The following is a 102,536-nucleotide window of genomic DNA, read 5'->3' on the forward strand; positions in this document are numbered from 1 at the left end:
TGACCCCTAAAAACCCTGTTGCATAATCATTAATAAAGCTATTTCTCTCAACTCTCATTCTGGCCTGGAGAGGAGTTTTCCCCCCTTTTTTGCATTTGTTCATTTATTTATTTCTGCCATATTTATTATCAGTCCCCCTTTCCTTCCCCTTCCCCCAACTGAACAATTGAAAAATAAAATAAAGCCCCTCACAAAAAAATATACACAGATCTATAACACAATTTGCCATATTGGCCACTTCCCAAAATATGGCTCATTCTTCATCTTGAGTCCATTTCCTCCTCCAGAGAGGGGGACATCCTCCTTCACCCTCAGAGCCTGTATCATGGATTCATAGGACACTGATCACAGTTTTGAATTTCTAGCCAATAAACATTTATTGACCTCCTACTATGTGCCCAGGGCCAAATCCTGAGAAGTCAAAAAAAGACAAAGCTTTTGAGGAAATCACACTCTAATTGAGATAGAAGACATACAAGCAATTTTAAGAAATCAATATATACAGGATAACTTGGAAAAAATTAACAGAGGGAAGAATTATCCTCCTGAATCATGAAGGGAGATCGGGAGTGGCTTCATGTAGAAGGTGGGATTTTATTTGGGACTTGAAAGATGCCAGGGAAGCCAGGAGGCTAAGACCCAGTAGGCATAGGGACAGGCAGAGAAAATGCCTAGAACTTAGACATATGGCGTCTTATTGTAGAAATACCAAGGCCAGTGACACTGGATTATAGGTTATATGGGGAGGAGGAGTGCAAGGCATAAAACTAGAAAGGAGTATGCCCAAGGTGTTGAGACAAGAAATCTGGAAAATGATTTATAGTTGACCTTAGAGGATCCAGGTTGCTACTGCAGCTTACTAAGTATGGGGATGACAGTCATTCAGAATGTTACCTTAGGAGGATTACTTTGACAGGTGAGTGGAAGGCGGACTGAAGTAGGGAAATCATTGAGATACACAAACCATATGCCCCCAGAAGACTATAGCAATCATCAAGGCTAAGGGGACGAGGGCCTGGGAATGGGGCAAGAGGGATGGAGTGTCCATGGTATGGAAAGGAGTCATATGTGAAAGATCTTACAAAAATTCAATGGAGGGGGCAGCTGGGTGGCTCAGTGGATGGAGAGCCAGGTCCAGAGATGGGAGGTCCCGGGTTCAATGTGGCCTCAGACACTTCCTAGCTGTGTGACCCTGGGCAAGTCACTTCACCCCCATTGCCTAACCCTTACTACTCTTCTATCTTAGAACCAATACATAGTATTAAATTCTAAGACAGAAGGTGAGGGTTTTAAAAAAATTTTAATGGATAAGTCTTGACCAAAGACAGAATATGGAGGGATGAGAGAGTGTGAGGAGACCAGGATGACACCTGGCTTATGAGCCCCGGGGACACTGAAGTTGGGGGCATGGGTGCTCTGCAGGATACAGTGGTCACATTGACAATAATAGGGAAGATGGTAGCAGGCTGGGTCTGGGAATTAAGATGAGCATGTCACCATCATTGTTCTGCTCTGTATCACTGACTGATGTCTTCTCCTGGCTTCCTGAACTATCCATTTTGTCATTTCTTAGAGGACCCTAACATTGTATTATATTCATATGCCATAAGTTGTTTAGCCATTCCCCAGGTGAGGGGCAACCCTTTAGTTTCCTGGGTTTCTTCCTCCCATGAAAAGAGCTGCTGAAAAAACTTTTGTCCATAGAGGAGCCTAGATACCTCAAAGCTTTCACTTTGTCCTGGCAGTGCACTGTGTGTCTATCAGATGTTGTCGGGGAGCCTGGAATGGATGGAGGCCAGATTTCCATCTAGAAGGGACATTGGCACCTACCTAGTCCAACCAATTCATTTCAGACCTGAGGAAGCTGAGACAGCCAGGTGGGTGAGTGTATAGACCATGGGCCAGGAGTCAGGAAGATCTGGTTTGACACCCTATCTCAGACACTTCTCTGCTGTTGAATCTTGGACGAGTCACTTAATTTCTCAGAAATTCAGTTTCCCCATCTGAAAAATAAAAGAAATAAATTCATTTGTCTCTAAGTTCCCCATCAGCTCTGAACTGATTTATTTATTATCTATGAGCCCATGATTCAGAACTTTCTCTTTCTCTCTCCCCCTCTATCTCCAAATCAACTCATCTAATACATCAGAAGAAATCCTGCTCTTCAGGAATCCTCTTTTATATATATATCTCGGACCCTGTCCTACTTCCAAAACTTCCCCTTTCTTCTGTTACATCCCCTGACACGTAAACTGGGAAGTCTTAGTGCATTTATAGGACCTTGTATTGTTTTCTCATAATTCTCTAAATGTCTTATCTCCTCTTAGTTAGCATTAGTTTGTTAGTTAGCATTCAGAGTGTACATTAAGGTTTATATGGGACTTAATAAATATTTTCATGTTTATACTCACAAAAGCCCCAAAGAGACCCATTATGCCCATTTTATAGATGATGAAACTGAGGCAAACAGAGATTAAATCACTTGTCTAAGGTCTCACAGCTAGTAAGTTTCTGAGACAGAATTAGAACTCATGTCTTCCTGACTCCAAATTCAATGATCTATCAGTGTATCAGTGCCTCTGATTCTGAAATTCAAATGAGATTCCAAGCTTCTTAATGGCAGAAATGTTTCACAGATAAAGTAGGTGCTTACTGAATGGTGGTTGAATTAGTTCTCAGTTCAGTATCCTTCCTAACACAGATCCTAAGCCATAGCAAAATTTAGAAACCCATATTATTGTTTCTGATGCATCAGGACCTTTATGACATAAGGTTCCAGCCTGTAATTTACTTAATTGATATCTATATTGGACAATTGAGATTTCACCTAGAAAATGGCAGCCCCAATCCTCCTTCCAATTTCATTGACTTGCCCAGCATCTCACAAATAGTTAGTGAAAAAAACACAACTGAACCCAAGATCTACTGACTTCTAGTGTTCAGCACTTCCTCTCCTCCTAGACCAAGTGATTTTAATGAGGGGGAAGTCACAAAATGGAAAATACTGGGTTTATCCCCAAGGCTCTCTGTTTCTAATTCTCCCTTCAATTTGGGGAGAATCTATTTGGCAGATATAGAGGCCATCACTTGGGAACTTCCCCTTAAAGGGGAGCCAGGGTTTCCCTTGAGGACTTCTAATTTCTCTCCATCATTCTTCCTCCCACATAATCCAGAAAAATCTTGTCTGATACCACCTAGAGTACTGACAACTTCTTTTGCAGGCACCTGGGACAAAAAACTCAAAGAAAGTACAAGTTTATTTCCTGTATTTCATTGACTCCCTCTCTTACTCCCCATAGAAACTATTCCAAACCTTCACTCATTTCCTCAACTCGAACATAAAGGAAAATGCTGGAGCCAGCTTGAGCCGGCTCACTAAAGACAGCTGTTAAATTTTCGGTGTGAGCCTCACCTCAGAAATGCAGGAATGCTACAAATCAGTGATGACTTTATTGTTTTATTGAATGTCTAGACTTGAGAAAGTCATTGATAAAAAGTTAATAGTGCAAAATAAAGTGAAAAGTGTGCCATTCATACATTCTTTTCTTTCAGAGAACTGGTTGCTAAACATTTACCAGCCAACTCCAGCTTATACATCTCCCTCTCATCTCTTTCTATCAGCTAAGGACTCTGTCTCACACTTCAGTAAGGAAACTGAAGCCACTTCCTACGAACTCCCTCTTCCTCCTTTCTTTTCATTTCAAAACTCTTTGGCATCATTCGCTACTCTCTGCTTCTTTCCCCTAATATCTCATAAGGAAGTAGCCTTTCCCTTTGCCAAAGCCAACCATTCCTATACCCTCATACTTCTCCTCTTTTCCACCAGATTGTCCATCACTCCCTCATCTCTCTACAAAACCCTTTCTTTCTATCCTTTTCTGATATATTAGAACCTTCCTTACTGCCTTCAAACATGCCCAGGTCCTACATCTTTAAAGAACCTTCAGTAGGCACTAACAGCCCCTCAAGCTAACATCCTGCATCCCTCCTCCATTTTCTAGGGAAATCTCTAGAAAAAAATTGACTGTCTCCTCTTCTTGACACAGCATCCTCTCTTTCCCCTTAATCCTTCACCTGGTGCCAATTACTTTATAGCCTTATCTCTCAACTGAAAATGTTCTACACCAATGCTACCAATGACCTTCTCTTTGACTAATCAATTCTCATGCTTCTTGCCTTCTCTGCTACATTAGACATTTTGGACTACCCTGACCACCTGGAGATTCTCTCTGGGTTCTCCTGACCCTGTTCTCTCCTGGTTCTCCTGCATGTCTGACCATTCCTCAGCCTTCTTTGCTAGATCATGGATTATATCACACCCCTAGATGTGAGCGTTCCATAGGCTTCTCTTCTCTATTTCCATGTCTCTGGCTCTGAAAGTGAGTGTCCTCTAGGCTTCCTTCCTTCATCCTCTCTCTCCATCTCTTGCTCTCTCTATTATTCTGTTTCTTTGTCTCACTTTGTCTTTTCTTTATCTCTCTATCTCTGTCTCTCTCTTTTTCTCTCCATTTCTCTGTGTCTGAGTCCCTTCCTCCTATCTCTCTGACCCTTCCAGCTCCAAGGGTCCAACTGTCATCTCTCTGCAGTTGACTCCCAGATCTATATCTCCAGGCCCAGTCTCTATTCTGACCTTCAGGCTCACTTCACCATCTGCATATTTAGACATTTCAGACTTCAATGACCCAGAGACATCTCAAAGCCAATAGGATGGCATTCACTAGGGATAAATGTTCAGTCTTGTACATGCGCAAAAAAGAAGAAGCAACCCTCAAGTATATCATAAAGAAGGCATAGATTATGAGTATTTCTAGAGGGCAGGTAGGTGGCTCAGAAGATAGAGAGCCAGGAGGTCCAGGGTTCAAATATGACCTTAGACAATTCCTAGCTAAGTGAACCTGGGCGAGTCACTTGACCTCCATTACCTAGCCCTTATCACTCTTCTGACTTGGAACCAATACACAGTATTGATTCCAAGATGGAAGGGAAGGGTTTGGTTTTTTTTTTTTAAGAATGTTTCTGCAAAGATCTAGGGTTTTAGTAGAGTATGAGCTCCCTATGAGTGCTCAAGGGACTATGGCAGCCATTAAACCCTATTCAATCTCCAGCTGCATCAGTAAGGGCACAGCTTCCATGAATAGGGAGGTGGGGATAGTTCTACTTTTCTCTGACCTTCTCATGGCTCATCTTGAGTATTATGTTTAGCTTTGGAATTATTGGTTAAATGAGGACATAGATAAGCTGGAGAATGTCCAGAGAAGAGCATCCAAGACGGTGAAAGACCATCAGTTCCTGCCATATGGATCCATTGAAGAAGCTGGGAGTGTTCAGCCTACTGTAAGGAAGCATCAGGGAGATAAAAGAGCAGTCAATTGTAGGTAGGAATGTCACAGGGGAAAGGGATTAGATTTATTCTTTTGGGGCCCATAGGCAGAATCAGAAGGATGAAACTGAAAGTTCTTTTTTATTATTTCTTTATTTATACTATAAAAAATTAATTCCCAGGCATCTCATCACCACTGTCCCCTCTCCAAATGATAGAAAGCATCAACCAACAAAAAAAATGTATATAAATTATGTCTTGTGTGTTCCTATTTATCAGTTCATTCTCTGGAGGTGGACACTCACAAATTCTCCTTCAAATATTAATTCTATAGCTGTATATAATGTTCTCTTGGTTCTACTCATTTCATACTTTGTTATTTCATGTAGGTCTTTCCAAGTTTTTTTTTAATTAACCTGTTTATCATTTCTTTCAGCTCAGTTGTATTACGTCACAATCATATACCACAACTTGCTCAGCCATTTCTCAACTGAAGGACATTTTCTGAGTTTCCAGTTCTTTGCCACCACAAAGAGATCTGCTATAAATATCTTGGTTCTTTCCCTTTTTTCCCTGATCTCCTTGGGAAATAGACACAATGGTGGTTTTTCTGGGTCTAGAGGTAAGTGCAATTTTGGTTTTGCTTTGTTATTTTCCCACACAAAGTTTTGTTTTTGTTTTGAATTGTGTTTGTATACACAGTTTTATAACTCTCTGAACATAATTCCAAAGTGCTCTCCAAAATAGTAAGATTAGTTCACATTTCCACCAAACTTTCAAAGAGGCAAGTTGGGGTTCACTGTCAGTAAAAACTACCTGACATCCTAATAATAAAAACTGTCCAGAAAGGACCAAAATGGAAGGAGCTGCCTAAAGAGTAGCAGGGTGGGAAGGAGTCATCACCTTAGAGGTCTTCCAACAGAACTTGGATGACCACCTATTTTATATATTTTTTTAATTTTTGAAAATTTTATTTAATTAGATCATTTAGAATATTTTTCCATGGTTACAAAACTCATGTTCTTTCCCTCCCCTCTCCTCACCCCCTCCCATATCTGATGCACAATTTCACTGGGTTTAACATGTGTCATTGATCAAGATCTATTTCCATATTATTAATATTTGTACTAAGGTGATCACAAGGAGCCTGCATGCCCAATCATATCCCCAATGACCCATGTGATCAAGCAGTTGTTTTTCTTCTGTGTTTCTGCTCCCACAGTTCTTCCTCTGGATGTGGATAGCACTTTCTCATAAGTCCCTCCAAATAGTCCTGGATCATTGCATTGTTACTAGTAGAGAAATTCATTACATTCATTCAATTGTACCACAGTGTATTAGTCTCTGTGTACAATGTTCTCTGGTTCTGCTCCTTTCACTCTGCATCAATTCCTGGAGGTTGTTCCAGTTCATATGGAATCCCTCTAGTTCATTATTCCTTTGAGCACAATAGTATTCCATCACCATCAGATACCACAATGTGTTCAACCATTCCCCAATTGAAGGGCATTCCATCATTTTCCAATTTTTTGCCACCACAAAGAGCACAGCTATGAATATTCTTGTGCAAATCTTTTTCCTTATGATCTCTTTGGGGTACAGACCCAGCAGTACTATGGCTGGATCAAAGGGCAGACAGTCTTTTAGCACGCTTTGGGCATAGTTCCAGATTGCCCTCCAGAATGGTTGGATCAATTCACAACTCCACCAGCAGTGCATTGATGTCCCAACTTTGCCACATCCCTTCTATCCCTAAAGTAACATTCATTACTTTCCTTTGCTGTCATGTTAGCCAATCTGCTAGGTGTGAGGTAGTACATAAAGTTGTTTTGATTTGCATTTCTCTGATTATAAGAGATGTAGAACACTTTTTCATGTGCTTATTGACAGTTTTGATTTCTTTATGTGAAAACTGCCTGTTCATGTCCCTTGCCCATTTATCAATTGGGGAATGGCTTAATTTTTTGTACAATTGATTTAGTTCCTTGTAAATTTGAGTGATTAGACCTTTGTCAGAGGTTTTTGTTATGAAAATTGTTTCCCAATTTGTTGCTTCCCTTCTAATTTTGATTGCATTGGTTTTGTTTGTACAAAAACTTTTTAATTTAATGTAATCAAAAGTATTTATTTTGCATTTTGTAATTTTTTCTAACTCTTGCTTGGTCTTAAAATCTTTCCTTTCCCAAAGATCTGACAAGTATACTATTCTGTGTTCACCTAATTTACTTATAGTCCATTCTGAGTTTAATCTTGGTGTAGGGTATGAGATGTTGATCTAAACCTAATCTCTCCCATACTGTAATATATATTTTATATATTATAGTGGGGATTCTTTTGGTACATGAATTGGATTAAATGGCTGATGAGATCTGTCCTACCTTTATAATTCTTTGATACTGGGAGGTCCAAAATAGAACTCATCCTCTTTCCCACCCATCCTACTTGTTTCCCAAATTACCCTGTTTCTGTTAAAAAACATGCCCATTCTTCCAGTCTCCCAAGTTTATAATCTTGGTATTATCCTCAGTTCCTCACACTCACTCAACATGTCCAGTCAGTTACCAAAACTTACCATGTATGTCTCCACCATATTTCTTGTGTGTGACCCTTTCATTCCACTCATACAGCCTTCCCCTAAGTTTATGTCCTCCTCATAACAATGGCATCCTACTTGGTGTGCACACCTAGAGTCTTTCCTCACTCCTGATCATCCTTAAACCACTAGCTGCCAAAGTGATCATCTGACCTGGTCGCTCTCCTTCTCAGTACCGTCCAGGGGCTAACCCTAACCCTAACCCTATTGTCTCTAGGTTAGATACACCTTTCCCTGTTAGTTTTAAAGTCCTATATCACCTGGCCCAAAACAATCTTCCGTATCTCAACGGACAGTCTCATTTTGAACTCTTCAAGACAAACTTTCCTTCATTCTGTTCCTCACAAACAACCAAGTATCTCCTGTCTCTCTGTATTTCTATTGGTCATTTCCCACGCCAAGAATGCACTCCCTTCTCACCTCTGCCTCATAGAACCCTTTTTCCTTTCTATTAATGACTATGTATCAGGGTTTTATACCCGAAAATAAAGTATCAGAACTCATTTGGGGGTAGAGAATTTTATTAATGACCTGATGCTAATCTAAATTTATTTGGAATCAATAAATCTAAAAGTATTTACTAAACGTTTAGTCCCAACTGAAGAGCCAACTTGAGCACCCCTTTTAGGCTTTAGCCTTCTTTCCTGATGCTACATCTGTTAATGCTGTCTTTCCCCAATTCCTTCCCTAAACCCCTTGTATTTAACTACTTTGTATTTGTTCTCTTCATGCCTTTATCAACAGTCTCTGAGTTGATGGGGAGCAAGTCTAAGAGCCCACTTTGCTAGGGTTCAAATCCCTCTTCTCCTGAGAAAGACCTTTAACCCCAGGGCTCTAAGCATTTCCCCTAGACTATACATTAGAGAGAAGGTGCCCAAATACAGTGTTGATAAAGGGAGGGTCTTCACCTAGGGGTTCCTTATGTGAATGAAGTCACAGGTCAAGTCTATGACTATTCACTTTTCATTTCGGTTTTTATGCAAATATATCTCGGTATGTAGATATAAATGTATTTCTATGTATACTATATTCCTGGATACAATTCTATCCTGAGGGCCTAGAACAGAGCTGGGAACATGGAACTTTCCATAAAAGATTGCTTGCTTTCTTTAACAAGACAATGAAAGCCAAATCTGTCTCAGAACCCATAGAGTTAACAATAGCAGCCCTTCTCTGCTGGTTTCTGTAATAAGCCACTTACTCAGTCTGTGGGGATAGTAGCTGCAGTACATTCCTGGATTCTCATTGGCTGAAGTTTCTATAGCCTGCTCCAATGTTACCTAGCAACACTCTTCCTCTAACTCAAAGCAGGACCAAAAGAGTGTGGGGGTTGGGTGGACAATCAGAGAGCTTCATTGTCTATTCCAGGGCCCTAGACTTCCTAAACCCAGCTATGGCAGCTCAAAATCCACTAATTCTGATAGAGATTTCTCCTTTGTTCTATAATTCTGCCATCTTCTCACCTCCCAGGTAGAAGTCTAGCCTCTTAGAACCCTCTTTCAGGACCATCCCCCCCCCCTATGCTCCAGCCACCCAAATAGTATTTTAAAATCCACATATGCTTTGTCTTTACACACACAATCCCAGGCACATAACTGGGATTTATGAGATCAGGGTACTGACTCACCTGTTCTTGCTAATAAAGATCCTGCTATCCCTGTGCCATATACTGGATCTGTGGGGCTTAACCTGGGCTCCATGGAGAGATTTCAGGGATGGGGGAGGTCTGTAAAGTTAGATCAGAAAAAATAACCTCTTTGCTTTGCCTAAGCTCTAAGTGAAATGGAGCACTTCCTTCAATTCTCCAAGCATTCTTCTCAGAAGGGATCCATAGGCTTCCTGGGATGGCCAAGGGCTCCATGACTCAAAACTGGTGGAGAATCTCCCCCTTATTCTGAGCCTTGATGGTACAAAATTGAAACAAGACCGAGTCCTGTCTTCTAATGAGAGAAGGATGCAAGAACTGTCATACCAAGTGGTATGTGTTCAGGGTAAAGAAAAGGTCCAGGCAAAGTGCTGTGAGAAATCTGAGGAGTCCCAGAAGACTGCTTGGGGACTAGCCAAAAGAGAATGGGGATCCATTATGGGGAGGGCAAAGGATGAACCCCAAACACTTAGATTTAGTTGAGATCTCCATAGATAAGAGTCTGGTTCGTTTGTTGTTCCCTTATCCAATACACTGCTTAATACATAGGAAGCCTTTAATAAATGCTTACTCCGTTGGTCAGTCAGTCATTTAACAGGCATCAACTAAGGTCTTACTACATACCAGGGATTGCTCCTGATAGAAGCTAAAGCAAAAGAAGAGTTCCTTCTCCCAAGGAACTCCCAATTCGATGAGAGAGACAACAAGAAACAGCAATAGACATTTCTGTACACACAAGACTCAAGCAGGATAAAGTGAAGAGAATCTCAAAGGAAAGGGTCTAAACACTTACTCAATGCTTTTATATTTACTGATTCCAAATAAATTTAGATTAGCATCAGATCATCATTAAAATTCTCTTCCCTAAAATTAGTTCTGATACTTGTTCTCAGGTATAAAACCCTAATACATTAATAGAGTTATCACTCTATTAATAACATTAATCATTAATAATCATGAATAGAATTATTGCTCTATTCCTTCTTTTTGATCTAGAGAGGACTCTAGTTTACTTTTTTTGCATTAATTCATTTATTTACTTCTGGCATGTTTAATATCAGTCCTCCTCGACTTCCCCTTTCCCCAGCTACATGATTACAAATTAAATTAAATTAAAATTCTCATCATAAATACACACATATGTATTACCTATATATATGCATATATATAATAACCCAATTTTCCACTTTGGTCATTCCCAAAAATATTTCTCATTCTGCATCGAGTCCATTTGCTCCTCCAGAGAGGCTGGCATCCTGCTTCACCCTCTGGGTTTCTGGCATTAAGGTTTCACAGGACCCTGATCAGAGATCTCATTCAGTATATCTTTATTGAACTCCTCCTATGTGCCAGGCACTGGGCAGTCGTGGGGTGGCAAAGGAAGACAAAACCAGTCCCTTGCCCTGGAAGGACTCACACTCCAACTGAGACAGAAAATAGACAAATAGTAGATCCAGGTTAACTTGGAGATAATCAACAGGACAGAGTTCCCTCCTGAAGCATTAAAGGAGATCAGGAAAGGCTCCTCCTATAGAAGGTAACATTTTAGCTGGGGCTTGAAGACTTGAAGAAGTCAAGAGGCAGAGATGAGGAGGGACAGAATGGCAATAGAACTAGAGACAGACAGAGAAACTGCTTAGGTCTGAGAGACGGGGTGACTCGTTGAGGACCAAAAAGCTGACTGAGCACCTGGACTGAGGGGAGTTGGGTGTAAAGTCTGAGAAGACTGGAAATGTTTGTGTGAGAGGGGGAAGGCAAAACGAGGTTATGAAGGGCTTTGAAAGTCAAGCAGAGGGTTCCATATTTGATCTCAGAGGTGATAGGGAGCCACTGCAGTTTACTGAGTATGGAGGTGACATAGTCAGAATTTGACATTAGAAAGACAACTTGGACAGCTGAATGGAGAATGGACTGAGGTGAAGGGATCCTTAAGGTAGACAGACCAGGCACCCCCAAGAAGGCTACTGCAATAGTCAAGGCATAAGGGGAGGACAGTATGGACATACAGGTTGGGGGCACAATGTCCAGAGCAGGGAAAGGGGTCATATGTGAAAGACATGACAACAGTACAATGGACAGACCTTGATGAGAGACAGAATATGGAGAGGGGAGAGAGCATGAGGAGTCCAGGATGGCATCTGGCTTGTGAGCCCCAGGAAGGCTGAAGTTGGAGTCCTGAGGGATCTGGAGGATGACAGTGGTCTCATTGACAATAATAGGAGAGAAGGTCTGGGAGTAAGATGAGTTCCCTTTCTTTACAACGTTGCTTTACAATATTGGCTTTGCATCTCTGAGATCTTCTCACATCCTCACACTGTCCATTTTGTCATTTTTTATGGCAGTATAACCCTGTATTGCATTCATATGCCATAAGCTGTTAAGCCATTCATTCTCCCTTGCGTTCAGGGTTTTTCCTACTATGAAAGGAGCTGCTCCAAAGACTTTTCTCCCTATGAGAGCCTAGATAATGCAAAGTGTTCACTTTGTCCTGGTAATGAGCTGTGTGTCTATCAGGTATTGTCTGGGGGACGAGAATGGATAGAGGACAGAAGGAGGGTCATTGGACCAAAAATTTCCATTTGGAAGTAACGTTAACACCTACCTAATCCAACCCATCATTTCAACACTGAGAAAGCCAAGACCCAGACAGAGGCAGCCAGGTGGGTGAGTGCATGGAGCATGTACCAGGAGTCAGAAAAACCTGGTTTGATATCCCACCTCAGACACTCCTCTGCTGTTGAATCTTGGGCAAGTCACTTAACTTCTCTAAGGCTCAGTTTCCTCATCTGTAAAATGGAATGGTTGACCTCTAAGTTGCCTACCAGCTCTCAGTCTATGTCCCAATTCTTTATGAACCTGGAATTCAGAACTTTCCCTTTCAATACAGAAGAAAAAGAACTGCTTGATCACATAGTTCGATGGGGATAGGATTGGGGATGTAGACTCTAAACAATCACCCCAGTGCAATTATCAATAATAGGGAAAGGGGTCTTGATCAATGACACATGGAAAACCCAGTGGAATTGTGCATCAGATATGGGAGGGGGGAAGGAGGGGAGGAAAAGAACATGATTCCTGTAACCATGGAAAAATAGTCTAAATTAATTAAACTTAAAAAAAAAGAACTTTCTCTTTCTCTCTCTCTTCACCTATGACTACAAGCCAACTCTTCCAATGCATGAGAATATTGCTCTTCAGGAATCCTCAGATAAAGCAGACCCATTCCCACTTCAAAAACTTCTACTTTTCTGTCACTTTCCTGACACCTAAACACAGAAGTCCTAGATCTAGAGTATTGTATTGTTGTTCTCTGATGATCACTATGTCATGTCTCCTTCATCCTCTCTCTCTGTCTCTCTGTCTCTTTTTCTTTGTCTCCCCTTTCTCTCTGTCTGTCTGTGTGTATCTCTCTCTGTGTTTCTCTGCTCTCTGTCTCCCTGCCTCTGTCTCTCTGTCTGTGTCTCTGTGTGTCTCTCTTTCGCTCTCCCCCCCCCTCTCTCTTTCTGTCTCTCTCTCTTTCTCTCTGTCACTTTCTTCCCTCCCTCTGACATTACCAACTCCCTGGGTCTAATCATTATCCCTCTGCAAATGACCCCAAAATCTATATCTCCAACTCCAGTCGCTCCCCTGAGATTCATGCCCACCTCACCACCTGTCAATTTAGACATTTCAAAATGTCAACATCCCAGAGACATCGGAGAATCAATAGGATGACATTCATTAGAGAGAAATGTTCAATCTTGTACTTGGGCAAAATAAAAAAAAATCAACCTCTGAAGTATAAGATGAGAAAAGCATGGATCAAGTTTGTTGTGTTTTTTTTTCAATCTGGGAGTTTTAGTGGGCTGTGAGCTCAGTAAGAGTGAACAGGGGACTATGGCAGCCATTAAACCTTATTCAATCTCCATGTGCCTCAATGGGGCACAGCTTCCAGGAATAGGAAGGTGGGGGATAGTCCCACTTTTCTCTCCCCTTCTCATAGGTCAACTTGAGCATCATGCTCAGCTCTGAGCATTATTGGTTCATTAAGGATATGGATAAGCTGGAAAATGTCCAGAGAAGAGCACCCAGGATGATGAAGAGTCATAGCTTCCTCCTGACACATATGGATCCTTTGAAAGAGCTGGGGATGTTCAGCCTAGAGTAAGGAAGCATCAGGGGAACAGGAGAGCAGTCCTCAAATGTAGGTGGGGATGTCATAAGGGAAGGAGATTAGATTTGCTCTGTTTGATATCAGAAGGTAGAACCAGGAGGATGGGGTTGAACTTTCAAGGAGGAAAGTTGAGGTTCAATGCCAGGAACAGCTGCCTGACTTCCTAAGAATTGGAACTGTCAGAAAGAACCAAAGTGGAAGGGGCTGCCTAAAGAGTAGGAGGGGGGAGGAGCATCACCTTGGACATCTTCCATCAAAGCTTAGATGACCACTTATTAGATATGTTTTAGAGGGGATTCCTTTGCTACAAGAATTGAATTCAATGGCTGCTGAGACCCCGGATAACTTTTAAATTCTCTGATTCTGGGAGGTGCAAAATGCAATTCATCCTCTTTCCCACTAATCCCTCCTGCCTCTCCAAGTTCCCTATTAATGTTGAAAGCATCAGCATTCTTCCAGGCTCCCAAATTTATAGCCTTGCTCTTATCCTCAGTGCTTCAAATTCTCTCACTCCACATATCCAATCAGTCACCAAAAGTTGCCAATATAGATCTTGACATTATCTCTTGCATCTCTCCTCTTACTCACACAGCCCTATCCTTAGTTCATTCCTCATAGTAACTATGGCCACCTCACCTGTCCAGGCCATCCTCCAATCAGCAGCTGCCAAAGTCATTTTCCTTGAGCTCATACCTGACCTGGTCACTCTCCTACTCAGTCATGTCCAGGGGCTCCTTATTACCTCCAGCATAACATAACAACCTTTTCCAGGGAGCTTATAAGGTTCTAAACAACCTGATCCCAACCTAGCTTCTCCACCTCATTGGACACCTTTTTCCTTTTCTTCAAAACAAAACAAAACAACCTTTCTTCTCCTGTCTCCCTGCATTTCTACTGGTCCTTCCCCATCCTAGAATGTACTCCATCCTCATCTCTGCCTCACAGAATCCTTCTTTTCCTTCAAGACCCAACTCAAGCGCCACTTCTACCTAAAGCCTTCCTTTCCTCACTCTGCACCTCCCTGTGTCCTCCTTCCCTACCTCCCTTATATTTAACTACCTTATATTTGCTCTCTTCATCTCTTTATCAAGAGTCTGTGGGTGGATGGAAGTCAATCTCAAAGCGAGTTTGGCTCAAGTTCAAGTCTCGCTTTTCTTGGCAAAGTCCCTTAACCTCTGAACTCTAAGCATCTCCTTTGGACTATAAATTGGAAAGAAGGTGCCCAAATACAGCACTGACATCTCGAGATGGGGGCTCTTCACCTCAAGATTCCCTATATTAATGGAACTACAGGTAAAGTTAAGAGTATCTCTACTCACTTTTCACTTAGTTTTTTTACATAAATATACACATAGAGGTGTCTGTGTGCATGCACATGTATATCTATTTATATATATATATATATATAGTATTCTTGTATATATTTCTATCCTGAGGGACCAGCCCAAAGGAGGGAATATAGCACTTTCCATAAAAGATGGCTACCTTTCCTTAACCAGACAATGAAAACCAAACCTGTCTCAGAATGCACAGAATAACAATCAAAACTCTTCTCTGCTAGTCTATATAATGAGCCACATACTCAGTCTCTGGCAAAAGTATCCGGCAGTTCCTTTCTGGGTTCTTATTGGCTGAAGTTACTGTAAACCTGCACCAATGCTACCTAGCAAAACTCTTCCTCCAACTCAAATGGGAACCAAGAGTGTGGGAGTGAGGTGGACCATTATGGGACTTCGTGGTCTATTCCAGGGTCCAGGACTCTTCTACCCCAGCTATGGCAGCACAGAATCAACCAAAGACTCCCATAGAGATTCTCCTTTGTACTCCAATTCTGCCATCTTCTCACTTCACCTGAATAAGCCTAGCCTTTCTGAATCCTTCATCAGGAACACAACCCACAAGCACCAGAAACCCAATCTACCAATAAAGTCTAGAAGTCCGCCTATCTTTGATCTCTCCACACACAAATCCAGGACCATAGCTGAGTTTATGGGTTGAGGGTATGGATGGGGAAAGGAAATTGCCTGGTCTTTCTACGAAAGAACTTGCTTCACTCATGCCAAGTACTGGACCAAAAGGGTTTCGCCTATGGCCCATGAATAGATTTCATTGGTGAAGTCCTGTAAAATTAAATAAGAAAAAATAACATCTTTATCTTCCCTAAGCTCTAAGTGAAATGGATCATTTCCTGCAATTATTTAACAGCATTCCCCTGAGAAGGGATCCTTAGGCTTCCCTGGATGGCCAAGGGCACCATGACACAAAACAGGTTAAGAATCTCTTGGTGGTGCAAAGTTGAAACAAGATATAGTCAGTTGCCCTCTCGCTGCTTCCACACTAATGGAGAAAGGATATAAAGATCACATACACAAATAATTTTGATCCAGGGTGGGATATTTTCAGTAGAAAGAAAAGGCCCAGACAAAGTCCTGGGAGAAATCTGAGGACCAACAGAAGACTCTTCTGGAGTGAATAGCCCAAGGAGGACAGGGGCCCATTGTGAGAAGGGTAAAGGATATACACTAAGCATCAAATCTCCATGGATAGATTTAGTTGGGGTCTCCATAGATTTATGGACTGGCTCTTTTGTTTTGTGCCTTTGTAAATTCCCTCCTCCAGCACAGTCCTTGAGCCATAGGAAGCCTTTAATAAATATTCACTCTATCAGTTAGTCAATCACTCAACAGGCATTAATTAAGGGCCTACTCTGTGCCAGGCCCTGTTGCTGATGGAAATTAAGCAAAAGGAGAGTTCGTTCTCCCAAGGAGCTCCCAGTCTAATGGGGAGACAACAAGCAAACAACTCTGTACAAACAAGATTCAGACAGGATAAATTAGAGAGAATCTCAAAGGGAAGGGACTAAGCACTTAATAAATGCCTGTGGATTGATTGATTCCAATTAAATTGAGATTAGCAGCAGGTCATTATTAAAAATCCCCTTCCTCAAAATCAATTGTAATATTTGTTTTCAAGAGTATTGACCCCTAAAGCCCCACTGTGTAATCATTAATAAAACTATTACTCTAATCTCTCATTATGGCTTGGAGAGGACCCTTGTTTTCTTTTTTTCCATTTATTCATTTTTATCACATTTAGTTTCAGTCACCCTCTGCTTTCCCTTTTTCTAGGTGAATAACTAAAAAATAAAATATAAATCTTCCCAATAAGTATACATAGATGAGTAGCACAATTTCCCACATTGGCCACTTCCAAAAAATATATCTGTCTATCTATTCTTTTTTACTGTTCTTGAACCCTTATCTTAGAATCAGTACTGTATATTGGTTCCAAGGCAGAACAGTGGTAAGGGCTAGGCAATGGGGATCAAGTGACTTGTCCAGGGTCACACAGTCAGGAAGTGTCTGAGGCCAGTTTGAACAGAGGACCTAGGCCTGGCTCTCAATCCACTGAGCCCTAGCTGTCCCCTCTACCTTTTTTTTTCCCTCCAGAGAGGTGGGCACCCTACTTCACCCTCAGGGGCTCTGGCCCCAAGTTGTTGTTTTTTTAAACCCTTACTTTCCATCTTGGAATTAATACTATATATTGGTTCCAAGGCAGAAGAGTGGTAAGAGCTAGACAATGGGAAGTATCTAAGGCCAGATTTGAACCCAGGACCTCCCATCTCTGAGTCTGACTCTCCATCCACTGAGCTATCCAGCTTCCCCTTAGCATCAAGTTTTCATAGGATGCTGATCAAAGTTCTCAGTCTAAGTCTTTCAAAGTTGTCCGTCAGTCAATAAACATTTATTGAGTTCCTACCATGTGCCGGCATTAGGCTGAGTCCTGAGGAGACAAAGAAAGACAAAAATAGTCCCTGCTCTTGAGGAGCTCCCAAGCCTAATGGGAGAGAAAACGTGCAAACAATTATGAACAAATGATATTTACAGGCTAGCTTGGCTGTAATCAGCAGAGGGTCACAACTACCAAACACTGTTCATTTAAAGACAAGCCTAAATGATTTGAAAAACTTTAATTGCCAGACCAATTATACTAAGAATGACAATTCTACCTAATCACCATACCTATTCAATACCACACCAATCTAACTATGCAAAAGTGATTTCATTGAAAACATAGAAAAAATAATGACAGCATTCATCTAAAAGACCAAAAGGCCAAGAATATCGAGAGAACTAGTGTAAAAAAAAAAAAGATGAAGAAAGGTGGCTTAGCTATACTGGATTCCCAACTGTACTCTAACTCTCCAACAACCTGGTACTGGCTAAGCTACAGAGTAGCTACAATGGAATTGATTAGGCACTCAACACTCAATAGTAAATGACCAGAGTCACCCGGTATTTGACAAACTCAGTGATTCAAACTTTTGAAAGAACTCACTAGCAACAAAAGCTGCTGGGAAAACTGGAATGCCCGTTATCACCACTATTATTTAACAGTATTAGAAATGCTAGCAATAGAAAAAATAGAAGGAATCCAAATGGGCAAAGACATAATAAAACTATCTCTGCTGATGATATGATTGTACATGTTGAAAATACTGGAAATTTAACTAAAAAAAAAGTAGTAGAATATAAAATAAATCTATATCAATCATCAGAATTTTTACGTATTACTGACCAAGAAGAGTAGAAAGGGATACTCCATTTAAAATAATCACAGATAAAATAAAATACCTGGGAGTATACCTGCCAAAACAAACCCAGAAACTACACAAATATAATTATAAATACTTTTTACACAAATAAAGTCATATATAAATAATTGGAGAAGTAGTCATTGTTTATGGATGAACAGAACTAATATAATTGAAATGACAATCCTACCTCAATTAATCTACCTATTCCATGCCATCCCAATTAAATCACCCAAAAATTATTTTATCCAGGTAGAAAAAAATAACAAAATTCATGTGGAAGAACAAGAGATCAAGAATATGAGGGGATCTAATGAAAAAAACGTGAAGGAAGTACCAGATCTTAACTGTACTATTTAGTAGTGATCATCAAAACTATCTGGTACTAGCTAAGAAATGGAAGGGTGGATCAACAGAAAAAAGTAGGGGTAAATGACCTCAGCAATCTAGTGTATGATAAACCCAAAGATGCCAGCTTTGGGGATAAAAACTCACTATTTGAATAAAACTGCTGGGAAAACTGGAAAAGAGTATGTCAAAAATTAGATTTAGATCAATATCTCATACCTATACCAAGATAGGGTCAAAATGGATATATGATTTAAACACAAAGAGTTTTTTATTATATTTCATATAAACTATATTATATTGTCAATAAATTGGGGAACATAGAATAGTTTACCTATCAGATCTATGGAGAAGCAAAGAATTTATGACCAAGTAAAATAGATAATTTTGAGTACATTAAATTGAAAAGGTTTTGTACAAATAAAATAAATGCTGGTGAGATTAAAAGGAAAGCAGAAAATTGGGGGTAAGGGGGATTTAATAGCCTCTTAGACAGAGGCCTCATATCTAAAATATATAGGGAATTTGTCAAGTTTATAAGAATGAGAGCCATCCCCCAATTGATAAATGGGCAAAAGACATAAACAGAATTTTCAGATAAAGAAACCAAAGCCACGGATAGGTATATGAAAAAGCACTCTGAATCACTATTGATTAGAGAAATGTAAACCAAAACAACTCTGAGATATCATCTCACATCCATCAGACTGGGTAAAATGGCACAAGGACAAAGTGACAAATGTTGGAGGGAACGTGGAAAAATGGGGACACTAATGCATTGTTGGTGGAGCTATGAACTGATCCGACTATTTTAGAGAGCAATTTGGAATTACACCCAGATTTATAAAATTGTGTATACCCTTGGACCCACCAAGAAGATCAAGGAAAGAGGAAAAAGACCCATATATTCCAAAATATTTATAGCAGCTTTCTTGATGGTGGCAAAGAATTGGAAATTGAAGGGATGCCCATCAGTGGGGAATGGCTGAACAAGTTGTGGCATGTGATTGTGATGGAATTCTACTGTGTCATAAGAAATGATGAGCCAATAGGGTTTTTTTTTAAACTTGGAAAGAACTATAGGAGAGAATGAACAGTGAAATAAGTAGAACCAAGAGAACGTTATACATACAGACATACAATTAATGTTGGAACAATAAACTGTGAATGTTACCTCCAGAGAGTGAACAGAAAGGTGAAATATGGAAGACTTAATTTATGTTGACTGCATTGATGACATCTTTTGTAATGCAGGGAGGGCAGGGAGAGGCTGGGATACTTGTGGCTGAGATTTGTTATGTGGATATAAATAAAAGGAATCTAAACATATTTGTTATGTGGATATAAAGAAAAGGAATCTAAACATATAGGGGATTTGTCATATCATTTGTGTACTATCTTATTTTTCTTTGTATACAGAAATGCTTGTTTCATTTTGGTTTTGTAAATTTGGAATTAAAACAATCAAATAAATAAATAAAATCTGGAAAGACTTCTGTGAAGTGACCCAAAGTAAAGTGAACAGAATCAGGAGAACATTGTACACAATAATGGTAATAATAACATACGATGATCGACTGTGAATAGCAACTATTATCAGCAATGCAAGGATCTAGGACAAAGTCCAAGGGACTCATGATGAAAATGGCTATACAACACCACAGAAGAAATGGAAGCAGATTGAAGCAAATCATTCTTCACTTTATCTCCTCCATGAATTTTTCTCTAGTGCAATCAACATGTGTCTTGTTTCACAATATGACAAACACAGATATGTGATGACACATGTAGAATCTATATCATGTTGCTTGTTGTCTTGGGAGGGGGAGAAGGGTGGAAGGGAGAGAGAGACCATGGATTGAAAAATAGCAGCAAATGATTATTAAGGATTGTATCAACATGTAATCTGGGGAAAAAAGAAAACTAAGAAAAAAAGAAAACTAAAAAAAAAACTTAAAAAAAAAGAAAAGATAATCAACAAAAGGAAGGATTTTCCCCCTAAATCATTAAGGGAGATCAGGACAGACTTCCTGTAAAAGATAAATTTTTTTTAACTCTGACCTTCCATCTTAGAATCAATACTGTGTATTGGTTCAAAGGCAGAAGAGTGGTAAAGACTAGGCAATAGGGGTCAAGTGACTAGCCCAGGGTCACCCAGCTAGAAAGTATCTTGAGGTCAGATTTGAACCCAGGACCTCCCATCTCTGGACCCGATTCTCAATCTACTGAGTCACCCAGCTGCCCAGAAAGTAGGATTTTTACTGGTGACTTGAAGAAACCAGAGAAGCCACGAGGCAGACATGGAGGAGGAAGAAGATTGCAATAGGCAGAGGGTTAGCTAGAGAAAATGTTCTAGAACTGAGAGATGAGATGTTTTGTTTGAGGAACAACAAGGCAAGTATATGTGGATTATAGAGTGCATGGTGGGGAAGTAGAGTATCAACTGTGGGAAGAATGGAAAGGTGCATGGGGGGTGGGGGGGCAAAGCTAGGTTCTCAAGAGGATTTCCTCTCTGCTCCTGGAGGAGATGGGAAATTTTATTGAAGTTCATTAAGTATGGAGTGACCCAGCCAAAATTTTACTTTAGGAAGATCCCTTTGACAGCTTGGGAGGATGGAGTGGAGTAGGGAGATCATGGACACACACACACACACACACACACACACACACACACACACACACGATTATTGCAATATTCAAGGCAGGAATTCTGAGAGACTTATGGAAAGAATGCCATCCATAGCTAGAGAAAGAACTATGGCGATAGAAATGCAGAAGAAAACTTGTTTATTTGGGGTTTGGGTTTTATAAGATTATCCACTTACTAAAATGAATAATATGGAAGTGGGCTTTGAGTGATAATGCATGTATAACCCAATGGAATTGCTTGTCAGCTCCAAGACAGGGGAGGGAAGAGAAGAGGGAGACAACACGAATCATGTAACCATGGAGTAGAATTTTTTTAAATGATTTTTCCCTAGTCAAGGCCAGAGGTGATGAGGACCTGGGCACGGGAGGCGGGAAGGGGGGAGACAGAATGTCCAGTATACAGAGAGGAGTCAAATTTGAAAGAGGTTACCAAAGTGCAATGGACAAGCCTTGGGGAAAGACAGAACTATAGAGGGATGAGGAAGAGGAAGGAGACCAGGAAGAGCCCCAGGGACACTGGAGTGGCCCCATGGACAACTGATATGGAAGATGGTAGGAGAGAAGGTGTAGGGGAAGACGTTCTGCATCACTGAGGTCTTCTCATGACTTCTGAAACTTTCCATTCTTGTGGCGCCACACCATTGCATCACATTCCTATGCAATAAGGTGTTTAGTCATTCCCCAGGTGGGGCAGCCCTTCAGTGTTCTGGGGTTTCTTCTAAAGAGCTGCTCCAAGCTCTGTGGGCCATATAAAACCGTGGATATTGCAAAGCTTTCCCTTTGTCCATCAGATGTTGTTCGAGGGGCTGGAATGGATGGAGGGCAGTAGGAGGATGGGAGGATCAAAGATTTCCATCTGGGAGGGACATTAGCTTCTACCTAGTCCAGGAGGAAACTAAGGCCCAGAAAGAGGCAGCCTGGTGGGTCAGTGCATGGAGCATTGGTCGAGAGGCAGGAAGATCCAGTTTACGTCTCATCTCAGACACCTCTCAGCTGTTGGATCTTAGGGAAGCCACTTAACTTCTCTAGCTTCACTGCCTCTAATTCTAAAATGCTATTGATTCTAATTAGGTTCAAAGCTTCTTAATGATAGTTTTGCATCTTCTGGGCAGTGCTGGGAATAGAGTAGGTGAATTAGTTTTCAGGGCTCTGTAGCCTTCCAAACATGGGCCCGAAGCTAATCAAAATTTAGAAACAATTCCAATTTCTGACATATGGGGACCCCTATGACATAAGGCCCTAGACATAGTTTACTTAATTAGAGCCCATATTGAACACTTCCAGAGATTTCCCCAAAAAAATGACATCCCCTTTCCTCCTCCCAATTTCAATGACTTGTCCAGGGTCGCACAAATAGTGAAAAAGCCAGGACTGGACTCAAGATCTACTCGATTCTAGAGTTTGCCTCTTCTCCTCCTAGACCAAATTACTTCAATGACGAGAAGGTCACAAAATGGAGAAAACAAGATTCTCCTCCAGGCTCCCTAATGTAATTCGATTCACTTCAATTTTGAGAAAATCTGTTTAGCAACTATTGAGGGCATAACTCAGGGGCTCCCCCTTAACAGAGAAGTCACAATTTCCCTTGGGGGCTTCTCTTTTCTCTCTTCCAGATTGGGAGTCTTATCTGTCATCACCTAGTGTGTTGATAACAATTCCACTTAGAGACAAGTTCATGTGTATACCCTTTAATCCTGAAGTGCCACTGCTGGGTCTGCATCCCAAAGAGATAAAAATGGGGGGAAGGACCTACTTGTACAAAAATATTCATAGCTTCTCTTTTTGTGGTGGCAAAGAATTGGAAACTGAGGGGATGCCCTTGAACTGGGGAATGGCTAAATAAATTGTGGTATATAATGGTGATGGGATACTAGTGTGCTATAAGAAGCAATTGGCAAAAAAGGCTGGGAAGACTTACATGAACTGATGCAAAGAGAAGTAAGCAGAACCAGAAGAACATGGTAACAGCAATATTGTGGAATGATCGACTGTGATAGAATTAGCTACTCTTAGCAGTATAATGATCCAGGACAATTCTGAGGAACTTATGATGAAGAATGCTCTCCACTTCAAAAGAAAGAACTGGTGGAGTCAGATGTATATCAAAGCATGCTATCTTCCACATTAGTTGTTTTATATGATTATTCTTTTACAAAAATGAACGATATGGAAATTTGTTTTGCATGATAATACATGTATAACAGATCTAATTGTTTGTCAGCTCTAGGAGGGGGAAGGGAAGGGAGAAGCAGACAATTTGGAACATATAACTTTGGAAAACATATGTGGAAATATGTTAGTTCATGTAATTGGTAAAAATATACATATCTTTATAAATTTAAAAATCACCATTATGGAAGTATGTTTTGCATGATAATACATATATAACTCAGATCAAGTTGCTTACCATTCCAAAGAGGGGAGAGGAAAGAGAGGAAGGGAGACAGTTTGGAGCTTATCATTTCAGAAAATATGTTAAGATTGTTATTACATGTAATTAGGAAAATAAAATATCTTTGAGCAAAAAATAAAGAAAAAACAAATCTATTTCCTGTATTTCATTGATTCTCTCACTCCCTATAGAAACTATTGCAAACCTTTACTCTTCTCTTCCACACTCACACAAAGAAGAGTGATGGAGACAGCTTGTACCAGCTCACTAAAGACAGTGGCTAAATTTTCAGTGTGAGCCTGTACACCTCAGGGATGAGGGAATGTGAGAGCAGCTGGATGGCTCAGTGGATTGAGAGCCAAAACTAGACATGGGAGATCCTAGCTTCAAATCTGATCTCAGACACTTTCTAGCTGTGTGGCCCTGGGCAAGTCACTTACCCCCCCATTGCCTTGGATCTTTACCACTCTTCTGCCTTGGATCCATTACAGAGTATTGATTCTAAGATAGAAGGTAAGGGTTTAGAAAAAAAAGAAATGAAAGAATGCTACAAGTCAGTGATGAATTTATTGTTTTGTTGATTGTCTAGACAAGAAAGTCATCAATAAAATGTGACTAATGCAAATTAAATTATAATTTCATTGACCAATACAATTGTCTTTTATCAGTTCTTATTCTTCTTGCCCTCTTGGCTGTATTGGATATTTGGGACTACCCTATCCTCCTAGAGAATCCCTCCTGGTTTTCCTTTTGCCCATTTGCCCACTTCTCAGTATTCTTTGCTAGATCATGGACTATATCATTCCCTTGAACAGTAAATGTTTCCTAGGCTTCTCTCATTTTCTCTCTTTCTTGTTCTATGCCTCTGTTTCTCTCCCTTTCTCTCTCTCTTTCTTTGTTGGTCTGTCTTTTTCTCTCTATCTCTGTCTCTCCATGTGTCACTCTTTCTGTCTCTCTCTGCCATGCTCTATATCTTTGTCTCTCCATCCTCTCCTTCTGACTTCACCAGCTCCCTGGATTTAACTATCATCTCTCTGAAAACAGTTACCAGAACTATATCTCCAGCCAAGTCTCTCTCCTGAGATTCAGGGCCACCTCACCAACTACCTGGTTAGATGTGTCAAATTGCAATATCCAAGCAACATCGCAAAATCAATTGGATAGCATTCATTGGGGACAAATGTGAAATCTTGTACTTGGGTACAACAAAGATCAGTCTCACAAGTACAAGATAAGAGAGGAACAGATTAAGGATTTTGCTGAAAAGATCTGGAAGTCTCAGTGGCCTGTGAACTCCTTGAGAGTTAGCAGGGAAGTATGGCCGCCAATAAACCTTCTTCAATCTCCTTCTGCATTGCCAGGGGAACAGCTTCCATGAATAGAGAGGAGCTTTACAGTCCCACTTTTCTCTACCCTTCTAATAATGCATTTTAGGATTATTAAGGCTACTAGAAGAGTGTCCAGAGAACACCCAAGAGAGTGAAGAGTTCTCAGTTCCCGATACATATGGATCCAGTGAAGGAGCTGAGGATGTTCAGACAAGAGTAAGGATGCATCAGGAGTGAAAATGAGAGCAGTTCTCAAGCGTAGGAAGTCTTTAAGGGTGAGTAAAGGAATTCAATTTATTTTGTTTAGCCCCAGAAAACAGGATGAAGGTGAACTATGAAAGAGGCACGTCGAGGCTCAATGTCAGTAAAAACTGCCTGACTCCCTAACAACGAAAGAGACCAGAAAGAGCCAAAAAAAAATTGACTGCCTAGAGTAAAGGAGGAGGGGAAGAGCCACCACCTTTGAGGTCTTTCAGAAGAGTTTGGATGACTACTTATTAGTTATGTTGTACTGGAGATTCCTTCAGTACAGCACTTGGACTGAGAGGTTGCAGATATCCCTAATATTTTTTAAATTCTTTCGTACTTTGAGATCCAAAACAGAACTCATCCTCCTTCCCACTAATCCCACCCGTCTCCCAAAGTTCCCTATTTCTCTTGAAAGCTCCACTCTTCTTCCAGTCTCCAAGTTCATAACCTTGGCTTTATCCTCAATTCCTCATCCTTGCTCAACATGTCCAATCAGTTACTAAAACTTGCCAATATTTCTCTTCACCACATCTCTTGCATCTGAACTGTGCTTTCTACTCACGTAGCCATAATCTTCATTCATGCCCTCATCAGAGCAATAACTGCCTCACTGGGGTCTTTTTCCACCCCAGACCATCCAAAATAATTTTCCTTGAGCTCATGTCTGACCTGGTCTCTCTCCTATTCAGTAATGGCCAATGGTTTCCGACCACTTTCAATGTAAACCTCTCCAATTAGCTTTTGAGGTTCTGAACAATCTGGCCCCAACCTGTTTTCTCCCCCTCATTAGTCGTTACTCCCCATCTTGCACTCTTCAGTACAAATTGGCTTTCTGTTTTTCAAAACAGCCTTTCATCTCCTGTCCCCCTGCATTTCTATTAGCCATTCCCATGCCAAGAATGCACTCCCTCATCATCTCTGCCTCATAGAACTCTTCAGGACTCAACTCAAGCACCACTTCTACCTAACGTCTTCCTTTCCTGCCCCCACACTTGCTAATGCCCTCTTTCTCTACCTCACTTGTATTTGTTCTCTTTATGCCTTTATCAACAGCCTGTAGGAGAATGGGGAGCCAGTCTCTAAACCCGTTTGGCTCAGGTTCAAGTCTCTCTTCTCCTGAGAAAGGCCCTTAACTAAGCTAAATCTAAGCTCTTAGCATCTTCCCTAGACTCGAAATTGGAGAGAAAGTGCCCAAATGCATCAGGGATAGGGGCAAGTTCTTCACTTTATCAATGAAATCCCAAGTCAAGTTGAGAATATGCCTATTTACTTTTCATGTAGCTCTTTCGATACACAAATTTGCACACAGACACAAAAGTGCCTGTATATCTAGATAGGTATAAAGATATAGATATATACGCTCTATTTTGTGTATTCCTGTATATATTTGTATCCTAAGGGCCCACCATAAGATAGAGAACATAGCATTTTCCATAAAATATTGCTGGCTTTCCTTAACAAGATGATGAAAACCAAACTTGTCTCGGAACCCATAGAGTTAAAAAAAATTATCTCTTCTCTGCTAGTCTGTATAATAAGCCACTTACCCAGTCTCTGGCGAAAGTGTCTGCAGATCATTCCTGGATCCTCATTGGCTGAAATTTCTATAGCTAGCAACACTCTTCCTCTAACTCAAAGGGGGACCAAGAGTGTGGGGGTTGGGTGGATAATCATGGAACTTGATTGTCTGTTCTCCACTCTTCCTCTAACTCAAAGGGGGACCAAGAGTGTGGGGGTTGGGTGGACAATCATGGAACTTGATTGTCTGTTCTCCACTCTTCCTCTAACTCAAAGGGGGACCAAGAGTGTGGGGGTTGGGTGGACAATCATAGAACTTGATTGTCTGTTCTCCACTCTTCCTCTAACTCAAAGGGGGACCAAGAGTAGGGGGATGGACAATCATGGAGCTTCCTTGTCTATTCTAGCCCCCTCATCACCCTTATCCCAGCTGTGGCAACAAAGAATTTACCAAAGACTCCCATAGAGATTTCGCCTTTGTGCTATAATTCTGCCATTTCCTCACCTCACAGGTACAAGCCTAGTTTTTCAGAATCCTCCTTCAGGAGCTCAGGCCCCATTCCCCATCCCCCCATGCACACACCCAATCCACCAGGTAGGTTAAAAAATTCACATAACTTTGACTGTTCCATCCACAATACTAGGAAGTACATAACTAGAGTTTATAAGGTTGGGAAATGGGTTGGGGGGGAAAATTACCTGGTCTTTGCTACTAAAGATTTTGGCATACATGTGAAATATACAAGATCAGGGGGTCTTAACCTGAGCCCTTTGGATAGATTTCAGGGGTTCGCAGGGGGGTGATCTGTAAAATCAGATGGGAAGAAATAGGATATCTTTATTTTAGCATCATCTTCAGTTATCTTTTAAGCATTCTTCTGAGATGGGGTCCCTAAACTTCCCTGAATGGCCAAGGGTGCCATGACTCAAAACAAGTTGAGAATACCTGCACAGATCTAAGTCTTGATGCTATAAAGTTGAAATAAGACTTAGCCAGTTGCCCTCTAAGTGCTTCCAGACGAATGGAGGAAGGGTATAAAAATCATGCACCCAAATAATTTTGATCCAAGGTGTGATATGTTCAGTGTAAAGAAAAGATCTGGACAAAGTCCTGGGAGAAATCTGAAGACTGACAGATGACTCTTCTGAAATGAATAGCCAAAAGAGGATGGGGACTCATGGTAGAGAGTATAAAGGATACACACCAAAGCAACTACTCTCCATAGGTAGATTTAGTTGACATCTCCATAGATTCAAGGCTTGGCTCTTATGTTTTCTGTTGTAATCTTTGTAATTCTCCCCCACCCAGCATGATTGTTAGTACTTAGTAAGCCCTTAATCATTGCTTACTCTATTAGTCAATTAACAAGCATTAATTAGGGACCTACTCTATGCCAGGCAGTGTTGGTGACAGAAAAAGGCAAAAGGACTGTTCCTTCTCTCAATGAGTTCTCAGGCCAATGGAGGAGACAACAAGCAAACAAAGGAAAGAAAGACAGGATAAATTAGAGAGAATTTCAAAGGGAACAGAGTAGCACTTAGTAAATGTTTGTTGATTTTATTGATTGAAATTTAATTGGGATTAGCACCAGGTTATTATTAAAATCCCCTTCCTCAAAATTAATCCTGATATTTATTTTCAGAAATATTGACTCCTAAAACCCTGCTGTATAATCATTAATAAATATATTACTTTGATCTCTCATTGTGGCCTGAGGAGGATCCTAGTTTGCTTTTTTGTATTTATTCATTCATTCTTCCATTTCTTTCTTTCTCCTGCATTTAGCATCAGTCTGCCTCCATTTCCCTTTTCCCCATTAAATAATTTTAAAAATAAATTTAAAATCCCCACAATAAATATACACATATCAGAAAAACAAATTCCCACATTGACCATTTCTAATAATATGGCTCATTCTGCATCTTAAGTCCATTTCCTCCTCCACAAAATTGGGCATTCTGCTTTATCCCCAGGGCCTCTAGCATCAAGGTTTCAAAGGACAATGATTGGAGTTCTAAGTTTTTAACTCTTTTAGAGTTGTCAGTTAGCTAGACAATAAATTTTTATTGACCTCCTACTAAGGCACTGGGCTTAGTCCTGGGGGTACAAAGAAAGAAAAAAAATCTCTACCCTTAAAGAGCTCCCAAGTCTTATTGGGGAGAAAGCATGCAAATAGTTATGAGTGTGTGTGTGTGTGTGTGTGTGTGTGTGTGTGTGTGTGTGTGTACAAGATAGCTTAGAGATAATCAGAGGGAAGGCTTTTCCTCCTGAATCTTTAAAGGGAGATCAGGAAAGGCTTCCTTTAGGAGATGGAATTTTAGTTGGGAATTGAAGAAACCAAGAAAGTCAGGAGGGAGAGGATTACAGTAAACATAGAGACACATAGAGAGCCTAGAACTGAGGGATGGGATCTCTCACTTGAGAAGCAGCAAGGCAAGTGTCACTGGATTGTAGTCTACATAGGGGAAATAGAGTGAAAGATGTGAGAAGGCTAGAAAGGTTTGAGGGTCGAGGGAGACAAGGCTAAGTTGTAAAAGACTTTGTAAGCCAAGCAAAGGATATCATTTTGGATCCTGGAGGTGATAGTCACTGAAGTTTTTTTAAGAATGGAGGTGACAAGGTCTAATTTCCCAAATTTGTAAAGAACTAAGTCAAATTTATAAGAATACAAGCCATTCCCCAATTGCCAAATGGTCAAAGGATATGAACAAGCAATTTTCAGATGAAGAAATCAAAGCCATCAATAATCATAGGAAAAAATGTTCTAAATCACTCTCAATTAGAGAAATGTAAATTAAAGCAACACTAAGGTACCACCTCACACCTATCAGATTGGCCAATATGGCAGCAAAGGAAAGTGGTAGATGTTGGAAGGGACGTGGCAAAATTGGGACACTAAGTCATTGTCAGTAGTTGCAAACTGATCCAACCATTTTGGAGGGCAATTGGAACTATACCCAAAGAGCTATAAAACTGTGCATTCTCTTTGAACCAGGTCTGTATCCCAAAGAAATAATAAAAAGAGGAAAGGGTCTACTTATACAAAAATATTTATAGTTGCTCTTTTTGTGGTGGCAAAGGATTGGAAATTGAGGGTATGTTTATCCATTGGGGAATGGCTGGACAAATTGGGGTACATGTTGGTAATGGAATACTATTGTGCTATAAGAAATGATAAGCAAAACTATTTCAGAAAAAGCTGGAAAGACCTGCGGGAACTGATGCAGAACAAAATAAGCAGACCTGGGGAAACATTGTACACAGCCACAGCAATATTGGATGATGATTATCTGTGAAAGTGAAAACTTGGCTATTCTCAGCCATGCACCGATCAGGGACAATCCTGAAAGACTATGATGGGGCATGCTATCCACTCCAGAGACAGAACTGTTGGAGTCCTCTTTCCCATCGGTGTATCTTTGGTTTTATTTTGGGATTTTGGTTATGTATGAGCATAGTCTTACAACAATAACCAATATGGAAGTAGATTTTGCATGGCCATTTAAAAAATGAAATAAAAAGAATGTGATCTAAAAGGGGGTGACAACAAGCATACAACTCTGAACAAACAAACCAATACCCTATAAGTAGGAAATAACTAAAAGGCAGACGGCAGTAGAATTAAGAGGGGTTGGGAAAGACTTCTTGTAAAACATGAGATTTTAGTTGGGACATAAAAGAAGCCAGGAAAAAGTAAAGAGGAGAGAGCATCCCTGTCATAGTGAAGATGGGCTTATATTCCAGAAATTGTCAAAGAAACTTTCTTTGACTTAACAAAACTAGTAGAATATAATGACTTCCACAGGACATAAAAGAACTTGAAATGTCACCTGCCTAGACAAGCTACCCAACAACAGGAAGGAATGAAAGCAAGCTGAGTGTAGAAATCACCTACTAAAAACCAATCAGGATCACAGTAAGCCTGTCAAGGACAAGAGACATCTGAAGAAAGTGGAATATCACACATACAAAATGAAATATTGAACCATGGAGTTAGAAAAATGTTGTTCACAGAATTATTGGTGGTATTTTCTTTTGTCCTAGACATGTAATTTCATCCATCTATGCAATTCCTTAAGTGAAAATTTACTTCACTAAAGGAGATTGGTCTATAAGTATTAGTTTTAAGAGAGTTGTGTGGTGTCAATTCCACAAATGTTTCTTAAGTGTCCACTATGTACAGAGCTGGGAAAACTAATATAAAAATTAAGCAATCCCTTTCTGAAAAGTCTTCTATTCTACTGGGTAAAGAAAGAGTTGAAAACCAGGTTTTCCTGACCTCAAAGCCATTTATCAATTTACCAAGCCATGCAGTCTTTCTTCAGAGTAATAAGAAAACTAGAAATAAGAACAAGGACTTTTCTGTCTAATCATAATGGAAAAAATTAATGGAATAATAGAAGGAAATAAAGGTTTATTCCGTGTCAGTCAAATACTAGATTCTTGAAATGATTTGTAATCCTTGTTAAACATATTTAATCACTTAAACCTTTGAAGGAAAAAGTGGTAATCAAGACAACTATTCACTTCTCAATAGTTGGCATCGCTAACTGCTTTTAATGTCAGGTTGGAGCTATCTTGACTAATTTCCTGTTTGTTAGGATGGAGCCTATTTCATTTTTTTCTGATGATATTTGTTTTTTGGCATGATCAGTGCTTTCTGATTCTCTTGTGGAAACATGCCATTAATCATGAAGCTTCTGGATGGATAGACCTTTCATTCTGTCCTTTTGGAAGCCTGAGCCCTACTTTCCAGTATCTCCTTCACTTTCATCTCTTGTGCCCATCCGCAGGAGCAATATGTTCAATAAATCTGCAGTGAAGTCACTGATTATTAAAAATGTTTATTTCGCATAGAGCATTGTCTTAGATAGCTTCAACCTCCCAAATGGGCAGATAGCTCAAAGTGGTCTTTTTGTCCTTGGGTTGGTTCATCAGGAGCTGAAGATGAAAGGAGCCCATTGTCTTCATGTTGCCTTGAGGTTCAAGAACAATTCTCCCTTACCTCCCTGGCCTCTTCAAGGAGAACTTGGGAACAACCCTTCCAAGATTAAACTGGTTTTTGTTTTCTAGCCTGGTTTATGACTTGTAAAGCAATGGCCAAGTTTGTGTACCCCCAGACACATATTTCACATGTAAGAGCTTCATGTTTATCGTTGGCCTCCAAGCAGATTCTTAGCACCCTCTGCTCCCATTCCATCCTCGAGCCACCAGATGAAGGGAAGGGAGTCATTTCCGATAATGGCTGCTTGTGCTAAGAGCTTTACGAATATCTCATTTGATGACCAATATGGAAGATGTTTTGCATGGTCAGACATGTATATCCCAGATCAAATTGCTTACCAGCTCTAGGAGGGAGACAATTTGGATCTTGTAATTTCAGGAAATGTATATTGAAAATTGTTATTACATGTAATTGGGAAAATAAGATATTAAATCTCATTTGGTCCTCACAACTCCTCTAGGAGATGGCTGTGATCGTTAACCCCATTTGGGAAACTGAGGCAGAGAGGTTGGATTTCAAATCAGATCTTCCTGAGTCCAGGGCCAGCCAGCTATCCAGCAGCCCACTTGCCCCCAGACAACCTTCTCCTTGATGGATAGCCAGAGCCCCAAAGGAGGGAAATGATAGCAGCTACCTTCCAGGGCTGGGGGAACAAATGTTACTTAAGTAATGGTGGCACGGACACTTAGCTGGGGACTGGCTGGCCTCAGTTTCCTCATCTACAAAATGAGCTGGAGAAGGAAATGGTGAAGTACTCGAGGATCTCTGCCAAGATTGCCCCAAATGGGGTCACGACCGGACAACGAATTAGTAGCATTATTGCTTTTGGTGACTACTTGCCCAAGGCCACCCAGTTAGGAAGCAATAGAGCTGAGATCTGAACCCAGGTCTTGGGGCTCCAGAGAAACAGGAGGAGGCCCCACCCCTCCCTGAGCGTCTCCCAAGGCCAGGTCTCCCTGGCAACAGAGGCCACACCCCCGGCTCCTAGCCGAACGCCTCTGCTCCAGGGCGGCGCCCCCGCATCTGGCCATGCCCCTTTCCTAAGGCCACGCCCCTAGGCCGCCCCGGCGGCGGGGGCTGGGCCGGGCGGGGCGGGGCGGGGCCGGGTGGGGCGGGATCAGGTGACGCGAAGGCGGAAGCAGAGAGGCGGCGGCGGCGGCGACGGCGGCAGCGGCGGGTGGGCCTAACGGGGGCTGCCTCGGCGTCCCCGGTGGTCCGTGAGCCATGGAGAAGGCCGGGGGGCGCGGCGGCGGCCCGCGAGGGCCCGTGCTGCACATCGTGGTGGTGGGCTTCCACCACAAGAAGGGCTGCCAGGTGAGCGGGGGAGGGGCGTGGGGAAGGGGCGCAGCCCCCCACGTGGGCAGCCCCACGTGTCTCCCCGTCCCTCCTCTCGTCCGTCCCCTCTGGCCCCCGAGTCTCCCCTCAGCCCCTCGGCTTCCGCTCACTTCCTCCTCCGCATCTATTAAGCGCCTTCTGTGTGCACCGGCGCAGACTCCTTGCGGCAGACCCAGTGGGGGGCCGGGAGGAGGGCGTCCCCCGAAGGGGACAAGGAGGCTGGCGAGCTGGGCCCTCCGCAACCCTAGCGTGACCCATGCACAAAGCAGAGACCACAGGCCTCCCAGGAAGCTGGTTAGACCGAGAGCGCACCGTGACCCCTCATCCAATGCGGGGTCCCTCCGAGCTTTGCAGCTCTATCACTTCATAGCCGTCGATTTCACTTCTGCAGTTAGATGACTGAGTTTGGGCCCAGTGGCCCCCATCAGATGCGGGGCTTGGTCTCCGAGGCCTCATCTAGGGGTAAAGCCAACTGAGAGGGCAGACTGGAAAGCTTCTAGAACTGTGTCAGGTAGGCAGCGTCAGCTTTCCGGCTTAAGGCAGAAAAGGTGTAAGGGCCAGATCACAGGGGGTTAGGTGACTTAAACACCCAGCTAGGAAGTGGCTTTAGATTTGAACCGAAGACCTCCCCTCTCTAAGCCTGACTCTCAACCCTCAACCCGCCAGCTGCCCCCCACCTTTAAACCCTATGCCTCCAGCCTCCAAGCCTGCCTCTCAAGCCACTGAGCCACCTAACTGCCCCCCCCACCTTTTTTTAAACCCTTATCTTCCATCTTAGAATCAATACTGGGTATTGGTTCTAAGATCGAAGAGTGGTAAGGGCCGGGCAATGAGAGTTAAGTGACTTGCCCAGGGTCACACAGCTAGGAAGTGTCTGAGTCTAGATTTGACCATATCAGATTTCTTAATGAGGCATACCCTAGGGCCCTGGAGGTAGGATCCCTAAATTTCACTGGTTTTATGCTCTTATCTGGAGCCTCTCACTGTGGCTGAACAGCTATGTGGGACTTCAGTTGTTGCTGCTTAGGCTTAACATTGTTGGTTTCTTTGGTCCTGTTGAATGTATGTTGACATTAAGGGTGTGTTTCCTTCACAATGATGAGGCATAATAGAAGAATTTTTCTTTTCTATTCTTTGTGGTGTGATTGGCACCATAGATTCTCCAGCATTTTGCACTGTTCTAGTTCAGTTCGAAAGGCTTTTGAGTAGGGGCACTTTGATGTCCTGAAGGCTCTCTCTGTTTTCTAAAGCCAAGATTCACTAGAGTTTGGAGAAGCTCATCACAGGGTTGATTCCAGGAGAGTGAATTTTTTGGTGACTAAATTCTGCCAGACTATCTACTAAATAATCTTCACCTCAGTCTTCCTTGAGGGGGAAAAAGTCTGTCTAAGACAATCACAGGTAATTGAGGCATTGAAGTATATCATTTTCAAATAGGAAAACATTTTTGACTTAATTAGCAATTCTTTATCTCAACAGTGTTTGAGTTGGGAAACCAGTAGAGGAATATCAGAAATTAGATTCTTTATCAAAAGAGATAGAAAGCTAAAGAGTCATAATGTACACTAAATTAAGACTAGGGGAGACTCTCCAACCAGTCTCACTAGTTACCTCCATGAGAAGAAACTTCTTTATCACTCAGCTAACATTATTAACTATCTGCTGTGTTCCTTACATTGTGCTAGGCACAGGGGATACAAGGCAGAAATGAAAGAACAGAAGCTTACAATTCTAGATAGATAGTGAAGCACATTTTGGAAGAATTTTTGTTACCAAAAATCCTCAGTGTTACTAGATTGAGGCCTGGATATAGAGATGACTTATTTTAGCTCCATCAGAGGCTAAGTGAACTATCCAAGGTCACAAGGTAGTAATAATTGACACTGCTCTTTCAGCTTGCAAAAAACCTTTATAAATTTATCCTTGTTTAAACCTCACTGGTACTTTTCTCCCCATTTCACTGATAAGGAAATTGAAGGTTCATCAGTACACCAAGTCAGAAGTATGATTTGAACCCAAGCCTCTCCTAGTTGCAAGTCCAGCTTGTTCTATACTCCAAGACACCTTGGGTATTAAGTAGAGGAGCTAACAAATGGATTAACAATCATTTGAGTACAAATAGCTAGCTGGCATCTCATCTGGGTCCTTTTAAGTAAAAAGTATATGGGCTATTATGAAGGAAGTGGCAGCATAATATCAATGGGCTTTTTTTTATTTTTTTAATTAAACCCTTACCTTCCATCTTGGAATCAATACCTTGTTTTGGGTAAGAGCTAGGCAATGAGAGTTAAGTGACTTGCCCAGGGTCACACAGCTGGGAAGTGTCTAAGGTCATATTTGAACCTAGGACCTCCCGTCTCTAGACCTGACTCTTAATCCACTGAGCCACCCACCTGCCCCCTATCCATGGATTTTGAGAATAGCACCAAGGGCCCAAATAGGGACTAAGATTTGGAGGGAAGACAGTCAGGAAGGCAGCTTGGTAGATAGAAAGCAAAGCAAACCAGCCAATGGGAGAAGCCATGGTTTTTGTATTAGAAGACTTAGGCTTGAATCTTTCTCTGCCTGACTCCTCACACTTTGGGGCAGGTCACTTTCCTTTCTGGAGGATCCCCTACCCAAAGAAGGTGAACCAAATGGCCCCAAAGATACCTTCCAGGCAATAATAGCCAGGGAGCTTATAGAAAACAACTGGGGATTTACATTAGAGACCAGCTTTTCAGACCTTGAGCTTTCTAATAATATAGTCTGTAATAATATCTTTATTATAAGCTTAATAACTATCAACAGGAACCAGTAATCCCATAAATACACAAAAACTGGAATCTTTCAAAGTAATAACCACTCACTAACATTTTAGCAAAGTTAGAATTAAACAGCAAAGAATACCTTTGCTGCATCCCCTTACAAATCTGACTGAAACTGGAAGTTCCATTACCTTTAGCTGTGTGTGTGTGTGTGTGTGTGTGTGTGTGTGTGTTGTGGGGGTGCTGTGTATGTGTTTATGGTGTATATATGGTAGAGAGAGAGGGGGTATGTGTATATGATCTAGGTTGGGGTAGGGATATTATCTGCTCTGATTCTGCTAATCTCTTTTCAGCAAGAAAAGAACTACCATTGTAGGCTCAATGCTGTTTTTGTGTCCATTTATAACCCAGCCCTCTCATTTGACAGAAGAAGAAACTGAGACTTAGATTATAGGATCTTAGATCTAGACCTAGAAAGGACCTTAAGGCCTTTCAGTCCATCTCCCTCATTTGACAGGGATAAACATACTGTTGGGAGTTAGCTCCTGTTGAAAGAAGCCTTAGACTACTTCTGTGCTCCTCTACTGTGTTTTGATGAGATGAGTTTTGAACCTGCTCTTTTGGTACAAGTTGAATTGAATTCACCTTTCAGAGAGGACTTTAGAGAAGAAATTCCCATATCATGGTAAGATGGGTGATCTGGCCTTTGCCAGAGGGCTATGGCTATCAGTTATTGCTAACACCTACAGACCTCTGTAGTGGAAAACCACTGGGTTTAGCACCTAGTTAGCAACTTCGCCCAAGCTCTCCCCTAGACTGTCCTTTAGCCTTATGAGCAGCATTTGAAAGAATTTGTTTTCTCCTTTTCCCCATGCACAAAAATTGCTAGTTGCACGTTCTGCCCATCTAAAGGGAAAATGATGCTTTAGTTCGTGTGGGAAGCTCTTAGTATGGAATCTCCCATCAACCAAAAAAGATCACAGTGCATAGATCATTTAGTAGGTAAGCCCTAGAGAGTTCTCTGAAATATATGAGGTTAAGTGAATTATCCAGTTATACAGCTAAGAAGTATCAGAAGCAAGATTTGAACTCGAATAGTCTTCCTGACTTCAAATGCCTCTTGTTATTCTGTGTGACTTCTACAGCCATGTACACAAATACTTAAATACTCCAAAAAGGTAATTTCCTTCCCATGCTGCCAGTTGCAAATCCCTCCGCAGAGATTAGTAGATGGTCTTTATGAGTTGGTAAAGCTGAAAAAACCTATCACTCTGTGGCCAACATGGTGATGAATTTTTTCAAACATGGCAAGCAGGTCTTTGGCCAACAGATGCAAAACCTTTCCCTAGGCCATTTCTGGAACCTTCCTCTCTGGCCAGCTGCTGGCATGTAGTTCTCACCTCAATGAATCACTGGGCTGGGGCATCACTGGATGTTATCATGTCATAGCACCCTTGAGTACTATCCTTCTGAGTTAGACAAAGAACCCAGACTCCTGGGAACTTGGACTCCTGGTGCTGTTCAGCCTCTCTGAATTAGACAGATCTAGAGTTGGGGTACCAAGATAAGGATCATTGGAGGAAGAGGAGGAGAATTGGTTCTGGTGCTGGCTTTTCTACCAGGCAAGGCTTAGATATAACCTGGAAGGTTTCCTCCAGTAGAGCTACTTGAAGTCAAAACTGGGTTTGTTCAATAATATTTGTATCCAAAGAATATTAGAGCTAGAAAGATAACTGCCCAACCCCTTCATGTTATAGATGAGGCAACAGACCTGGAAAGGGTAAAGTCAGAGCTGGGGTTCCTGGCAATTTTAGAGGGAACTAGTAGCAACGTTGGGACTAGAAGCCGGGTTTCTTGGTCCCCAGCCCAGTGTGTGTTGCCTTTCTTGCCTTCCTCAGTACCTGGTCAGTGCCTAAACTGTAAAATTCATATAGCACTTTGTGCAAGCACACTCCTCATCTGTAGACTGAAGATAATAATATGTACACTTAATGCCTCATACCAGAAAAAGAAACAGGCAGAAAAGATTTGGCTACTGCTGGAATTCAAACAGCCTCAGGGGCCACTTCCAGTTCTCCCAGCAAGCATTTGGCTAATATTTGTCAAATGAATAACCGTCAGAGTTTTGCTGCCCATGATGCCACTGCTCAGAATGATAGGGAGACCATGTGGGTCTTGGGTGGCCTCAGATGGATGCAGTGGCTCACCCCCAGGGTTGTTGGGGGACAGTATCAGTAACTACATTTGGCCTTACTGTGGCAGGAAAAAGAAGGAAGAATCACTTGCATGAGTTTGCAAATCAACCTTAGAGTGTGTGGTATGAGTGGCTGGTCAGGATCCATTGAATCCTAATTCAATGCAGTGTGGATGGTGGCTTGGAAAGTTATAGAATTTCATTATCAGTGCCTTCTGTTGGCTTTCCAAGGGACCCAAAAATGTTTCACAGCTGTAGTTGGCAGAGGAAATACCTTTTTCCATAACTACTTCCATAATCATAGTTTAATTATTAACCAGAACCTTACCGGTTCTCCAAACAATTTTCATAAGTGCCATATAGGATACTATTAAGTTGGAAGTGTATTCTTTGTGGGTAATTCTGTGTATCTCACACCTGGCTTTTCAAAACTAAAATTGAGAGCTAGGGTTAGATCAGGCAGTAACCTAAAAGTGTCCTTGGAAAACCTGCAGTTTTGTCATCCTATGGCATTATTCAACTGAGTGGAACCCAAGGCTAGAGGATCTCCAGAGTGGAGGAGTTCTGAGGTGCAGAATATTGAAGGACAGTAAATACGAAATTGGAAATCAGGAGAGAGGAAGGTAGATACTTAGCTCTGAGAGTCATTCAAATAGAAATAAGGATGAAATCCTCATGGGAGCTGATGAGCTCAACAAGAGAAAGAGGAGAATAAGAAAAAAACTCAGGGCAGAACTTGGAGAGGCACTCAGTGTTGGGGCTAGAAACAGACAATGGTCCAACAAAGAAGCCTGAGAAGGTGGAGTAAGAGGCCAACCCCCAAGAGCATTATCCCCCAAAAACGAGGGAAAAGAAAGCAATCGTGTCCGATGCTGCAGAGGTCAGGAAGAGCACTGGAAAAAAGACCTTTTGGACATGGTGATCAAGAAGTCATTGGTGACCTTGGACAGAAGAGTTGTTCAGTTTAGAGAGAAAAGTTCTGAAGCCTGTTTTCAGAGGTTTCAGATGTGAGCAAATGGAGATGAAGTGGAAGGAGGGAATATCGGCAGCCTTTTCCCAAGAGTTTGTCTGAGAAAACAAAGAGAGGTAAAGGATAATAGGGGGAAGGAGAGCCTTGGACATGCCCTCAACGTATGGTTCTTCTTTGGGCATGATGGCAGGCCACCAGCTATGCTTTTGCTTCTTAGGCATAAATTAGAAGACCATTTCCTGTTCTACTCTAAATTATAACTGACTCAAGTAGAAGAGCTTTTAAAACTTGCAAAACACTTTATAGATTATCTTGTTTGAACCTCACAACCACCCCCTTGAGATAACAGATATTGTTACCAACTTTGTACAGATGATGAACTGGAAACTGAGAGGTTTAAGTGACTAGACTGGCCCCTGATCACACAAGTGTTGGGAGGGAGAACAGAACTCTTCTCCCAGTCCATCAATCTTTCCACTCTACTATCCTGCTTCTGGAATATAATCATCTTGATTTAGTCAGTCATATTGATAATTTGACCTCACCCTAGACACACACACACACACACAATTTATTGCTTAAAAATAACAAGAATGGTTTAATTATCTGACTGAACTACAATTTCTTAACTTAAAATATTAAGAGATTCAGATCTATGAAGGATTTGTATATCTGCTTAATGGGGAGATAAAAGAAATTGTTCAAAACAAATGTTAGGAAAAGGCCTATGATCTTATAGTCACCTTCCTTATGCCTTAACTCCCTGTCCCATTTACTTTGAATTTATTATTATTCAACAAGCACCCAAACAAGCAAACCCTTCAACAAAGTATTATTGACAAAAATGTAAAATCATGAATAGAACAGATGTGGAGAGAGTTAGAAGAGTCTTTATAGCTGAATAGCTCATAGACATCTTAAAAACCGTCCACTCTGCCTTATTTCCCAATTACTGTGAAGGTACCACTATCCTGCTAGGCACCTAGACTCGGAGTCTAGATATTGGTCACCCTTCACTGCTCCCTCTCTTACTCCCCATATCTGATCAATTGGTTGCCAGATACTGTTTGTCTTTTTCAGCATCTCCCTTATATAAGCCCTGCCCCTACTCAGCTGTCAAATTGATCTTCTGAAAACAAAAGTCTGATGATGTTACTTTCCCATTTAGGAAACTCCAGTAGTTCCCCATTACCTCTAGGATCAAGTAGAAAACTGTGCTTAGCCCTTAAAGCCCTTCCCTATTCTGACCCCTTCCTACCTTCCCAGGCTTCTTACATCATATTCTTCCCTCATTCTCTTCAATCCATTGATGCAGATCTCCTCAGTGTTCCTTCGTCCCTTCTTCCAGTTCTAGACATTTGCTTTGGCTTTCCCCTGAGAAGCCTGAAAGGCTCTCTTTTCCTCCCTACCTCCTGGCTTCCTTGGCTTTCTTCAAGTCCCAGCTCAAATTTCATCTTCTGTAAGAAGCTCCTAACTACCACCCTTCCCCCAACCCCCACCCTAGTGTTAGTGCTTCCTTAGATTAGCTCCCATTTATCCCATATGTATCTTGTTTATGCATCATGTTTGCAAGGGTCTCCCCCTTCGACTGGGAGCTCCCTGAAGGCAGGGACTGCTTTTGCCTTCTTTGAGTCATCAGTGTGTAAAAGCACAGTGCTCAGAGCAAAGTAGGTTCTTAAGAAATATATTGGCTTGGCTTGACTTGAAAATCTCGGAAGTGACTTTCTCAGGATCCCACAGCTAGTAAGTGCCTGAGGTAGGATTAGAACCCTGGTCTTCCTGACTCCAGGTCCAGAACTCTCTACTTCTCATTGTTGTTACCAAAAACAGACATGCCTTTTTCCCTATGATAGTTTAGTGTGAAAACTGATGTGCTGCAACTCCTGCCTTTCCTTGACCACTTGGCATCCAGCCAGCCCTTTTAACGCATGATGGCCTCTCAGTCTCACATATCAGTTTATTCTGAAGTTCTCTAGTCACTGGACAAGCACTTCCTGCTGTTGGTTCTGAAGAGCATTGTTCCCCGGGCATTATGAACAAGTCTTTGTTTATTTTTCTGGAGCAGCTCCTGGGTTCTAGGCCAGTAGTGGAAGCTTTGGGTCACTTTTCCTATTTAATTCCAAAGGAGTTCTGAAATGGCCAAACCATCCTTCGCTTTGCTAGCCTCTCCTGGTTATTTTAATTGTTGTTCACTTTCTAAAAATATAGTTTTATTTATTTTGTTAAATATTTTCTATTTACAAATAAACATTTTTTGACTTTTTAAAAAATTTTTGAGTTCCAAATTCTTCCCTCCTGCCCCTCCCCACTCCTTGAGAAGGTAAGCAATTTTTTTTTATCAGTTATATATACATATATATGCATATATATGTATGAAGTCATACAAAACATTTTCATATTAGTCACATTGCAGAAAAGAACACGGACAAAAAATAAAACAAGAAAAAAAAACTTTTTAAAAGTTTGCTTTAATTGTCATTTGGTATTCATCAATTCTATCCCCAGAGGTGAATAACATTTTTCATTATGGATTCGTTGGAATTGTCCTAGGTTAGTCATTGTATTGATCAAAATAAGTCTTTCACATTTGATCATCTTTACAATATTGCTATTTCTGTATATCATGTTCTTCTGGTTCTCCTCACTTCACTTAGAATCAGTTCATGTAAGTCTTCCAGGTTTTTCTGAAGCCATTCCCTTGGTCATTCCTTACAACACAGTGATATTCCATCACAGTAATATGCCACAACTTGTTCAGTCATTCCCTAGTTGATGGATATCCCTTCAATTCTTTGTTTGCCACCACAAAAAAAAAATTTTTACTATAAATATTTTTATACAAATAGATCCTTTTCCCTTTTCTTTGATCTCTTTGACATACACTCTTGGTAGTGGTATTGATAGGTCAACAGTTCTTCTCCAGAATGGTTGAACTAGTTCATAACTCCACCAGCAGTGCATTAGTGTCCCAATCCTACATCCCTCTAGCACTTGTCACTTTCCTTTTCTGTTGTTAGCCAACCTGACAGGTGTGAAATGATACCTCAGGGTTGTTTTAATTTGCATTTCTAATCCATAGTAATTTAGAGCACTTTTTCATGTGACTTCGATTTCTTCTGAAAAACTGCCTGTTTACATCCTTTAACGGTCAACTAGGTAATGAGTCTTATTTTTATAAATTTGGCCCAGTTCTCTGTATATTTGAAAAAAGGAGGCCTTTATCAGAGAAACTGTAAAAAAAAAAATTTCACAGTTCCTTCTAATTTTGGCTACATTAGTTTTGTGTGTAAACTTTTTAAGTTCATGTGATCAAAATTATCTATTTTACTTCCCATAATCCTCTCTAGCTCTTTTTGGTTATAAATTCTATCATGCTTTCCTGATATCACTCTTTATGTCTAAATCATTTGTCTATTTTAACCTTATCTTGGTATACCTAGTTTCTGCCAAACTGCTTTCCAGTTTTCCCAGCAATTTTTTCAAATGATGAGTTCTTATCACAAAAGCTTGGATCTTTGGGTTTCTCAAACACTAAGTTTACTAGATTAAGGCAACTGTTCAGTGCTTTGGTTAGAGCATCATGCCTGGAGTCAGGAAGACTCATCTTCCTGAATTCAAAAATGGCCTCAGTCACTAGCTGTGTGTTCCAGGGAAGTCACTTAACCCTGTTGGCCTCAGTTCCTCACTTGTAAAATAAACTAGAAAAGGAAATGGCAAGCCACTCTAATATCTTTGCCAAGAAAACCTTAAATGGGATTGTAAAGAATTAGGTACAACTGAAAACAAATGAATAAAGATTATAGTGATCATTTGCTCCTGTGCACTGTATCCCTAATCTATTCCACTGATCCACTACTTTCTTTCTTAGCCAGTACCAGATTGTTTTGATGATTAACACTGTACAATACAGTTTGAAATCTGGAACTGCTAGGCTGCTTTCCTTCACATTTTTCTCATCAATTCCCTTGATAGTTGACCTTTTGTTCTTCCAGATGGATTTTCTTATTATTTTTTCTGGCTCTGTAAAAGAATTCTTTGTTATTTTGATTAGCATGGCACTGGATAAGTAAATTAACTCGGGTAGAAATGTCATTTTTGTTATATTGGCTCAGCCTACCCATGAGCAATTAATGTTTCTCTGGTTGTTAAGATCTGTATTTGTGTCAAAAGTATTTTGTAATTATGTTTGTATAGTCCCTCGAGTAATCTTGGCAGGTAGACTTCCTGTATTTTATATTTTCTGCAATTATTTTAAATGGAATTTTTCTATCTTTTGCTGCTGGGTTTTATTGGTAGTTTATAAAAATGCTGATAATTTATGTGGGTTTATTTTATATCCTGAAATTTTTGCTAGTTAATTGTTTCAAATAGTTTGGGGTTTTTCCCACTAATCTTCTATTTTATAATCCATACTAGGTAGCAGTTCCAAGACAGAACAGTAAGGACTAGGTATTGGTAGTTAAGTGACTTGCCCAGGGTCACATAGCTAGGAAATACCCAAGGTCAAATTTGAACCCAAGACCTCTGATCTCCAGACCTGGCTCTCTATCCACCGGACCACCTAGCTGCCCCTCAACTAGTTTTCTTAGTTGATTCTCTAGGGTTCTCTAAGAATACCATTATATCATCCAAAAAGAGTGAAAAACAAAAAAAAAAAGTTTTGTCACCTGTTTTTATTCCTTCACTTTCTTTTTCTTGTCTTAATGCTGTGGCTAGCATTTTTAATACAATATTGAATAATAGTGATGATAATGGATATCCTTGCTTCTTCACACCTCATCTTCTTGGGAAGGCATCAAGTTTATCCTCATAATGCTTGATCTTGGTTTTAGAGAGATACTACTTAGGATTTTAAGAAAGGATCCTTTTATCCCTGTGCTTTTTTAACCTTGAATTTGTGGTTTAAATCTCACTTGAATAATCTCCTTGTTAGTGTTGTATTTAAACTTTTTGCATCAATATTCATTAAAGAAATTGGTCTATAGCTTTCTTTCTCTGTTTTCTCTCTTTCTGATTTGGGTATTAAAGCCATATTTGTGTCCCATCAGGAATTTGATAGGTCTCCTTTATTACCTATTTTTTCCAGTAGTTTATTTAGTAATCGGGATTAACTATGCCTCGAATATTTGGTAGAATTCACTTATAAATCCATATGGTCCTGGAGATTTTTTCTTGGGGAGCTCATTTGTGGCTTGTTCCATTTCTTTTTCTAAGATGATAATTTTAAGATTATTTAAGTATTCTTTTTCCTATTCTGTTAATCTTTTGCCTTAGTTACTTCATTTGTAAGCTGAAGATAATAAGAGCACCTACCTCCCAACATTGTTGTGAGGAGAATCCAGTGAGATAGATAATCGTTGTAAAGCACTTAGTCCAGTGTTTGGTCACATAGTAAGTACTTATAAATCTTTCCTTCCTACCTACTTTTATATACAAAATGTAGCTGAAGTCTTTCACCTTTTCTTGGTAAATTTTTTCTTGGTAAATTAAAAAAATTTTAATTTGTATAAGTTAGCATGGTACCTTTCTATGGACACAAGGACCATCGTAGACATTTCTATATTATGAACACATTTTCCCAGGCTTTTACCCTAGAGCAGTGGTTCTCCACCTCTCAATTTGTAGCAATGAGAATCCAGAATGCATATCAGGTATTTACATTCCAAATCATAACTGTAGCAAAATTACAGTTTTGAAGTAGCCACCAAAATCATTTTTTGGTTTGGGGTCACCGCAACATGAGGAACTGTATTTGGGGGGGTCACGGTATTAGAAAGGTTAAGAACCACTGCCCTAGAGGAAGGATATTAGGTCATTTGGTTCCGTTTTGTTGCGATGAAACTGTTTGTGGCAATATTTATTTTTTAGCTTCAAATTATTTTGGTGTGTTGTAAAAGAGGAAGTAATGGGGAATTATAGGAATCAAACATCGTTGATCATTTTTTTTTCCATTTTTATTTGGATCAGCTAGTGAAGGTGACATCCATCTTTTCAGTATTAGTAACTGTTGCAGAAATGTTCATGGATTAGGTTTCAAATAACTTACTAGTTCACACATGAATTTAACAATGATTGTTTGAAGTGATTTTACTCTTGGTTTTGAATCCAGTGATTCAAATTTAACCTAACCCTTTTTTCCTCTGGCAATAATTTTTTTACTATAACCTTTCATTAGATTTGCCTCCCCCTTCTTTAATCTTTTACACCTGCTTAGACGCGTCCTTTGAAATGAGGTGGGGATATATTGCTGTGTGTCTCCAGTCTTGTTCTTGACCCCTCTTTGCAAGCTTTTGGGGCAACCTTCTGAAGGCTCTAATGTTCAGTGAGTTTCAGTTTCACCGAACTCACACTGATGAGGCCACACCTCACTGAGCTACTCAGAGTCCTTTCTTATCAAACCATTCTGGCACCCACTGTCAAAGGAACCACCCCGAAAGGGTCTACCCTAACCAGGCTCATGAGTTTCCTTTATTACCAGTTCATTCCTGCACCCACTACCAAAGGAGTCATTCGGGGACAATACTACAATATTCAAAGAGCTTAACCCAGCACTTAGTGTAGTGCCTGGAACATAGTAGGCACCTAACAGATATTTGTTGACTGGCTGGCCTGCTTTTCCTACCATATGGAAGAGACAAGGCTATTCATTCCCCCTGCAATAGAAAGAATGCAGTCAGTGCTTGGAGATATGTATATATTTGTAGATATGTGTGGATAGCGGATTGACAGATAATTGATGGGTTCTTATTGGCTGCTTTTAGGAGGATGGGGGACCAAAGCAAGGCTATTTGTTTTGGAGACTCAAAACCACTTCTAGCTAGTACATGACCTTGTAAACTTTTTGATGCGATAACTAGGAAGACAAAGATTTGTCATGTTTGTAGACTGCCTTCAAATGGTAACGCTCCCTGGCTCCAGCATTCTCTACAGGAAAAGCATGATTAATAATAAATCTATGATCCTGTGATTCCCAAGGTCAATCCAGCTTTAATGTTATAAGAGTCAGTAATGCTTGGACAATATTCTGATTGTATCGTATGACTTGGAATCATGAAAACCATAATTTCCAAAGAAGTACAGTCATGGGTGACTCAGAGGACAAAGAAGAGACACCGCAGGTGTCTGCATCCTGTCACCCATTACCTGAGGTGATTCGCATACAAGAAGTCTGGGGAAACATTTTTAATGCAGGACTAGAAAAAAATGGGTCATGAACTCAGAACCAGGGACACACATGGACAGCCCAGATCCCCATGTACAGAGGATTTTAAAAGATGGGGGTACTGGGAAAATATGTTATTCTTGACAAGAGCCCCAGGGGCTTCTCAGCTTGGGGTCTGGAAACTTGTCTCATGAAATATTTGGGAAATCATCTTTCGGTATAATTGGTCTTCTTTGTAATCCCCTGTATTTGATTTTTTGCACTTAAAAACTTTATTCTGAGAAGAGATCCATAGTTAGCCCTTTGCCCAAGGGGTCCATTACAAAAGAGACTGAGTAGGCTGGGCCTAGAGAAAGGGCTTCTATAGCACCTCCATGGAGAAGTTATGGAAAGAGAGAAGCATGAGACCCAAGATGAGGAAAGGTATGCCTAATTTACCATTTCCAGATACTGATAGAATCATAACACTGTTACCTATCATCCATTACAGGAACATAATGCTTACACTGGAAAAGACCCTACTATTCCTTCAAATACTGCCCCTACAGACCAACTTCCTATTACCCCAAATTCTCCCATTGGAGCAGTCTTTTTTTTTTTAATTAAATTAATTTAATTAATTAATTTAGAATATTTTTCCATGGTTACATAATTCATGTTCTTTCCCTCCCTTCCTTTCTCTCCTCTCCCGCAGCAATTCCACTGGGTTTTACATGTGTCATTGATCAAGACCTATTTCCATATTACTGATATTTGCACTAGGGTGATCGTTTAGTCTACATCCCAAATCATATCCCCATTGAACCATGCAATCGATCATATGTTTTTCTTCTGTGTTTCTACTCCCACAGTTCTTTCTCTGAGTGTGGATAGCATTCTTTCTCATAAGTCCCTCAGAATTGTCCTGGATCATTGCATTTCGAGCAGGAATTCTTAAACTGGAGTCTCTGAATTTAGAGTTATTTGAAGGTTTATATATATATATTGTTATTGTTGTTGTTGTTGTTGATGATGATGGGAGGCAGCCAAGTAGATTAAGAGCCAGGTCTAGAGAGGGCAGGTCCTAGGGTTAAAATCTAGCCTCAGACACTTCCCATCTGTATGACCCTAGACAAGTCAATTAACCCCCATTGTTTAGTAGCCCTTACTGCTCTTCCGCCTTGGAACCAATACACAGTATTGATTCTAAGTTAGAAAGCAAGGGTTTATTTATTAAAAATATACATTTTGATAACTATATTTCAATACTATTTGGTTTCCATAGTACATTAAGTCTGTATTTTATGCATTTAAAAAAGTGATTGTGAAAAGGTATCAATGGGTTTCCTCAGAATCCCAGAGGTAAAAAATGGTAAGAACCCCTAGATTAGATCATCTTGCCTTTTGTCTCAAGACTTTAATCTCAAATGCTATGAAAGAAGAGAAAGATTTCAAGCCTTCTGGGTGATTTATTCTATAGTGTGAATAAGTTTATAATCACTTTGATTTTTGTAGCATTTTTAAAGTTTCTTTTTCTAAACTTAAACACCAAATAAAATGGGTATTTCCAAATACATAGAACTTTAAAAGATTGTATCTGCAACTATAAATCTCTATTATGTATAATTTCCTTTTCTTTTTATGTCTAGCTTTTAGCCTGTCTAAACACACACTACAGTCCCAATGTAGTCCTTCATAAAGACTTGAGAAGAGTTTTCTAGGCCAAAGACTCAACTCCCCAGCAGTGCTTAATAATTATGAGTAGACCCTGTTCTCACCTCCACTATTATTTAAAATATTATTTGGAGCTTATATTCTGAAATTATTCCTAGTATCTAAAATCTGAAATAATATTTCTGAGACTTTTCTACTGACATCTTTTAGCTATTGCTTTTCAACTTGCATCTTTTTGTTTCTTCCCTTAAAGTTGCCCAAAGTCATAGACTGTGTGGCTATTCTGAATACTAGCTCTTTTTTAAAGATGTAATTAGGTTTTTTCTTTAAAAGAGGTTTTTATATAAGGCCAACCTCTCTCACAGGCAACGTGGACTGCCACCTACACCATCTGGTCTAAGGACTGGGTCTTATAAAACTCACTTGTCCAGAATATTCAGAGCTTTGCTTTTCTCCCCTACCTGGACTGAAATTCCTACCAGTAGGCAACAAAAGGCAGGATCTAAGGAGGATACCCTTTCAAATGTATATTTCCTGGGATTGAAGGAGAACCCCTCTTTGGGACTCTTCCCATATGTACAGCTTATTGATCAGATTTGCTATCATCTTGAAAGAATCTGAGCTAATGAGACACATGATAGACAGTGAAGTCTCAGTGGAAAGAGCAGGACAGCAAGAAAGTCTTGCCCTTAAGGCCCTTTAGAAATGAAAATTATTGTTATTTTTTTCCTTAGAAATGTATATCTTAACTTGAACAAAATAGAAAAGGAAAAAGGAAGATCAAAGAAAGATGATGGGATGATGATGATGAGATGGATACCAAAGAAAACTCGATTTTGCATGTTTTCTCTGCCAAGGACAACGACATTTGGATTGTCAAGGACAGAATAAAAATGGCTAATTGGTTGCTTAAAGTCAAGTTAAGTAAGGACATATTATTAGAGAGCATCGATCTGTCCTTGATGAGTCCAAGTCCCCAGTCCCAGAACACTACATCCTAGAGACTCAAAGTACTGGCCAATCTGACTGCTAACCCTCTGGGATGTTCTTCCAAAGGTCAAGGAGAATGGAAGAGTTGAGAGAAGAAAGGCATCTCCCTAGGTTTTCAGAAAATAAAGATAAGAGTTAGCTATAGGCAGAGGCCAGTGAACTCAATTTCGATTTCCAGAAAAAAATTCAAGGATACTATAAACATATAGAAAAGGAAAATAATGCTTCCCAGTAGCCAGCATCACCTGCCTCATCACAACGGAGATCCCAGGTTATCATTATGACACCAGCCTTGAAAATCACTATTCCTAGAGTATACCTAGGTCTGGGCAAAACATTTCTCCAAGTTTCTCTATTTAAAATAAACTCTCCTATTCTATCACATTGAAGTGGGAAGTGCATTTCATATGTCTGTTCATTTGGGAGAATTGGCCCCATCTGAGATCTACTTTTGTTCCCAAATTTGACCTAAACCAATGGCAGGAAAGCTTCCTCTACTGTCTTGTAATCATGGGGGATAATAATCTATGTCTAAATCTTTCTTATTTATCCATAGCCAATTTGAATTTATAGGATTTCTAATACCACCACCAGGCTTTTTACTTTTTTCTGTTTGCCTTGCTTTTACATATATATATATATATATATATATAATCTTTATTTTCAAATAATCAACTCCATCTGTTTTATCTTCTATCATTTCTTCTGCTTGTTAAGCAGCTGAGAATTTTTCTCCTTCCTACAATTGAAATAGATATATCATTCAAATGACATCCAATTTTCTACTTTTATAAATACTTAAATTATTGATCCATTTGAAATTTATTGTAGTTTTTAATTAATTTAATCTGCCTTTTTTTGCTATGCTGCTATCCAGTTTTCCCACTCTTTACAATTGTATTATTATGGTAGACATTGTTCTCCTGGTTCTAGACACTTACGTCACTTCATACAAATCTCTCCAGTTTTTTCTGAAATCATTACTTCATCATTTCTTATAGTACAATAATATTCCATTCCATTTATATACCATAACTTTTTCAACCACTTCCCAAGCAATGGACAACCCTTTAGTTTTCTAGTTTGTTGCCACTACAAAGAATTACTAGAAATATAATGATGACCCTTTTCATCATTCTTTCATCTTTTTGGAGAATAGGCCTTGTAGACGTATTGCTGAGCCAATGAGTCCAACCTTTTTTTATTGAGAAATTCCTTCCCTAAGGTTCTATGATCTTGGATTTCTGAAAAACTAGTCTAGTTAGAAATTCAGTTTATCCAATCCATGCCCTTGCTCGAAGACTTCTAAGGAGGGAGAAACCTCTACCTCCCAAAGCATTCCATTTTCCATTTCAGGAAGTTTTTCCTCAATTCATTGAACTGAGATTTGTCTCTTTGCAGCTTCCACCTGTTGCTTCTCCAACTCTCCAGAGCTGAACAGAACACACTGAATTCCTCCCCTGTGTGACAGGTTATAATAGAAGTTTGGAACTTACAGAAGGATTGCCTTTAAGAGGCCCAGATTTATTGAGGGCAGATTATACAAGGAAATGGTAGGCATTGTGTGCCACATCACAGTAGGCTATAAAAATGGAATACTCACAGAATAGTGCCCAGTACCTGCAATCAGGATGAGCTAGATTCAGATCCTGGTCCTCACACTTATCTGTGTTTCTGCTTCAGTTTCCCCATCTGTAAAATGGACATGATAATAGCACCTCCCAGGGCTGTTGTGAAGATAACATACACTAATCTTTGCAAAGCATACCATAGAAGTGCTAGCTGTCATTCTTTAGTCCTAGCAAGAGAGAAGTAAACATCAGAAGCTCCCTAATTTTCATAAACTCACAGATGACAAGTTCCTGCACAGACCTCAAAATTTCCTTGAGAACCCATCCATTAAACTGCTCAATTTCCAGAGTTTTACCACAGGCCCTGGGACTGCCCATGATTGCCTGGAAAGAACATTAATCTGTAATCACTTAAGAACATAGAAGTGGGAAAGAATTCTGTAAAACCAATAAACACACTGAGCAAATGTGGTAGAGGTGATGTGAAGTATTCATGCAGCCCCTGCCCCACTGCTGCAGAGAAGACCCTTCAGATACTGTTGCTCAGTTATTTGGACACATTCGATTTTCATAGTTTGTTTTGTTTTTTTTCCTATTTATGTTGTTACCATCATTGTACATGTTGTTTTCCAGGTTTCTTTACTTTGTATCAGGTCATGAAAATCATCTCATGCTTCTCTGTAGTCATTGTCTCTGTTGTCTCTGTAGCATGGTCGTATTCCATGACATTTATATACCATGATTTATTACTCCCAGTTGATGGGCATCAGCTTTGTTTCCAGCTCTTTGCTATCACAAAAAGCGTAGCATAAATATGTTGGTGCCCTCAGAGCTTTCCTTGTCAATGCCTTCCTTGGAGTAGAAGGGTTTAGTTTAGGCACCTTGTTTGCATAATTCTAGGTTGCTGTCCAGAATGGTTGTAATAATTCTCAATTTCACCAACAATTCAATAGTGGGCCCTCTTCTTCACAAGCCTCTTGCATTGACTTCCCCTCTTTTAACTATCTTTGCCAATTTGCTCAGTCTGAAGTAAAACATTAGTGTTATTTTGATTTGCATTTCTCTTATTTTTAGTTATTTAGAGTATTCTTTTATATGGTTATTAATAGAAGACAGTTTGTCCTTTGAAAATTATTTGTGCATACAGTTATCACTTATCTATTGAAGAATTACTTGGGGTTTATCTGTTTCTCTTAATTCTCCATTTATGCCACACTGCTTTCCAATTTCCTTAGCCATTCTTATCATATACTGATTTCTTTCCTAGGTTATTTATGTTTTCAGTTTTATCAAAAACTGAGTTATTGAGTTCCATGATCTCTGATTCTTATCTAGGTTGTTCCATCTGCTTTTTTTTTTAACCAATATTAAATTATTTTAATGATTGATGCTTTTTAATATAGTTTTAGAGCTAACCCTAATTTCCCCTGCATCTCTACCTTTTTTCAGTATTTCCCTTGATATTCTAGGACTTTTGTCCTTCTAAATAAATATGTTATTATTTTATTTAAAACTGAACAGTATCTCTCTGGTAGTTAGATATAGCATTAAATGTATAAATTAGCTTTAATAGTATTTTAATTTGTCTTCATTGGTATGCCTAGCCATGAACAATGACTTTTCCTTCATTTGTTTACATCTTTCTTCATTTCTTTAAGGGATAGTTTGTAATCTAATCTATTCAATTATTGAGTATCCTTTGGTAGATTGACTCCTAAATGTTTTATGCATTTTGTAATTGTTTGGAATGGGCTTATCTTTCTATTATTATAGCTTGGGTTTTATTATATCAAAATACTGCTGATTTTTGTGAATTCCTTTTGCTAAATCTATTGAGAAGATTTTCTGACCCTAGAGACAATAGGAATCCCCTGGGGTTTACTGAGAATGGGCCTGACCGGGGCAGTTCCTAGCTTTAGGGAAATCACTTTGGCACCTGTGTAGAGTAGGAGGACTTAGCGTCTCTTGGAATGTTCCAGTTGAGAGATGATGAGGGTGCGATGAGCTAAGGTGGTATCTGTGTGAGAAGAGAGATGGGATAGATGGACAGAGGCCAGAGATGGTGTAGAAGGAGAGACATGAAAGCATGGCAAGGGGTTAGATGTGTGAAATGACTGAAAATGAGGATGATGGCAAGATGGTAAAGCCAGGTGCTGAGAGGAGAATGTGTGGTGGTGCTTTCTTCTCACTCATTCTACTATGAATCCTCCAGGCAGTAATTGGATTGGGATTGCTTGCCATGTATAGTGTTGGCTTTCCTTATTCATGCACATTCACTCTCTTTCCAATTATCTAATTTTTCCTTTATTTATGTTTGACTTCTGTAATAGTTGTCTCTGTGTAAGTCATATAAGTGTTGTGTCAATCTATGAGGCTAGGACAGCATCTAAGACTTTGATTTGCTTTGTAATCTGTTAACGGCATTTCTCTTTTTATAAGCATCTTCTTGTGAAGGATACATAGAAATACAAATGATTTTGTGTATTCTCTATCAAAATATTTTTGCTGAAGCCATTTATCAGAATTGTAAAATGGAAAAAAGCAGATTTGGAGTCAGAAGAATTGGGTTCAAAATCTGACTGCCCAACTTAATACCTGCATTGCTGTTATTTACAGAGGTTAAATAAACCAGCCTATCATTTACAGCCAATTGTTAGGGTATGGGGGGGTTAAGCTTCTTCATAGGCTTTAGTTATTTCTGAAATTTCTTCTTTTCCCCTAATTGCTATAGTCAGCATTTTAAAAAATTCTGTTTAAATAGTAATGTTGAGAATGAAAGCCCTGCTTCCTTAGCAGGACAACCTCTCATGTTCTTCCATAACAGACAATGACTCTTGGTTTTGCAAGAATATATTTTATCAGTTTGAAGAAAAATCTTCATTTGTTGTGATCTGCCCTGTCTTGTTTGGGATTTTGGTCATATGGTTGGTTTTCTTTCCTTTTTGATTAAATTTGCTTAGGCATTATTCATTTTATTGATCCTTTTTTTAAATTACCCAGCTCTTTGATTAGTTTAGTTCCCATCTTTTTCATTTCTCCTTTAATTCTACCAGTCTCTCATTTGCTTTGGGTTCTTTAATTTGTTCATTTCCCAACATCCTTAACTGGCAACTCACCTCATTGATTTTCTTTTTTCTACTGTCCTTGTTAATACAAGGGATTAATGATCCAGTGTGCCTTTGGGTGCTGCTTTGCCTTCATTCCATGAGTTTGGGTCTGCTGTATTTCTATAGGGAGATACAGTGAATATGGATGTAGGAGGCTGAAGATCCCTATCTCTTACCTTCCATCCCTCCCCTCCCATGTACTCTTGGATATTCTTGGCTACTCCTTGGCCTCTGGACATTTTCCCTGGCTGTCCCCTGGGCTGAGGCTGGCACACCGTCCCTCCTCTTCAGCTTCCTTTAGGTCTCAGCTCCTACCCCACCTCCTCCTTCAGTGGTGTCTTAACCTAGAAAGAAGGGGTCAGGGTACCACTACATACCAAAAAACATCTGTGGGCTGCACAGTGCCATAATTTTAAAATGTAATGTTACCTTGTTTTATCATCCTTTTATTTATTTTGTTTTGTATTTCCCAGTGATGTTTTTTTTATTTTATTTAATTAGATGATTTAGAATATCCCAGTGACATTTTAATGTGATTCTAGGGAGTGTTGTAGGCCACGTGCATGTTTGACCCCTCTATGGCACAGGAAGTCTTTCCTGAGCCCCTTTACTTCCTATACCTGCCATTTAGACTGACTCTTTCATATATAGTATTGTTTGTGTCGGCTCCCCCAGTAGACTGGCAGCTCTTTGAAGACAACATCTGGATTTGTATTTCCAGGGCTTAGTCACTAGAGACCCAAGCCTGGCACATAGTAGGGGCTTAATCAGTGTTTATTAACTAACATTTTATGCAGCATTCTAGAAATAGAAGGGGCAGAATTCAAGTGAAGAAGCGTTTATTAAGGTTCCTGCCTTATGCCAGGCTTTGTGCCAGGTTCTAGGGATAGAAAGCAGTCCCCACCCTCTAGCAACTTTATATTCTACTGGGAGGAAATGTGTGTCTAGAAAATCAAATACAAACTATATGCAAAGTAATTTCCTGGAGTAGGGCACTGCCATTGATAGAAAGGAGGAAGTGAGGCATTCCAGACAGAGGGCACAGCTTTTGCAGAGGCCCAAAGGGGAGAGATACCATTGGCAGAGGGAGCTTAGTCACCAAAAACTCCCTCTACTAGTGAAATACCAAAACTGTGAAGGCCTCTATCCTCTGCCTCCCACTAGCATTTCTCTGAATTGTTCTCCTAGGATTTGTTTTTTAGTCCTTTTTAGCCTGGAGCGGTCCATCCTTTCTTCATCTGGTAGTTCAAGTCAGGCCCTTTCTGAATTTTCTTTTTAACTTTGTGCCCCAGAAGGTGATCATTTTTAGTGAAAGTTACAATGTGTCCTGCTTCTGTCTGATCATTCTCCTGTTTTTGAAGGAGCTCCTGAAGGCTGGCTGGGGACCCACCTCTGTCGTGCCCATGGCTCCCACATTGAGAGCAGCCACAAAACCTCAGTGGATGAGGGAATGCCCACATTGGAGAATGAAAATACAGAGCCAACCCAGGGTTGATGGAGCACATAGCATGATTGTTTTTGTGACTCTTGTTCCCTCTGTTCCTTTGAACCCAGAAGGTGCTCTGCTTTCTGGCACTCATGGCTACAGGAGCCTGGAGGCAAGCTCAGCCCTGCTCCTAATTCAGTTAAGCTGTGCCAGACAGGCTGATGGTACGCTCCTATCTCTGTGTACCCTGGAAGGGTACTAGCCTCCACCCCATGACCTCAGGCTGAAACAGGCACCTGCACTTCCAACCTCCCACTGCATGTGCCCAGGTACCCTCTGGGGCAAGGACCTGAGCCTGAGCATGGACCTGCCTTGTTCTTCTGCTCTAACATCAAAATTGGTCTGCAGAATTCATCCCCACTGGTCTGACTATCTCTCTCTGCTTCTATGACTGATTGCCCCCTCACTCCTGTTCCTTTGTGCCCAGGCTAGCTAGCATCCCCTTCCCCTGTCTGTTTCTACATCCTGACATCCCAGAGTACTCCTCTTGGAATCACAGTGGCTGACCAACCCTCCAGCCAAGAGAGGGAAATATGTCTGTTCAGGTGGCAGCAGGGTGTACGTCTGTCTCTCCCTTCTCCCATCTCCTCTCCCTGTACCTTTCTCTTGACAATCCCAGGAAACTGATGGTGGTCCCCTCCTCTTTTGTTGTTAATGGCTCCCTGATTGCCACCTCACTAACTTGGAGAACCAGAGGGCCTCAGTGACACAATCTCTCCCCATTAGATGATGAGCTTCTTTGGGGCAAAGATCACTGCTGATGCCTAGAGAGGAGTTAGCATTCAGCCACAAAGGTTTGTGAGTGCACTACCAAAGCAGGAGAGGGGGCTGTGGTGCCCTAACTCCTAGGCACCCCTGGAAACAGATGCTTTGGATGATCTGTCACTCTCCAGTCACATCTGTTGTGTTTTCCTTTGGTTTCTTCTTGCTTCCCTTCCTTTCCTGGTTGTGCTCTTTCCCTTCCACAGAACCTGGCACATTTTGTTATTGTTGTTTAATCAATTAGTCTTCATGACCCCTTTTGGGGCTTTCTTGGCAAAGGTACTGGACCAGCCAGCCATCTCCTTTTCCAGCTCATTTTAAAGATGAAGAAACTGAGGCCAGCAGGATTAAGTGACTTACCCAGGGTCATACAGCTAGTGGAGTGTCTGAGGCCCAAGCTCAAGTCCTCCAGACTGCAGGGCTGGCACTCCATTTGCTAAGCCTCCTAGCACATAGCTAGCACTTAATTAATGCCCTCTCAGTCTGCCCAGATATCCTTTGGCTAACAGGATCTTTTCATCTTTTAGGTTGAATTCTCGTATCCTCCCCTGATTGCAGGAGAAGGACATGACAGCAACACTTTACCTGAAGAGTGGAAGTATTTACCTTTCCTTGCCTTGCCAGATGGAGCCCACAACTATCAGGAAGGTAAGAAAAAGGGACAGCCTGCATTAGAGCAGTAGGAGATTGTCCCAGTGCTGGAGAAGCTGCCCAAGAGGCCCACAAGGCCGAAATGTTTCCTAAGAAGTTCCCTGGCTGTGGGAGGAGGCCTGTGAACTCCTCCAGGATCTGAGCCCAGACTGTGCCAAGTGTTAATCCACCTAACCAGGGAGTAGCAATTCCTTGATTTGTGCTTCTGAGGCCTCGAAGGAACAAAGGCTGCTTTGGAACCACTCCTACGTCCCTGGGCCCTGCGGCTGCTGTGAATGTGGGGGGCGGGGAGGCAGCCACAGGGTGGCTGAGCCATTTCCCTAGTCATTATTTTCTCCAGCCTCCTCTCCTTCCTTTTAAGCTTTTGCTGCACATGGCATCTAGGGAACATGCTGGGCAAAATTTCTATCCCTACCTAAGAAAGATATTTATGTTTTAGCCCCGGTTTTTTGTAATTACTCTTGAACTGTATTATAAAATTTTCAGACAATCCTTACAGCCCCTCCTCCACCCTCTGCTAGTCCTTACCGCAGCCTCCTAAATGTGTTGATTCAGTTCAACAAATATTTCTTTGCTTTCTGCTGTGGGCAAGGAGCTGTGTCAGGTGCTGGGGCACAAAGAACAGATTACACACTTCTCCTGACCCCCTCCTGGCACAGCTGGTTTTCAGCTGGGCTGGGGAGAGTGGAATACATGGTAGGGATGAGATATGGGGCCAAAGGAGCCCCCTCTCCTGACACCAGGCTCCCTTCCCCCGAGGCTTTCTCTCTCATGGGTGTGGGGTGATACCTCTGACTCGATCTAGTTTTCATTTTATGGCCACTTCCATGGGGTGGAGGAAAGGGGGTCAACAGGAGAACTTGGAAGAGTATGTTAGTTAAAGCCATCACTGCAGGCTTCCCATGAGGACTGTGACAGGGCTTGCTGACCAGTTGGGAAAGGCTTGAGACCAGGTACAGTTGGTGTCTGTGGCCCAAGACCCAAGACAGATGCAGAAGGGCATCTCCCCAGCAGCAGGACACATGGCCCTGGTCTTTTGGCCCCAGGGATTAGTGAAGGGCTCTGGAGGGCCTCTGGTGTCCACTCCCCCTGGGGGAGACCAGACCTTTTGGAGTCCTCCCCATCCTGAGAGACATTGGGCTGTTTTGCTTTTTGGGGGGGGAGGGGCGTAAACTAAACCAAAGAGCAGCCATTTTCCTGGACAATTGGTCTGAGGTAAAAACAGCCCCAAAGTTAAGAATTGCCCTCTTTTCAAGAGTAGGTTGTTCCTGAATTGTTGGGCTCATGGACATTTCTGATGTTCACTAGTCACTTTTGCCATTTTCTACTATATAACCCTTTAACGGAGCCAGCAGGGAGAGGAAGGGGAGAAGAGGAGTTGAGGAAGCCAATATCCTGGCTTAAACCCCCCCCCCCATCACCACCACTGTTTCTCCCCCTCCCCCTCCCCTCCCTTTGCTCACAGCTCAAAAGCCATAAGTGGACGCACATGCTGGTTTGCTTTCTTCCCCTCCCCCTCTGCCTCCCACCTCCCACCTTCTCCTGTCAGGGGCCCCAACCTTTTTGTGAGGAAAAGCTATTTTTCCTTTCTTTGAAGCCCGAGGTCACGGTGGGGAGGGCTGTAATCACAGCCTTGTTGAGTGGCTCACGCCAAGGGCTGTCATTGTACTGAGAAATGAGAAAGGCCATGAACGTGATGCTGACAATAATCACAGCGCACCAGCTCCAAGCACTTTCCCAACTTAATGAGCATTTTTCACAGCAGATTCCAGTTTCAAAAGACTGAATTTCAATCTCTTTGCTTTAATTCCAAATAACATTATTAAATATGGAAAATTATTTACAAATTGTGCCAAATCTTTAACCTGTGGTGATCTGGCTCTTCGAAGGCTTTGTGGTGGGGTGTACTTACTTAAACTGAAGTGAGAAATTCAGTTATCATAAAAGCTGCTAGAAATGCAGTTTAATAAGAGTTCCGATGATGTTTGGGGTTTAGGGTCTTAGGCATGATAATGACATAGAACATCATCTCATGCTTTTTAAGACAATTTTTCTATATTTAAGTTTTATTTTTTCTCAATTACAGATGAAGAAAAAAATATTAACATTCTTTTTGGAAAATGCTTAGGTTCCAGTTTAACTCTCCACCACCCCCCAAAAGAAGGCAGCCAATTTGATATAGATTATATATGTAGTCATACAAAACATTTTCATATCAGCCATGCTGCAAAAGAAAATGTAATCTCCAAAAAGAAGAAGAAGGAAGTTTAAAGTGTCTGTTTCATGCGTTCAGACTCCATAAATTCTTTCTTTGGAGGTGGGGGGCATTTTTCATCACAAGTCCTTCCAAATTGAAGACAGTTTATCTAAGTGAATTTATCTGTATATCTCTCAGATACCGTGTTTTTCCACCTGCCTCCCCGAAATGGAAATGGAATGACGGTTTATGGTGTCTCTTGTTACAGACAGATTGAAGCCAAGGTATGTATACTGATTGAGAAAGAAGGCTGCCTGCTCATGCAGGCCATTTGAGTCATGTCTGTAAGTTTCTGAGCTGGACCACTGATGCTATTGATGTCTGTGGAGTATACCAGGGGTCCCAAAAGTCTGAGTGCAGTCCAGGCTTTGGTATCCTAAGACTGCACTGAGACTTTGGAGATACCCCCAATAGCTTCCCATTCTAATTTATAGTGTTTAAAAAGACTTCTTCCTAGCTGTGTGAGCCTGGGTAAGTCACTTAACCCCCATTGCCTAGTCCTTCTTGCTCTTCTGCCTTGGTTCGAAGACAGAAGGTAAGGGGGTGGGGGGGTGGGGTACAAAATACATCCAAAGTGACTTCCTGCTGTGTTGTATGATTTATCATTTTGGGGATTTTTCATTTTTGGGATTCAGTTTGTGACTGAAAAGATGGTGTGGAAGTAATATTTTTTAAAGTTTCAAAATCTTCTCACTCATTTCCTGAAGCCAAGGTTTGACTGTTTATTAGTTTACCTGCCAGCATGATTCCTGAATTGAACACGACCATCATCCATCCTTCACTGTTCCCTCTCTTTCACATCCCACACACCCAATAGGTTCCTAGATTTCCTGCTGATTCTTCCTCCACACCATCCCTCCTATCCATCCCATTTCTCCATTTACAGAACTGCCAGCTCTGTTGGAGCCCTCGTTGCCTATCTCTCTGTTTCTTCCAATTTCCCCACTGGGCCCAGCTACCACATCATCTCCTGGAGGATTAGGTCTGACTGGGCCCCTTTCTTCTTCCTCCCAAACCTACAGTGCTTTGGCATTTAAGTCCTTCCAGAATGGGGCTCCAGCCCACCTTCTGGCCTCACTTCACATTCTAGTTCTGCCTTCTGGGGGTAAATAAAATAAGCCTAAGGGCAGGTTTTCAAACAACTCTCAAGATCCTCTATTGCAGATTCAACATGTCCACTTCCTTCACCTGATTCTGGTCCAGCAGGACCATGAGACATCTGCCATCCTAGTCTGCCTTCTCTAGACACTGTTTAGCCTAATGTCTTTCCTATGTGGTAAGTGTACACCCCTCTCCCTTTTCCTGTCATCTTCTGTCAATTTTGCAATTTTAGATTCAGTCTGACCCGGGCAGAGAACAGTTAGACCATCACCTCCCTAGTTCTAGAAACCATGCCTCGCCTGATGTAGCCCAAGATTGAATTAGCTTTTTTTTTTTTACACTGTCCTTTCATATTGAGCCTGCAATCCACGAAGGCCCCCAGGGCCTTTTGGGGAAACTGCTATCCAGCCACTTCTCCCCTATCTTGTACTTGTGAATTTGATTTTTTTGTGACCCAAATGTGAGACTTACCATTTCTCCCTAGTTAATTTCATGTTATTAGATTGAGCCCAATGTTCCAGTCTGTCAAAATCCATCTTAATTCTGAGTCCGTTATCTAATGTTAGCTCTCCTTCCCAGCTTTGTACCATTTGCTAATTTAATAAACAAGCCATTTATGCCGTCGTCCAAGTCTTTGATAAAAATATTAGACATCACAGGACCCAGCATGGATTCCTGGGGCATTCCACTGTAGATGTCCTTTCATGTTGACATGGAACCATTCTGACTCCTCAGTGAGTCTAGTCTAGCAACCTCCCAAATCTTCTTTTCTCTCCACCTTTTCCATGAGAATAGTGTGAGAGACTGTAAAATGCTTAAGTAAAATCAAGGCAAACTCTCTCTACCCATGTTCCTTTATTCCCCTATTCTGCCAGGCTAGTAACTTTGTCTCAAAAAAGGCAATGCAAGAAGTCTATCATGACCTACACTTGAGGAAGCCAAATTGGTTCCTTGGGATGGCAGCTTCCTTCCCCAGATGTTCTCAAACATTTTAGTATGCTCTGGGAATTGTATGCTGGGAACTGTAGTCAAGATTTATTGGCCTAGACTTTAAATCCTAGGGTTTTCCCTTTTGGGGAAAGTTGGATTTTTGCCCTTTTTCAGTCCTCAGGTACTCCTCCCATTCTGGTCAGTCCTCCAAAGATTACTAACAATATCACTGCCACTTCTCCAAGGAGGTACATCTGGGCACTGTGCCCTCAAGGTATCTTACTTGAGCAGCTGGGATACCTCCTCCCCGTGCTTCCCTTGAGTTTCAACCTCCATTGCTATTTCTGCTTTTAACCTTCCTATCCAAAATTGCTTCTTCTTGAAAGAGACAATGGAGAAAGAGTAAAAAGCCCAGCCTTCAGTCTGTTGTTCATTACTCTGGACCCATCTCTTCTGTCCCTTTGCCTAGTCCCTTAGCTTCACAATTTCCATGTGAGCTCAAGCTCCATCTTCTCCACCTTCTAGTTCAAAGATCAAAACTGGTGATTCACTGAAACCTTTCTCCATCTTTCTTCTCACTGGATCGGTTTCTTTCTATTTTTTAGAATTTCATTCTTAAGAGCTTCCTCTCCTCCTCCAAAGATAGTTCTGCCTAGGGAATTCTAGTTCACCGGATGCCGCATGTTCTTAGTCTACTTCCTTTGAGATCTTCTCTCCTAAAAGTTTGATTTCCACTCCAAAATTCTAGGGTTGGGGGGACAAATCACTTATCCCTCAATTTCCTGCCCTTTCCACCTGAACCACCAGTTCATCCATGTGAGTGAGAATTGAGTACAGAGTAGTGGTTTCTCCCACAGCTTCTTCAAGGCAAGGCCAGAGTCAGTCAGCAGTGGTGCTCCAGCTGATATCTGGGTTAAGTCCCCCATTACTACTCTAGTGCACTTTCATACCAGGCTTTCAGTTTGCTTTTCACCCTCTGCATCCATCTCCTCCTTCTGCCGACAGCCTGTGAGCTACTCTGATGAGTATTGTTTCTGCCATTGTTGCTATTCTTCCACATGTTCCCTCCTGTGCCTCCTCTTTCTCGGCCTTGGATTTCCTCACATGACTATCTTATTAATATATAGTGCAATATGGTGACCTTCCTCTGCCTTTTTACCAATCTTTATCCTTTCTAATGAAGAATACCTGACCAGGGCCATATTCTAGTCACAAATTCTATTGTGCCAACTCTTATGAAGTTAAACTTGCCTCCTTGTGTTAGGATTTCCAGGTCATCCTATTTGTTACCCATATATTGTGCAGTTGCAGATAGACATCTGAGGCTTTGGGTTTTATTGATGTCTCCTTTCTTTGATTCTGTGAATGTGGGGGCATCCCTACTCCCTCCTGCTTATTATCATTCTTACGTCTTAACTCTCTTCTATGGCATCTAGAATGGCAAATGTCCATTAGTAATTCTCTCCCTTCATGTTGAGCTTGCAGTCCACAAAAGCACCTCTATATTTTCAACAAACTGTTATCTGGTCACACCTCTCTCATCTCTAATTACATCATTGTTCTTTGAAACCAGGGGTATGAATTTACATGAAAGGGATAACCCTTTTAATGTTTTGTTTTTCTAAGAGTCATTCCAGTGTTTTAGCCTCTTAGGGCTTTGTAGATCTAACACCCGTCATCCATCTTATTAGCTGGTTCTGTGACAAATGTAGGGTTGATAAGCATACCAGTTCTGCCTTCATCTGAGTCATACTCCGAATGTTCAAGGTCCCAACACCAAGGACAGATCCCTTTGGCTTTCTCTCCAGAGACTTTTCCCACAGTTTCCCATTGGCCCATGAATTGCCACTCTCTAGGTTCAGTCATTCAGCCAGTTCCTGAAAGCAGCTACTTCTGCTGTTCTTGAGCCCATCTCTCTCCATCTCCTCCAGAATGTTAGCTTGAGAATGTGAAATTTCAAAGGCTTTGCCAAAACCCACACTTACTGTGTCTATGAGATAGCCCTGGTCGACTGTTATTCTAAACAGTATGAAACTGTTTGCAAACCTGTGAAAAGAAATGGGTTTAGTCTGATATGATGTATTTTTAAAATTAAACTTTCAGATCCACATTTTCTTTCTCCCACCTCTTCTCCCCTTCTCTTTCTCCCCCTCTGCCTCCAGTTAAGAAAGCCAGAAACATATACAGAAAGTCAAGCAAAATAAATTCCCACATTGGCCATGTTCAGAAAATTATGTCTCAGCCTCTGTTCTGAGAGCATCACCATCACCTTTCTATTATGTTTCCTCTTGAGCTCTCTCGAATTGTCATTGTCCTTAGCTGATCAGAGTTCCCAGGCCTTTCTTTCAAAGCTGTTCATCTTTACAATATTGCTGTTATTATATAAATTGTTCTACTTACTTCACACTACATAAGTTTATATAAGTCTTTCCAGTTTTCTCTGAAACCCTCCCCTTCGTCATTTCTTATAGCACAGTAGTACATATCATAACTTGTTTAACCATTCCCCAGATTGATAGGCAACCCCCAGTTTGCCAACATGGAAAGATCTGCTATAAATATTTGTGTACATGTGGGTTCTTTTCCTCTTTCATTTCTTTGGGGGCATAGACTTAGTGGTAATATTGCTGAATTAAAGAATATGGAGCTTAATAGCTTTGGAGCAGAGTTCCAAATTACTTTCCAGAATAGTAGGACTAGTTCACAGCTCCACCAGCAATGCTGTAGTGTAGCTGTTTTCTGTGGTTTCACCCACATGTCATTTTCCCTTTTTCTCAGCTTTGCCAGTCTAATAAATGTGGGGTGTTGTTTTAGTTTGCATTTCCCTAGTTGCAATTTAGAGCTTTTTTTTATATAGCTATTATTACTTTGGATTTCTACTTCTGAAAACTACCTGTTCATGTCCTTTGACCTGATGTGCTGTACTCTTTTTTTTAAAGCCCTCACCTTCTGTCTTATACTTAATACTATGTGTTGGGTCCCAGGCAGAAGAGTAAGGGGTAGGAGTGGGAGTTAAATGACTTGACCAGAGTCACACAACTAGGAAGCATCTAAAGGCAGATTTGAACCCAGGACCTCCCATCTCTAGACCTGACTCTGAATCCACTGAGCCACCTTACTGTCCCATTTCCTTTTATACTCATAAAGATACTTCTATTACTACTCCTACAACTGCTGATGCCACTGTTAATAGTAATATCTGGCCAGTCTGCTGTTAATGAATGATCTCATTAGCTTGGAGATCAAGTCAAGCCAGCAGACATTCATTAAGCTTTTACTCTGTGCCAGGCACTGTGCTTTGATGCTGGAGAAACAAAGATCAGGGATCCTTCAGGTCAGAAATCCTGATAAAGACGAGGCTCCTCCCCAAATTAATGTGCAAGATCTGGGAGCCCATGACTTACCTGGGCAGGGGCAGGGACTTGGGGTATGATGGAGGGTGTTAACTTGAGGAGCTATTTCCAAAAGAGACAAGCCTGTGGGTTGTAATAATAGGATCTGCCATGGTGACCTCAGGATATTCCAACCCCGTAGGTCATAGTACACACATTTGTGGAGGAGTCCTTCTGACGGTTAATATGTGGACAGCCAGGACAATGGGAGTTTAGGAGGGATTCACCGTGAGAGAATACACATTATCTTAGGTGAAAAGAGGGACATGTGGACCCCTTGGTGCTGGGGATGAAAGGGAGCTGCTTGGCAGTGGGTCCAAACACTTAGCACAATGTCTGGTAAATTGTAGGCACTTAATCAATGTTTATTGATTGATTGACATTGGATTTCATTACCTCAGAGCAGAAAGGAGGCCAATTAGTGCTACCTTTCAGTAGTATAATGGAAATCGGTGCTAGACCTGCATGGAAAGTCCTCAGTTTTTTTGTCACTGCTCTGCCACTTACACTGTGACTGCTTTTAGCCTTGGTTTCTTCCCTGGCCAAGGGAGATACAAATCCTTGTATTACCCATTTAACAGGGTTGTGGAAGATTCAGTGAGATCATGACTGTTGTTCTATAGTTCAGTGTCCTACTCTTTATGACCCCATTTAGAGTTTTCTTGGCAGAGATACTGGAGTGCTTTGCCTTTTGCTTCTCCAGATCATTTGAAAGATGAGGTAACTGAGACAAAAAAGGTAAAGTGGCTTGCTCAGGGTCACACAGCTAATAAGTGTTTGAGGCCAGATTTGAACTCAGGAAGAGGAGTTTTCTTTACTCTAGACCCAGCACTCTATCTACCACACCAACTAACAACCCATGTATTTCTCTATTCGGCTCTTACAAAATGCTTTCTTCAGAACCTTGCGATGTGAGGAGAACAGGTATCTCTATACCCATTTTATTGCTGAGAAAATTGAGGCCATTAAGGTTAATGGCTTGCCCATAGTTACATCATCGTTTGGCTTAGAGCAGTGGTTTGAACCCAGGTCTCTAGATGTACCAGTCCAGCACTCCTTCTGCTATACTTCACTGCTGTTTATAACTATAAAGATTGGTATTAGGGTAAGCCATTAATGGACACCTGGCTGAAGATTATCCCAGCTGCATAAGGAAGTTCTCTCATTTAGCTGGTGAGGAGGAAGGCCAGTTTCTGGTTTGTTCCATAGACATTGTGCTTCTGTAGGAAGCCCATTAAATGCTAGAAGTCTCACAGATCTTGTACTCCATATTCTATTGTATTTTAATATGTTTATTCACCTTCATATTATTTCTAGTAAGAGTCTTCTGCTTTTGTTTCTCTTAATAGGCACTCAAAGTAAGGCAAGCGGATGTAACCAGAGAAACTGTCCAGAAAAGTGTGTGTGTTCTAAGCCAGCTGGTAAGAGAACTTGTAAAAGCATGGAAATCCCTGAAAAAGGGAATCCTTAAGATAAGTCAAGACTTTGGTCAATCACTATATTTGCCAGGGTCTGATTATTATGTCTCCCCCATCTGTCATCCAGCAATTTCTCGCTTATAATTAATACCTCTCCCGCCCTTTCACCAAAGGGTGAAAATTGCCACTGGTTTTCCCAGCAATTAACAGATTTAGTAAAAAGTGTAGGAGGAGAAATTAAAATCTTTCTGGTATATTTAGCTAAAATGTGGGGTTTGGTATATTTGGCTTTATCCTTGATTCTGATTGCATTTCAACAAACATTTACTTCTAAGTATTCAAAGCACTGGTCCCCAGTCCAGCCCTCAAGGAGTTTGCAGTCTAACGGAGGGGGAAGACACCAAAGGATGCCAGAAACTGGGCAAGAAAGCACACATTTCATGGGGGAAAGAGTCCTCTTAATGGGAGCAGAAGACAGCATCTGCACCAAGCCTTGGAGAAAGCCAGGGATTCCCGAGGCAGAGCTAGAGGCTGTTAGGGGTAGTGGGATGGGAGCAGGAAAAGCCAGATGAATCGCTTTATCTCCTCCTTGGCCACTGTACAGCCTGATCTAAAAGTAGATCTCATTGACTGGAAGTGAGCCAAGTTTATAATATAATTTAATAGTTCATATCAGGGCAGCTTGCCAGTATTTACTATACTACGTATCTCCCAGTGGTCTTGGGTACTAGATACAGCCTGGCTTGGGATCCATCTGGGGGAGGGTCACTTTCTCCAGGTCGCAGCCCCACCTGATTAGCCAGAGTTCTTTGTGGTCTGAATATGCCACATCGTTTCCTCTCTCAGACCTATGGAGCTTTTGTCTTTTAGATGACCACTGCAGCTCTGGAGGGGATCATTGTTTCAGTTACTCCTGAGGCAGTCCAGGTTCTCTGGTATACTCCTGGTGACAAGGCAACCAGAGCTGGGACCTCAATTTGGAGAGGGTGGGGGCCATGAAAAACATTGTGAGCCACAGTCATTGGGAGAGCAGAGAGAGAGGTATCTGGTCACTGCCTTACCTGCAGTGATGGGCCATTCGTTGGGCACAAAGCTGCCTGCCTTGCTAGATGTGGGGGCTACAAGTAGCAGAGTCAGACTGGGGATGGTGCCTCCAGGTATTGGCTGTCCAAGCATTCACCCACAGGTATCCTTGTCCTGTCCTGTCCCAGGCTTCTAGGGCTAAAGTGCCTACACTTGGCTTCAAACACATTTCCTTGTTAACTGCTTTGCTTCATTTGTCACTGCACCATGACCAGTCTGGCCTGTGAGATTTTTATTCTCTCTCTCAGAGGAGGAAATTCTTGGTCTTTCCCAGTGTGTTTTTTGTTTATCAAAGTCCAATACCTGGTTTCTTTTGTTTTCCTTTTTAACGTCTTGAACCTGACAGCTATCAACAAATTTGCCCGTTTCCCTATGTACAAAATACCATAATGATAGGGACCCCATCTGAAACTGGAAACCATCACTAAGTCCAGCTGGTTTTTTTAAGTCTAGTTCAGATTTAAAGGTGTCATTCCAGCACTGCCCTGCCTACCTGTGTCCTCTTCTGAACTTCCTTCTCTCTCATGTAGGTCAGGTTTTTTTTAATGATTCGTTGTCATTCTCTTCTCTTCCTTTTCTTTCTCTCTCTCACACACACACACACACAGCACACACAGCAGTTACAAATATTTTTGTCCGTATGATTCCTTTCTTGCTTTATTTGACCTCTTTGGAGTATAAGCCTAGTGTTAGAGTCAAAAGGTATACCCAATCTAGTGATCTGGGGGTATAGTTGAGTCCACTTTGCTTTCCAGCAATAATTGGGTCATTTCATAGCTCCATCAATATCACATTAATGTGTCTATCCTCTCATAGCCCCTCCCAACAGTTGTCATTGTCCCTTTCTGTCATTTTTACCAATCTGAGGAGTGTTTGGAGCACCATTAAAATTGTTTTAATTTACATCTCTGTTACTTGGGGTACTTTATATGGTCATCCTTACTATTTTGCTTTTCTTCCTAAAAACTATTCGTGTCTTTTGACCATTTATCTTATATCTTGCTTTTCAGACATTTATGAGGGAAATTTGTTACAAAGATTGTTTTCCTTGTAGTTCTCACACACAGCATTGATTTTTCCCTTCCCATAGGTCTGCGTGCTCATTGACTGATCAGTGTTCTCTCCCTTCTGCAAGCCATCCTTCCCACAGCTCAAATAGCTCTGACCCCAGAGTTAGATTTAAACACACAAGTAGTCACTTCGCTGCTCAGGAAAACTCAGTGGCTCCCATACCACTGACCTGAAATATAAACTCCTTTCTCATTCTGACTTACCTTTATTTTGTTGATCATTCATTTCAGTTGTATCTAAATCTTCATGTGACCCCATTTGGGATTTTCTTGGCAAAGATACTGAAATGGTTCTACATTTCCTTCCCCAGATCACTTTAAAAATGAGGATACTGAGGCAAACAGGGTGAAGTGACTCACCATGGGAGTATCTGAAGCCAGATTTGGAATCGTAAAGAGGAGTCTTCCTGACTCCAGGCCTGGCGCTCTGTTCACTATACCATCTCAGTGCCCCTTTTACATGCCAGCAAAAGCAATAGACTTCCTATCCCCCATATATGACATTCCATCTCGGGTCAAATCAAATCAGCAAACATTTATTAAGTGCTTACTGTGTGCCAGACACTGTGCTGAGCCCCGGGATTTCAAAGGCAATAACAGTTCCTGTTCTCAAGGAGTTCCCAGGCTAATAGAGGGGAGACAACATGTAAACAACTCTGTAGCAGCATAAAGGGGAGGTCAGCACAGAGGGAAGGCCCGAAGATTAAGAGATGAAGAAGGATGAGCAAACCTTCCTTGCAGAAGGTGGGATTTAGCCTAGACTGGAAGGGATGAGGAGGGAGAGTCCCAGGCATGGGGGAAAGCCATTGTAGAGTGGGACAAGGAACATCCTCTCTGAAGAGCAGCAAAAAGATTTAGTAGTACTGGCTGGCAATATGTGGAGGGGAACAAGCTGGGTTGAACATATTGGGAAGGCAGGAAGGAGCTGGGAAGATCTTGAAAGGTCAAACAAGATTTTCTACTTGGTCCTGTAGGAGGAAAGGTGGGAGAGGGGAGGGCCAGACCTGCACTTTGGGCAGATCATTTTGACAGCTTAGTGGAGGATGCACTGGAATGAGGTGGGACTTGAGGCTGGCAGACCACCCAAAAAACTGTCACAATGGGCTGGGCATGAGGTGATGAGAGGCCTGCACCAGGGGGATAATAGTGAAGAGACCATGTTCTGGAGATGAAGGTAGAATCAATGAGGCTTAAAACAGGTCGGATAGGTTATGGGGTGGGGGAATGAGAGAATAGCCTTCTTCCCCATCCCAGAGAATCTCTTCTCCCTCCAAGCACAGAAGAGAGCCACCCTCTCCACAAATGTCCTCCCATCAAAAACCCCCAGTTGCTCTCTAGAGAGTTTAGATAAACTTATAGGCTGTTTTCCCTCAAGAGCAGTCTCTAAAGGCATTAAAGGCAGCATTTGGCCAGATCCCACACCTAGGTCAATGCTTGATAAATGCTTGTTTTCCCTGCAGGGTGCTCTTTCCTCAAGTCAGTGTGATGGAACCAGTTGGTGCATTTATTTATATTCTCAAAAACTTGAGAGATTCAGCATAGGAGCTCCTTCCTTCCCCCCCCCCCCCCCCCCAAATAAACTCACAATGGAGTGCCTAGAAAACTGACTTGGAGACTAGAAGCAAAAGGCATGGATTAATGGGCATTTCTTTAGACTAGAAAGTAAAACTACTCTCCCAAGATCCATAGAAGGACTGGTCTTTTTTGGCATCCTTATAACTTATTAGGATCTGAAAGTCCTCAGGGAGAATCCTCAAGTCTACTTATTCTTATGAGCCTATCAGATGCCTTAACCTGTAGAGAAAGACACACGTCAGAAATTTTTTGGTGGGTGAGCAAAAGTGAAGTCATATTTAGGTGAAACTAGCAGAGCTTGATGGACTCAGTTCTTAGAAAAGAACATGGGACTTCCTCTCAAGTATCTCATAGTTAGCCCAGTGGACCATATATAATCAAGTGATAACATCCGTGACCTGGGCTGGGGCCAGAGCCCAACAATTTTCAGGGAGAGGATAAACAAGAAAGCTTGACCACATATAATATCTTAGTGTAACATGTCCTGATCACACCTCAGGAAAGATACAGAAGAGCTCCAAAGAGAAGGTATCATGCAAGGTCTGATGAGAACACCAGAGCTTGAGTTTTAGGAGCCCTCAGGGGCCATCTAATCTGACTCAGATTCCCAGAAGAAATCCTCAGTATAGTGCATCTGACAAGTAGTGGCCCAACCTTTGTTTGGAAATCTCCTGTCACCTGTTGTCTCCTGCACCAGCCCATCCTTTAGGACTGCACTGATTGGAAGTTCCCCCTGAACCCCAAGCTTAAATCTGTATATCTTTTCCACTGTCATCCTGGTCTTCTCTTCCTCTCCTCCCCATACAAATTCTTTCTGAGGCCAAACAAGACCAGCCTCTTTGTCTGCAACAGTCCTTCAGACTCTTGAAGACACTCTCATATCCCTCTGTTTCTTCTCATCCTGAGAGAAAGCTAAGCCTCCTCGGGACCTTTGGAGGCTGTCAGGTAGCCTGTTACCACCCTTCACCCTTTCTATGGAAGTTCTCTCAATTATCAGTATGTTGCCCAAAATGTGACATAGCAGGGGAGGTTTGACCACATCAGAGTCAAGTTATTTCCTCCTTATCCCTGGAATTCCACCTTCCCAACAGAACCTAAGGGTTGAATGGCTTTTTCAGCTCCCATAGCACCCTAACGGTTCCTTGTTGAGCCCAAAGTCCACCAAACACCAATGTCTTTTTCAGACCTTCAGGATAGCTAATTCTGCCTCCCCCGTGCTGATGAAATTTTCTGCTTCTTCATTCTTCCTGGGCTATTACTCTACCTTGGAAACTAAAAGTTGTGTTTGCCCTCTCCATGACTTCTCCACATCAGTCACCAGCTTGTTATCTTTAGTAGATTTGAACCAGATTCTGTTAGAACATTCCCTTATTCTTTATGGATAACTTTGAATTCTTCTATTATCTTTATCAACCTCACGACTCAATATTAGACATTTGAAATAGTTCTCTGAATTCCTTCACTAACAAAAATATTAAGTAATACTAGGTCAAGGACAAATTGTCATGGAACTACGTTTGTTATGTCCTGTTATACTAAAGGGACAACAAATAAAGTATGGGAAAGAATAGCTTGGCATTAGGTGGGCTGGGCAAAAAAAAAAAGTTCTGCATGTAGGTTATGAACCATAGTTGTCTATAAATCAACACTATGAAGGTATTATTAAAAAAATTAAAGTGAAACTAAATGAAGGTAACTTGGAAAAGCCAAGAAAAAAATTCTTTCCCTTTTCTTTGTAACATAACACAAATAACAATAAACAAAAACAAAACCCTTGGAACAAACAAACCCAGTTCTCTCATTGACTGTGTCTAGAAAATAGATGTCTTAGTCTGTACCCAGAGTGAGTCTATGACCTCTTTCTCTACTAGGAAGTGAGTTTTATGTTTCATCAGGCCTCCCCTCAAATCAGGTCAGAATCAGGTCAGATCAGAATTCTGAAGTCTTTTAAAGTTTTTTTGTCTGGGAGAAATAGTTCTCCCGACTCTACTCACTCCCCTCTGCATCTGTTCATGCAGGCTTCCCAGGTTTCTCTGAAACTGCTCTTCCATGCAACCTTTCTCTTCTTCTTGGGGTTAGAGTTGAGCCTAGGTTTTTAATAACATAGAGCAGAGCACAAGTTCAGACAGATCCCATCATGCTATAGCTCCAAGGGCAGGCTCAGGGACAGACTGACTGGCTATCAGCTGAGAGTCAGTCTAGCCAAGTTGGGTAAAACAGGTCATTGGCTAGTTGCCCCTCTATCCTCCTAAAGTGTTCTGGATACAGCATCTTCCATCCCATGGCTGAAGACAGGTTCTGCAGCCCTAGGGAAGGATCCATCATAGATTTTTAAGCACGAAAGTGAAGAAATGAGGAGGGGGCCAAAGGAGAGAAACAGACTCAGACGCTAAAGATTTAAAATGGGAAAACGAGTAAGTAATTTACTTAACTCTCATATGACACTCCATCATTCTAACTTTCCCCTGGCTATCCCCCATGTCTGGAATCCTCTCCCTCCTCATCTCTGCCTTTTGGCTTCCTTCAGGACCCAGTGAAAATCCCACTCCCTTTCTGCAGCTTTTCTTTCTGCGGCTCCCTTAAATGGTGATTGCTTCCAGTGGAGCCTGGTAATGACTTGTTTGTGCATGGTTATATGCATATTATCTCCCCCATTGACCTAGGAGCTCCTTGAGGACAGGGAACTGTCTTTTGCCTTTCATTGTCCCCCAGCATAGGGGAATAGTGCCTGGTATGTAGTAGGTGCTAAATAATTGTCAGTTGACTGACTGCCTTCAAATACATCATGAGTATTTACCATGTGGAGGTCACAAGTTCGAAGTCCTTAGTTTCCATGAACCAAATAGTAAATCATCTTGAGTGATAGATATCAAGAGGGAGGTTGACCGTGTCCAAGGAAGATGTCCTGCCTAAAAAGAGAGGCTAGCACTCCAGTCAGTCAGCTCGGCAAGGCAGCCTGTATCTTGATAACTCAGTGACTGTGTCAGGAACATCCCCCTTGGGCAGTTGAGGCTTTGCAGAAAGGAATGGGGACATTGGACGACTCCTGAGGTCCCTTTCAGCTTCTGACTCTGGAAAAATAGTTCTCACATTTGAAATGGACCATGCCCCTTCTCTTCCTTTGTGCTTCACTTTTGTCCATCCCTCCCTAACAATGTGTTTTTTTTTCTCCTGCAAGCCTCTCTATGGTTTACTCCAAGCTAAGCTTCAGCTCATTACCCACGCCTATTTTGAAGAGAAGGACTTTTCCCAAATTTCCATCCTGAAGGTAACTGATCATGTATCTCTCTCCACCTCTGTTGGTGTGCTCTGCTCTAAACATTCAGTTGAGTGGAGGTGTGTTGGCGAAAGATATCATTTGTTAGCCAGAGGCCTGGACCAGAAGAGAAGGGACCAGATGCCACTCTGAGGAGTGAGCAATGCTGGACCCCCACCCATCCACCAGTGGAAGTCAAGCCCTGTTCGCTACTTGTTAATAATTATTCATTCAGCTAAAAGAGAATTCATTGGAAGAAACACCTGATAATAGTGAATCCCCCCCTAAGTTATTTTTCTGTGCCAGGCTCTGCTTAAATACTCTGCCCTTTGGGGAGATTAAGGGCTTTTGTGGCTCCTCTAGCCTCCGACTCCCATCCCCCACATTTCCAAAGCAGAGCATCCTGCAGCTACTTCCTGGAAAATGAGCCGTCAATTTTGTGAGCCTGGCTGTGGCATTGACTTTTACTGCAGAGCAGCGATTGTGCCAGCAGGCACCCAACCCCCAGTCCTGCAGAGAAGGACAGGGCAGAATATGAATTAGCAGCCAAGGCCAGGCCAGGGGAGCTGAAGGCAGAAGGGGGGCTGGGCTCTCTCTTGCTCTGTGGCTTTGAGCTGTTTCTTGGGTCTGGTTTAAGAAATAAAAAAAAAAAGAAAGAAAGAAAGAAAAACCTGAGCCCTTAGTGGAAAGCTATGGGGGAGGGAAGATGGTAAAGCAGGGAGCCTGTGTTGTCTCCAAGAGGGATGTCTAATATATTAAACACAGCTCCAGAACTCAGTAGCTATTTTCTCCTGGTCTGAATGTCATTATCACTTACCCTCTTAAAATCTGTATTTCCTAGGAACTCTATGAGCATATGAATAGTTCCTTGGGAGGAGCTTCCATAGAAGGGTCCCAGGTATACCTTGGTAAGTCACCCTTTGCTAGTCAGAAGAGACCCTTATGATTCTTGTTGGAAATCAGTCAATCAAATCAGTGGATTTCTTTGTGCAAACTTCTCCTCAGGCTCAGATCTGCTGGTCCCAGGGGCAGCTCCCTCTTTCTCCTTGGCTTCAGCTTTCATCACATGTATCTAGCTTGGGACAGCCTTTCCTAAAATGTATGTCTCGAGTCTGTGTTGGCAGTAGGAAACTGTCAAGATGCTTGAACTGTCTGCCATGTGGTCATCATCTATCCGTTATAGCGTACATTGCATGGCCTGTGTTTTCTGGGGATTGACTTCAAAGGGAAACTTTTCCTCATTCACACATAGACCACCCCTCCCCCTTAATTCAATTCAAGCTTGTCATGGGTATAATATATGTGTGCTTATTGTAGATGCAATGACAGGCAGTAGCGTAAGTCCATTTAGTTTATATCTGGTTGGTTGTATATAGGTGGTATCTGGCTGGTATCTCCTCCAGTCAACTCTGATATCTTCAAGGAGGTCAAGGACTGTGTCTGATCTAGTACTGTTCCAAAAGAAAACTACTTTGTACAGTTCTGGACCCTAGTGGATATTCAGTCATCCTTATCAGTAAATATTTATCAAGTTATCCCTTGATAATGCTAAAATGCAATTTCATTGTAATTCCATCACAATGCAGGTACATCTTTCATGAAAATAGATTTTTTTCCCAAATTCTGCCTTTACATGATTGTGAATATGTATCAGCAGAAACTGGTAAGACCAAACCAAGATCTATATTGATAAGGCTGGTTCTTTGTCCAAGAAAGAAGATCACTTGCTAAGTGGAGAAATGGTTCCGAGACCTAGAATCTATCTAGTTCTTTGTCTCATGTTCAGCATTGCGTCTGGACCATGTTTCTTTTATCTTGGGATGTTCCCACTTTTTTGTTCCCTCTCCCCTCTCTCTACATGGTCATTGGGGAAGGGGGCACTCACAGATTGGCTTCTTTCCCACTGCAGGTCTTTCTCCACGAGATCTGGTCCTTCAGTTTCGTCACAAGGTATGCTTCTTTGGTGGACTTACAAGTACAGAAATGTTTGCACTGCCCTTGCTTGTATTCATTGGTCAGAATGTAGTATTCCCTTTCGTGTTTTCTTCTTCAGATATGTATCTAAAATCCCAGGCCCTCCCCACCCCCCAGAGAAAAGGGAATATTTTTTTTATATTGATAGCCCCAGTAGCGCTTATTTTCTGTCAAGGTTCTGTTAACCACAGACAGACCTTCTATTAAAGATCTACAAGGCAGATTAGACTCCCATTCATTCTCAATGATGAGATCTGCTCTGAGGAGACTACAAAGTGCATCACTTCTTGTTTCTCTTTGGGGTTATGCCCAATTATCTGAATCTTAATCATGATGTAGGATACCTTTGTTTTTGGCCTTCACTAAGCATCTGTAGAATTGGAGGTGGCCTCTTAAGAAAGGAGGGAGCCTAAAGACGAGAGTTGGTAGAAACATTTTAAACTTCCATCATGTTTTTTGCATCTATCACTGCTATGGGCATAAGACATTTTCCAACCAGCCTCTCTCCATTTCGAGTATGTGAATGTTGACTGGTTTTTGTAAGACCAACTTGTTCCCTGAGACATTCTGTGTCTCCCTAGACAAGCCAGCTTCCTCTGCCATGTCCGAGATGCCTGAAGACATATAAAAATGAATAAAAAGGACAAATAAAAAGTACTGTCATTTTGATAAAAGGAAGGAGTATTGAATACCATATCATATTTATGGATATTTGAGTAACCTTTTTATCATTCTAGGTTAGGTTCAGTCTTTTTTTGGCATAATTTCCTTAGGATTTTATTTGCTTAGCAATAAAGGTTATATAAAAATGGGATGTTTCATAGCAATTAAAAATAACCCCTAGGAATAGGAATGTTGAGGTTGAGTTCATTTGTAATCATCTTATGGTTTCTTTTTTCTTTCTCCGGGCAGGTCTTAATCCTATTTAAGCTGATTCTTCTGGAGAAAAAGGTGGGATTTGAAGGGCAGGGCATGGGAGAGTATTTAAAATTTATTCTTTGCCTATTAAATAGCTTAGTTGGAATGAACTGAACACCTGGTAATGAAGGGGCCTGTAGAAGTGTGTGTGCCCTTTGTTGTAGACTTAATGCAGAAAATGAAGGCTTTTTGATCTTTGATGGGAGCAAGCTCTTACAGGGCAGCAGCCAAGTTCTCTGCAGTTGTATGTAATGCCACAACAGGAGAGATTTTTTTTTAATTAAATGCCCTTTGAATGCTGATGTCAATGTGCCCAGTCTGCTTTGGTAGATTTACTCTCCTAGGTCGACCAAGACAAATGCCACTGCATCATTAGCAATGGGTGAAGGGAGAGGCTCCTTTTTTTCCTTGAAGAAGCCATGTTTCTTCTTCACTGGTGTCCTTGTCTTCAGATCTTTCTTTTCCTTCTTTTTCTTTGAGACTGGATCTCCCAGCCTCACCCAGGCTGGAAGTTCAGTGGCCTCTCAAAGCCCTAGTCCCTCTGCACAGGAGCATTGGCTAACTCCATTTCCAAGCCAAGCTGGTTCTTCTCTCCTTAGACACTTTGGAGACCCCCTACTCCCCTGGGCTTAGAATATTGATGCTGGACTACATGGGTGCCTCTGATGGTCTTTAGCCTGACTACAGCTCAGAACTCCTGATCTCAAGCTATCTGCCAGCCTCAACTTCCCCAACACCAGGGGACACACACAGGCCTATGCCACCATGCCTGCCCTTTTGGTCTTCCCCACAGAATTAGTATTCCATTGGTGTGTGTTCCAAATACCCAAAGGCTTTGTCTTAGATGAAATAAACTGATACACACCATCTCAGCAAGAAGTTACTTTCAACTCTTGAACTAAACAAAGAATTACCTGGATGGTGGAAATGGCAAAAGAGCCAGTGGAGCCTCTGAATTTGAAAGTCCTATAAGATGTAAGACCACTGAAAGAGACTAGTGTAATGAAGGCGAAGGAGAGACTTGAGTCAATGATGATTCTTGGCATCTTTCTGACCAGATGATGCCATTACAAACCCTTCTAAACAAAACAAAATGAAAGCCCTTTGGGGAAGGGATGGCCTAGTGACACAGTAGTCTCTAGCAGTAGCTATAGCAAATGGAGCAACTCCCTTGATTTCTTTGGCCCCTTCGTAAACACAAGTGGCCTTGACCACCCAGGCTTGGCTGAGCATCTCTGCCCACCATACTGGTGCAAGAATCTGCAAGTTTTCCAAAGCTCTCTGCAGGAAACCAGCTGGAAAATGTTCTCCCTCAAAGGAATAAAACTTCCAAAGCCCAACCTGTCCCCTGGGCCCTCTCTCCAAGTGACACTATTTAATTAGGAAGGAAAATAGGTCAGCTGAACAGATTCACTGCTTTGTTTTTGTTTCTGTTTCTTCCATAGCTGATTTCTCATTAGCTAGCTTTGTTTTAAGTTTGTTTTCTAATTGAATCGTTGTTTCTAATTTAAGCAATTGTGAATCCGTTTCAGGTTCTGTTTTATATTTCTCCAGTGAATAGATTGGTAGGTGCACTAATGACTGTATTATCCCTTTTTCCAGGTAAGAGAGTAGTTTTCTCTATTTTTCCTTCTTTTCTTTTCTCTTCTTTTTTTTGTTTGTTTCTTCTAAGACTGAAACTTTCATGTTATACTAGTGTAAAAAACTCATTGGGATAAAGCTTGTTTACATTCTTAATGTCATTTTAATACAACATTTCCCTTTAGAGATTATATCTATTTGCCGACTGAATTTTTTTTTCCCTAAGCCAGTGTTTGTAAAATATTGAAATGTTTCTAGTTATAGTTTATTGGGTCTTAAATAGTGCAATTTCATCTCAACTCTTCCATGTCTCTTTTTTGAGCTGAACTTGCTTTGTCTCTTGTACACTGCAGGTATGATTGAACATGGCCTCCGGGACTGCTCCCAGTACAGGCCCCGAAAGAGCCATTCTGAGGATGCTGGACTCCACCAAGCTACCCCTCCTGCAGATGACTTTGTTTCTAGGTCTTTGTCTGACATTTCAAGTACAAATTCAGGAAATGACAAGAAAAAAGTGTCTGGAAACCATGGAGGGGATGCCTCCAAAGCAGATGGGATCATCTCCCAAACAGAAAAGGATGTCAGCAATCATCAAGCATCCAATGGCCCTGACCAATCTTTGACTCTTTCTGCCCATGTGACCCCTGAGACATCAGAAAATGAATGGGAGACCCTGGACTCTGGGGTCTTAGAAGGTACTAGCTTGAAAGAAATGGAGCAGGTGGAGGCTAAACAGATAAACTTCCTTCCAAGTGACCATGTGCCCTCAGAAAGCCCCCCAATTACCGTGCAACCTCAAGCTAACCTGGGCCAGGTGGTGTTTGTGCCAGGCCTCATCTCTGGTTTGGAAGAGGACCAATATGGCATGCCATTAGCCATCTTCACCAAGGTAAGATTCCCAATATCCACAGTCTAATCCCTTGAAAAATAAGAAAAATACAACGAATTAACTTTTTCCGGTCTAAGAATATCTGCAGACAGGCAAGTATGGCCTAAGCCCTTTTTATTTTAGGCCATGTTCATGTGCCCAGGGATCTTTGTGGAAAATCATAAAACGAAGGCAATAATAGAAAACATGGGCCTCATAGCCAAAGCTTACAGCTGTGGCCAATGGACCAAGAGCTCTTATGACTCTAAAGAGATTTGGAATTCAGCTATAAAGGCAACAAGAAGCATCTGGGTCCTGGCTACCTTGCTATGTGGAGGTGTGGCAGTGAGGGGACACAGCTGATAAGAGGGTGAGATGTGGGGTTAGGAAGCTCTGAGTCAAATTCAGCCTCTGGGCAGGTGACTTAATCTCATGTCAGATCAGCATCAGCCATCACTGCGGATAGAGAGAGTTGGACTGAATCTATACTCGCCCTAAACATGCTGCTGAGATCCAATAGCCTTGAGAAGTTAGCCACTCAACCTTCTAATATTTGTAAGTACTGCTGAGAATGCTGCCCTGTGGGGGCATTGTGCATGCCAAAGAGATGTGTGTGCTGGCTACCAAGGTCAGACTGCCCATTAGGGTACAACCTCTGGAACAGGCTCTGAAAGAAAGCTGGCTCGCCTATGAGTTTGTGGAGGGCAGGGGCTAGTCTGCCCCCTAGTAAGCACTTCATCAGTACTTGGAGATTTTACTTTGATTCCCCCAGATTGAAACTATCCGGTGCTTGAAACCTGTTATAGACATATCTTAAGATAGGGAATGAACCAAGGAATAATGTTCTAAATTGACTAAATAAAATTTAAAAAAAAAGTTAGGGAATGACTTTGGGAAAGTTTCCCTTATACCCAACTTTCTCAGCTTATTATGACTCATCATATATATGCATGCATACTGTTACTCTGCAAAAAGGGAAATTGTGGATGGGGCATGAAATGCAGTCACTGACCTTGGCACCTTGGGTATTTTCATTCCTCACTCCCTGGGTCAATAACTAGTAGATGAGCAACCCCTGGAATTGCACTCTTTGGGCATTGTATCATTTTGATCCTTCCAGTGGGAAAAGGTTAATACACCCTTCAAAACTGCCTTTGTTGAGTATTTCCCAATACTCAGGTTGGAACTCCCAAGGGAAGAGACTGTAGGGGCCCAGGAGTGTTGGGAACCTGGGAAATTCCTACTGTCAGCTGGGAAGAACAGCTTCCCAGAAACAGAAGCTGTGATCCTGCTTAGTTGTTGGCTTCTCTTGGGCAGCCTGTAAGAGGACAGGGAAAGGCCTGGAATGAGTTGCCATGGTGTGATCCTGAACACTTGGGGAACTTTAAAATCTCTATACCCACCGAGAGCATCATCCACTGGGCTTTTTGGTGAAGGTTTCATCTAGAACTGTGGCATTAAAAAGTCGTTAGAAATACTCCCTCAGAACCTGTTGACTTTTTATATAGAAAAGCTTTCTTTGGTTTGCTGGTGACTTTTGGCAGTTGTCTTAATTTTCCAGACTAGTTGTTCTGTTTTAGCCCTTGTTCCACAACTGTTCAGCCATTTCCTTAGAAATTTTGGAATCAATATTGTTTGTGTTTTTTCTGTTTTAATTCTCTCTATATAAATATTATGAAGTCTACTGAATTTTCATTTTCAATTAACAAGCATTTATGAAGCACCTGCTATGTACCAGGCATTGGGAGCGTGGGCCTGAGAAGTCTACTCTTTGAAAAATAAAAGTCATAGTGAAATCTGATTTTGCAAGAGGATCCATTGTAAGAGCTTTTCACAGTCAAAAATGCCAGCATTGACAATTGAGGTGTGTGTTCCGAATGAAATGCCCAAATAGCAATTAGACTACTGCTTAATTTTGTGCTAAATGGAATAAAAGACAAATGGATTCCTGACCCAAAAAAAAGAGTCAGGGCCACCCTTGGCAGAAGCTGTGACTCTTAGACAGTCTTTGAGAAGACAACGAAAGGCCTTGAGTGAGCTGCCATGGATGGGGTCTGAACTTCCCCATGTGGCTTTTTTTTTAAATTTAATTAATTTAGAATATTTTTACATGGTTACATGATTTGTGTTCTTTCCTTCCCCTCCTCCTTCCTCCCTCCTATAGTCAACGAGCAATTCAACTGGATTTTACATGTATCATTGATCAAGACCTATTTCCATATTATTAATATTTGCAATAGGGTGATCATTTAGAGTCTACATCCCCAATCATGTCCCCATTGAACTATGTGATCAAGGAAATGTTTTTTCTTCTGTGTTTCTACTCCCACAGTTCTTTCTCTGGATGTGGATAGTGTTCTTTCTCATAACCCCACGTGACTTTTAGCAATGCATCCAGAAAGGGTTGTTTCCTCCTAGAAAGAAGTTAGCACTAATGATCTGGTCACAATGGTGCCCACCTATGATCTTTGCTCCTAAAGAAGTTGAGGTTGTTGGGTCCCCTGAACTTAGAAGATCTGACTTGCCATGGGCACAGCCTTGGAGTGCTCTGCCCCACTGGGTGATCCCCTTGGAATAGGGGCTGCCAGAAGATTTAGTTTAGCTAAAATTTATGATTAACAGTCATCAAGTATTAATGAAGCCCCTGCTGTGTGCTGCACAATGGCTAGTCCTTGACCTGGGCCTGGGTGTCAGGCCATTCCTGAGAATGTCACCATTGATGTTGAAGAGGTTAGGAGGAGGGATGGAGAAGCAGACTGAGCCAGGCACTGATCTCCATGAGAGAAGTGAAGTGGTAGGATCTAGGTGGGTAGAGGGACCCTCAATGCTGATCCCTTGCTAAGTGCTAATAGCAAGACACTCTGGAAGGAGTGATAAGGAATATTCTCCTCCCTCCCTGGAAGCAATGAATCTAGTGGGTGCAAGAGAAAGTAAGCTAAGCCTGGAAAGGATTGTTTTCAGGGGACGCTGGTATCAGTGAAAGCCAAGAGAAGTGAATTAGCTTCTTAATTAAAGAGCCAGAGTCCCAGAGGGCATGGATAGAAAAAGTTGGTGAATGTGGTGGGACTTTGGGAAATAAGATTGGAAAGGAGAGAGCAAGCAGCAAGGGTTGGGGTGAAGGGTATGCTCTTTGGCAGGCAGGATTCTGGAGCACGGAGACAAGGGAGACTGGGGGCACATTGGGGAATGAGTCTAGGCAGACCTCTGCTGATGAAGAGGGGAGGGAGCCAAGAGTCTTCTCGGTCTGGACTCGCCATTGGGTTTTATAAGTGTGGCCTGCAACCTTGGTGGCACCCCCCCCCCCCAGCAGCTTGTTTTGAGTTCTTTGACCCATAGTAGGAGAAAAAAGTAATCAGCCTGTTGTTCGGCCTGCCCACCCACCCCCTGCTGCTGAAGAACTTGCCTTTTGTACGTTTTATGATAGGAAACAGAACATCCTTTTTTTCTCCAGATAGCTAAAGTTGAGAAAGAACCAAACACTATCTAGCATAGATACTAGAGCAGTGCTATGTAGAATTGCAACAGGTAGTAACTGAGCAATGTTTATTAAGTCAAGGTAAAACTGAAGCCTTTATTAAGCATTTGCTGTGTGCCTGGCACTGAAGATACAAGGCATGTCAGCTGCCTCGCCCTGCACCCAGAGAACTTCCTTAAAGGGGGAATGCGACCTAGACTCAACTAAGGGGACTAGAGGGTCAGATGCCACGTCTAGGAGAGACGTCTCCAAACTGACTTTTGGAAAGATTAGGTTTTAGCCAGCGGATACAAAGTATGTGCCAAGCCTAGGGATGGACCTTTGAAGGGAGGAATCACAAAGCATTCATTAAGCGCTTACCATCTCCCAGGCAGCCACAGAGTTTGGGGGTCACAGACCCATGGGAGACAGCCCCTGCCCTCTAGGAGCTCCCATTTTTCTGGAGGGGACAACATATATGGGAGTGGCAGCCAGGGAACATGGTGTATGGGAGTCAGACATCAGAGGCAATGAGTTACTCCAAAGGATGGTCAGTTAACAGGTGCTGCCAGAATGGAATGCCAAGTCCATGAGTGAGCCCTGAGCAGGCGGTGGAAAGGGATGAGTAACAGGGTTCTCTGGTGCATGACTAGATGGGATGGAAAGGCCTTGAGCTTGGTGCCCCTCACCCACTCGGTGGGGCTGCTCAGAAAGTAGGTTGGATTGTGTGGTTCATGTTTTAAGTGGAGTTCATAATAAGTCATTTAAAAAAAAAAACTTTAATTTTTAAAGGAGGGATTTTGCTAAATTAGGTGCTTAAAAAGAGATCTTTTGGTTGTATGGCAGAGGCCCTCCTGCCTGCAGAAATACCTGGAAGCTCAGATTTAACCCATGCCTGTGTTGCTCTTTTGGACTGGCAGGAAGTTTGCAAATTAATACTTATTGTGTCTTGCAACCTAGTGTATACCCAACATGTCTGGATTCTCTTTTAGGCATGTTGCTCAAAAAGCTGAGCCAGGGGCATGTAGGCAGCTCAGCAGATTGAGCCAGGCCCAAAGATGGGAGATCCTGGGTTCAAATCTGGATTCAGCCCCTTCCTAGCTGGGTGTCCATGGGAAGGTCATGTAGTCCCAGTTGCCTAGCCCTTACTGAACCAATCCACAGTATTGATTCTGAGATGGAAGGGAAGAATTTAAAAACAAACAAACAAAAGCTACAACAAGCCAAGAAAACAAAACCAAAAGTCTATTCTATTTGGAAAGTCCAAGAGGCCTACTGGTTATACAGTATATAGCATTGTTTATGTAGCTTTTGGGGAAAGGGCATGATTAATGACATGCCTGGCGCCTCTCATGGGGCTTTAATGACCCAAATTCCCAAGAGGAATTTGTAAACTTTGCTGGTTTACAGTAGGTACACAAGAGGATTTATTTTCTTCAGAGCTTAGATTATCTCATCAAGTCACTAGCTGCTTTCTGGCTTTTGAGTTAATAAGATCAAATGAAATAAGCTAGAAACCTTAAAGCTCTATGTAAATGCTAGCCATTATTAATCCTGCAACTAAAGACCCTCAACTATGAAAGAATTTCCAAGCCCAGGGTTGCCCTGTGTCTGATGCTCAGCGACAGCCTTTGGCTGGGATCAGGTGAAGGTCTGTTGGGTTCCTGGCTTATTGCATGCCCTGCCCCCTCCTACCCAGCCCAGCCCACTCAGCGTGAAACATTGGCTCCTTTTTGCCTCCACTGCAATTCCCACAAGGAAAAAATGTCAGAACATTTGGGACTTAGACCCTGCTCACTTAACCCAGCTTCAGTACCTTCTGAGACCAGGGACCATAAAAAGCTGTTGAGGCCAGGATTCCCCGTGACTCGTTGAGGCCCCACCACAAGCCTTGTTCTGCCTTGCTTTATGCTTCCTTAGAGGGAAGAAAGACCTCGGGTCCTCCTAATCAGCCAGAAGTCATTGGCCAACTAACTCACTTTGCCCCAGGTTAACAAACCTCTCTTTTCTGGCAGCCATTCTATATTTTGTAACTGTGTGGGCAGGATCTCCAGGGCCTGGCCAGGCCAGAAGGTTAGGACTCTGGGAGAGGAACCACAGGCTTAGTTGGGTCAGGTCAGAGGTCCAGAATGCAGACACAGAGAGCCAGGCTTACCACAATGTGAACCTGACTGCAAGGCAAGCATCTACTGAGCCAGGAGCAGGAGCCTGGCTCCAGGGTGTGGGTAGGCCTGAGCTCACGCCTGTGAGTAGTTTAGAGAGGAAGAAGATGGGCCAGCAGAGAGCCAGCTCTTCCCCCAGAGCTCTTGAAGATGGACGGTGAGAGATTGCTCATTCACCCAGGCACTGTCATTTGCACTGTAAATCATAGAACATTTTGATGATGGGTTTTAAAACTGTCAGTTATAACTTGCCAGGATACTCAACCCAATTAGTTCTTCTGACAGCTAATGCTTTCAAATCCCTATTTCTCTCTTCTCATAAGTAAGTGCAAGAAGTAGTTCAGAAGTGCCTCTGAGAAGGGAGGAGTACTGAGTGGGTGATTGTGGTGAAAAGAGAGCTGCTGAGATGTCCTGGGAAGAAGACAGGACTTGGGTTTGAATTCTACCTTGAGCACTTCAGGAGTCACGAATCACTTACCTGAATCTCACTATCTTCCTCTGTAAAATGAGTCCAGTAATCCTGTCATACCCTCTTGGAGGCCCTTGAGGATCAAAGGAGATTCAGGAAAGAACTTTTCCAACCCTATCCAAGTGTCAGCTGAATGTTAGTCCCCTTCGGCCTCAGTGTCAATCTCCTAAGTCCCCATGGGCCTAATGATCACATGTGCCACGTCAGCCCCACATCACCAACTGTTTGTTGGACATTTCAGACTGGCTGTCCTGTGGGCTTCTCACCATGCCCTGAACAGAACTCTTATCTTCCTACAGCCTTCCAGGCACCTAGATTTGCCACCTTGGGGTCAGCCTCTATGTCTCACTTTACCAAAGCTTGCCCTTTCACTTTTGACCCCTCTCCCTTAAGTCCTTTGTCTCCCCTCACAGCCCACAACCCTAATTAAAGCCCTCCTCCCATGTCACCTTTGCAGTAGCCTCCTCATGGATGTCCTCCCTCTGGTCTTCCCTTTCCAAGCCATCCTGAATTCGCTCAGCTCTCAAAGAGATTATCCCGAAGGGCCCACCTGACCATGTCACTCATACTCAGTAAACTTATGTCTCCCTATTATGTTTGGGAGCTTCCCTTGGTTGGCATCTCAAGCAGGCCTCCCTGAGCTGGCCTTATTATAGCATTCCTCTGCTCCCTGTGCTCCAGAGTCCAGACAGACAGGAAGGGCCTCCCTTCCCCTTACCTTCGCCTTTACAATCCTCCTTTTCCTTTGAGGTTATACTCAAGCCGAGTCACACGTTGTCTCATCTGTTAGAACTGAAGCTCCTTAAAGGTTGGACCATCCCATTTGTGTCTTCATCTTCCCAGAGTCAAGCACAGGACTAGGCCCACAGTTTGTGCTTGGTAAATGCTTAATGGCTAGATGGATGGTTATTGAATGAGACATCTGTTCTCATCCTCCAGCACCATTGATATCAATGGTAGAAGAAACTAGTCTGACATCCTTACCAAAGTTCCCATTATGGCATCTTTGTAGGCCATAGTTTCAAAGGAAGAATACCCAAGAGAAAAAGAAAGAAGTGTGTATGACTTAAGTGTGGTCTTGGGTCTGGGCACAGCCACGAGGACCCAATGGCCACTTCCTACTTGATGGGCCTTCTTCTACAGCCATCTTTCACACATAAGTTGGCCACAATTTAATTTTTTTTTTAAGATCAGCCAAGTTATTTGCATTTCATTTGGTTGTAAAACAAAGAGCTAGTTCCATTGTATTTTTTAAAGATACTGGGCTTATTTGTTTTGAAAGTAAAGGAACAGTTAACTAAATATCACTGCCTTAACAAATAACTTTTCTTTCTAACAAGATCAATTCAGAATGAGAATCTATGATCGACTAAAAAGAATCCAAATAATCTTTTAATCACGGGTGACTACATACAGATCCCTTCTAAGAGTTGACACTTCCACAAAAGCCTTTCTGCAGATCATCACATCAAAGACCCAGACCCTGACATAGGCCAGTCCATCTTGGCTAGAGGAGCAGCCTGGCTGCCTTGGCTTTACAGCTGAAGACAACTAGGTTAGCTAAACTAAGCAAGAGAGAGTGAAGAGGGAGAAGAAAGTGTCGCATTCAGATCTAGAGTTTGACCCCTGGGTTTTGTTTTAGGCTTCAGCAGATACACTCACTGTCACACTGAACACTGAGGACTCCTTCAGCTTGGCTCAGCTCTGACAGAGAAGATGTTGACTTACACCTGTACCATTGGGTTTTTGTGTCCTGCTCTTTCCAGCTCAGGGTTCATTTTTAATTGATAGCTAGAGAAGCATTAGATTTCCTGCGGATATCTCATGGTCTGCCGGATCTCTTTAACCAAAACCTGATTCCTGGAATTTGGCTTCACCATGGGCCAAGTATTCGAGAATCTATGGATGTTATTCTCATTCAGTAGCTCGAATTATGTCCATTAAGGTGGGGAGCCTTACCTTGCCAAGAACAAATGACTAACTAGGTTAGCTTATTCCTCATGGAATATGCAAGAGGAGAAGGGAATGAAAGGAGATCTAAGGAAGACAGAGGTGGGTAAGGGCAGATTTTTCCTGTTTCTTGATATCAGTAAGAAGTCTAGTCCATGGAAAATGAGAAAGAGAAGAGATTCACTCATTAGAAACAGATGTAGAAGTTTTTAATTATAACTTAAAAGATGTGACTGTTTAAAATAATGAGACGTTTCCAAACAGGTTCTAAAAAGTCATTTTGTTGTGTCCTGTTATCCCAAAAGATGTCACCTTCCCACTCAGTAACTCCAGTGACTCCCTGTCCCCTTTAGGATCAAATACAGAATCCTCTATTTTGTGTGCAAGGGCCCTTTGTAACCTGCCCACCCCTTCCAGGCTTCTTACACCTTCTGCCCCTGCCCCCACCTCCACCCGCTCTTTGATCCAGGGACACTGGTCTCTCCACTGTTCTACTAATGAGACACTTCGGCTCTTGGCTCTGGCTATTTTCACTGGCTGCCCCCATGCCTGGAAGGCTCTTCGAACTCATTTTCACCTCCTGGCTTCCCTGGCTTCTTTCATGTCCCAGCTAGAATCTCATCTTCTACAGGAAGCCTTTGCCAACACCTCTTATTTCTAATGCCTTCCCTCTGTCAAATATTTCCTATTTCGCATGGGGGAGGGGGGCGGTATATTTGTGTGTGTTGTTGTGTGTATGTATGGTGTGTGTGTGTACATACATATATACATACATGCATGCGTTGTTTGCTTGTTGTTGCCTTTATCAGACCGGGAGCTCCTCAAGGGCAGAGATTGTCTTTTGCCAGCCTTTTGTCTTTTTCCCAGCACTTAGCCCAGTGTCTGACATACAGCAGGCCCTTCATAAATGCTTGCTGACTGACTGACAAAGAGGAAGCCTGGACAGTCACTTAACTGTTGGGCTCATTCTCCCCCTCTGTAAAAGGAGGAAATTGGACTTGATGCCTTCTCATTTCCTCCTAGCTTTGATTCTGAGTCTGTATCAGATCCAGTGCCCTCTGAGACTCCGAACCACACTCGAGTGACCCTCTGCCAGGCCCTTATCCTCGGAGTGCCTCACACACGTCTTGAACAGACACAGATGGAGGGAGCTCTCATGCTGAATATTCACCCATGACCTCCCGGTCTTTGTATCTGGGGAGGCCTGGAACCAAGCCTGGTGGATTTGTGTTGGACGAACCACTGGTTTCCCGCTGTCTTCCAACCTTTAGGGATCTTGTTAACATTTACAAAAGTTACAGCCCCCTGCCCCCCCCCCCAGGTTGTTGTGAATTCAGTCATGCTTTGAAATGAATTTGTAGTTTATTCATCATCACACCATCTGTCTATATTGGAAACAGTCCTCTCTGGGTGTGCTTCACCGTATTGATTCCGGCTGTTTATTTCTTCTCCTGAGCCTGCTAATGAGCTGGCTGGTACTACTTTGCAGCCCCCACAGGAGGGAAGGCCAAGCAGAACAGTACAAGTTTTGGCTCACTTTGGGACTTGGACATCAGTGCAATTAGGGCCTTGAGTCACCCTGCCTCACAACTTTGATCAACTCAGCAAGCATTTATTAAGCCTCTCTTGTGTACCAGCAGTCATTCGAGCCATTGGGAATAGGGAGCAGGCCTGGCTCTATGGCTTCAATGGCCCCAGGGGCTCCTAGAAAGGAAGGAAAACCTCCACTGAGGCAGGGCAACATTTGCCCTGAGTCACACGGATGTGTCAGAAGGAAGGGCTTGAACTCAGAGCTTCCCAGCCTTGAGGCTCAACTACAAGTCATTTCTGAACTTGAGACACCAGATAAAAATGGGTACTTCCAGAGAAGTAATAGAACAGAACTGAAGATTGTATGTCATACTACGATCTCTTAGAGAAAGCTTGCCTCTCTTGCAAAAATTGCCCTCCTTCCCTGTGATGACTTCTTTTCTTCCTTGGTCTGTGCATTCATAAAGAAAAAACTTCAGTGACCCACTTTTCTCTCTTTTTTGGGTAACCCTCACCTTCCCCTCCCCAACGACAATACATTCTAGTATTTTCACCTGCCACCCCCAGCTTTGAATTACTCCCACCATCCACACAATCTCAACTGGGCCCTCACTGCAGCTAGTCCCATCACACTTACTGTTCCACTCTCCATAGTGGCTCTTCAGACCTTTCCATCCTCCTCACACCCTCCATGACTCCCTTCCCTCCATCCTCTCAGCTGAGAACCTTGTGAGCTCCCTTCTTATCCTTCTTCCTCATTTCCTGTCATTCATATTCCTTCAGTTCTTATTTCCCCTTTCTTTCCTCCTGTTTCATATAAAAAAGTGGTCTTTCTTTTTGCCCTTCTCTCTGCATAAGTGGTCCCATCCCATCCTGGCTTCTCTAGCAGATTGCCTTTCTGTCTTCCCCACTCTGTTACCCATCTTCAGTCTCTTCCTATCTGCTGGCCTTCCCTACTGCCTGCAAACATGCCCATGGTTCCCCCATCTTCAAAAACCCCTTCCTCTGTCCTTCTATTCCCCAGTCACTTTCATCCTACAATTATGCCTTTTGTGACCAAACTTCTTGAGAAGGCTGTCTCCTGGCCCACCTCCTACCTCTACAATTCAGCTTCTGATTCCACCATTCTACCCAAACTGCTCTCTCCAAATTTGCCAAATCCATCAGCCTTTCTTCAGTCCTCATCCTTGACTTCTCTGAAGCCTTTCCCACTATTGATCAGCTTTTTCTCCTGGATACTCCCTGCCTCCTGGCTCTCCTATCTGATTGTGCCTTCCCAGTCACCTTGGATGGATTCATCCACTAACTTTAGGCTCCCCACAGGACTCACTCTGTCCTGGGTCCTCGTCTCTTCTCCCTTTGTACTGCTTCATTTGGTGATCTCATCAGTTCCCATGAACTTCATGATCATCTCTTAAGATGATGGTTCTCAGATGTGCCTATCCTGCCCTAATCCCTCTGCTGACCTAATGCCTTTCAAATCCTCCTGCCTTTCAGACATCTCAGTGTCCAGAAGACATCTTAAACTCATCACCAAAACTGGACTCATTATCTTTTCCTCTAAACTCTCCCCCCTTCCTATTTTCCCTATTACCATAGAGGGCAACCCAGTCCTCCCAGGCTCTCAGACTCACAACCTAGGAGTCATCTTGGACTCCTCTCTGTCCTTCCTTCCCCCCATATTGAAGATGTTGCCACGGTCTGGTGACTTCCACCTTTGCAACATCTCTTAAATATACTCCCTTCTCTCCTCTGGCACTGCCACCCCCTGGTGCAGGTCCTTATCACCTCACACCTGAGCTACTGCTGTAGCTGCTGGGGTGGGGTAGGGGGGATTCTGCCTGCCACAAGTCTCTTCCCCCATCCAGACCACCCTCCATTCAGTCACTAAAGTCATCTTCCCAAAGCCCAGGTCTGATCATGTCACCTCCCTACTAATAAACTCCAGCGGTTCCCTGTAACTTCCAGGATCAACTATGCAGTGGCCATTTTGGCATTCAAAGCCCTTTAGAACCCATCCCCCTCCTTCCTCTCCAGTCTTCTTACACCTTACTTCCCAATACATACTCCTCAGACTGGTGACTTAGGCCTCATGGCTGTTCCACAAACAAGATCCTCTGTCTCTCAACTCGGGCATTTTCTCTGCTTGTTCCCCATACCTGGAAGGCTCTCCCTCCTCATTTTTGCCTCCTGAATTCCTTCCATTTCTAAAATCCTATTCTCTATAATAAACCTTTCCCAACCCCTGTAATTCTGGTTCTTATTTCTCTCTCTTAATGAGCTCCTGTATAAGTAGTTGTTTGCTTGTTTTTAGATTGTGAACTCTTTGAAGAGGGGCACTGGCTTTTGCCTCCTTTTGTATCCCGAGTGCTTAGCACAGAGCCTGGCACAAAAACTTGCTGCTTAATATATGTTTATTGCCTGAGTGGCTGATCTAGCCTCATTCACCCAAAGGGGGAAGGGCTTGCCAAAAGACAACCTAAACTCGGTCACTAAGGATCACCAGCAATCAGTCAACAATAAGAAATGGGATTGACAGCCCATGAGTCAAAGTTCCCAAACCGAATGGAAAACCAGTGGTACCCAGTTCCCAGAAAACCTTCTAGGGCCATACTCAGCACTTCTTAAATGTTATCAATTTATTTTTACACCAGCTACATTTCCCAATGTTTCCCTTCTCCAACACCTCTGGTCTTTAGAGCAAAAAGAATAAACCAACAAGACCACCATATTGAAAGAGCTGACTATGTGTTTGCCATCCATAAGCCCCGACTTCCACCCCTGACCAGAGTGGAGACCACAGCCAGGAGATCGCAAGAGGAAGCAGACCTCTTACAATGGTCTTCCCATGGGGGCAGTTCATGGGGTCTCAGGTTAGCTCCCCAGGGGTTTCTCCCACCATGGTTTAATAGTGAAGAAGGAAGATGTGGCTTCCTTTCATGCTATTCCTGTTTTCCTTCCATTCCCAGGGCTATCTCTGTCTGCCATACATGGCGTTGCAGCAACATCACCTTCTCTCTGACGTCACCGTCCGAGGATTTGTTGCGGGGGCGACCAATGTTCTTTTTCGGCAGCAGAAACACCTCAGTGATGCCGTTGTAGAAGTATGTCCTGAGTGTGGGGAACAGAACAAAGAAAGGGGGGCCGCGTGGGCAGAAGACAAATGTCCTTGTGACTCTGAGGGGGTTGCAGCCCTCAAAGTGGGCATGGACATATGGATGAGGGCCACCAGAATGTCTGCCACACTTGTGTAACTTTTAAAACTTGTTTGTAGCAAAGGTCAGGGTCACTTGCTCACGTTTCTGGTTTAAACTCTGGTTCTTTCATAGCTTAGGAAAGGTCAAAGCCAGAAATAAATATTCTAACTTCTTTTTCATGTGTCCCTCAGTGGTAAGATGTAACTCATTGGTTCCATTGAAGTAGCTGTGGGTAGATTGTTGGGGGCCACTACAAGACATGCCCTTTGGGGTTGGAAGGGCTGACAGACAGTTATACCTCAGTGCAGTTAGGGTGAGTTTATAAGTTACAGAAAAGAAAAAAATTTAACAGATAGAAATTCTGGATTTTATTTCAGTGATAGCCTTCCTTACTTGGGAGGCCATGTGGTACTGAAAGAACTTGGAGCTCCCAGCCAGCCTCAGTCCAGGCTCTCTTGCCTCCCTACCACCTGCATGACTGGGGTCTGCTTGGCTCTCTCAGCCTCTGGCATCCTTCCAGCTCCAAATCGATGAGTCCTGAGCTCCTTGGCCTTGGCTCTTTTGCATCAGGAGTTCCTTGCCTTTTGTGTCATCAGCCTCAGTGGCAGTCTGGGGAAACCTGGGGACTCCTCAGAATTAGGTTTTCCCTTACTTAAAAGGGAGAGCTCAATTGAGTCAGATTCATGAAAACACAGGTGTCATTTTCCCCCATCCAAGTTCATGAGCCCCTGTACAGTTCAACTCTCTCTGGACCTGGGGGGGGGGCAGCATCAGGACCCCTCCCCTATTTTAGATCCAGTGCACGACATCCCCTAATGACGATACACATGTACACGTCCCCCAGGTAGAAGAAGCAGCCGTTCACATCCATGACCCAGAGCTGAGGAAGATTCTGAGCCCAACCACGGCCGACCTGAGGTTTGCTGACCATTTGGTGAAGCATGTGACTGAGAACAGGGACGACGTGTTCCTGGACGGGACGGGTTGGGAGGGAGGCGACGAGTGGATCCGGGCACAGTTTGCGGTCTACGTCCATGCCCTACTTGCAGCCTCACTGCAGTTAGGTAAGAAGCCAGCCAGGTTGGGGGCCTACAGAGAGGGCACAGAGTAAACCTTGGGCCCAAGCTTGTAACCCAGAGCACCTCTAATTACAAAGGCCAGCTTTAAATGGACCAAAGTCCAGTATCGTTCTCTGGAGGCGAAGCTGTCTTGACAGTACAAAGAGACAGGCTGCCTCACACATTCTTTGTGGAATGTCCAGGGGCTTCCGGGGGGGGGGGGGCGCCCCTGATGGCCTCAGGACCCCTCTGCCCCACTGCCCGGACCTTGTCTGCATCACTTCATTTTTGTGGGAAAGCCGAGTGTCAAGTATCCCCATTGCTGTGATCTTTGTGAGTGGCCCCAGATTGAATCTCTGAAGCTGGGGAATACGGGCCAAACCCCTTGCCCTGCCCAGGCTTCTTTCCCTCCTCGGCTGTAAGAGGAGGCATTTGACTAGCAGATCCACTCGGGGGTTACTATGAGCTGGTTGTTGTCCCACCTTTAGAGCTGAGGAAACTGAGGCGCCAGAAGGCCCATTGAGTGGCCTGGAATCAGTTAGTCTCTGACAGAGCAGAGTGGGCCCGCGTTCTCCCATCTCACCACACAGCCGCAGGAGGGATGATTGCCTTTTCTTAACAGCTGGCTCACCATTGGGCTGCCAGTGGCCATTAGTGGGGGAACATTCATCGCAGGGCATGAATTGAAGAAAACAGACTTAGTGACTGCAGCCACACGTCCTTCTGAGGGTTCCATGTTCCCTTTAAAGCGTATATTGTACCCTCAGGAAGCAGCAGTCCTTCGAGGCTTCCAGCAAGAGCAGAGCCACAGGGAAGTCCCCCCACGTGAATAAAAAAGTGGAATTGGGGTTGTTGGGCATGAAATGTGGCAGACCTCCTGTTGGCTCGTGTGTGGGCATCCTTGGTCAGCCTGGGCTTAGTGAGGCGGGGGTGGGATTGGAAGTCCCATCTCGAGTCCTGCTCTAACTTTCAATAAAGTGGTTTCCTGTGGAAAGCGGCCTTGGGGAGGAGACTGTTAAAGGCCCCAATGGTTGAGGGCGAGGGGGGCAGGTCTTAGGGGAATATTTGGCTTCCCTTGGATGGGGAGAAGCACTATTCATCCCGAATCAAATGTTTCCTTGGCAGATAATGAAAAGATGCTCTCAGACTATGGGACAACCTTTGTGGCAGCTTGGAAGAATACACACAATTACAGGGTCTGGAACAGCAACCGACATCCGGCTCTGGCAGAAATAAACCCAAAGTAAGGAGCTCGTTGGGTGAGGGAGGGGAGCATGACACTAGAATCATTCAGAGGGGCCGTGATCTCATCAGCCAGGAAGTTCACCACTCTGACCTCCCAGCGTGGTAGAGCCCTTCCTCGTCAGCACTCTCCCCCATCAGCTCGTCCTCTGGATCGGGCATTTCTTGGACAGCCCGCCCCATCCAGGGCTTCATGCACACCTAGTCTGCTCCGTCCTGGCTCTTGGATTCATCCTCATGATGTCACAATAGCTCCTCTCTCCCAGGCTCCCATCTCCTTCCTGCCTCCACCTCCCAACCCCTGGCTGCCTCAAGACTGCTGGAGAGCCCACAGGGATGCCCAATTTATCTCCTGTAGACCTCCTTATATGCAGAATGTCTTCCCAGTCAGAGCGTAAGCGCCTTGAGGGCAGACTGATTCTCTCTGTATCCCCAGAAACAGAGCCCTGGCCCGCAGCAAGGGCTCATTGAGTGAAGGAAAGCTATTCACAGTAAGAGCTTGGACCCTTTTCCTGGGAGGTTTCCCATGGCAATCCTTGTCACTTTGGTTCATTCTGGGGCCAACACTTTCTCTGTTCATAGAGTCCAAGGCCTGTTTCTGGGAGGCGGCCCCTCTGCAGAGGTCCTGTGGATTCTCCACCTGCCTGGGTGTCCGTCTGGGTGACTGGCATCCTGCATCCACTTGGTTTGAGGAGGACCCTTAGGCCAGACTCTTCGGAGTGGTTCTGCCTTGCCTACGAGGCTCTGGAGAATTCTGAAGCTTAATGCAGTTAGCACAGTGCACTCAGCAGATAGGAGCATCGGGGCTCTGTGCTGGAGTTCCATTTTGGGGCATCCAGCCACCCTCTCTCCAAGTTTAAATACCCTGCTCTGTGGCAAATGGCCAGGAATGGAGGCACAAGCCCTGCCTGGGGTTTCAGGAACAAACGCCAAACTCTGCAGCCAGGCAGAGTGACAGGGCAGATGCGGCGTCAGCATGTTGATGTCCTCCTTCTTTGCCCACTCACCTGTTTAAAGAACTTCAGTCTGCAGTCCTGGCTTCATCTCCCCCTACCTAATTCCACGTAACCCAGCAGCTGCTGGTGCTGGGCCTAAGGGCCCAGAAGACCAACTTCCAATCCAACTCTGACACTTCCTAGCTGGGTGACCAGAGGCAAGTCCCTTTATCCCTGTTTGCCTCAGTTTTCTCAGCTGTAAAATGGGGATAATCATAGCACTGATCCTCCCCCCCGCCCCCCGCCCAGGTTGTTAATGATTCAGTGAGATAAAACTGGCAAAAAGTTCTTAGCATGGTGCCTGGCACATAGTCAGTGCTCCAGAAATGCTTCTTCTTTCCCTCATCCACTCTTTCGCCATTTCCCTTCACCTTCTAGACTGAAGCCTCACCATTTTCCAGGGCAAAGCCTAGCTTCCTGCATGAAACCTTTTCTTGTTCCTATTCCCCATCTTGTAGCACTGCCTCTGGCCCCTTCCTGGGGACTCAGTAGATTCTCACCTGGCTTATGCCTTATCTCCCCAGAAGGCAGAGACTGTGGGACTGGTGTTGGGCCCCCAGCCGCCCCTCGCCCACAGCCGGTGCCTCACAAAGAAGCCAAAATTCTGCCCCTTTGTCTTGCAGCCATCCCTTTCAGGGCCAGTATTCGGTGTCGGACGTGAAGTTGAGATTCTCACAGTGAGTACTGCATCTTGATGACCCGCAGGGAAGGCCTTGGGTCCGGGCATGCTGTGCGCTCAAGCTGGCCAGTTTCAGGCTGTGTTGGGGGGGATCTTTTAGAAAACTTGAAGGGCCTCAGAGGGGCTTGGGCCAGTGGCGTGGTCTGCACATGGGTAACTATTCTCCAGCCAGCCAGCCCCATTTCTCCTGCCCCGGGGCCCCTGGAGGTGCCTTTGTCTTGGGGAAGTCACTTTGGGCCCGTGCCTTGCCTCTCCCCGCTTGCTCACCACCTTCGGGGAGGTGCATCCTGATCAGGATTGCTATCGCTGAAGGGCCCGCAGCTGGCATGTCCCACTCTTAAAGGTCCCCACAAGAGGAAATGAGTGAGAGACAAGGCCTTGAGCCTGTAAGATGGAAATCAGAACCGCCCTGCACCAGGTCAGCTTCTCGGGAGCAAAGGCCTTCGGCCAAACCATCAGCGTGTCATCCTCTTCCCTGGCCACGGCGAGGATCCTGGCATATCACGTGGTTGGAGCAGGTGGGTGGTGGCCCTCTGGAGGTGCCTAACGCATCCAACTTCTTGTACCCAGCTCTGTCCAGAACAGCGAACGAGGCAAAAAGATTGGGAACGCCATGGTCACGACGAGTCGGAACGTCGTCCAGACCGGAAAAGCTGTTGGTAAGGCGCCCAGCCCCCTAGGACGAAGGAAGAGCTTGGGCCATGGCTGAGCTTCTGAAAGTTGGTGCGGTGACAGATTGTGTTTTGGCGTGGCTGGACCAACCTAAAGAAAAGCCAGAAAAGAGTGATAGCCCTAGGAGTCTATGCAGCCTCACACTAGTTTATTTTTTTCCAGAGAAAAGGAGGCCCTTTGCTGCCTGTTTTTTATTCCTCACCTTCCATCTTAGAATCCATACTGTGTATCAGCTTCAAGGCAGAAGAGCAGTAAAGACTAGGCAGGGGGTGTTGAGTGACTTGCCCAGGGTCACCTAGCCAGGAAGGGCATGGAGTCAAATTTCAACCCCAGACTCTATCCACGGAACCACTTAGCTGTCCCAGGTGGGTCACTTTTACAAGTTAGTGTCTGTGTCCGTGGCCCAACTTGACCACCTTTGCCTTATGTGGCTAAACTTGTCCTACTTCATCTCCAACCCCTGGCTCTCCTCAGCCTCCTTTTCCTCTTGTGTAAAATGCTCTTCCATTTCCCACCTTCACTGAGTCTGTGTCCCCAGCATTCCCCGGGGCCATCCGCCCTTCAGGACAACATTGCTTAAAGTAGGGGCCGCCTTTGGCAACACTGGGGGTCCTCTGTTGATTCCCATTTAGCATTCAGTCAGACGTTCGGTTCATTACCCAAGCAGCTCTCACCAGGCACCAAATGAGCGGCCTGGCCCAGCTGAGGATAATCATGGTCTCGCAGTTGGGCGCAATAGCACTAAGAACCTACTCAAGCATCTGGCTCACGCTCTGCCGCCATGTTGTCTTTGCTCCGTGCCCTGGGGATCGCTGGATCCGAGGCCGGCTCCCCCTGGCACGTGGGGATGAGCACGGACTGTTCATTAGGGGCCGCTTCTTCCTCAGCGGCGGCCAGAAGGCAGCATGTGTTCAGAGCTGCTTCATGCCACAAACATGGGGCCGCTCATTAGGGTCTGAGTGCCTGATGTGATGCTGGGACACACTGTCGCTGAGTCCTTACCGTGGTAGAGTCAGAAAGCACAAGAAGTCAGGCTCGGAAAAGGCTTCTGCCAAGAAACTAATTAGCCAGCTGCTTGTCCGTGATGTGCCCATGAGATGTGGAATCATCCTCGTTCCTGAGACTGGACATTTCTCCCCTCGAATAGAAGGGGCCTTAGCCTGCTTTCCAGGGGACCCGTGAACTTGGAGGAGGACCCGATCCTCCTTATTTTCACCCCCCTGAACGAACTTTTCATTTCCTTCAATTCTGAGGAGGAGTCCATAGGTTTCACCAGACTACCCAGTAAGGGACCAACCCCTCACCCAAAGGAGTTAGAAGCCCTCCTCTAGCATATGCCAGGACACGCCGCTTCTCCCTTTCCCACTACTGACCTCCAGCCACCTGAAGTTTGGAGATTTAGGCAACTGGTGAGGGTTTTCACCCCTAAAAGAACTAAAGTTTTTCTTCCTTTCCATGTCCAGGCCAGTCTGTTGGTGGAGCATTATCCAGTGCAAGGACGGCCATGTCCTTGTGGCTTTCCACCTTGACCCAGTCAGCCACCCCAGGGCTCCCAGATCCACCAGATGAGAAACACTGAGAGTGGTGGCCAGAGCCTGCTGGGAGACCGAATCTGTCTGCAATCTTCAGGTCACTAGATCTGTACACGGGGGACCAGTGCTGGACTGTGGACCGGCCCATGTAGTCGCCAGTTATTCTCTGTGTATTTTGAATACACATGTTATGTTGCCCAATTGGAGTGTCTAGGGAATGGCCAGTATGCGGTGGCTATCCAGAACGTTTATGCACACTGACTCCTTTTATTTCAATCTGAGCCTTTCTAGGAAATGGACCAACTGATGGTTTGGATTTCCTGATTTTGTACATTTATTTGTCTACAGAAGTTGCTTATGTAAATTCTAGTTATTTTTTCCTTTCGGATAGCCAAATGCCTATTATAATTTGTCCATTAAAAATAATAATATATATATTGATTCCTCTCAAATTGGGCCCATAATTGTTACCTGGCCCTTGACTTTATAAGTTTTGAGCCCTTTGCTGGTGGACTTTGTTTTTCTATTTTATTCTATTCTAAATTAATTTAAGCAGAAATAAGCAAGGAAGAGATTCATCCTTACAGGAGAAGTATAAATTCGGTCTTTTACCCCCACCATGTCCTTTCCTTCTCCCAATGTCATCACACTCAGAGGTGATGGTGGGGAAAGGTGAGGCTTTTGAAGTTGACCGTGTAATCTCCGATCACGGGTGCCCACCCCTGCCTGCCCTCCAGCCCCCTTGCCTTTTCCTAGTTCAATCTCAGAAGGTAAGAGAAGGCAAGGCTACCGTTGACGGTTGGAACCGGGCCCAGGCTATTGGAAACTGGCGCTTGCCCCAGGCGATGTTTTTCAAGCTTTCTGCTATTGGTGTCGTCCTGACCCTGGTCATGTTAGAATCGTTTAGATACACTGACGCGTGGCTGAACTCCATGCCTTCTGCTTTCTCCCTTCCTCCCCAACTGAAAGTCATCTTCCTCAATGTGTGTTTAGAAGAGCAAAGACTGTGTAAACTAGGAATAGCCTGTCAGGGCAAATTTGAATAATGTTGATGTTAAAGGGGCAACGAGGGAGCTGGGGGAACCCCTCTGGCCTCATGTCAGGTTTGTGCAGAGGCCTGTGCAGTACTCTGCTTGCCCCTAACGGCTTCCCATCATCTCGTCCTCTCTGACTGGCCCAAGGGCTCTGGGAGAAGTGTTCTCGGGGACCAGTTTGAGTTTCCACCCCTTCTGTATGTGTACAAATGTGTAGTCCTAACCCAGCATGTGGCATGAGATCCTGGGAGGAGCTCTTTCCTAGCCCTCCATCTAAAAAGGCCATTGGACTTCTCCATTTCTCAGCATCAAATGCGTTTATGAAGTACTGGCCTGGACCCTTGTCATCCTCTCCAAACACTCCATCGGGACCAGGGGCATTCTTCCTGCCACTCGCCTACTTGACTACAGGAACCGACTCCAGGGCTGTGGATGCTGATTGATGAAGGGAATGGTGGCATCCCAGCCCCCCTCTAGGATTAGTGCCACGGTGTCTGCTTCCACTCCTCTGACCTGGTAGGGAGCAGCCACTTGGCCACCCATGTTCCTTGCGAAAGCTTTCTTCCCCCAAAAGATTGTGTGAAGGGAAAGCTGTTCCCCCAAGAAGCTACAAAGTCAGTTCAGCACCGAGACTCCTCTAGTGTTTGCTCGGGAAACACGGGCCTTCCTGGCCCCTGCCCCAAGCTGGCAGTTTCAGAAGCGATCCTTAAGATACCGCACACTCGCCCTGGGCCAGAGCTCGAGGAAGGGTCAGGGAGCTGCGGCGCTTCTGCCCAAAGAACTGCCACGAGGTGGAAGAAGTCACCGGCCTCCTGACCACACGGGCGTGAGAAGCCCATTCTGCAGAGGAGCTAGGCTAGAAGGAGCCCAACTTGCGTGGACGACTCCTCTCTCTCTGCAGTGGGCATGTGCACTTCAGATGCCCTTTCCATTAGTATTTAGTGCAGAAAACTTCAACTCTTGGAAGAAAAGACCATCAGTTAATGGCCTGAACATGATCCCATGAACAGAGAAGGACGGGTGAATGGAGACCCTGCCTTTGCTCTCCTACAGCGCGTGTCCTCATCAGCTTCCTAGGCACCTCAGGAAGGAAGGGAGAACAGCTCAAGACTAGTTCCCAGCAAAGATCCTTTCTGTGGCCATTTCATCCTTAGCCAAGAAATGCATTTTTCCTGTGGATCTTTGGTGGTCTAGCAGGAAACCAGTGGCAGAGGATCCAGATTCTGGCCTGGGGACCGGTTCTGGAAGTGTGCGCCTGGCACGGCACTCTCCCACATCCGCCCATACCCTCTGGCCATCTTCTTGTCAAGTTGGGAGGTTTAAGGCATGTGCAGAAGACCTGGCCAGAAGTACACCCAGATTGTGGACTGGGAGCCTCCCGTCCAGCCACTGGGCTTGGCCACACACCCCTTCTCCATCTGCAAGCTGTCCCGATACGAGATGCGGGCGCAGGACCTGGAGGAAACATTGGTTTTCAATCCACGCGGGCCCCTTCGTAGTGACTCTGTCGACTGGCATGTGTTGGCAGAGACCAAGTGAGTGCCACACCAGAAAGACTCCTCCTCAGCTGCGTGTTCTGCCCCTTCCCCCATCCAACCGGTGACTTGTCAGCGCCTCAGACTCCTGTTGCTTTAGGAAACCACTTCTTTAAAGCGGCACCCACACAGAGTGGGGTACTTTGAGGGGAAATTGAGCCCCAGGATCCCATGTTTTCGCAAGGAAATCGGGGTCCCCACTATTCGGAGGGTGTTTTTCTGGTGGTGGCTTCAAAGGGGATAGGAAAGGGAGACTCCTGGGGTCAGCCAGGAGCCAAAGAAAAGGCTTTTGGATTCCTGGTCTAAGGAGTATTGAGTCCTCGAACAGGACTGTGGGAGAGGAGCGAGTGTTGCCGATCAAGGACCCGAGTTTATGGTTCTGCTCGAGGAGCCGGCTTTGGGGGGTGGCTTGTAGTAAACGGGACGAGCGACGGCAAGGCTGAACCTGGCCCCGTCCCTTTGGGGACCCAGAGGCTGCAGGAGGCGGGGACAGCGGTCTAGGCTCCCTAGAGTGGGGCCAGAGGGCAGGCCTGCCTTTCTTTGCTCTTCTAACCCTTTGATCCGCCGATGGGGCCCCTGAAGCTCAGCTTCCCCCTGCGGCAAGGCGGGCGCCTGCAACGGTTCTTCTCCCAAGCGCCGACCCGTCAGTCCTCCAGGACGGGGCACGCCAGCAGCTGTGTTTGACAAGGGGCGCGCTGAGGCCTCGTATGCCGGTTCCCGTCTGATCAGTCCAGGTCGGGCGCCCGTCTTCTCGCGGGTGCCTTCTTCCTGGCTGCCCACCGACCTCCCGGGGGTCCCGCGAGCTTTGCGGAGCATTTTCTTTTGCTGTAGGATCCCACAGGCTGCCGCGGGGGTGGCAGAGCGTGGTGGAAAGTCCGCAGACCTCCACGTTTGGAGGCCCATGGCACCCCGCCCTAGAACCCTTGGGCAGCCGGACCAATCAGCTTAGGACGTCTGGGTGTCCCGAGGATGGGCCTCCCTCCCTCCCATGGGGGCGGCTCGTCCGTGTCTGGGGACCGTAAACCCATTGTGTAATCATGACTGTAAAGCCCCGATGAATAAACTCCTGGCCTGCCTTCACCTGCTGGACGTGTCTTTCCTTCCCCCCCCCCCCCATTGGGCACCTGGAGCGCTTCCTGCATTGTCTCTCTTGGGGCCTGGGCTCCCCGGGCTTCCGTGACTTGTGGAGAAGCTTGGGGGAAAGTCGTAGGAGCCAGCTGCGGCCCAGAATGAGAGCCAGGGTCCGGGGCCTGGACCCAGGAAGAGCAGGCCTCTCCGTCGTCCTGCCCTCCCTTCTCTGAGGAACTCCAGAGGCTCCCCCCTCCCCTCCTCTCCCCCCCAGCCAAACCGTCTCCGTGGAGGCCCTAGGATGCTGCCCTTTGGGGGGGGTCTCCACTGCCCCTCCCCCCCCCCATTTTCCAGCTGGCCTAGCAAGCTGCTGCTGTCAGCCTCTGCCTCCCTCCCCACCCTGCTGCTGCCTTTGTTCTCTGGGCTGTTACCCGTTAAAAGGAAGCTTCTGCCCCCCCCCCCCCCCCCCGGCCTGGCAGCCTCTGGGCTTCCCTGTGCTCCCCTCCTGGCTCTGAACTGCCTGCCTGGGTGCGACAGGCTCCAGCCCCCTTGCTGATTCTGGGGGGGTGGCAGGAGGTGAAGAAACCGGGCCCTCCCCCCTCAGCAGCCCCTCTGGGAAATCCCATTTGAGTCCCAGCCCTGGCCCTCCCCCTTCCTGAGGAGCCTTCTGGCACCCCCCTGGGGGGGAGGATTCCAGGCTGTGGGGGATGGGAAGGGAGGCTCAGCCCCGGGACAAAAGGACCCCGGAGTCCCCAGGGGGGCCCATTGCCTTCTTTGTTTCCCGTCCAAGAAACTGGCCCCCACTCCCTGAACTTGGGGTGTCCCTCTGGGGCCCCACTCAAATGGCTCCCTTTGGGATCCTGAGCTTTCTTTTGAAAACCTTGCTCGAAGGAATGCCGGCCTTCCCTGGGCTGCGGACCTCCCTGGGAGGCCGGGACAAAAGGAGGGTTAGGGGCTCCCGGGGCGAGGGAGAATGCCAAAGCCTTCTTAAGATTCCAGCCCGGGGCCCCCTCCTCCCCCGGCCCCTGAAAGGTGGCGGGTGTCAGGCCCTTTGTGGGGCGGCCACTGTTCCAGAGGTGGTGGCCATTCTTGGAGGGGCGCCGACTCCCCCCAGACGGCCCCTCCTGGCAGCTCAGGGGGGCTCAACCCCAAGCCTGCCGTTTGCTTAGGAGGAAAGTGGCTCCCATTCCCATGGCGACCACCCGGCTGTGCCGGCCTCCCCAACCCCAAACTGCATTTACTGAGCCCTCTAAAGCCGGCCTTTACCAAGTTTCCCTGCCAGGTGGGGCCCGCCATGAACATTATTTCACAGAAGAGGAAACCGAGGCAGAGCAATTCACTTATTTGCCACAAAGTGTCCCAGGCTAAATTTGAACTCGGGTCTTCAGATCCAACAGACTCTCCACGAGGCCGCCTTGTTGCCTCCGCTGAGACCCTGCCTTTGTGGTTCGTGGGAGCTGCCAAAAGGCCTTCCTGTAAAGGCTGGAAGTTGCCAACCCACCGCCTCACTGGCCCGGGCTCGGGGTCCCGCTCCCGTGCCTCCTCCTCCACTGACCCGGGGCAGGCTCATCCTCTGAGCGCCCTGTGACCCTGGACCAGTCCCTCGGCCCACGTGCCAAATGAAGAGAATAAGCGCGCCTTCCTCCAGGCTGCCTCCCCGAGGCCCGATGGCCCCGCAGCCGTGGGGTTGCCCCTGGAGGAGTCCCAGGAGTGCCAAATAATACGCCACAAAGGACGTCGTCTCACTGGACCTCAGCAGTCAAGCCGGTGACCAGAGACGGGCAGCAGACTAAGCGACCGGCCCAGGAGCAGAGCGGAGCCCGGCCCTCCCTCCCTCGGGGTCCGAAGCCCAGCACGCTGCGGCCCCCCGAGAGCAATGGGAAGGGGAAGGCCTCACGCAAGCTCCTGGTGCTGGTTTCCCCAGTTAGCGCGCATGTAGGAAGCAACAGGGCAGCAGCACAAAGTTTGGCCAAGTCCGTCCCCTTGTACTGTTCTGTTCCGTGCAGGGAATCCGTCTGTCTGTCTCTGTCTCTCTCCCCTATTGCTTTCGTCCTCGATGTTGCTCTCAACTCACAGGATCAACTCCCATAACCAAGCTGTTAGCAAGTCTTGT

General features: G+C 43.5%; 1 protein-coding gene across 1 annotated transcript; it reads left to right on the forward strand.

Moving 5' to 3' along the window:
• Positions 1-32,907: 32,907 nt before the first annotated feature.
• AVL9 (AVL9 cell migration associated) lies at positions 32,908-100,435 on the forward strand. Its single transcript, XM_001376402.4, has 16 exons — positions 32,908-33,109; positions 56,300-56,420; positions 58,819-58,904; positions 65,453-65,524; positions 72,428-72,517; positions 73,347-73,413; positions 74,415-74,455; positions 75,392-75,430; positions 76,930-76,999; positions 77,332-77,867; positions 90,381-90,515; positions 91,453-91,672; positions 92,792-92,909; positions 94,527-94,580; positions 95,153-95,241; positions 96,718-100,435. Exons 1-16 carry the CDS (start codon positions 33,020-33,022, stop codon positions 96,831-96,833), a joined length of 1,944 nt encoding a protein of 647 aa, XP_001376439.1. The 5' UTR covers positions 32,908-33,019; the 3' UTR covers positions 96,834-100,435.
• Positions 100,436-102,536: the final 2,101 nt, after the last annotated feature.

This window comes from Monodelphis domestica, chromosome 7 (genome assembly GCF_027887165.1).
Source record: "Monodelphis domestica isolate mMonDom1 chromosome 7, mMonDom1.pri, whole genome shotgun sequence".
In the NCBI taxonomy this organism is placed as follows: Eukaryota; Metazoa; Chordata; class Mammalia; order Didelphimorphia; family Didelphidae; genus Monodelphis; species Monodelphis domestica.

Coding starts and splice junctions, on each gene's coding strand:
- AVL9 (XM_001376402.4), top strand. CDS start 33,020: ATGGAGAAGGCCGGGGGGCGCGGCGGCGGCCCGCGAGGGCCCGTGCTG. Junction 56,421..58,818: donor AGCCCACAACTATCAGGAAG/GTAAGAAAAAGG, acceptor TATATCTCTCAG/ATACCGTGTTTTTCCACCTG. Junction 58,905..65,452: donor ACAGACAGATTGAAGCCAAG/GTATGTATACTG, acceptor TTCTCTTAATAG/GCACTCAAAGTAAGGCAAGC.